General features: G+C 39.6%; 6 protein-coding genes across 8 annotated transcripts in view; 3 read left to right on the forward strand and 3 right to left on the reverse strand.

Annotated features, from left to right (window-relative positions):
- LOC307028840 (insulin-like growth factor 1 receptor) overlaps positions 1–1,894 on the reverse strand; it is an 82,648-nt gene extending 80,754 nt beyond the window's left edge. Inside the window, 1 exon segment of the mRNA XM_079664185.1 lies at positions 995–1,894. Within this exon segment, the coding sequence (XP_079520311.1) occupies positions 995–1,079 (85 nt within the window). The 5' untranslated portion in view covers positions 1,080–1,894.
- Positions 1,895–11,938: 10,044 nt separating this feature from the next.
- On the forward strand, positions 11,939–25,008 carry ap3s2 (adaptor related protein complex 3 subunit sigma 2). The gene is made up of 6 exons (XM_079664186.1): positions 11,939–12,158; positions 12,955–13,046; positions 13,922–14,033; positions 17,945–18,016; positions 22,626–22,733; positions 23,823–25,008. The coding sequence occupies exons 1-6, from the start codon at positions 12,090–12,092 to the stop codon at positions 23,946–23,948; spliced, it is 579 nt and encodes a 192-aa protein (XP_079520312.1). The 5' UTR covers positions 11,939–12,089; the 3' UTR covers positions 23,949–25,008.
- A 176-nt stretch (positions 25,009–25,184) lies between these two features.
- LOC307030634 (aminopeptidase N-like) lies at positions 25,185–65,738 on the forward strand. 2 transcript variants are annotated; one of them, XM_079667169.1, is made up of 21 exons: positions 25,185–25,318; positions 41,191–42,093; positions 42,926–43,068; positions 43,721–43,860; positions 46,238–46,364; positions 48,056–48,210; positions 50,597–50,710; positions 51,326–51,469; positions 52,905–52,970; positions 54,441–54,506; positions 55,310–55,485; positions 56,818–56,894; positions 57,022–57,155; positions 58,337–58,392; positions 58,469–58,616; positions 60,068–60,159; positions 60,317–60,427; positions 60,844–61,011; positions 62,630–62,770; positions 62,934–63,015; positions 63,336–65,738. In XM_079667169.1, the coding sequence occupies exons 2-21, from the start codon at positions 41,492–41,494 to the stop codon at positions 63,489–63,491; spliced, it is 2,898 nt and encodes a 965-aa protein (XP_079523295.1). In that variant the 5' UTR covers positions 25,185–25,318; positions 41,191–41,491; the 3' UTR covers positions 63,492–65,738. The 2 variants fall into 2 exon arrangements, with proteins under 2 accessions (XP_079523295.1, XP_079523296.1); XM_079667170.1 differs by having other exon boundaries at positions 25,200–25,313.
- A 13,697-nt stretch (positions 65,739–79,435) lies between these two features.
- LOC307030633 (aminopeptidase N-like) lies at positions 79,436–104,858 on the forward strand. Its single transcript, XM_079667168.1, has 20 exons — positions 79,436–80,060; positions 82,277–82,419; positions 83,241–83,392; positions 83,497–83,623; positions 84,359–84,513; positions 85,564–85,677; positions 87,031–87,174; positions 88,977–89,042; positions 89,367–89,432; positions 92,827–92,999; positions 94,785–94,861; positions 95,584–95,717; positions 95,818–95,873; positions 96,397–96,544; positions 97,282–97,373; positions 97,487–97,597; positions 99,127–99,294; positions 101,657–101,797; positions 101,977–102,058; positions 103,977–104,858. The coding sequence occupies exons 1-20, from the start codon at positions 79,468–79,470 to the stop codon at positions 104,130–104,132; spliced, it is 2,898 nt and encodes a 965-aa protein (XP_079523294.1). The 5' UTR covers positions 79,436–79,467; the 3' UTR covers positions 104,133–104,858.
- Positions 104,859–121,282: 16,424 nt separating this feature from the next.
- On the reverse strand, positions 121,283–121,954 carry LOC307025844 (uncharacterized protein; the record flags this gene model as incomplete). Its single annotated transcript, XM_079660792.1, has 1 exon — positions 121,283–121,954. The coding sequence occupies one exon, from the start codon at positions 121,952–121,954 to the stop codon at positions 121,283–121,285; it is 672 nt and encodes a 223-aa protein (XP_079516918.1).
- Positions 121,955–133,122: 11,168 nt separating this feature from the next.
- Positions 133,123–144,179, reverse strand: part of sv2ba (synaptic vesicle glycoprotein 2Ba) — a 19,658-nt gene continuing 8,601 nt past the window's right edge. For both annotated transcript variants that reach the window (XM_079667176.1, XM_079667175.1), the window contains exons 5-12: positions 143,105–143,194; positions 141,601–141,714; positions 140,733–140,821; positions 139,674–139,838; positions 138,315–138,448; positions 137,568–137,768; positions 135,917–136,076; positions 133,123–133,553 (exon numbers count right to left, since the gene is read on the reverse strand). In XM_079667176.1, coding sequence (XP_079523302.1) covers positions 133,370–133,553; positions 135,917–136,076; positions 137,568–137,768; positions 138,315–138,448; positions 139,674–139,838; positions 140,733–140,821; positions 141,601–141,714; positions 143,105–143,194 — 1,137 coding nt within the window. In that variant the 3' untranslated portion in view covers positions 133,123–133,369. The remainder of the gene's footprint in view (positions 133,554–135,916; positions 136,077–137,567; positions 137,769–138,314; positions 138,449–139,673; positions 139,839–140,732; positions 140,822–141,600; positions 141,715–143,104; positions 143,195–144,179) is intronic.

Genomic DNA, 144,179 nt, shown 5'->3' on the forward strand with positions numbered 1-144,179 from the left:
GTATTTGAAGTACCTCAATTTGCTCCACCTCAACTACAAAACTGAAATGCTCTTACATGGATAAAATAATAACCATAATAAGATCCTTTTACTTTTGATACTTGAAGTATATTTAGCTGATTATACTTCTGTACTTTAATTGTATTGTTAAATTAGCCATTGGGAAGAATTAGTGCTTTTATTTTGTCCATCTATCTAGTATCTATCTATCTCACGTGTAACACTTGTCAACACTGCATAATAAATACCCAATTTAGGATGAATAAAGTATCTATCTATCCATCTTTTTCCCATATTTGAACAGCATTAGTTCTACTTCTATTTAAGTACCGCATCTGAGTACTTCTTCCACCTTTAAATGCAGAAACAGTTCAGAAAACATGTTGTCTCTTTTGACAGTGATGCACTGATGTATAAAAGCAACCACAGCTCACCTTATGTCCCATATTTAATAAGCATTAGAGCCTGAAAACAACAGTGTGTTATCCAATGTCTATATGTGTCTGTTGCTTAGTGAAATTGTCTATTTCAGAGTATACAAATGTATATAATATTTTGTTTATATTATGTATTATTTACTCTAGTGAAACATGTCTTTTATACTGGGAAAATGTATATATTTGCTGTTCATTTGAATTGTGTATTATGTTTGTAGATAGATAGATAGATAGATAGATAGATAGATAGATAGATAGATAGATAGATAGATCCCAAATTGGGAAATTCCTTAGTCACAGCAGCAGTATGTTCATGCATACAACTATTTAAAAAGGTGGATTAAAGTATAAACCAAATACAATAAAAAATAAACAGCAAATATGAACCCATCTACAGTGATTTGCAACTTGACAACCCTGCAATATATGTTCCCAATTTGTCATGAATCAAGTATCTATCCATGTTTCTTTTCCCCATGTTTGCACAGCATTAGAGCCTGAAATGAGCAGTGTTCTCCCCGGTGTGTGGTGAGGTGTTTTGGGGCATCAGTACTCACTCTCTGCGGTGGCGGGCCGGAGGATGAGCCCCAGCATCAGACCCCAAAACAAGGTCAAATCTCTCCATTCCGTACCAGACCCCATTCCTGGATGCGTTAATCCTCCCAAATCCTGTAAATAAATATGTGGAGGGATGGAAACGTGACGCAAAACCTGCAGAGGAATAATAAAACCCCTCTTTTTTTTAATCTCCAGTCTGCAGCTTTTAGCAGTTAGCCGGCTAATGGAGCTAATAGCTAATTCTGCACACAAGCTTGCAGGGTAGCTAAGGGAGTCCAATGCAACAACAACAAAATGCAATCACCGATGTATTCCTCTTGCCAGGAAATGTGAAATCATAGTCCAGTTTTATCCCTGTAAACGTTTGTATAATGAAACCAATGCGGTTACACTAGCGGCGGGGATTCCTCTGTAATCCGCATCTTCGCACTCCATTTCTGGGGAAAAACACTCAACGTCCCGCTGCTGCTGGAGGGTCCTCAGTGGGGGGGGGGGGGGGACCCTTAAAATCGGGATGGAAAGAGGGTATCTAGGCAGATTAGAGGCATCTTTAATCAATGCATGGTCTCTTTGTGTCAAATACACGACGTTTGTTTGGAAATATCCAGGATAAAATGTAGTTTCGCAGCCTCCTCCTCCTCCTCCTCTTCAGCCGCTCATCACGTTGTTGTGGTGGGAGTAATTCAGCCTCATATCAGCGGGAAATGAACGTTTTTCCACCGTTTTTCTCCAGGAAATGTCCAGAAATGATCGTATCTGATGTTTCCCGTCGATATTTAGTTCAATGGGTGGTGTTTTTAGACGGATAAAGGCTCAGGTACACGCAGTCTGCTGCTGTAAACACGGCGCCCTTTGCACAGATCCTCTCTGTTTCTTGAGACGTATCACTCCGCCAGAATCCAGTGATCCGCCTCCAGAAGAGAAAAAAGATGGGTGTCAATCCGACTGCAGTTTGAGCTGTTACCATAGTGACTGCTCAGACAATCGCACTCACAACAAGGTCAGGCTAATCTCTGTTTGTGTATTGTAAACTGTAAACTATACTAACTGCATATTGCACATTTCCGCACACATGTCTGCGCAGCTCTCCATTTTAAAATACCAGACAGAGCAGTAGGGAATATATCGTCATAATTTCCTTATGTTGTTTATGATTGCACCACCATACACCACAGCAAATTCCTTGTATGTGCAAACTGGCAATAAACTAAATTCTGAACCTGATTCTGATAGACAATGGGTCGCTGCCGGTCCCACCACCTTTTCTAGGGTCAGCTATTCAAAAGTCAAACTATTGTAGTTCCTTAACCTGTGTATCACTTGAGTCTTTTTGTAGTCATTTTGAATCACATTGTACTTGTATTGCCTCTTTTTGTACTCATTTTGAGTGTCTTTGTCGTTACTCTGTGTCTCTTTGTAGTCCTTTTGAGTGTCTTTGTAGTAACTCTGTGCTCTTTTTGTATTTTATCTTTCGTCTATTGTTATTTTTCCACATTTCTGTGGTCATTTTGAGTCTGTATGTTTTCCTTTTGGTCTGTTTGTGGGTGTTTTTTGTCTGTGGTTCCCCTTTTGTACTGGTTTTGTGCCTTTGAAGTCTTTTTGTAGTCATTTAAAAACTCATTGTACTTGAATTGCCCCTTTTGGAAGTCATTGTTTTGTCTCTTTTTAGTCATTTTGTGTTTCCATGTATACCCTTTGCATCACTTTGTAATCATATTGTTATTTTTGCATTTCAATTTTTCCTTTATCAATGTTGTTCCTCATTTTCCTAGTGATTTTGAATCTCTTTGTAGTTGTTTTGCTCTTTTAGTATTATTTTTTTTGGTCTGTGGTGGTTTTGCCCTATTTGTAGTACTTTTGTGTAATTTTGTGGTCATGTGTCTCTTTGTATTTGACTTTGGCCTCTTATTAGTCATTTTGGTGTCTCTTTGTGTCTCTGTTTTGGGCAACAATGCATTTCTACTTCAAAGTTCCTTGTTCATTCTTGTGGTAGACAGTATTGCAAATAAATTAACTAAATGTAATCAGGAATAGCATAAATGTATAGCATAAGTTAGTAGTAGGCCTACTAATAAGTACCAGTATCCTATAAAACAGTCACAATTTCCAATGTGACCTTTGCATGAATTCTGAGCACCAAATCCCAGTATCAGTTTGTAGAAGTACCGACAGAGTGAGACATCCTGCTCTCCATTCCCCGCCGAAGAGGCTCTGTTTACGGCCCCGGTGAGCAGGAAACCCCGGGGAAAAGACCCGGGATCAGGGTTGTTTTGCTCCAGAAACACAGCTGCACAAAGCTCCTGTCTGTCTGCACCACCTGTAATTACACTCCTGAATCCACGCAGCTGGGCCTCTATTAGTGCCTGTCAATCATGTACAAACATCCCATGATATTCAACATCACGTGCACATTATTGCATCTGGGGATTAACCTGCAAGTGTGTGTTGTGTCTGTTATTGTTTTCTAGACATGCAAACATTTGTATACGCAATGTTCTGTACATTGTGATATAATGCTATTTGATGTGTTTTTTGCACTAAATGCATTGTTTTTAAGCGTCAGCATCTGCCTTGTAATGTTAAATCAGAGAAATCATCACGCAGTCTTTTGAAGCTGGTTCTGCAGCAACTCATGCAAAAACATTTTGTTCTGGTTTTCTCTGAAAACACACCGAAATGCTGCCATCTTCAGGGGAGCTGATCCAGCTGCAGTCTACGAAAATGTGTAAGTTTTTTGGGGTAAAATCATTCCAGAATTGTAATCCAACTTGATGAGAGTCAAGCCATTTTTTTTAAGATTTAACCTGTAGTGTTGTCTGCCTATTCCCCAATATAATGGAGCTATAAAATGGCAGCATGTCGGTGTCTTTTCAGAGGAAACCAGAACAAAATGCGTTGCACTAAAAAACAATCTGGATGTTTGTTTTAAGAATGTTTTACACAACACTTAACTACGGTGGCTGACAGGGGCAAACACTTCAATTAAGAGAAACGTGCTGTAGTTTAAAAAATGATTTGAATATAGAAACACAAACATCTTCACCAACTTGACAACACATGCAGCATTTAGTGGATCTTAGAACAGCAAACTCCCTTGAAATGGTTAAAAGCAAATTCATAATTTTGAAGAAGGCTTTTAATTTGGGTTAACTTTCAATTGTCACTCGTATCATTATCCATGCTTTACTGTATTTTATTTTCTGTTTTGCTTTTATTTTACATTTTTTGTTTTTTAAATTGTTTTATTTTAACATGTTATCACTGTCGATGTGTTATCTTGTTTTATATACATTTTAATATTATTTTTAATATTGTTGTTATGTTTTCTGTAAAGCACTTTGGGCTGCTTTTTAATAATTATGTATTATTATTTTTATTTAGAAAACATTCAAAAACTTGAGGAAAAATGTGCAGTGTTTACTAAAAGCATTTCTCCTTTTTTCTTTATGCATCAGTTGAGGATGTAACTTGCTTGCACCACCACCTTTGATAGGTTATTGTACATTGACAGACATGACAAGAAAATCCGAGATACAGTACGTAAGGACAAAGCTCACAGACAGAGAAAAACAAAACACAACTCTTTACATTTACAAATATACACAGAGATACTTCCACTGACTCTCCTCTCACAGGCACAGTATACACCGTGCTCAGAGTCTGAGAGAGCAGACAGTAAACAGAGTCTGACAGTTTTGATTATCCCTGTAATTAGAGGCGCCTTCATCACTTCCCAGAGCACAGAGGCATCATCTGAACGCCACACATTACCTCAGCTCTGGCACACAGCGCTCACACACAATCCATCAATTAGCACTGAGAGAGAAAGAGGGGGAGAAAGAACATTCAGAGGAAGTAACTACGTACATTTACTCCACTACAGTTCAAAGTTAAATGGTGTACTTTTCCTCAACTACATGTATTTAATACCTTTAGTTACTTCTCAGATGTGGATGAATGATGTGAAATATAACCAAGTGTTAAATCAGACTTTAGTTCCACCTGGAGTAAATCCACCAGCTACCCTGCAGTATACAAAGTCATTCAAACTAGCTGCACCTTTACCAGCTTTGAGAACACTTTCATGATCAATCATTACCTGAAGTGAGAGAAGTACTCAGGTCTTGTACTTGAGTAAAAGTAGAAGTACTCAGGTCTTGTACTTGAGTAAAAGTAGAAGTACTCAGATCTTGTACTTTAGTAAAAGTGGAAGTACTCAGATCTTGTACTTCAGTAAAAGTAGAAGTGCTCAGATCTTGTTCTTGAGTAAAAGTAGAAGTACTCAGATCTTGTACTTGAGTAAAAGTAGAAGTACTCAGATCTTGTTCTTGAGTAAAAGTAGAAGTACTCAGATCTTGTACTTGAGTAAAAGTAGAAGTACTCAGATCTTGTACTTCAGTAAAAGTAGAAGTGCTCAGATCTTGTTCTTGAGTAAAAGTAGAAGTACTCAGGTCTTGTACTTGAGTAAAAGTAGAAGTACCAGAGTGTAGGAATACTCTGTTACAGTAAAAGTCCTGCATTCAAAATGTTCCTCAAGTAAAAGTAGAAAAGTATTCTCATCAAAATATAGTGAAAGTAGCGACAGTAAAAGTAGTCATTGTGCAGATTGGTCCATTTCAGAATAATAGATATGATATGTTTTATAATGATAAGTCAGATTTAACACTTGATTATATTTCACATCATTCATCCAGATCTGTAAAGTAACTAAAGGTATTAAATACATGTAGTGGACTAAAAGTACACCCTTTACCTCTGAACTGTAGTGGAGTAGAAGAACAAAAGAACATACAATGGAAATACAAGTAGCCTACCTCAGAAGTGTACTTAAATACATCTCCTCAGTATCAGTTCAGAATCAGAATCAGCTTTATTTACCAGGTAAGTTGACACGTGCGAGGAATTTGACTTGGTGTCGTGGTGCTTACATAAAAGTAAAGCAGGAATTAAAAACACAGATAGAAAAGTGCAGTACTTGAGTAAATGTACTTAGTTACTTCCGACCTCTGATAATTATGCTTTTGTTTATTTAACTTTTAGTGCTTTAAGTATATTTTGATGCCAATACTTTAACTTTTACTTGTGTAACATTTACATTTCAATCGCACATTGTTTACTTCTATCAGAGTATTAGTCTGGTACTTCCTCTACTTAAGATCTGAGTACTTCTTTCACCTCTGAGCACATTCAAAATGCCACCCAGGACTCCTGATACAGTGAGTCACCCTCTAACAAGTGCTCACTGTAACAACATGACCTCGCTGTGCCTGAGAATGCTCAGCCTGTCCACTTGCATTTGTTAAATCTAAATTAAAGGCGGGCCCACCTACCTCGATACGTCCCGCTGGAATCCATTCTCGCGCTGCACTCATGTGGAAATAAGCCTGTTTACCACCAACGGGTCGCACATGCTAATGAGCGTCTGTTTGTTTTCCACCGTGCTCATGCAGGAGGAAGGGAATTTACAGGCGGATAATATAATAGATGATATGCAGGAAAACTGCCTGGGTGGCTTTTTAATATTGTGAGACACTAATGATGAAAAACCCTGGATTAATGGATATGAAATCGGGGGAAATGTGGTCTGACATTTCAAATTGTTGCTGCGTCTGATCACACAGAGATACTGAAGGACATGTGACCCAGTGGTGTCTCGATAACCCTCTGATGGACGGACAATGGAGACCCGATGACCTTTGGCATGACCCCAATCTGACTGGTAATGCATGATGTTGTGGAATTAGATCTACAGTGGTTCCCAATCGAGGTACTAAAGAAACCCAATTTCCATCATTCAGTACACTGATGACCCCTGACCCTGAAAGGTGTACAAATACAGGACTGGTCTGCTGATGTTCAGGTGTATATCAGTATGTAGTGTCTCTACTTTAAAGAGTCCTCTCCTGCTGATGTTCAGGTGTATATCAGTATGTAGTGTCTCTACTTTAAAGAGTCCTCTCCTGCTGATATTCAGGTGTATATCAGTATGTAGTGTCTCTACTTTAAAGAGTCCTCTCCTGCTGATGTTCAGGTGTATATCAGTATGTAGTGTCTCTACTTTAAAGAGTCCTCTCCTGCTGATGTTCAGGTGTATATCAGTATGTAGTGTCTCTACTTTAAAGAGTCCTCTCCTGCTGATGTTCAGGTGTATATCAGTATGTAGTGTCTCTACTTTAAAGAGTCCTCTCCTGCTGATGTTCAGGTGTATATCAGTATGTAGTGTCTCTACTTTAAAGAGTCCTCTCCTGCTGATGTTCAGGTGTATATCAGTATGTGGTGTCTCTACTTTAAAGAGTCCTCTCCTGCTGATGTTCAGGTGTATATCAGTATGTAGTGCCTCTACTTTAAAGAGTCCTCTCCTGCTGATGTTCAGGTGTATATCAGTATGTAGTGTCTCTACTTTAAAGAGTCCTCTCCTGCTGATGTTCAGGTGTATATCAGTATGTAGTGTCTCTACTTTAAAGAGTCCTCTCCTGCTGATGTTCAGGTGTATATCAGTATGTAGTGTCTCTACTTTAAAGAGTCCTCTCCTGCTGATGTTCAGGTGTATATCAGTATGTAGTGTCTCTGCTTTAAAGAGTCCTCTCCTGCTGATGTTCAGGTGTATATCAGTATGTAGTGTCTCTACTTTAAAGAGTCCTCTCCTGCTGATGTTCAGGTGTATATCAGTATGTAGTGTCTCTACTTTAAAGAGTCCTCTCCTGCTGATGTTCAGGTGTATATCAGTATGTAGTGTCTCTACTTTAAAGAGTCCTCTCCTGCTGATGTTCAGGTGTATATCAGTATGTAGTGTCTCTACTTTAAAGAGTCCTCTCCTGCTGATGTTCAGGTGTATATCAGTATGTAGTGTCTCTACTTTAAAGAGTCCTCTCCTGCTGATGTTCAGGTGTATATCAGTATGTAGTGTCTCTACTTTAAAGAGTCCTCTCCTGCTGATGTTCAGGTGTATATCAGTATGTAGTGTCTCTACTTTAAAGAGTCCTCTCCTGCTGATGTTCAGGTGTATATCAGTATGTAGTGTCTCTACTTTGAAGAGTCCTCTCTTGCTGATGTTCAGGTGTATATCAGTATGTAGTGTCTCTACTTTAAAGAGTCCTCTCCTGCTGATGTTCAGGTGTATATCAGTATGTAGTGTCTCTACTTTAAAGAGTCCTCTCCTGCTGATGTTCAGGTGTATATCAGTATGTAGTGTCTCTACTTTAAAGAGTCCTCTCCTGCTGATGTCCAGGTGTATATCAGTCTGTAGTGTCTCTACTTTAAAGAGTCCTCTCCTGCTGATGTTCAGGTTTATATCAGTATATAGTGTCTTTACTTTAAAGAGTCCTCTCCTGCTGATGTTCAGGTGTATATCAGTATGTAGTGTATCTACTTTAAAAAGTCCTCTCCTGCTGATGTTCAGGCGTATATCAGTATGTAGTGTATCTACTTTAAAGAGTCCTCACCTGCTGATGTTCAGGTTTATATCAGTATTTATTGTCTCTACTTTAAAGAGTCCTCTCCTGCTGATGTTCAGGTGTATATCAGTATGTAGTGTCTCTACTTTAAAGAGTCCTCTCTTGCTGATGTTCAGGTGTATATCAGTATGTAGTATGTGTCTCTACTTTAAAGAGTCCTCTCCTGCTGATGTTCAGGTGTATATCAGTATGTAGTGTCTCTACTTTAAAGAGTCCTCTCCCGCTGATGTTCAGGCGTATATCAGTATGTAGTGTATCTACTTTAAAGAGTCCTCACCTGCTGATGTTCAGTTGTATATCAGTATGTCGTTTTTAGCTTTTACTTTGTTTATTAAAATATCAGGTATTTATCCCTTGCATGCAGGCATGGACTAAAATTCTTAACAATACGAAACATGTAACAGTAAATAAAACACTCTAAATACATTTGTATTTCCCCACTGTCTATCACAATGCTTCTGTCTTTCGCACAGTTATATTCTGTAGATTTTTGAGGGTATTTCCTATTGCATTATGTAAGATGGCCTTTGATCAGATTCTGTAAAGGTTGCAGATCTGAACAAAGGTGAAGAGTGTCGTCACGGCTTTGAGATTTCTAAGGCAGTTTGAAGACAAAGGTACAAAGGGTCCAGTAATGATGTGGTGCCTCAGCTGCCGGTGCATTAGTCACAAAGACTGCTAAATGATGTAATCCAGCGGTAAAGAGTTTCAGAACTTCTGCTGACACACGGGAAACACAGAAGAAGAGAAGCGTCAGTGTAAACCAGGGGACTCAAACTCAAGGCCCGGGGGCCAAATCCGGCCGGCGACTTCATTTGATGCAAGAGCTTGCAAAGAATATAATACGTTTATTATACGGTTACATGCCACTTTACAGAAGCAGGTTGCCCATAAACTACATGTCCCACAATGCATCTCGTTTTGTGACATGCGCACTGAGACTTATTTGCCCTGGACTTCTGCTTTCAGACGTATTTAATTACTAAGTTATTATCCTATCCGATAATAATCCAATTCAGAGACAATAATGTAATATAATACATTATTTATTTATATATATATATATATTAAATATTTATATAGTTACAACTGGCCCTTTGAGTGCAACCTTTATGCGAATGTGGCCCGCGATGAAATTGATTTTGACACCCCAAACCCTCACCGGTGGAGTCACGAAACACGGGATGTTGACTTGAAAAGGCTGAAAGATATGAGCATCACTCAAATCCAATACTCTAAAAAGTAGAGCAATTCCTCAATGTGACATTTAATTAAAACAGCAGCAACAAAAAGATAAAAAGAAACAGCCTCCCACATCTTACACACATTACTCCTGTAGTTGGTACCAGAATATTACTTTTAATGGTCAGGAGATTCATCCAATCCTAAATGCTTCACATGCAAAAAGCATTGTATTCATTATGAGAAGTTTTAAGAGGAAAAATGACATTTGTGGAGCTCAAATATCTGTGACTGCGTCCATGTTTTTAGTCTAAATTGCAATATTTCCAGTTTGATTGTACAGTTATAAAGTAGGATTATGATTGGATCACATTGGTTTGTCTGTAATTCATGTTACTCATTAACTTTATGCAGAATTGTCACAGTATGTGTATTCACTGACTGTCTACATATGAAAGCACAATCTGATAAAATAAGGCAAGGCAATTTTATTTATACAGCACCTTTCAGTACGCAACAATTCAAAGCGCTTTACAAAATAAAAACCAAACACATTAAATAATAAATACAGCATAAACACATTATTAAAAGGCATTTAAAAACAGGCATAAAAAAGCAAAGATAATGAAATAAATAAATAAACACAGCAGGTACCGAATACATGAATAAAAGGCATACTGCAGTGTGAGTGTGAACAGCTCAATTAAAAGCAGCGGCAAATAGATATGTTTTTAGAAAATAGGAAGTGTTTCAGCGGACGTGAACGTTTCGGGAAGTTTGTTCCAGATTTTCGGGCATAATAGCTAAACGCTGCTTCTCCATGTTTAGTTCTTATTCTCGGAACAGAGAGCAGACCCGAGAGGACCTGAGACTCCTGGATGGTTCATAGTTATGCAGGAGATCTTTATACCTCGGTCCTTTAGTGATTTAAAAACTAGCAATAGTATTTTAAAATCAATTATTTGGCCAACTGGAAGCGAGTGTACAGACTGGAATGATGTGATCCACTCTTTTAGTGTTAGTGAGGACTCGAGCTGCAGCGTTCTGAATCAGCTGCAGCTTTCTGATGGATTTTTTAGTGAGACCTGTGAATACACTATTGCATTAGTCGAGTCTACTGAAAATAAAAGCATGGACACGTTTTTCTAAATCCTGTTGCGACATTAGTTTTTTAATACTAAGATATACAAATGTGATGATCCCAAATGTTGAAATGTTTTTGTCGCAGAACTAAAGGAAAACCAGAAACATATTTCAGCTGCGACTGCTTGCTAAGGTTTACCTCCCAATGCCTTTTAGACGGTTATACATGCCTTGTTACGTCACGTTTGGATTACTGTAACTCCTAATTCGTTGGTCTGGACCAGTCATCACCCTTTACAGTTAATACAAAATTCAGCTGCACTTTGGTCAACTGAGGTTGTTTTTTTTATGTGCTATATAAACAAACTTGACTTGACTTGACAGAATAATGTTAAAACAAGGAATTGCACATACTTTGAAAAATGAAAAGAGTAAAAAAATAAACAAACATAACATTTAAATCAGAAACAGATGTCAAAGCTGAGAGCAGAGTAGATTTAACCCAAGTGCAGAAGACGGTTCTTTAAATACAAATCCTTTATTGTTGATTGATCCAGAATTCACAGAGCGAGGTAAACTAACCAAAACCCAAACTCTCTCTCTCTAAATCATCTTCACACATCAAGGAGCACCAGGTGAACGCAATCAGGTAATTAACCAGGAGGGAACAGAGACAGGTCTTAACATGACAAAATCAAACAGGAAAAACTCATACAGATCATAACCACAGGTTTATTGCCAAGCAGGTTAACACATACGAAGAATGTGTCTTGGTATTTCATCTCATAATAGAAAATAGAACAGAACTAAAACTAAATACAATTGGTTGACCGTAAAATGAACACTATGAAGGGCATAATTACAGCTAACACAATTTAAAAGTAGTATATCATTTACATTAAGTGGGCAAGGAATGTCGTATTAAATGAAATGTAAAATGTACAGTGTGAAGAAAGTTATAAGACCACACCAGTTAACAGAAGACGAAACTGTGGAGCGAGCTGTGAGTTATTTTCAAGCCAGAAATGAGACACGATCCAACTCTGATGATGTTTACATCTGCAACACATGACCTGGATACTTAAAAACCTGGTCATAACCAGGGTATTAGCAGTAAGTTATTAATAGAACATATTTATTAGTATTGCGCCTGTAAACTATCACGTAAACGCACTCAATGACCTGCCCGGAACCAGAGTGTTTGTTGGAGGTCGGATGCTGAATGTAGAGACGCAACCGGATGTAGTGATAAGCCTTCTGACAGCTGAGAGGACGGTTAGCACTTAGCATTCGAGCTAACGTGATTTAAACCTTCAGATCTCTTTATATTTTAAGGTTATTTCATATTTTAATCAGACAACACCAAAGAATAGACATGATTAAATCCATTTTGATATTTAACAACCACGGGAAGCCGCGGCTGATCAGGTTTTATCAGTATTTTGTAAGTATTTCCTGTTCAAAACATTAGCATTTCTCTGTTGTTGTTTTTACTGTCATTTGGTTTAATGACTTTGGTTTTTGCTTTCAACACTTTGTGCATTAATGCTGAAGTGTATTTGTGATTTCATGTCTTTTAGTATTTGTTATTAACCGACTTATAACCTACAAATAAATGTTGTTAGCTTTAACGTGGCCCTTCATATTGTTTATTTGTCAGAAAGTCAACAGATTTACATTTTTCACGGTCAATTTGTGTTTATTTACTCACAGTCTTTACTGTAATTTGGCTTATTATTGCTCTCCTCAGATTGTGCTTTAATGCCGAAATGTCTTTGTGTTTTAATATAGATATAATTGAATGTTGTAAGGAAGTAAACAGCTAGATTTTACTAATAAAAACACATGTTACAAAAGAGGAAATATAACTAATTTCCCCTTTTTACCAGTGGTGTTTAGCATCTAATACATCTACTCAAGTACTGTAATTAAGTATAATTTGTTCCTACTTGTGCTTCACTTGAGTATTTCCATGTTATGCTATTTTGTACTTCTACTTAAAGATCTGAATACTTCCTCTTATCATCCTTTGCATTTATCTAATCATAGCTCATATTTTTTTCTGTTATCTGTGAAGGAGTGTTTTTTAAATGCATGATGTCCTTTTCTTAACTTTCCCTACTATATCAGCAAAGTGTTGAAAGTAAGAATCCCTCACAACCTTATTGTGTGTCCGTAGAGGAAGTGTATTTACCAAACACAGACTACATTACTTTAGCTGACGAGTTGTTTTCTTGCAGGCGGAGGACATGCAGCAGCAGATCATCAGAGAGACTTTCCATCTGGTTTCTAAAAGAGACGACAACGTCTGCAACTTCTTGGAGGGAGGAAGGCAAGTATTGATGTTTGCTGTGGGAAAATCTGATGTGTATAAATATATAACTAGCCATGTATTTATACTATAAGTACATCTTTAAAGATTATGTCATGTGTTTGTTGTTGCTGATGCGCCTCTATCAGAAAAGCTGCTGCAACTGAACTTGTTGCTTTTTCCAAGGGTTTGTTTTAAGCAGGATTAAAGACAACATATTCACTAGATCTGAATGAAAGTTGGTGGAAAAGTAAAGTTTGAAACCGATCAGAATGGGAGGGCAGACACACACACATTCATTTTTGACTTTGTAAGCATTATAAAATAAGGAATTCGGCCATGGCGGAGCAATGTGCTCTACCTGTGCATTTCTAGTTTTTTTAATGCATAGACTGACTGTATGGATACAGCTGAACATGTGATAATGTTTATATTTTTAGCGAGTTTAAAGTCCATGCAGACAGAGACTGAAAGGCAGACCTGTAACTAGTGTCATGTCAACTGACTGTTGATGCAATAGTTCACTTTAACCACTAGAGGGAGGCAAACCCACAGAACCCACAGAACTGACTCACTTCTTCCATTATATAATCAAATCATTAACAATTTTAAAGCATACAATCATTTGTTTTTCACCAAGTTGTATTCCTACTTTCAGGATTCCACATGCAAAGAGCTACACCCAAACTACTTTTGAGTGTAAAGTCCCATTTCTCTCCTCTTACAGTCTCTTGACTTCTTCCCCCACTGTGAATTAAATAGCAACTATTTTAAATATTCTTTTTATATTTAGGTTGAGTTTAATTCCTGCTGTATCAAATCTACGAGTGACGCAGCACAAATCCACAACTATATAGTTTATTTAAGTCTAAAGTCTCATTTCTGTCCTCTTACAGTCTCATTGGTGGCTCCGACTACAAGCTGATCTACCGACACTACGCCACGCTCTACTTTGTGTTCTGCGTGGACTCGTCTGAGAGTGAGCTCGGCATCCTGGATCTGATCCAGGTCAGCGTTATATAATGTTTTATAGACACATCTAATGTGTGTTTTTTAAGAGAAGTCATTCAACACCTTCTGACAGACACACACACACACACACACACACACACACACACACAGACAGACAGACAGACAGACAGACAGACAGACAGACAGACAGACAGACAGACAGACAGACAGACAGACAGACAGACAGACAGACAGACAGACAGACAGACAGACAGACAGACAGACAGACAGACAGACAGACAGACAGACAGACAGACAGACAGACAGACAGACAGACAGACAGACAGACAGACAGACAGACAGACAGACAGACAGACAGACAGACAGACAGACAGACAGACAGACAGACAGACAGACAGACAGACAGACAGACAGACAGACAGACAGACAGACAGACAGACAGACAGACAGACAGACAGACAGACAGACAGACAGACAGACAGACAGACAGACAGACAGACAGACAGACAGACAGACAGACAGACAGACAGACAGACAGACAGACAGACAGACAGACAGACAGACAGACAGACAGACAGACAGACAGACAGACAGACAGACAGACAGACAGACAGACAGACAGACAGACAGACAGACAGACAGACAGACAGACAGACAGACAGACAGACAGACAGACAGACAGACAGACAGACAGACAGACAGACAGACAGACAGACAGACAGACAGACAGACAGACAGACAGACAGACAGACAGACAGACAGACAGACAGACAGACAGACAGACAGACAGACAGACAGACAGACAGACAGACAGACAGACAGACAGACAGACAGACAGACAGACAGACAGACAGACAGACAGACAGACAGACAGACAGACAGACAGACAGACAGACAGACAGACAGACAGACAGACAGACAGACAGACAGACAGACAGACAGACAGACAGACAGACAGACAGACAGACAGACAGACAGACAGACAGACAGACAGACAGACAGACAGACAGACAGACAGACAGACAGACAGACAGACAGACAGACAGACAGACAGACAGACAGACAGACAGACAGACAGACAGACAGACAGACAGACAGACAGACAGACAGACAGACAGACAGACAGACAGACAGACAGACAGACAGACAGACAGACAGACAGACAGACAGACAGACAGACAGACAGACAGACAGACAGACAGACAGACAGACAGACAGACAGACAGACAGACAGACAGACAGACAGACAGACAGACAGACAGACAGACAGACAGACAGACAGACAGACAGACAGACAGACAGACAGACAGACAGACAGACAGACAGACAGACAGACAGACAGACAGACAGACAGACAGACAGACAGACAGACAGACAGACAGACAGACAGACAGACAGACAGACAGACAGACAGACAGACAGACAGACAGACAGACAGACAGACAGACAGACAGACAGACAGACAGACAGACAGACAGACAGACAGACAGACAGACAGACAGACAGACAGACAGACAGACAGACAGACAGACAGACAGACAGACAGACAGACAGACAGACAGACAGACAGACAGACAGACAGACAGACAGACAGACAGACAGACAGACAGACAGACAGACAGACAGACAGACAGACAGACAGACAGACAGACAGACAGACAGACAGACAGACAGACAGACAGACAGACAGACAGACAGACAGACAGACAGACAGACAGACAGACAGCTCTCTAAATATAAAATCAAACAAACTTAAAGGTGAAATAAACTACCAGTGTAATGTTTTTCTGTCGATTGTATATAATGCTGGTTATCAAGGAAGTGAAACTTACTCTCTTCCTGAATAAGGCGATCAAAGAAGAATAATAAAGAAGATAATAACCTTGTTGTACCTCTGATAACACATAAAGACGTAATTAGTGCCCTAAAAGCCTCTCACTTCTCCTCCTAATCACCGTCATCAGATATTTATCAGCTATTTATCAGCTCCCTTCTGCGTCATCGATAAAGGAGAATTACTGCAGGATCCATAAAAGACGAATGACTAAGTGGTTAAAGATTGAAATTCTAAAATTAGAAAGCTGATACTCGATCTGAATATACTGCTCATTTTCACATTGACTCAACTAACACATGATACAAAAGGAGAAATACCTTCAATGAATAACCCGTAACGATGTCATATTTACGAGTTATTCAGAATCTTTGATGACCTGCACCGTTTGATTTGATCCTCCTTCATGGCGTCAGCTTTCAAATTGTCAGTGATGATGGTTATCTTTTCAAAACCAGCCACCATTTTATTTAAGTCTTTGCACCATCCACTGACTTCCTGTTTGTGACAATTTTTACTTATTTATTAGAGTTTTAAGAAAGGTCTTTATTAACAAATACCAGGAGGGGATCCAGCATTTGTCATGCCCTTAAATATAGTCACAACAAGTCAAGAAAAAGTCAGTCAGTCAGTTAAAGTCAGTTAAAGTCAAGTCCAAGTCAAAGTCAAGTCAAAGTCAAGTCAGTTAAAGTCAGTCAAAGTCAAAGTCAAGTCAGTTAGTCTCAGTCAGTCAAAGTCAGTTAAAGTCAAAGTCAGTCAGTTAAAGTAAGTCAAAGTCAAGTCAAAGTCAGTTAAAGTCAAAGTCAGTCAGTTAAAGTAAGTCAAAGTCAAAGTCAAGTCAAAGTCAGTTAAAGTCAAAGTCAGTCAGTTAAAGTAAGTCAAAGTCAGTCAAGTCAGTCAGTTAAAGTAAGTTAAAGTCAAAGTCAGTCAGTTAAAGTAAGTTAAAGTCAAAGTCAGTCTCAGTCAGTCAGTTAAAGTCAAGTCAAAGTACCGTAATTTTCGGACTATAAGCCGCGCCTTTTTCCCTATTTTTCGACGCTGCGGCTTATATAACGGTGCGGCTAATCTATGGATTTTTACAGCTAACGGCCAACACCTTTAACTCTATGGGCTCTATGACCGGTCCGCGGACCCCCACCTTTAAGCGGCGGGTTCCAGCAGGAAAAGCTGGAGGTCGGAAAAGAGTGAGACAGGTAGCGCGCAAAAGTAAAAGTGGAACCGAGAGTGGTATGCCGCTGCTGCGGCTTATATTCAGGTGCGCCTTATAGTCCGAAAATAACGGTAAGTTAAAGTCAAGTCAAAGTCAGTCAAAGTCAGTCAAAGTCAGTCAGTCAGCTAAAGTCAGTGAAAATCAAGTCAAAGTCAATTAAAGTCAGTCAAGGTTAATTAAAGTCAGCCAAGGTCAATTAAAGTCAGTCAAGGTCAATTAAAGTCAGTCAAGGTTAGTCAAAGTCAGTCAAAGTCAGTCAAAGTCAAGTGAGTATAATGTTAAAAAGTAATCTACTTTTTTGTGCCAGCGTGCCTTTATTCCAGAGAGGGTGTTACATTGAGAGATAGAGGGGAAGACATTGGCCGGCTCGGGTTTCGAGCCCACCTGCCAGCTACTGTAGTGACAACTCCTGTCATTGATTGCATCGCTGCGTGAATGATTAGATCATTTCACCTAAATTAAATCAAATTAAATGATGTTGATGGTTAAATCAGCTTCACATGTAGGCCTACTGAGTTCTGAACTTGCCATTTAGATCTCTAAAGGCCTTGGGGCTATGTTGTTTGATTGAATTCAACACAATATATGCACTCCACTGCTGTTGTAGTATTTACTGGATCTGAAGCTCTTAATATGATTGCTCATATTTCAAGCCATCTTTTTCCCGGCCCCTTGCTTTGGATCATTTTCATCAACCGGCCCCCACTCCAAGCTAATTGAATAGCCCTGATGTACATGGAGAGGTGGGAGAGAGGTGGTAGCGGGGGGAGAGTTCAGCCTCCTGACAGCCTGGTGGATAAAGCTGATGAAGCTTTAAGTACTTATATATAAAATATTTCACTTTCAAGGTGTTTAATTTTAAGAAATGAGATGTTTAACCGTCCCAAATGTTCTTCCCTGTAGGTGTTTGTGGAAACTCTGGATAAATGCTTTGAAAACGTCTGTGAACTGGACCTGATTTTCCACATGGACAAGGTGAGCGGGCAGCCAGTTTAATTCTTTGAGCATCTTTACGTTTTTCTTTCTGCACTTTGCTTCTGTAAGTTCCACGGAGTAACTTTGACTTAGACATAAACTCCTTTGGAGGGAACACACGGATTTTAGCCTCCGCAGACCATTTACACTAAAACCCATATAACACGCTACAGTAAAGAGAAAACTCAAAAAAAGCTTAACACAGTCTCTTTAATAATATTACACAAACACATTTCAATATTTTAGGGGTCATTTTCTCATTTCACATTATATAAATAAAACATCAGGAAATAAATGATCAAAACATAATCTCACTGGATAAAACATTTGCTGACAAACTGCATTATTTGTAGTAATAAATTGCACTATAATAATAATATTGTATCATGAAAACATCTTATCTTTAAGCCTTAGGGTAATCCGACATTTTAGTCTCAGTAAAACGTTGTCTCACGTGGGCCTTTTACCTGCAGGACAGCAGCTCATTCAAAACTCTTCGTTTAACGGTAGGCAATAAAACTAAGCAATAAAAGTATTATAATAAAACGGTTGGTGGTTACTATCTTCAGATGAGTTTTATTACATCACATTCCACATCATTTATCTGATGCTTTTGTCCAAAGCGACTTACAATAAGTGCAAAAGGTAAGGTACGTGTATTTAAATAGCACATTTTCAGACACAGAGGCAATTCCAAGTGCTTTACATCGACACAATAAGAAAACAACAGAAAGGAACACAATAAACAGAATAAGATCTGGTGTTAGACGTGCAAAAGCCACTCTCGCCAAATGGGGATACCTAAATGAGGGGGACGTTGTGTGTGACTGCGGCATTGAACCACAAACCATGCAACACCTCCTGATATGCCCCCTGCTGGAGCAACCCTGCACAACATCGGACTTGGCAGAGTTTAATGAGAAGGGACAGCAATGTGTTCAGCTGTGGCTGAACCACATCTAACCAAGCCCTGTAACTGACTGCCTTGTGGACACGATAAGAAGAATTCCTTAGTTAGTGCTGGTGAAGAAGTTATGCGACCACGTGGGTTTCAGACCGGGGAAAAGACAGAATTAGCTGTGTGTCGTCTGCTTAGCTATGATAGGAGAAGCCATGCGAACGAATGAGAGTTTGTGTACAGAGGGAAGAGAAGGGGACCCAGGACAGAGCCCTGTGGGACCCCAGTGAAGAGATGACGAGAATCTGACACTCTCTAGTCTAAATGACCCTGTAGCTGCGGTCATGCACCTAAAGTAAATTGCTTTGTCACAATGTTACTGCATCTGTGGGAAAGTGAAAGCCTTTGCATTCCCAGTCTGTTATTCCCATTAAAATGTTGCAACTCACCTCATGTTTACTCCATTATGAGCCGAGTGTGCCAACTCTGAAACAGCACTTTGTCATAGTTTGTTTTTTTATGTTCAATAAAAGGCTCAGAGGAGTTAGGATTGAGCTGTAGAGTGACATGACACCGTGTGTGTGTGTGTGTGTGTGTGTGTGTGTGTGTGTGTGTGTGTGTGTGTGTGTGTGTGTGTGTGTGTGTGTGTGTGTGTGTGTGTGTGTGTGTGTGTGTGTGTGTGTGTGTGTGTGTGTGTGTGTGTGTGTGTGTGTGTGTGTGTGTGTGTGTGTGTGTGTGTGTGTGTGTGAGAGAGATGATGTGGAAGGCAGGTGTGTGTGTGTGCGTTCGTTAATAATGCTATTTATCAAAGTAGCCCCCGGACATAAATCAGGGAGAAGTGATTCTGCAGCTCTGAGATTTCTCGCCTGAGGGCTGCATGTAGTTGTTGGAATAAATGAGTGAAAAACACATCAACGGTTCAAGGTTTCTTCTTGAGTAAAAAGGTCCAGATGATGGATTTTAAAGAGTAAAGGCTGCTTCTTTTTAAAAAGGAAGCTCTGGGTTGTTCGTACTACAACAATTGCAAAGTGCTGAGACTAATCACACACATGTACGGCCATCTTGATTGAATCTTCCCAGCAGGAAATTGATGTCATGTGGCGCGGTGGGGTTTGGCCTGAGGAATGTTCCCCAGAGGAGGGAAAAGCTCTCCTCGCTGTGCAACTCATCGTTAAATCTATAAAATCTATACACCAGTGCAGGGTTTAACTGGTTTAATAATACCTGTCTGTGGTGGATATATGCAGATTCATAAATAACTACCATACGTTAGTGATTTTAAAAGCTTTTCCATGCGGAGTTTTTGCCAGTTTATCCTGCTAAGCTTCAGAGTCGTTTTGCCATCATCGTGCCCAAAGGAATTCCCCAAATCTCAATTTGAATGTGAAATTCAAACTGTTTATGTTCCAGAGAGAGGACTGAACTCTCCATGTGTTACCTCGCTCATGTTTTGTGTATCATTTTGTGTAAAGAAACACAAACGAGCAGAGTTGCAGGATTGGAAATAATCTAACTTTAAAAGCCCTTTCCCCTCTCCAGTAGTGTGTTTCCCTCCACTGAATACTGATATACACCTGAACATCAGCAGGAGAGGACTCTTTAAAGTAGAGACACTACATACTGATATACACCTGAACATCAACAGGAGAGGACTCTTTAAAGTAGAGACACTACATACTGATATACACCTGAACATCAGCAGGAGAGGACTCTTTAAAGTAGAGACAATACATACTGATATACACCTGAACATCAGCAGGAGAGGACTCTTTAAAGTAGAGACACTACATACTGATATACACCTGAACATCAGCAGGAGAGGACTCTTTAAAGTAGAGACACTACATACTGATATACACCTGAACATCAGCAGGAGAGGACTCTTTAAAGTAGAGACACTACATACTGATATACACCTGAACATCAGCAGGAGAGGACTCTTTAAAGTAGAGACACTACATACTGATATACACCTGAACATCAGCAGGAGAGGACTCTTTAAAGTAGAGACACTACATACTGATATACACCTGAACATCAGCAGGAGAGGACTCTTTAAAGTAGAGACACTACATACTGATATACACCTGAACATCAGCAGGAGAGGACTCTTTAAAGTAGAGACACTACATACTGATATACACCTGAACATCAGCAGGAGAGGACTCTTTAAAGTAGAGACACTACATACTGATATACACCTGAACATCAGCAGGAGAGGACTCTTTAAAGTAGAGACACTACTAGGGCTGCAACAAACGACTAATTTGATAATCGATTAATCTATCGATTAATGAAACGATTAATCGATTATTCGGATCGTTAAGGTTTTAACTGTACTACTACTTATATCAATACTGCTTATCGATCCGGTCCTTTTAACGATAGTATTAACGGTTCTTTTGACAAGAAATAAGGTAAACTAACTAAACAAATTGTGAACAAAACTAACATTGCTTTTTATTTTAATTAAATGCATAATATTTCACATCAAAAGAAACAACAATGTTTTAACAAATCATATTAAATAATGTGATGACAGAACTGTAAACCGAATAGCTGAAACTTTAACAAAATAACTCAGTTACCTCTAATCATTAACCTATGTTTTTATAACTGAGTTAACTCTGTGTGTTGCTGCTAGCATACATAACACCTGACGTGGAAACGTTACTCGTGGACGGGGCTACAGAGCTACTAGAAAGACAGTCGAACCCGGTGCATTCCTCCGTCTGAATGTGGTGCACTTTTGCTAAGTGTTTAGACAAATTGCTCGTTTTATGCCTTTATATGATAAACTGTTATTGCACTTTTGGTAACGAGCATTGTCCACATCGAGACGGCTAAAGTTTAACCACACCTCGGAGCGCGTTCTCTCCGCCATCTCCTGCTTGTGTGTGTAAACTGCCCCGCCCCCTCGCAAGCAGGCGGGGGAGAGATCTCTCGTCTGAATTGGGAAGATCGAAAATACATTATAGACGCATTTTGTAGTCATATTGCATATTAGAAACTGAGTTGGCGACACTAAGACTGCGATATAATGTTTATGTAGCAATAATACATATGACATATGTTTTAAATGTCTCTGAGTCCTGTACCGATAAAAAAGAGCGATAACGTTGGAGCTTAACGGGGTGTAGAACACATGTGATGACGTCACCAACGAATCGACGACTGAATTAGTTGCCAACTAATTTGGTAATCGATTTTAATCGATTAAGTCGATTAGTTGTTACACCCCTAGACACTACATACTGATATACACCTGAACATCAGCAGGAGAGGACTCTTTAAAGTAGAGACATTACATACTGATATACACCTGAACATCAGCAGGAGAGGACTCTTTAAAGTAGAGACACTACATACTGATATACACCTGAACATCAGCAGGAGAGGACTCTTTAAAGTAGAGACACTACATACTGATATACACCTGAACATCAGCAGGAGAGGACTCTTTAAAGTAGAGACACTACATACTGATATACACCTGAACATCAGCAGGAGAGGACTCTTTAAAGTAGAGACTCTTTAAACACTTGCATCTCGCTGTCATTTGGAGCAGCAATATAAACTACTTTGCACTATTTAATGTATATATCATATGTTTATTGTTTCTTTAGTAGCAGTGTACTGGACCTGTTGTTATGACTGTAGTGATGTTTACAGGTGTATTAACTACCTGCTGTTTCTCCTGTGTGTGTGCAGGTGCATTACATCCTGCAGGAGGTGGTGATGGGAGGAATGGTTCTGGAGACCAACATGAACGACATCGTAGCTCAGGTGGAGCTGCAGAACCGCATGGAGAAGTCAGAGGTCAGTGTGTCGGACACATTGAAGGACACACACTTCACAGACATAAAAAACATTTGCACATCACTTAAAAGCAGAAGTGGCGACAGTACACACATCCTTTACTCAAGTGAAAGTAAAGAAGTATGGGCTTTGAAATGTACTTCAGTAAAAAGTACCCATAACTAGCAGCTGTTTTAAAGAGTACCTGACCTCCCTTTATATTAATAGAACAATAATGTCATCGTTACCTAATGAATGTTTCCATGCTGAACAACGGCAACATGACAACGTTTTTATTGGTCCCGGATCGTGTTCAAATCAATAGGCACGCAATGACTCTAAATAATAATGATCACGCCACCAAACACACATTCAGACTAAAGGAACCAACCTGTTTGGAAAATGAGAGAAGTAGAAAGTACAGGTATTTGAGTTCAACATGTAAGAAGTAGAAAGTACAGGTATTTGTGTTCAACATGTAAGAAGTAGAAAGTAAAAAGTAGTCAGAAAAATAAGTAGTGGAGTAAAGTACTGATACCAGAAACATGTACTTAAGAACAGTAACGAAGTATTTGTACTGCACTACTTCCCACCTCTGTTCTTCAGTTATACACCTGAACATCAGCAGGAGAGGACTCTTTAAAGTGGAGACACTACATACTGATATACACCTGAACATCAGCAGGAGAGGACTCTTTAAAGTAGAGACACTACATACTGATATACACCTGAACATCAGCAGGAGAGGACTCTTTAAAGTAGAGACACTACATACTGATATACACCTGAACATCAGCAGGAGAGGACTCTTTAAAGTAGAGACACTACATACTGATATACACCTGAACATCAGCAGGAGAGGACTCTTTAAAGTAGAGACACTACATACTGATATACACCTGAACATCAGCAGGAGAGGACTCTTTAAAGTAGAGATAAATCCCCTAAAACCACCTTCAAAATAAAAGCATAGAGAACCAGTTTCACTAAAATAATTACAGTAAATAATGATCGATTTGATAAAAACAAAAATTGATAGAAAATAAATGTTTAATTACTAAATATCATAATTTAATGGAGTTTTTTTTGTGTGTGTTTTTTTTCCGACAGGGAGGTTTATCGGCGGCTCCCGCTCGCGCTGTCTCTGCCGTGAAGAACATGAATCTGCCCGAAATGCCCCGAAACATCAACATCGGAGACATTAACATCAAAGTGCCGAGCCTCTCCTCGTTCTGAGAGGACTTCCTGCCGGGCTCTGATGCTCCTTCGCCCATTTCTGCTGTAAACACTGAGAGAAAACCTGTTTTTATATTTACGTGTATTATAAAAACCACGGCAGCTTAATCCTGTCCGGCTCGTTCCTCACGCATAGTTCGTTTGAATGAAACAAATGATTTGCACAATAATGTAAAGTTTGATTCTTTAAAGCTTCATATTTATGTATTTGTTGGTAACACTTTAGATTCAGGTATTCACCATCAACTGGTAATTAACATATTAAAGCCAGACTTCTAGCTTATTAGTGAACATGTTAAGTTATTTTGACACAATTAACACTTGTAGTTTCATGTCTTGTTACATGTTCTTGTTGAATAGATCATATTTGTTAGGTGTTATTTTGGGAGAATTACTATGCTTGTGGTACTCCTGCCTTATGAGACCCATATTGAGCATATTAAAACCCAATCTCATGTACAACAACGTCCTTACTGACATTTAAATAAGCACTAATTAGAGGGTCATGTAGAATAAGGCATTACTAAGTGTTTTATACTGACGAATAAAGAGCCAATATACTGCTAATATGCAATTTAATGAACAACTAGTTGATGGTGAATTTGTGTACCTTAATATAAAGTCTTTCTTTCTGTTGTTTCTCCTCCTCTCTGCACAATCTGAAACATTCATCAGCGTCCAAGGTTTCACAACTTGTTTGGACTCGGCACAGTTCCCTGTAATCCGATCTTTTGGCTTCTGTATCAGCTTATTATTCCTCACATACAGTAGACCTCCTCTGCTTGGCTCCTGTCACTATTCATCTTCCCCTCGCTGTAATATATACGGCGTCTCGGACATCTCTGTGCTTTGTGGATGTGTTATTAATCTCCCGGGCGCAGGCTGTGCTTAGAAAATGCATTTTAAGTTGAAGCCAGGTTCAATGTGCCGTGATAAGATCTGTCCAACATCTGTTACGTGTTTGTATAAAGTCAGTGTCTGATTGTTGGTATTTAGTGGTTGATACTAGCCATTGTAAAGACATTCCTTGCTATAGTAAAATATTAAAAAGAGAACTAAATCCCTGCGTCTGTATATCTTCTTCCCTCTTTTTAACTTTGTCACCAGACAGGTTACTTTGCACCATGGGAGTCTGTAATGAAGCCGGTCTGTACAGTCTGCAGCTTTTCACCACAATGACTTAGCAGTGTTGTTGATTCAGCCGCATTCTTCCAGCCCCCTTTTCCTGGTAATGTCGTTTTTTTTTGTGGGGTTGTTCCCTCCCTTGATCACCAGGAAAAACCTTTACCTCCACCCTCACATTATTATTCCACTTCCTCGCTGCATTCGGACTTAAATCAGAGCTCAGCGGACGTCCAGCTCCAGGTCTGGTATGTGCTGTTTTCCACCATGTTTGACGGGGTCATTTATCCAACATGCTGCATGCCAACACACTCCTTAGGTTGTGTGTTGCCTCCCTGCAGACACTCTGTGGTTGTGTGTGTGTGTTTCAGAGTTTTCAGTGTTTGGCATCTGGTGTTTAAGCTTCTGTTCCTCTGAAGAGGGTTTCCCAGAACCGGTCCAAAACAACAACAATCATAACTCAATGTTTGTTTTGCAAAATGGTGCATGAAGGCAGAATAGACTGTGAAAAGCCGTTTATGGAAAGTATATCTAAAGTTATAACTGATGTTTGTTTTTCCTCTTCTGATTTCACTGGCTATAGTTCAAATGAAAGATATATGTATCTGTTAGGGAATCATTTTCTTTGGTATTCAACCTTTGACTCAGTTCATCATTTTCTCCTTTCCCATGGCACAGGTCTACGGCCTTGGGTATCACTGCTTTCTCTCTTAAGGAGGGGCAGCTTGGGCGCATTGTTGATGCCAGTCTATGACCGATCACAAGCCGCCATGAGGTAGTTTCCTGTTCAGGGACGTAGGTTCCCTGGCGCACGTTCTTTCCTATGGACGACAGCTCTAGTTGGATTCAGGGTCCATAATGCTTTAGTCTCGCTGATGAAGAATATTGATTATTACACTCCGAACTAGTGAAAACCTCGAGCTACAGAAAGAGTTCTTCAGAATTGGTTTGGCAACCGCTGTGTCAACTCGTGACGCACCATCTGTTTAGTCAATTAACCGTAACTCCAAATAAACCGTCAGTGTTTGCCACCAAAGCTCCAGCTCTCCTCGTGTCTCTCTGAGTCCTGACTCTCCGTTGCTACAGAAGTTACCCCCACACTATAAAGAATAAATATGATCTCATTTAAACAACACAACACTTTACCTTCTTATCTTTAAAGTAACAATTCTATTTTATTTAACCTTTTATTGGAGGGTTTTTAACTTTGGTTTTAATTGCACACTCTTACTTTCACTTTGTTTAAATGAACACTTCGATTTTATATTTCATCAGACATTTAACTATAACGTGTTATGTTTATATAAATATCTTTATTTTTGTATCTTTAAATATACTTATTTTTGCTCTAATTCTTATGTTAATATAAATATAAATTACAAATATGATTTTTATTTATATTTGACATTCTACCTTGACTTCTTATGTTTATTTAAAGGTCACCTATTATGCAAAATCCACTTCTTCATGTCTCTTCTACATCAACATGTGTCCCCTCTTCCCCATGTCTCTTCTACATCAACATGTGTCCCCTCTTCTTCATGTCTCTTCTACATCAACATGTGTCCCCTCTTCCCCATGTCTCTTCTACATCAACATGTGTCCCCTCTTCTTCATGTCTCTTCTACATCAACATGTTTCCCCTCTTCTTCATGTCTCTTCTACATCAACATGTGTCCCCTCTTCTTCATGTCTCTTCTACATCAACGTGTGTCCCCTCTTCTCCATGTCTCTTCTACATCAACATGTGTCCCCTCTTCTCCATGTCTCTTCTACATCAACATGTGTCCCCTCTTCTTCATGTCTCTTCTACATCAACATGTGTCCCCTCTTCTCCATGTCTCTTCTACATCAACATGTGTCCCCTCTTCTCCATGTCTCTTCTACATCAACATGTGTCCCCTCTTCTCCATGTCTCTTCTACATCAACATGTGTCCCCTCTTCTCCATGTCTCTTCTACATCAACATGTGTCCCCTCTTCTTCATGTCTCTTCTACATCAACATGTGTCCCCTCTTCTTCATGTCTCTTCTACATCAACATGTGTCCCCTCTTCTTCATGTCTCTTCTGCATCAACATGTGTCCCCTCTTCTCCATGTCTCTTCTGCATCAACATGTGTCCCCTCTTCTTCAGTTCTCTTCTGCATCAACATGTGTCCCCTCTTCTTCATGTCTCTTCTACATCAACATGTGTCCTCTCTTCTCCATGTCTCCTCTACATCAACATGTGTCCCCTCTGTGGAAAGAGACTCTGAAAGTTTCAGGAACAAAGATTCTCTCTCTTTTTGTCCGGATCCATTTCTATAAAAACTTGTCAGAAAATGAGCTGATCAGATTGTGTCCACTTTATGATGTCATAACGATGTTTTGTCTTGAGTAACCATTAGCCAATCAGCAACCAAGGTAACCCCCCCCCCCACCTTATGACCTGAATCTCCTCTAGAGCACCATTGAGTTCTTTTTAAACAAATATCTCTCAGAGGGGCTCCTTATCTTTCATCTAAAGTAGTGTTTCTCAAAGTGGGGGGCGAGATGCCAGGATGACATTAAAAAAAAAAAAAAAAAAAAAAAGATCATAATTTGAAAAATGATTGATTGGAAAATAATATGATACAGTACAAGTACGTATGGGTCTCTGTGTTTCATTCAAGCTCGGCTCTGTGTGTGTGTGGAACGAGCCATTTTGTGTGCGCGAGCGAGAGTGAGAGAGAGAGCGCACCGGTACCGGAGATCGTTAGCTTCTGGTGCTAGCGAGCTAGTGGCCGGGTCTCAAACGTTTTGGTCACCATTTATGTAAACAATTATTTCCGAGGCACACGTTGATCATTATAGTTATTAAAAATTAGAGAATAAATGAAAAACAGGTATGAAATAATATATGACAGTAAAAAAATAATAAAGTTTAAAAGGGTGATTTGTAAAATATCCATAAAGAAATAGTAAATCTGTTTACAGTTCTGTTTCATATGGGTGTTGAGAGATGTATCCATACATCTCTTCATTTTGCTCTCAAAGTGCACCAGATTGATCACTTTAAACTTCAAAATTAAAAAAAACACTTCCCTGGGGAGCTTGCCCCTAGACCCCCCTAGAGGATGTTAGGTCCACACACCACCTATAAAAATAGCACTTTACCCCTGCTTACACATATATGCCATGAGCTGATTATCGAGCCTTCAATGTAACAGTCGCGGTACACTGTGTGTGTGCGTGGGGATTGTTGCAGTAGAACATTCCACTGTAGCGCCGGTACATTAATCGGAAACCCTAAATGTTTGAGCAGCCTCTATGAAACGTCAAGCTACCCCACAGCACCCCCAAAAGAAATCTCTGGTGCCGCCACTGAGCCTGCAACCCCGTTTTGAAGACATGTGCAGTGCAGAACAGGCTCATTGCAGCCACTGATGATAAGACACACTTTGCCAAATATCAGCATTTTCTTCCTTTTCATTTTTTTGCACAGATTGCAAAGTGGCAAAGCATTATAACTTATTTTTCTAGCAAAGGGATTGCACAATTGTATTATGTATTTTTTTTTGGATCACACAGACTTCAGGAGCATTGTTTTATTATCACTGTTCTATTGTGTTGGGGGGGCCCGACTTTTTTTTTCTCCTGACAGAAAAAGTTTGCGAAGCCTAAAGTAACAGACACAGGGTATTTCTAAATGTCGAGGACGCTTCCTTGGTAGAACATTTCCCTCAGAGTCAGGTCCTTCAGAAGCGAGGCAAGAATCCTTCCTAGTCTCGGAAAACGAAGAATTGTGGAACGGGCTAACAGGTGTGCGTCATATGCGAGGCCCCGCCTTAAATGGAGCACGATTTCCGCCAAAGATTAGGATATTGGTCCGTGCGCAAAGCATTGTGGGGATTTTAAGACCGCGGAGTATACACATGTGCAGCCTCGAAATTTCCCTCAACGAAGGCTTATCTGCATACAGTACACACGGTTTGATTGGCTAGCGCTTGCACTGGCGGGATTTGCATAAACGGGATTTGATTGGCTGATGCCAGCTTCGCAAGCATCGGGAGCATCAAAAGTTGCTCAACTTTTGATGCTCACGATGCTTGCGAAGCCATGCTCCGCTCCCCACAATGCAGTTCGGCGAAGATTAAAAATCTTCTACGTCACCCCATTCAAGTGAATGGGCGAAGCTTTGAAAGATTTTTTTCATGCCTGTGTGTGGACGGGCCCTACAGCTTTGAAAAAAGCTTGGAGCTGGGCGTGTCTGAAGCTTGGGCATTTTATTCGAGCACCGCGACCAACAACCAATCACATGAATGTCCCGCCTCAAAATTGAACCCAAATGAACGGCAGGATATCTCTCCCAGCTTAGACGCGGTTTGATTGGCTAGGGCTTGAGCTGTCAGATTTTCAGAAACGGGATTTGATTGGCTGGCGCTGGCTACTCCGGCGTCTCCGGCGGCAGAAGTTAAACATTGTTCAACTTCATTGTTCAACTTCTGCAGCCGGAGACGCCGGAGACGGACCGCTATGCTACCCACAATTCAGTTCGGCAAAAAGCGAGGCAACGTGACGTCACCCCATTCAAAGTGAATGGGCAGACGCGTTTTTGAAGCTGTCGAAGCTGTAGTGTGGACGGGCCGTTACAGTGCAGACGCTTTTCTGCTTGCTCTTGCATACATGCCAACCTTTCCAAATCCAAAAGAGGTAGGTTTGCGCGTGGCAAATGTGCACGCCCAAATTAGGTAATCAGAAGAAATGGAACCCCAGTAATTACATGTATAAAACCATAATTTTATGCATTTTTCAGAAAAAGTGGTAGTTTGGTAAACAGTGACATCAACGACATATTTGGTCTGTAAAATGCCCGAAAAGTAAAAGAATGGGAGATAAATATCCCAAAGTCTCCACATTTTATTATATTTTTTATGTTTATATTTGTATGCTACAGGGGACTTCCACAAACTTCTACAGAAGATGGCAATGTTGGAAATGAAAATGCAACGGTTGGAAGTTAACGTGGAAGTGAATGGACTAGGCTGGAATGACACCACTTTACCAGTGCTGCAAAAGAATGGAAAAGGGCATGCTAACTTACAGCTAGTTAGCAGCTACAAGGGGTCCAAGGAACAGGAGGGCTGTGTACCGGGTAATAAATCTACAAGTGGTAGTCCTCCTTCGAACTCTCTGGGCGCAGAACCTAAGAGTAAATCATTTCCATGGGATTTGGGAGGACGAACAACAGGCAGAGCCCAGCGCTTTGAAATCTGTGATGCGACCGGCTGGCCTGCGTTGTTATCACCCAGGAAGAGCGCCTCTTCAACCCCTCTTCCTACTAGGAAACAGCCGTGGACAGCTGCGAAAGGGAGAACTACAAACAATCCTCCTAAACCACCAACTGTGCCAATCCAGAACAGATACGCTCCGCTGACCCAGAACCGAAGATCTCTTTCTGATGACCTGGATAACCTGTCCTCTTCACACCGCAGGGTAAGGACCAACAGCTACTCCAAAAGTAAAAGGCTAGAGGGAAAGCTAACGGCTGGGCCTGAAACTCTGATTGTGGGTGACTCTGCTGTAAGAGATGTAAAAAGTCTGTGTAGTAAGAACAACACCAAAGTACTCTGTTTCCCCAAGGATATGGTCTCTGACTTGACTGAGAAGATCCTTTATATTGGGGCTGAACATCCGAGTGTGAAGAATGTGGCACTGCACATTGGAACAAATGATGTTTTGAAACAACAGTCAGAAATGCTGAAAAAAGACTTTGAATGTCTGTTGGAAACTTTCAGCTCTCTGAATGCAGAGGTGTTCATCAGTGGCCCTCTACCGCCAGTCTGAAGAGGAGTGGAGAGATTCAGCAGACTGTTTGCACTGAACACCTGGCTTTCAGCAGCCTGTACTGACCATTCTGTCCATTTTATTGACAACTTAAACTTTTTCTGGGACCGCATACATCCTTTTAAGGCAGATGGAATTTGCCTGAACAAGTGAGGAGTACAATTGTTTATCTCTAAAATATTCAACTGCCTGCGTCATCAATCTGTTCCCTCTACCAAGGACAAACGGCAAGAGGAATCAAAACAGGGGAAAGAAACAACACATCGCGCAGAAAGCCTTGAAGAAGTATCACTGCACCCGCCTGAGGAATGTTCTGATTATGGGAGACCTATGACACAAATTGAGGAGTCTCCACTGCCATTCACCCCCCCTGTCAACACCTTTTGAGGATACTCTTCATTCACACCCCAGCTCTCTCTACTCTCCACTCACCCTTTCACCCTCGCCCACCCCCCTGGAGTTTGATGAGCAGATGAAGGAGATACAGAGGGTTGGCACCAAGTCCTTCCTGGAGTTCAATGACCGCAGCATGAAGGCGATACGCAGGGTTGGCAGCATGTCCTTTAACCCGCCCCTCCTCAACGACGCCCACAACAATCACCGAAGCATAGACTCGCACCATCACCCCCGTCACCATGCCTACCACAATCATCCGGACCAAAACGTCCTCCCCCCCTTCACTGTCTCCGAAGCCTGATAACAATGTGTGTGTACAAAACGTAATCTCTAACTGATATGTGCTGGGTCCAGGCTCAAGGGCGTATGGCACTCTCAACTCTTTCCAGGACATGCCGGGGCCCTGCCTGCCAGTAGCTTTGCCGATATCTGTGTTGATAGGTAATAGATTAAGAGCAGTGAATCATCTTAGATACAGGAAGCGCTCAAACGTTTGTGTGAGTTTATCAAATTTAGCAGTGATTCCATGTCAGCCACAGCTTGCCACAAAAAACCTGACTGATAGTGTATTCAACAAACTTAAACTAGCTTTATTGGATGTCAGGTCTTTTGACAGGTAAAACATTTTTAATCATTGATTTTATCACTGAGCACAATCTGGATTTTGTGTTTTTGACGGAAACATGGATTGAACCCCTCCCAACTTTAGTTTTATGAGTCAGAAAATAATGCATAAGAAAGGTGGTGGAGTTGCTATGTTGTACAATGATTCCCTTCAATGCAGGAAGACATCTTATGGGAACTTTGCTTCTTTTGAATATGTGGCCCTTCAGCTGAAATGCTCCTCTCGAGCTCTGTTCCTAAATATCTATAGACCACCCAAATACTGTGCAAGCTTTTTTGATGACTTTACTGAACTGCTGTCTATAGTGTGTATTGACTTTGACCGTCTAGTCATTGATGGTGATTTTAACATCCATGTTGACAACCCCCAGGACAGAGGGGCTAAAGAACTGTTTTGTGTTCTTGATAACTATGGACTGACTCAGTATGTGACGGAGCCCACGCACAACAAGGGGCACACTCTGGACTTAATGATCTCAAAGGGTCTGAATATCTCTAAGGTTGTGGTGACTGATGTTGCACTCTCTGACCATTCCTGTGTTTTCTTTGAGAGCTCTATTTCTGTTCACACAAATGTTCAAAAAGAGGTAACCACAAAGCGATATTTAACTGAAAATACTAGGGAAATGTTTACTCAGAAGGTTTCTTCCACACTTGCCCCTGCTAACATCTCAGTAAATGAGCTAGTAGATCATTTTAATTCAAAAATGAAAAATGTTATAGATGCCTTTACTCCAACTAAGGTAAAGGAAGTGACTGGGAAGAAAATATCTCCATGGAGAAAGGCCATGACCGTGAAAACAGAAAAAAGAGAGCGTCAAAAAGCTGAACGCAGGCGGCAAAAAACAAATCTCCAGGTTTACTTTGAAATCTATAAAGAGAGACTTGGCCTTTATAATTTGGAATTAGAAATCAGACAAGCAGTCAGTGCCTCTGCATCAGGTACAGCAAATGTTTTGTCTCTGTGGCCACCTAAAATTAATTGACCGCCATGACACAATTCCATCAGATTAATGATAAAAACCTAGAGGACATTATTCAACTTCTGAAATCCTCCTCCTGCTGCCTTGATATTATTGCAACAGGATTTTTCAAAGATGTTTTTCCTTGCATGGCCTCAGATCTACTTCATACAGTAAACAAATCTCTTCACTCAGGTATTTTTCCACAGGCCCTGAAAACTGCAGTCATTAAACCAATCTTCAAAAAGAATAATCTAGACGCTTCAGTAATGAACAATTACAGGCCCATATCAAACCCGCCATTTCTAGATAAAATCATTGAAAAAATTGTTTTTCAACAGTTGAGTAATTTCTTGCATTTAAATAACTGTTTGGATGTGTTCCAGTCAGGATTTCGTCCAAACCACAGCACTGACACTGCTCTTGTAAAGGTCTTCATGACATCCACTTAAACACAGACAGTGGCAGAACTTCAGTGTTAGTTTTATTAGATCTCAGTGCTGCGTTTGACACTGTTGAACACAACATATATTACTAGACCGACTAGAGAACTGGGTGGGACTTTCGGAAACAGTCTAAATTGGTTTGAATCCTACTTAAAGGACAGAAACAACTTTGTTTCCATAGGTAAATACACATCTAGTAGTTGACAAATATGACATGTGGGGTACCTCAAGGCTCCATATTGGGGCCTCTTCTCTTTAACGTCTACATGCTACCACTGGCTCAGATAACGAAGAACAACAAAATAAGTTACCATAGCTATGCGGATGACACACACATTTACATAACAATGTCACCAGGAGACTATGCTCCAATTCAAACACTGAGTAAGTGCATTGAACAAATCAATGACTGGATGTGTCAGAAATTTCTCCAATTAAACAAAGACAAAACTGAGGTAATGGTTTTTGGAGCCAAGGCAGAACGTATAAAAGTTAGCTCTGAGCTTCAGTCTGCAATGTTCAAAACAACAGATAGAGCCAGAAATCTAGGTGTAGTCATGGACTCTGACCTGAGCTTCAACAGTCACATTAAAACAATTACTAAATCAGCTTACTATCACCTAAAGAACATATCTAGGATTAAAAGACTAATGTCACAGCAGGATTTGGAAAAACGTGTCCATGCTTTTATCTTCAGTAGACTGGACTACTGCAATGGTGTCTTCACAGGTCTCACTAAAAATCTATTAGAAAGCTGCAGCTGATTCAGAACGCTGCTGCTCGAGTCCTCACTGACACTAAGAAAGAGGATCACATCACTCAGGTTCTGAAGTCTTTACACTGGCTCCTCACTGACACTAAGAAAGTGGATTACATCACTCAGGTTCTGAAGTCTTTACACTGGTTCCTCACCAACACTAAGAAAGTGGATCACATCACTCAGGTTCTGAAGTCTTTACACTGGTTCCTCACTAACACTAAGAAAGAGGATCACATCACTCAGGTTCTGAAGTCTTTACACTGGTTCCTCTCCAACACTAAGAAAGTGGATCACATCACTCAGGTTCTGAAGTCTTTACACTGGTTCCTCACTAACACTAAGAAAGTGGATTACATCACTCAGGTTCTGAAGTCTTTACACTGGTTCCTCACCAACACTAAGAAAGTGGATCACATCACTCAGGTTCTGAAGTCTTTACACTGGTTCCTCACTAACACTAAGAAAGTGGATTACATCACTCCAGTTCTGAAGTCTTTACACTGGCTTCCTGTGTGTCAAAGAATAGATTTCAAAATACGGCTGCTGGTTTATAAAGCACTGAATGGTTTAGGCCCAAAATACATTTCTGACCTCCTGCTAAATGATGAACCATCCAGATCTCTCAGGTCTTCAGGGACTGGTCAGCTTTCTGTCCCCAGAGTCAGAACTAAACATGGAGAAGCAGCGTTCAGTTATTATGCTCCAAATATCTGGAACAAACTCCCAGAAACCTGCAGGTCCGCTGCAACTCTTGCTACTTTTAAATCCAGGCTGAAGACTTATCTTTTTGTCGCTGCTTTTAATTGAACTATTCATATCTTAAACTGCACTGTAACTTTTTATTCATGTACTTTTTATTTTGTACTTTTTCTTTTAATGTTTCTTTTATTATCTTTTCTTTTTAATGAATGTTTTTAAATGCCTTTGTCTGAATGTCTTTCATTTTTGTAAAGCACCTTGAATTGCCTTGTGTTGAAAGGTGCTATATAAATAAACTTGCCTTGCCTTGCCTTGCCTTCCAAAGACGACATTTTTAATGTATTTATTGTCAAAGCATTTAATTTATTCATTGCTATCAGGATGTTAAGAGCATTCCATGGAAGATAACAATAAGTGTTTCTGAAGTGAACTACCTACCCCACCTTTAATTCAAATGTATTATGCTTTTTATGTTTCTATACATATTAAAGATAGAATGAAGAAAAGAAAATAATATTTAAATATATCATTTTTTTTAATCAATTATTTATTTTAACTTCTTTAGAAAGCAGGTGTCCAGTTTACATTTGTTCTATAGAGTCAAAGCAGAACACGTAACTAACCACTCCTAATTTGATGTACAAAAATGCGTATTTAGAATAAATTGATAACAAAAATCCTTCCACAGGTTTTCCAAGTAGTACAATGCACAGTACTTGCAAGGATCCAAATAAGATAATGTTATAACATCTCATAATAAATCATTTCTGAAATTCTGTTTATTTAAAATATCAAGTTAAATTAAAGCGTCCAGTTGAGTGACCCTTTCATTCCTCTTTTTGATTTCTCTAAAGGCCCATGTATCTTGTATCAGCTATTTCAGTAGACCACTTAAATAACACTTGTGCAATGCAGACTTCTTTGCTGTCAACACCCAGCGTGGGCTGAACTGGATCCAAACCACATCTGGCTGCATGTAAACTGTACACAGGGAGGGAGGGTTACTTTAAACCTGCATTCAGTGACCTAATCTGAGTATCAAAATATAAAAGTACTGTACCCTGATTACTACCCTCAATATAAAATGCAGTACCAATAAATATAAGAGGAAAACAGCATCAATTAGACGTTTTTTTACGCAAGTATTTTTGTATGTAACTGTGAGGAAATACAGGTACTTTCTTCTGACTAAGTGTCCTTGCATGTTTCTGATCATATGATAATAAAAGAGGTATTTTCTTATATAAGAATACACGGTCCTTGCAGGCTGCAGTGTGTTAAAACTACACCATGAAGGAGGAGGTCACATGGCCCTCTTGTTTTTATTTTTTACTCCAGGAACATATGTGTCATTGTTTTCCCGGGATAAACATTCCCACTCACAAGATTATCCCGCTCTCGAAAGGGAAAGCATTAGTTTGGCTTATATTTCTGAGGAACGTGGCCAAAAGGGACATTTGGAACATGAGAAAAGCATTTATATAACGCGCAGCTGTTTGGACTGTATGTTCAGAGGCAATTAAAAACATATAAAATAACCGGGAGAGAGAAAAAAGGAGGAGAAACTGATTGCTGAAGCCACAAGGGGAGGTTTTAATCAGTCAAAGAAAGTAAAGAGGGCTCACCAGCCAATTTGCAACGTAACCACTTTCTTATTAAAGAAAGTGTCGAAAGTACAAAGGTACACTGGAGCACATGTCCTAACAATGAACAAAACACACGGTCTCACAAACAGACACCACACATGCTGCACATGTCACACATGCAGCCCAGAGGAGAAGGAGAGAGAGACTGCAGCCTTCCTCGGGTCCTTGGAGGCCCTGATTGGGGATTGGGACAGAGGGATTTTAGCCTCTGCAGACCATTTACATGCACTAAAACCTATAGAACACACTACAGCAAAGAGGGAAAAACCCTAAAGGCAGAATATATCCTCTTTTTAAATATTTTTTAACAGGTTATAAAAAAAATCAAAACAGATTATTTCTACGCTGTGTTACTACTTTTGCTTTAATCCACCTCTGATAATTATTAAAGGTCCTATGTCATGCTTTTCCGGTTATTACCCGTCCCCTTGTGTGTTATGTAGGTTGTTCTGCATGTAAACGGTCTGCAGAGTCACAAACCCTCAAAGTACACCCTGTAGCGAGTACAACTCTAACACAGAGAAGACCTGTCTGTGCTGCCCCAGAACGCCTCGTTGGGGATTTCCGGGAACCAAGTGACGTAAGGGGCTAAGTGACGTAAGGGCTACGCGGATTGGTCCAAATGGCCAGAGAGTGAATACACATACTTTACAGAGATGCCGTATGAGAAACCAATGTGAGTTTGGAACATTGAATAATATAAATCTATTCTAGTTTACCTCAACAATGGAATTATGATCAGTAGAAATGGCCATGACATGGGACCATTAAGTACGGTATAACCAAACACAGGTAGCAAAGTGCACACTCTGGAGATGTTAATGTCACTAAATCACAGCTTCACAGGAACGTGAGCCGTGGACTTTAAACAGCCCCTTGCTGATCACGTTTTCCCCGTTGTTATGAAGATGTCTCAGTTTTCACAATGTGATGAGTGTTTGACCTCAGGCAGGGTCCAAAGTTGAGAAAGATATTAAAAGCTCAACATGTTTAAATAAAATACTATATATATATACATATACATACAAAAGACTAAGTACAGTAAACATATATTTTTTAAAACCAGTGAGAGGAATTAATTTGTTAGAAAATGAACAATAATAACACTTAAAAATGTTTTGATACCATAATGGCAAAATAAATTAAATAATACATATATTTCACAAAATCAAGATATTCAAAAAGTACAGTTTGACCAACATTTTTTTTTAAAAACATAAACACGGTAGGGGTAAGAAAATGATGTTGCTTATCTTCAGATGTATATCAGATGTAGTGTCTCTACTTTAAAGAGTCCTCTCCTGCTGATGTTCAGGTGTATATCCGTATGTAGTGTCTCTACTTTAAAGAGTCCTCTCCTGCTGATGTTCAGATGTATATCAATATGTAGTGTCTCTACTTTAAATAGTCCTCTCCTGCTGATGTTCAGGTGTATATCAGTATGTAGTGTCTCTACTTTAAAGAGTCCTCTCCTGCTGATGTTCAGGTGTAAATCAGTATGTAGTGTCTCTACTTTAAATAGTCCTCTCCTGCTGATGTTCAGGTGTATATCAGTATATAGTGTCTCTACTTTAAAAAGTCCTCTCCTGCTGATACTCAGCTGTATATCAGTGTGTAGTGTCTCTACTTTAAAGAGTCCTCTCCTGTTGATGTTCAGGTGCATATCAGTATTTATAAAACGGACAAGTCAAATCAAGCAATCTGATTGGTTCTTAGCCGTGATATACTGAGCGTATACCACGGGTAAAATTGTAAGTTACTTTTCACAACAAGTCAGTATCCCTCCGCGTCTGAGAAAAACAGTATACGGTTGGGCTGAAAAGCAAACTGTACTGGAACAAGAAAGCAGCGGAGAAGTAACGGGGCAGAAGCCCTCCTTTTTGACGCAGCGGTCCAGACATAGACATCAAACGGCGACACATATTCAGTGTGCAGTTCATTTGGCATTAGGGCAGGGATATCTAGATACTTTCGAAGGTTTAACATAATGAATTGTGCTACTTTTAAAGCAAGCAACGATGTTTTCAAATCTGTTATCAAAGAGGTCCGCAAAAACGCTATCGACCAATCACATTGCTTGATTTGACTTGTCAGTTTTATAAATATATTTAAATTTCTTCCGTTTCGAAACAAACTTACAAAGCATAAAATGGAAACATTTAAGATTAACTTTGACCTCCGGGGGGGTCTTACTATAGTATGGAGGAGTGGATTGAGCAGTGCCTATCTCCAGAAAAAAAGCACCTAAACTACGACATGCAGAGCTACGTGAAGAGCAGGTAGACCAACTGGAAAAGTACCACCATTCAAAAGCTTTCTGATGCAGGTCTTGAAACAAAGCAGAGAAATTATGACCGTTAGTGGCCACAGGTGCGAAAGCTCTCTCCAGAGCTACTGGAAGCCCAATCTCGGGGACCGGAGAAAGTGGAGCAATATTCTCGCCACGCCAAGCAACAGCCTCGAACAACCTCAACCTATACAAGTGACCACGTAAGCCATGCTACTGATGCTAGACAGTTTTTCAGTGGATGCACAATAAACAGCAACATACACATTAATGTAAATAAACAGCCAAATAATGGATCAACGCTCTCTGTCTAATATGTTCGCTCGCTGTTAGTATTGTTGCATAGCAACCACCTTGCACTATGTTTTGTGCAGAAGGCAACGGAGGGACTATTTTATTTTGAACATCATTATTTACGAATAAAAACTATTTAAATTAGAGTGTGTATTTTTCTTTCATATTGCCACACTTGGTAACCGTTTTATAAAAGCAATAGCTCACTTCAGGCCGTGATATATGCTCATTATATCACAGCTAAGGGGGAAAAGAACACCTTCATGCCGATCTAGATCCCTCCGCTTCGCGTCGGGCTCCTGATCAGCCTGTCGGTGTTCTTTTCCCCATAATGACCGCCTCGCAGCACATGATCCCTTACGTAGAGTCTCTACTTTAAAGAGTCCTCTCAGTGTGTGGGACAGAGGGATTTTAGCTTATATTTAGTAAGTTCTCCATCATGTTTTGGCATATTTGTGTTTTTATATGCATCGTTTTTGAAACTGCAGCTCGTTTCTTTAAATCTAAATATTTTGGGCTGTTGAACGCGTTTGATGAGGTCAAATACATTTTTAAGAGAGATGGCCATGGAGATTTTGAATTGGTTTGACTATATATATAAATATATATATATATATATATTACTCACTGATATACAAGTTCTTTGCATCCACCACTTTATTACTATGACCTTTTATATCGTCTGAGATTGTAAAGCCCCTTTATGGTCTGTAGCATATCAGGCAGGACTGTTACACTGCGATCTTTGCTCTAATCAAGTTGTTCTCGGCTGAACACTTCCTCGTTGTAAAATAATTTAGATAACATCGTGACCGTTATTTTCCACCTGCACTGTCAGTAGGGAGACGTGTAGCGCAGTGGACTAGTGAATTGATGTTGGGATCAGAGAAGCACACAGGTTCAAACCCCCCTGCAGTCAGCATGTCGTTGTGTCCCTGAGACACTTCACCCCAAATTGCTCCTGTGGGGATTGTCCACAGTATTGAATATGTAAGTCGCTTTGGATAAAAGCGTCTAACAATTTACAATGTAATGTAAATTGCAAAAAAGTTAGCTCTAAAAATGGAAAATGAACTTATATAGAAACGTTTTTTATACAAGCAGTTTAAAAAATAAGAAGATTAAAATCAAATAAAAGTAGTTGTCATCAAAAATTAACACATTGTCTGCTAAGAAAGGCGTTAACCAGGAAACGGTCATCAAAAGACCTCGACTCTGAATGGGTGGATGAACATTTATAAAATGGAAAAGAGAGAAATGCTTTTTCATTCATACACTGGAGCTATTTACTTCATACTGGGAGCAGTGGACTCATTATGTAATGCCCCATACGCCTGATTTAGTTTTCTTAAACCTGCGGTAAAGATATGACTACTCCCTATTTGTTGATGTCATTTTTCTTCATGTTATGTTTCTTTAGTTTATATATTCTAATGTGTTTTCATCTGCTATTTGTGTCCGCATGTGTATTGCTGAAAAGGACTAGGAACATATTTATGTCATTTACTGCTTGCTGTTATGTTTGAGACTACATTTCGACGAAAAGTAAATTACAAAAAGATGTATGCATTGTGTTTCTCAAAAAATACCAAGAAGGTCGACCACATATTAAATCCCTGTCAATCTAACGGATTTCATTAAATTAATATCTTCGAAATGGAAATGTTTCCTTTAGTGACTTGCTGGACCCCAAAAAACTAATATTCAGAAGTGTTTTGCTTATCTTTGTATTTCTTTAAACTTTTCCCTCAAAATAGGAGTTCAATACTTGAGTGCATGAACTTACTGTAGTGACATTCCACCACTAACACTAACAATACAACTACGAAGCTAGTTGATCTCAACACTCATGGTTGCATCCTCCCTGTCTGAGTTGCAGAATTGTTCCAGCACCAGACACTTTTAACGTTGCTCTGGACATCGCTGCACTGAAGTACATTCTCAAAGATATTGAAGTGACTGTTATTTTGTATATATTGATTGTTGTTTTTTTATGTTGGTCTTAATGTGTGCATATGTATAAATGTGTCTGTTGATTATGTATATATAGGATATAAATATTTTTATATATATTTGTTTTTGTATTTGGGATTGTGGGAAACGGTATTTCGATCTCTCTGTCTGTACACACAAACTGAAAGATTGACAATAAAGTTGACCTTGACTTTGATAACTAACGTGTCCTCTCTTGTCTCCTCAGGTGCTTTGAAAATGTCTTATTTGCCACGTTAATAGCTGAACTATTAACTGAGGAGGGAGAAGACCTGCTGCACGAACACCGACTGAAAACCCTGAGAGTTAATCTCCTCCAGCCTCAGAAAACCTTTATTTGTCCCTCAGAGGGGACATTTACATTTGTTACAGCAAGAAAAAAGAGCCAAAGACAGCTTAATATTAACCTAAGTTTTAGATTTAGTCTCAGGCGAAGGAAGAGGGGGGAGATTTAGTCTGAAAGGGGGAGGGAAACCGTTCTGAAGATATAGCAGCCAGGTGCCTTAAACATGGCCAAAGTCATCCACGTCAGTAAAAATGTGGGCCTGGGGCTTCTGGTGCTGGCGGCCATTGCTCTGGTTACAATTATAGCTTTATCCGTCGCCTTAGATAAAGAAAAGGCCAAGAAGCGAGGAGGAAACAGTGAGGATAAAGCAACAGGCAGCACCAGTGGTCCCATTACTACACCTTTCACCCCAAAAGAGCCGTGGGACAAATACAGACTCCCAGAATCCCTTTCTCCTGTTTCCTATAACGTCACCTTGTTTCCTCGGTTGAAACCCGACGCTAACGGACTCTATATCTTCACTGGAGAATCGACTGTGGTGTTCAAATGTGTGAAGGAAACAGACCTGATCATCATCCACTCCAACAAGCTGAACCTCACCAACTTCGATGGGTTCCTCGCCAAGTTGAGCGCCGTGGGTGAAGCATCTTCTCCATCGATTCTGAAGTCGTGGCTCGTTGTGAAGACGGAGTATTTGGTTCTTCAGCTGAGTCGCAGATTAAGTGTTGGAGCGATGTATGTTCTGCACACTGAGTTTCAGGGCGAGCTGGCAGACGATCTGGAGGGTTTCTACAGGAGCGAATACGCTGATGACGGAGTGAAGAAGTGGGTAAAGATGAAGCTAAACACGATCATAATAATAATAATAATAATCACGATCATAGATTTGAAAGGGACATGAAATGCTCTTTTTTGGTTTTTAAACCTCTATTTTAGGTTTTTATAAGAACATGTTTTCATGCTTTTATTGTCATGTAAATAGTATGCAAAGGCTAAAATCCTTTCGCACCACCATCAGCTCGAGAGGACTCTTTAAAATAGAGACACATACTGATATACACCTGGAAATGGGCATTATATGTCCTCTTTAAAACTTAACAACAGTAATAAACATGACACATTTAAAGCTCCTTTTCCCATTCTTGTTGGAGTGGTTTTTTAACTTACCTGTTAAAATTACTTCCGCTTACAGTTAAGCATTATTAGAGGTCATCTGAGGTCACTAACTGCTCAGCTTTACCAATGACGCCCAGTTTGTAACTAGCCAGGAGTTAGCCGGGGTCATCCACTTTGAGCTGATCACTAGAATATGTTTGAATCCAAGGTTTTACCAAAAGTGTAGTAAACCCCAGATGTTTGTTCACGGACGAAGTGAGTTTTTTAGGAAACGTCCCCTTTAATTGTCACACCGTGTTCCTCTTGGTTGATTATTTATTTATCTAAATCACCGCAGTAAACTGTATTTAATGTTGTCTTAATGTACGCTATTTAATTTCACATTCTGTTCTTGTACATTGTATTTTTGTATTTTATTATATATGTTGCGTTGTTGGAGGAGTTCTGGTCACAAGAATGTCATTGCCATTTCTACACTGTAGCTTTGTGCATAATAAAACCTTGAATTGAATTTTTAATGTTTAATTTGAACATTTTGCAGAGTTGTTGCTACCTCACAGATGCAGCCTACGTATGCCAGGAAAACTTTCCCTTGCTTCGACGAGCCGGCCATGAAAGCTTCCTTCAACGTCACCATCGTTCACGAGGGAGAAACCGTGGCTCTGTCCAACGGCATCAAGACCGGTTAGTTCCTCAGGAGAAAAACAAAGAGTCAAATCTGATCAGAATAGGAAGGCAGTGTTGGGAAGTGAACTACATGTACAGCAAGTCTATCTATCGATTAGATTTATGATTATAAAATTATAAAAGTAGGGTAGACATGTGGAGATTATCCGGCTGAACAAAACGTGATCCGTCTCTTAAATGTGTCTCAACCACAGAGCTTATTTCCAGCTATTTTCCAAAATCCTATGGAGAAATTGCATTTTTGTCGAAGGAACCGGAAGAAGTTTACTTCCGGGTTTTAGGACGCGTCATGCTGTTCTCTATTTGCTTAACACATTACATTTCTCCCAGGGCAGCTTTGCTGAAGTTCAACAATGAGATCTTTTTGGCAACTTTTGGTGGTTATATAGTGGATATTTGACGTGCTATTTAAAAATAATAATAATAATAAGTAACTTATACAAGTAACTTTTTTTATTTTGATAAAATAAATGCTACAAGATAGATAGATAGTCAAATATACTGCAGTTTTTAGCAGTTATATGCTTACACTACAGGACGTTACTTGAATACACATAGGATAGTATAACATGTACAGATGTCTGACATGTTTGAAAGTGAGCAAACATCAGAAACATAACCTAATTAGATGATTTCTCTCTCTGAACAGACTCTGCAGACTCCATCATCGACGGCGTTCCCGTTAAAGTGACGACGTTCGAACCCACAGCGAAGATGTCCACATACCTGCTGGGCTTCATCGTCTGTGACTTCGTTAGCATCGATTCAATGCCAGACAGCAACCTGCTGGTGAGATATATAGAAAAGTGTGCTCAGTGATGGAAGTAGGCTCCTGTACAAGTTTCCTGTATGCATACTTTCCATGTTATACTTTGAATCCACTATGTTTATCTGAGAGCTTTTTACGGTGGCCGACAGGTGCAAACACGTTACAACCTGCTGCAGTTTCAAAAGCAATGCAAATGTAAATACACAAATGTGCCAGAACACCTGAAGAAACATCTTCAGCAACTGGAGGAAACATGAGCAGCGTTTACTTAAAGCGCCGCATAAACGAAACGCTGCAAGAAGCTCAAAACACAACGGAGACCAGGGGACACTAAAGAGTGACGCACGCAGCTGGGGGACACTAAAGAGTGACGCACACAGCTGAGAGACCAGGGGACACTAAAGAGTGACGTACACAGCTGGGGGACACTAAAGAGTGACGCACACAGCTGGGAGACCAGGGGACATTAAAGAGTGACGCACACAGCTGGGAGACCAGGGGACACTAAAGAGTGACGTACACAGCTGGGAGACCAGGGGACACTAAAAAGTGACGCACACAGCTGGGAGACCAGGGGACACGAAAGAGTGAGGCACACAGCTGGGAGACCAGGGGACACTAAAGAGTGACGCACACAGCTGGGAGACCAGGGGACATTAAAGAGTGACGCACACAGCTGGGAGACCAGGGGACATTAAAGAGTGACGTACACAGCTGGAAGACCAGGGCACACTAAAGAGTGACGCACACAGCTGGGAGACCAGGGGACACTAAAGAGTGACGCAAACAGCTGGGAGACCAGGGGACACTAAAGAGTGACGCACACAGCTGGGAGACCAGGGGACACTAAAGAGTGACACACACAGCTGGGAGACCAGGGGAAACTAAAGAGTGACGCATAGAGCTGGGAGACCAGGGGACACTAAAAAGTGACGTACACAGCTGGGAGACCAGGGGACACTAAAGAGTGATGCACACAGCTGGGAGACCAGGGGACACTAAAGAGTGACGCACACAGCTGGGAGACCAGGGGACACTAAAGAGTGACGAGTACAGCTGGGAGACCAGGGGACACTAAAAAGTGACGTACACAGCTGGGAGACCAGGGGACACTAAAGACTGATGTACACAGCTGGGAGACCAGGGGACACTAAAGAGTGACGCACACAGCTGGGAGACCAGGGGACACTAAAGAGTGACGCATACAGCTGGGAGACCAGGGGACACTAAAAAGTGACGCACACAGCTGGGAGACCAGGGGACACTAAAAAGTGACGCACACAGCTGGAAGAACAGTGCACACTAAAGAGTGACGCACACAGCTAGGAGACCAGGGGACACTAAAAAGTGACGCACACAGCTGGGAGACCAGGGGACACTAAAGAGTTACACACACAGCTGGGAGACCAGGGGACACTAAAAAGTGACGCACACAGCTGGGAGACCAGGGGACACTAAAGAGTGACATACACAGCTGGGAGACCAGGGGACACTAAAGAGTGACTCATACAGCTGGGAGACCAGGGGACACTAAAGAGTGACGCACACAGCTGGGAGACCAGGGGACACTAAAGAGTGACACACACAGCTGGGAGACCAGGGGACACTAAAGAGTGACGCACACAGCTGGGAGACCAGGGGACACTAAAAAGTGACGCACACAGCTGGGAGACCAGGAGACACTAAAAAGTGACACACACAGCTGGGAGACCAGGGGACACTAAAAAGTGACGCACACAGCTGGGAGACCAGGGGACACTAAAGAGTGACGCACACAGCTGGGAGACCAGGGGACACTAAAGAGTGACTCATACAGCTGGGAGACCAGGGGACACTAAAGTGTGACGCACACAGCTGGGAGACCAGGGGACACTAAAGAGTGACACACACAGCTGGGAGACCAGGGGACACTAAAGAGTGACGCACACAGCTGGGAGACCAGGGGACACTAAAAAGTGACGCACACAGCTGGGAGACCAGGAGACACTAAAGAGTGACGCACACAGCTGGGAGACCAGGGGACACTAAAAAGTGACGCACACAGCTGGGACGGAGCGCTTGGTGACGTTCAGGATTATAAAGCTGGACATCTGTCTCTGTTGTTTGAAACTCACCTAAAATGTTTGATGGTCTTATTTGAACAATGTGGTCACATGACTCCTTCTGATGTGACTGCAGATCTGCTGTAAGCTAGCTCGTAGGACCTAAATCTGTCTAAATATATTTCACATATTTAACAAATGCTCAACGTTTTACTGTGATATCTTGTTACTTTATGACTTTGTCTTTATTTGTACCTTGGGTAAATCTTGTTTCTCACTCTGACCCTGTTGCTGCTACAAACGCCTGAGGAGATAAACAAAGATACAACTTATCTTATCTTGCTTTTTTTTGCAGATCCGAATCTGGGCTCGCAGGAAAGCGATAGAAGACAAACAGGGAGATTACGCTCTGAACGTCACAGGGCCGATCCTTCACTTTTATGAAAAATATTACAACACATCGTACCCACTCTCAAAGTCAGGTATGTCAACATGTTAATGCAAACATTTTCCTGTGAAGAAAGAAATATTAATGACCTTTCTTATCTCCCTTAGCCAAGCATTATGTGTTTCCATTCAAATGGAAAGACATAAACCTTTCTTGCATTGCTGGTGGACGTTTTAACAATTGTTGGAGAGAATAACTTCCAGAAATTATCATATTTTAGTGTTTTTTAGAACAACATTACAAGGAACTAAAAATAGTGAATCATGGGCTTTCAACACATCAGGGAAGTACTTTTCCCAGGAATAGTTCCGATAGTTCCTGGGATTTTGCGTTCACACCAAAAAGATCTGGAACTAGAACCTAGTTTTTGCGAACCTTTTCACCCCCAGTTAGAGAGCAGGCACTAACTGGGGAGAAAAAGGTTCCAATTTCTGATTGGATGGGCGAATTGCAAACCACACCCCGTAAAAAGATTTTTTTTTTAAGCCGCCATTTTATTTGCTCGCATTAGCATTATTAGCATAAGCATTAGCCAAACTCACCAACGGAGAAGGACTAACTTATGGCAACACAAAATACAACATGGGAGCGGTGGAGTGATGAGGTCCCCAACTCCGGGGACTTCCTGCCGGGGACTTCGGGTGGCAGTATACGCTGTGAAGTAGTGATGTGTCGGTCGCGAACGAGCCGATTCTTTTGAACGGCTCTTTGGTACGAACGAGGGGAACCGAGTCGTACTTGGTGAGAGCCATTCTTTTTATCGTTCAATCGTTGGTCCGCACTCACTGCCTGCCAAAATCCACTCGCCTTTTAAAAAGCTTGATTTTGTTCCCCAAACGCTCAGCCCAAACGTATTCTGTGAAGACCTGCCCCTACTCTGATTGGTAGGTTTCAGTGAAAGTGCCTAATAAGACCATGGGTCCATAAATATGCTAATGGTTGTGTGAGACAGTTCTTACAAGAAAGCGAGCAAAAAAAGAGACAAAAATATGCAAAAAGTTGGAAAAACCACCACATACAGAAAGAACAATGAACATCAGGGCTTTGATGGTCCATTCAAGACATTTGGCGTATTTTCTGATGTATTTCTGATGTATTTTCTGATGTATTTTCTGATGTATTTCTGATGTATTTTCTGATGTATTTTCTGATGTATTTTCTGATGTATTTCTGATGTATTTCTGAAGTATTTTCTGATGTATTTCTGATGTATTTTCTGATGTATTTCTGATGTATTTTCTGATGTATTTCTGATGTATTTTCTGATGTATTTCTGATGTATTTCTGATGTATTTCTGATGTATTTCTGATGTATTTTCTGATGTATTTTCTGAAGTATTTCGGATGTATTTCTGATGTATTTTCTGATGTATTTCTGAAGTATTTTCTGATGTATTTTCTGATGTATTTTCTGATGTATTTCTGATGTATTTCTGAAGTATTTTCTGATGTATTTCTGATGTATTTTCTGATGTATTTCTGATGTATTTTCTGATGTATTTCTGATGTATTTTCTGATGTATTTCTGATGTATTTCTGATGTATTTCTGATGTATTTTCTGATGTATTTTCTGATGTATTTCTGATGTATTTTCTGATGTATTTTCTGATGTATTTCTGATGTATTTTCTGATGTATTTCTGATGTATTTTCTGATGTATTTCTGATGTATTTCTGATGTATTTTCTGATGTATTTCTGATGTATTTTTTGATGTCCTCCCCAGATCAGATCGCTCTCCCTGACTTTAACGCCGGGGCGATGGAGAACTGGGGTCTGGTGACCTACAGAGAGACGGCCCTGCTGTTCGACCCCTTCATATCCTCTAATGGAAACAAAGAGACAGTCACCAGCGTCATCTCACATGAACTCGCTCACATGGTAAGAAAATAACATCCCTGTCATCGTGTTCTCTTAAAGGTCTCCTATCATGCAAAATGCACTTTTGGATGTCTTTTATACATAAACATGTGTCCCGCCCGGTGTTTCAGGAGACTCACAAAGTGTCAGAAAACAAAACACTCTCTCTTTTCCTCTGTTCCCACATCTCTAAAAACAGGCGCAATAACAAAACGGAGCTGATCCAGATTTGGCCTTTGATCACGGCAGCATTTAGTTGTATCTGCGTTATAATTCTGAGCAGGCATTAGCTCTCCTCCAGAATCAGCACTTTAGTAACAGCGCTGGAATAGAGGGATATGAGGGATGTCTTAAATGCATGATTTGTTTGGTATTTTGAGCAAAACACTTCATAGACATGTTTTTTTTATATATTTGTATATATCTGAGACGCATAATATATGCCTAGAAATAGCATGATAGGAGACCTTTAAAATCACACTGTACATTTTACATTTATATTCAATCTAATATTTAATAATCCATTCCTCAGATACTTATGTATATATAATATCCTGCTTTATAATATGTAAAATATGTAATTCAACTTGTATATTTTCTACTTTTTTTAATGCTATTTTATTTCTAATGAGATGTATGTTTATTTCTAGTCTTTGAATTTTTACTGAAATATGCCTTGTTTTTTGATGCAGCTGCGACGCAAACATTTCCCAAATTAGCATCAGTAAAGTACTTCTTATCTTATTCTTCTCTTATATTATGTCTTTCAGTTTTTATAATCATGAGAAAAAATCATAATAGAAAAGACATTAATTTGGTGTAAAGTAAATCACCGCTTGTGTAAACACACGGTGAGCCAAAATCCTCGATGATAGATCCTCACCTGGGGAAACATTCATTCAGCGCACACAGAAATGTGTTTAACGCCTGTCATCAGAAGGGATGTGGAAATATGAGCCTGGGAATTTTCTCTGGACAGTTCATCTAAAAAAACATATCTTTCCTCTCACCTCCAAAGCTGTTTATTTGTTCAAAGATGTTATTGTCTTAATTGTATTAATAGTAATAGTATTTAGAAACGAGATTGTTCAATCGTTGGCTGATAAGTCCCAAAATGAAGCTATTTCTTTTGAGTAACTTGGGTCATGCTTTTTGGAAAAAGATATGTGTGTTTCAAAATGCAAAAGGCAGATTACAGATGGGGGACGGGGTCCAAAACCAGCAAGCCACATGCATGTCTGGGAGCAAATACATTTGATATGCTACACAGATACGGCCAGGATCCGTTGGATTTTCTGAATGTTGGGTTGCAGATTAGAACTTTGTTCGTTTTGCATGAAACATGAAAAAACTAAAGGATAAGTTAAAAAAGAAAGTAGAAAGAAAGTGAGGTCATAGAAAACAATGTCTGCTAAAAAGTGAGCGATGATTGAGAGTCAGAGCTGAACACTTCAGATGTGTGTTTCTCACACTGCTCTGTAGCTTTAATTCATGTACCTTTGTTATTCATGTTTTATCATCTTTGCTTTGAAATTAGTGTTTTTAAAGGCCCTTTGATAAAATGTTTCTTAAAGCTCTTAAAACCTTTTTTTAAAAAACACTATTCACGAAACTGTGTCTCAGGGCTTCTTAACATGTAACAAACTATTAATGTGTCATCCCCACTTAATGGGAAGAAACTCAGCGAACTGACGATATGAACCGTTAATGTTTTCTGATCAAAAGTTGTGTTCAATGGCCTTAAAACGCATAAACGCTGCTGAAGGTTAATCCAATCACTCTGTGTCCCTTTGAAATGATCACTGATGATCCATCATCATATTTATGGAAATAAATAGTTTTCAGTTTTCAGACGTTTCAACGTAGCTTTCGTTTTGAGCAAACTGCGTGCGCATCACTCTCACTCCTCAATGGGTAACGTGTAGGTGGATTTAGGAACTCCCCCTCCCTATTGGCTCTTACAGTTCAAAAGAGGTGTCAATCATCAAAATTGACCAATGGGATCCAGAGATAGGTCAAATCCACTCAGATGGCCCCAGAAGTGGATTTATTTGCTAAGTCTTTCTAAAAAGGTCAAATTTCACTTGTTTTGCATCAATCTTGATACAAGGTACTTATTATATGTTATAGTTTGGATTCCCAAAGCTTTTAATCTACTATCCATCAATCAAGGTTGGGTTTCACTATAAGTAATGGTTTTTATGTCATTTTCGAGCCAGAGACCTGAAAAACAGGCTCAGGGCTTAACAGGTTAATTCATGTAAAGCACTTTGAATTGCCTTGTGTTGAAAGGTGCTGTGTAAATCAACTTGCTTTGAATAAAGGTTGTTTTCAGTTCAAACCGTCGTCTGGCTGCACCTCCCTGCGCAGCTCAAACTGAACTGATTTAATGTTTTCCGGTCTTCAGTGGTTTGGCAACCTGGTGACTCTGCGGTGGTGGAACGACCTGTGGCTGAACGAGGGCTTCGCGTCGTACGTTGAATACCTCGGGGCGGACTACGCAGAGCCCACCTGGAACATTGTGAGATCTTTATCACCTTCAGACACAGAGAGAATGTACTAAGACAGACAGGATGTAGAAAATGATGAACAGCTCACAGACATGTTTTTACTGACTGTCCTTTATTTTCCTTTTTTTATTCTAACCTTATATGCTCTCAACCTTTTTTAGATTACCATATTTTATTCAATACGCTCCTTAGGTAACTTCTATCTTCTCCTCATAGCATCGTGAAGCACCTTGAGATGACGTTGTTTTTAAAATGTGCTACAAATGAAATGTATTATTATTATTTGTATGTCAGAAATAATGAGTTGTAACTCTATGGTTGGTTAAATGAATGAACTTGGAATGTAATAGTTGTTATATGTTGATTCATGCTTTAATCCGGCCCTTATTTGTGGACGTTTAATCGAGACTATGCTTTTTTGTGTATATGTTGATTATGTGTGGACCTTCCCAGGAACTGCGGATGGAAATTGCTAACAGCTAAATCTACCACCTTCTCTTTTTTAATATAATGTTTTTTTATACGCACGGTTCATTTCAAAATCTTACCAATAGCCCTCTCACTCATCTCTATCTGTAAAAGTCTCATAGCATCTATAAAGTGTCTCTGTCTCTGTCTGTCTGCAGAAAGATTACATCGTCCTGTATGATGTCCAAAAAGTGTTCGCTGTGGACGCTCTCGCCTCCTCTCACCCTCTGTCCCGCAGAGAAGAGGAGGTCAACACCCCGGCTCAGATCAGTGAGATGTTCAACACCATCTCCTACAGCAAGGTCTGCTCCTCTGACTCCATGTAAACAGGATCTGTTGTTACCAGAGAGGGCAAAATTAACACATCCTTTCCTCAAGTAGAAGTACAGATACTTGTGTTTAAAAATACTCTGGTGAAAGTAGAAGTACTGACTAAACTTCTTTACTCAAGTCAAAGTAAAGAGGCTTTGAAATGTACTTCAGTAAAAAGTACCCATAACTAGCAGCTGTTTTAAAGAGTACCTGACCTCCCTTTATATTAATAGAACAATAATGTCATTGTTAGCTAATGAATGTTTCCATGGTGACCAACGGCAACATGACAACGTTTTCATTGGTCCCTCTTCTTTAGAGAAGACCAGGAAATGATGGATACACGGATCGTGTTCAAATCAATAGGCACGCAATGACTCTAAATAATAATGATCACGCCACCAAACACACATTCAGACTAAAGGAACCAGCCTGTTTGGAAAATGAGAGAAGTAGAAAGTACAGGTATTTGAGTTCAACATGTAAGAAGTAGAAAGTACAGGTATTTGAGTTCAACATGTAAGAAGTAGAAAGTTCAGGTATTTGTGTTCAAAGTGTAAGAAGTAGAAAGTACAGGTATTTGAGTTCAACATGTAAGAAGTAGAAAGTACAGGTATTTGAGTTCAACATGTAAGAAGTAGAAAGTACAGGTATTTGTGTTCAACATGTAAGAAGTAGAAAGTACAGGTATTTGTGTTCAACATGTAAGAAGTAGAAAGTACAGGTATTTGAGTTCAACATGTAAGAAGTAGAAAGTACAGGTATTTGTGTTCAACATGTAAGAAGTAGAAAGTACAGGTATTTGTGTTCAACATGTAAGAAGTAGAAAGTACAGGTATTTGTGTTCAACATGTAAGAAGTAGAAAGTACAGGTATTTGAGTTCAACATGTGAGAAGTAGAAAGTACAGGTATTTGGGTTCAACATGTAAGAAGTAGAAAGTACAGGTATTTGAGTTCAACATGTAAGAAGTAGAAAGTACAGGTATTTGAGTTCAACATGTAAGAAGTAGAAAGTACAGGTATTTGTGTTCAACATGTAAGAAGTAGAAAGTACAGGTATTTGTGTTCAACATGTAAGAAGTAGAAAGTACAGGTATTTGTGTTCAACATGTAAGAAGTAGAAAGTACAGGTATTTGTGTTCAACATGTAAGAAGTAGAAAGTACAGGTATTTGAGTTCAACATGTAAGAAGTAGAAAGTTCAGGTATTTGAGTTCAACATGTAAGAAGTAGAAAGTACAGGTATTTGAGTTCAACATGTAAGAAGTAAAAAGTCATCAGAAAAATAAGTAGTGGAGTAAAGTACTGATACCAGAGAAATGTAACTACAGTATCAAAGTATTTGTACTCTGCTACTTCCCACCTCTGTTGTTATAAGAATTTAAACCAGCCACTTCTTCACTGGTTATCTGTTGTGTCTCTCAGGGAGCCGCGGTGCTCAGGATGCTCTCAGAGTTTCTCACTGAGCCGGTGTTCGCCAAAGGACTCAGTGTGAGTGTAAACTGTAATAAGACCTGCTTATTTATCAACTACTTCCACTGGGAGTGTTTGTGTGTGTGCTTTGTGTGAGTGTGTGTTTATGTCTGTGTGTCAGTGGGTATGATAAATCAAACCACATCCTTAGTTACTGTTGATCTGACAGAAGTGTGTTTGTGTGTGTTTATGTTTCTGTGTAAGTGTGTGTCGTATTGAAAGAGTTTGTGGGTATGATAAATCAAACCACATCCTTACTGTTACTCTGACAGGTGTGTGTGCGTGTGTGTGTGTGTGTGTGTGTGTGTGTGTGTGTGTGTGTGTGTGTGTGTGTGTGTGTGTGTGTGTGTGGGTATGTGTGTGGCCTAGCATTACTATACTTGTGGGGACATAAATCTGTTTACACAGTCATGTGTGGGGACTCGCCTCCCTTATGGGGACAAAATGGAGGTCCCCATGAGGGGAATCATTCATTTTAGGGTGAATACTTGGTTAGATTAAGGGTAGGTGTTAGGCATGTGTTGGTTATGGTTAAGGTTAAGATAAGTCTCCAGGAAATGCATTTAAGCCAATGCAATGTCCCCTGAAGTGATGTATACATGTGTGTGTGTGTGTGTGTGTGTGTGTGTGTGTGTGTGTGTGTGTGTGTGTGTGTGTGTGTGTGTGTGTGTGTGTGTGTGTGTGTGTGTGTGTGTGTGTGTGTGTGTGTGTGCAAGTGAGTTAGGGTACAATTGACAGAGTTTGAGGGTATGATGAATCAAACCACATCCTTACTTACTGTTAATCTGACAGAAGTGTGTGTGTGTGAGTCTGATGTATCTTTAAATGATTCGTGACTTCCTCTATGATGTGTAGACTCTGACTAATAGCACAATGATTTTAAAACATGTAGTCTAATAAAGTGGTTCCCGAAAAATAATTTCCACACCAGACGGTTGTGGAAAAAAAACTAATAATATTAAAAGTAAAACATATTTTAGAATGGGGAGTAGCTTATACATTATATTGCCTCTACAAGTAATATGTGCTGAACGATAAGGCCCACAGTAACTGCCAAATGTTTGATCAAAAAAAGGCATTGAAGCACTTTCAAGAATATCGTAGATCTGCACAATTAATAGAAATTTAGCAAAATTGCAAAACGGGATGGTGCAGCATCCAAATTGAGGTGCAATTTTAGGAAAAAGTATCTGTTTGGTTCGGAAACTCCGATATTTTCCAATGATAATTACAGTAATGATGCAAAAGTGATAATTTCTTTAAAAAAAAGGGAGCCATATCCAAATTGCAATATCTGTAAAAAATAATCCCTATGAATAATTTTCTCAAAATCTTGCAGCCCTAAATTATTGCAGACAGTTTATGAACGATACATGTGTTTGCATGTGAAGGGAGGGGGGTTGCAACCACAGGTCTAATGCAGCTTTGGTATCTTAATTAGCACCGCTGATGCTTGACCTGCTCATAATAACTGTTTTCTCTTCTCAGTCTTACCTGAACACCTTTGCCTTCAGCAACACGATGTACACAGACCTGTGGGACCATCTGCAGCAGGTCAGTATGTTTAAAAAAAACGGTATAGTCAGACATTTGTGCAGTGGTGCAAATTAACAAAGTATATGTACCCAAGTTTTTGATATACTTGGAAATAGGAGCTACCAAACAAAATTTGGTAGAACTTTTCTGCCTCGCACTTTGTCGACGGTCCCTGGCAGGCAACTGCTTGGGACCCCAGACCAGTAGGGGGGGCCCCAAAGGTGGTAAATCACATCGGTCCACAGTAATGACCACATGGAAATGGCTATGTAAAACGCACTGTAATGACATCTCCAGAAAAAGGGTCCCCATGCTACTGAAGGGGAAACCCACAGACGGTCTGGGCAGGTGTCTTCGAACCCAGAGTGTCTTGAAACGCTCCTGACGGCACGTATCTGCTGTTTTGATAGAAATAAGTTTGTGGCTCATTGTTGACAATGCTACGGTTGTTAAGATACATTATTCATGTTTTTCAGAATGGTTTGTGTTTACTTATTTATATAAATGGTTATCCCCGCAATAAACCGTATTTAAATTCGTCTTAATGTACAATATTTAATTTTACATTATGTTCTTGAACATATCATATTCTATTTACATGTATATAGACTTTTTGCACTATTTTTATGTTTGTATTTTATGATATATGTTGCGTTGTTGGAGGAGCTCAGGTCAGAAGAATTGCCATTCCTACACTGTAGCTTATGTACAAATAAAACCGTTCAAATCTTGAATCAAGTTCAAATCCGTGATTATCTTTCAACTTTTCTGAAAAAGGCAAGCCCTCATCCCAGTTCCTGTGATTCTCTGTTTATTGCCAGGCAGTCGAAAACACACCCGGTATCGTTATTCCTCACACCGTCCACGACATTATGAACCGCTGGACTCTTCAGATGGGCTTCCCAGTCGTCACCATCGACACTCGGACTGGAAGTGTTACCCAGAAGCACTTCCTGGTGGATCCTGACTCTGTGGTGGAGAGACCCTCTCAGTTCAGGTAGGAATCCATTTGTTAGAAAAATATCACTGGTCACCTCCAGAATGGAAGTAGTCATCACATACAGAGCATCAACTAGTTCCTGAACAGTGTCCTTCACATGCTGATATCCAAGAGAGGGAGTTACCATAGGGAGTTACAGTCACAAGATGGAGGAATACCGGTTCTTGGAGGTAATCATACTTCCTGTCATGTACAAACTACTGATTTTTTTCTCAAAATGTTGGCTTTTTTCTCAAAATCTGAAAATTCTGATTTTCTCAAAAAATTCTGATTTTCCCTAAAAATTCAGATTTTCTCTAAGAATCTGACTTTATTAAAACATGCAGACTTTTTTCTCAAAATCTTAAAATTCAGACTTTTTTTCTCAAAATCGTAAAATTCAGACTTTTTTCACAAAATTCTCACTTTTTCAGCTGCAGTTGGGATACCTTTGTTATCATGTTACTCTCATATTGGAAGAGTACATTCAGTATTTTCCCAACACCATTCCACCTTTATCCTGCTAGGTCAAAGTATAATTTAAGAGATTGATTCACGTAGTATCCATCATTTGGATTATAGTCCTCGCTTAAGCACAAACTCGTACTGTACTCCTTCCTTTCGTCGTCAAATAGTTTGTATACAAAATGAAATTCCCTTGAATTTGTGTTGGTTTTCCTGGGAATGTGCCGCAACACGCATTCAGTCTTTTTAAAATAAATGTTTTCCTTTTCTTTGCCTTTACCGGAAACAACTTGGTGAGGTTAACTCCAAAAACTACGGTTAGGTTTTGAAAAAGTCAACGTTGTATTACTTTAAAACTACTGAGAAATATATATAATTTCTGGCATAAAGCTATTTTCTGGGTAAACTCTTCCCTAAACTGACGTCAATCCCATTGAATTAATTATATATATATAAATTGATTTTGTTGGAAATAACAAGGTACAGCTTTTTTTAGTTATTGCTCCAGGCAGTGTGAACACAGTCCTCTACTCCTACAAATGAAATACCAGAGTGGGTTATGCTGACATGCTGATATGACACATCATTTGCACCTTAGAACATATGAAGTAAAGTAAAGGAGAGTTCAGTCGAGGCTGTTGGAAATGTATTAGATTTGCTTGGATGTACACACTGAATCATCCAATGGTTAAGATATTTCACTAGACGGAAAGCCAGAGGAGTATCAATGTCAGTAGGATTAATCCTCTGGGGAACATGCATATCTGTACCAAACATCGTGACAATTCATGCACATTTTAGCCCGACTAACTGCCAAACATTGCCATCCCAAAAGATGTTTCGAACAACTAAAAACTGACTGTCTTTATCTTTGTTTCCGTCCAGTTACACATGGTTTGTCCCCATTAAATGGATGAAGACAGGCGTAGAGCAACAGCAGTACTGGCTCCTTCAAAAGACAGGTATTATGGTTGTAATACATACTTCTGTTAGATTTGAGAAGAACTTCCTACCAGATTCTTGGACTCAAACGACTGGTCATGGGAAGAACTGAACATCTGAGTATCTTTCTTTAATATTTTCCACCAGACACCCATGAGATGATGCGAGTTTCAGGAGAGGGCTGGGTTCTGGCCAACACTAATGTTTCCGGGTACTTTAGGGTCAACTATGATTCGGAAAACTGGGATCGTCTCCTCACCTTGCTCAACACCAACCATCAGGTGAGCCAAAACGTTTTATTCAATGCATTGACAGTTGTGTTTGTGCCCACTTATACATCACCTGGAAACAGAAAGACAATGTTTGTTATTGATTACTCTGCGGATCGTTTTCTACTTTATTCTATTAGTCTATATCAATACCGTAGTCAAATAGAACAGAAAAACATCGCTTATAAATGAGACTGAAAACAGCATTTTCCACCACTTTGTAAGAAACATTTCTGGGACAATCAATCAATGATCAGTATAGTTTGTGATAATTTGTCTGTCAATTGAACTGAATGATTGATCAACTTGGGATAGTTCTAGTTAGATGTATTTCAAAAACGGTTTCTGACTCACACACTCAATATTTTTGTCACTTTTACTTTAAAACGGAGCCTCAATGGCCAATAACATAGCACTACGTAACCCTAACCCACACATAAAAACAGAGAAATCCTATTTTTATTCATTTTCAAAAAAGGATAATGGACCTCCAGTAAAGAGCTGGTCAAAAGGCACAGTCTGGATGAAATGCTTTCAGAAACACAATTGGATTTTATTTATTTAATGGTCCCATGTCATGGCCATTTCTACTGATCATAATTCCATTGTTGAGGTCTACTAGAATATATTGTTCAATGTTCCAAACTCACATTGGTTTCTCATACAGCATTTCTGTATAGTATGTGTATTCACTCTCTGTCCTACACGGCTAGTTGGAGCTCCTGCCCCCCCCCCCCCTCCCTGTGAGCCCACTGTGCTCAAAGAAATGTCCAACAAGGCGTTCTGGGGCAGCATAGACAGGTCTTCTCTGTGTTCGAGTTTTACTCCCTACAGGGTGTACTTTGAGGGTTTGTGACTCTGCAGACCGTTTACATGCAGAACAACCTTCATAACACACAAGGGGACGGGTGATGACCAGAAAAGCATGACATGGGACCTTTAAACCCGTAATTTCCTGTTCCTTAAATGGAGGTTTTACTGGTTATGATTAATAAAAAATGTGCTAGCTTTGGCATTTTCTATTCTTGGTATTTGATTTTCTGTTTGTCTCAAATAATGTTCCTGTTAAATGTAGTTTCTGAAACTGCAGACACAAAGTCTATCCTATAAACAAAGAATAAATACATTTGATATTTTTAGAACTAGTGGCTGTTCTGTTTCCATCCATTCTGTTGAATTTGAACATTTTTCAGGCTTTATCAATCATCAACAGAGCACAGATCATCGATGATGCATTCAACCTAGCCAGGTAAAGACTACTAAGTATTTAAAATATTCAATCCTTTACACATTCTGTGTCTGCAAATAATGTTTCCTTTGTGTAGGGCCAAGATAATCGATACAACATTGGCCCTGAGAACGACCAAATACCTGTCCAATGAAAGAGAATACATCCCCTGGGAGTCGGCCCTGAGAAACCTCAACTACTACATCCTCATGTTCGACCGCACGGAGGTCTATGGAGCTTTACAGGTACAACTGCTTTAACACTAATAGAGTGGTGCAGGAATGAGTCTTAAATACCCGAAATGAGTTAGCATTTTACCACTTCCTGTTCCCTCTTATGTAAGTCAATGATTTGTTGAATGTGTTTAGCCTGAAGTAAGGTCAATGGTTAACACAAACTGAAGAGATTATCACATGTATTTTGTTCTATAACATAAAATGCCTCAGTAAGTGGTGGTGAATGTATGAAAATATTATGAGACATAAAAACGGCGTTTGTGTCTAAATGAGACGACTAAAACGTCATCACGCCCAACATTAGCCGCCTTTAGCTTAGCGGTGGTGACGTGAAGTAATGTGACTGTGCTGTAGTTCCTTTATAGCCCAACATTAGCCGCCTTTAGCTTAGCGGTGGTGACGTGAAGTCATGTGACCGTGCTGTAGTTCCTTTATAGCCCAACATTAGCCACCTTTAGCTTAGCGGTGGTGACGTGTAGTCATGTGGCCGTGCTGTAGTTCCTTTATAGCCCAACATTAGCCGCCTTTAGCTTAGCGGTGGTGACGTGAAGTCATGTGACCGTGCTGTAGTTCCTTTATAGCCCAACATTAGCCGCCTTTAGCTTAGCGGTGGTGACGTGAAGTCATGTGACCGTGCTGTAGTTCCTTTATAGCCCAACATTAGCCTCCTTTAGCTTAGCGGTGGTGACATGAAGTCATGTGACCGTGCTGTAGTTCCTTTATAGCCCAACATTAGCCACCTTTAGCTTAGCGGTGGTGACATGAAGTCATGTGACCGTGCTGTAGTTCCTTTATAGCCCAACATTAGCCACCTTTAGCTTAGCGGTGGTGACATGAAGTCATGTGACCGTGCTGTAGTTCCTTTATAGCCCAACATTAGCCACCTTTAGCTTAGCGGTGGTGACATGAAGTCATGTGACCGTGCTGTAGTTCTTTTATACATAGATATAAACACGGTGTTTATATATATCTATGCCTTTATAGCCCAACATTAGCCGCCATTAGCTTAGCGGTGGTCACGTGAAGTCGTGTGACCGTGCTGCAGTTCCTTTATAGCCCAACGTTAGCCGCCTTTAGCTTAGCTGTGGTGACATGAAGTCATGTGACCGTGATGTCGTTTTAGTAAAGCCTACCCTTGGCTTCTTCCATTTGGATATTTGCAATTACGATTCAAAACCCGTTCAAGTGTTGTTAATATGTGGATATTATCCTGCTAAACAAAATGTGTAGGTATCATAAAGCTATGTTGGCCATAGATCTTATTTTCTGCAATATTCCGAAATCCAATGGAAAAATCCCATCGGCTTTTTGTCAAAGATGCTCTTGCAATGCTAAGTTATAAAATAGGTCATCACTGCACCACTCTGTCTTTTTACATTTCTGCTGCTAGCTTCAGAATGAGAAGAATAAAGTGCACATCAAATGGACCTCAAACAGTTGCTTATATATCTTCATTTTAGCCATACTTCAAGCGACAAGTCGAACCATTGTTTGAGTACTTCAAGATGATTACAGCTAACTGGACCAAAGTACCAACAGGACACACTGACCAGTAAGAATTCGTGCACCAGAAGATGTATTTTTTAGAAGCAGGTGACTTACCTTTGGTGACACAATTTAATTCAATGCAATATTGCTTTTTTTGTCTCAGGAACATTTGGTTTGGTCGTACTATATTGCATTTTCTTTTTTACCATTTCCCTTCTCAGGTATAATGAGATCAATGCTATTGGAATGGCATGCGCTATGGGGGTGAAGGGCTGCAGGGAGCTAATCCAAAGATGGTTTGGAGAGTGGATGGAAAATCCACAATTAAACCCGTGAGTAACGACCACTTACATCTATTTTAGGATTTCATATATGAACACATTTAGCTGTTCGTCTTAATTCGTCCCAGCTAGCTATTGAAACGACTCAACAGACTTTAGCAGCATGTAGCTAGCAATGTAGTTATGTGGGATTTGTTTTTGAGTAGATGAAAAGCCAGGGGATTACTAATGTCTGGGGACCAAATTTTATGGCAATTCATGCACATTTTAGCCAGACTAACAGCCAAACATTGCCTTCCCAAAAGCCGTATAGCATGGTTAAAAATGGTTTGTATAGTTTGTGCATATTTGTCCCAGTTAGCTAGGTAAACAACTATACAAACGTTAGCAGTAGCATTCTTATCATTGTGTTCAAGATTCATTCTTTTGAATAATCTTCTGGTTATTTTTACCTGAATGTTGACTAGGATCCATCCCAACTTGAAGAGCACAGTTTACTGCCATGCTATAGCTCTTGGAGGTGTGGAGGAGTGGAATTTCGCCTGGGAAATGTTCAAAAACGCCACTTTAGCATCTGAAGCCACCAGACTCCGAGCCGCCATGTCCTGCACCAAAGCACCCTGGCTTTTAAACAGGTACGTTGGAGAATCCAAATATGAAATGTATATTTCCTCAGTACCGTATTGACACGAATATAAGACAGGTTTTTTTTCCTGTAAAAAAATCTGAAAGATACTTATATTCGGGGTCTAGACTTTTTAATGTATTTACACAGTCACAACAACTGATCGTGCCAGACGAATGTTTCCCCAAGTGGGACACCGTCTTAGTAACAGTACAACAGGAGAGATAGAGATGGAGAAACACAGAGACCAATTCCAACAAAGTGGATCAAAAGTAGGCAAGTTAATAAACAAGAGAGGCGAAGTTACGATGCCAATTTTAAGATAATGGTGATCAACAAAGTCATCAAACAACTGTCAAGCAGCAAAGAAAGATGGTGTCACTGAGTGTAACGTTAGAAGATGGCGAGCCCAAAAAGACCGCCTTAAAATGTAAACAGTCAGAGAAAAGCATTCTGCGATCCGCAAAGGGGCCGTTTCCCGTTAGCCTGCAACCTAACCTGGGGCCTATACTACGAATCTAGTTCATCATATCCTGGATATGTTTTGAGTTATCCGGTTGACTTAATCCAAAACAAAGCCGCTCTCGCTAAACTGTCCTACAACGCTGGCTATCAACTCGATCGCTCAAGCCAGCCGTGTCCTATCTAGTTAGGTGCGCGTTCACATGAAAGGGGTGGTATCTGGAGCATTCGACCAATCACAAACATGGAGAAGCGTACTGACAGCGCAGCGTCATACTTCCTGAATGAAAAGTCAACTATAATATTAGACATATGAAGAAGTTAAACTTTAAACATCCATGACTCCAGGATCAAAGCCACATAGCTGCACCTGCAAGGTGAATACAGCTGGTAACAGAACAAGTGTTTGAATGCGTACATTAACAGGTTTATGATATCACTGCCCCGTCTAACACACCATCTGACTTTAATTACATTTGTCTCGAGTGTTTCCTCAACTTAATGTGTTGCTTAAAATAATACTTCTGCATACAGTATGTGACACTGTGAGTGTTGCACGGCCAGATACGGCTCAGCTGACTCAGATAAGGAGATATATGATACATTATGATGTGATATCATGTGATATGAATGATAATGGGACACATCCACGTCTGCACTCACAGTGCCGCGGAATGTAGGCTACGTAGTGTGACTTTGATCCGGTTACTTATGTTGTGGCAGATATTTAATTAAGCTTTCTTAACATAATAGTATAATAATAGTATAATAGTTATAATAGTCAGATTGCTCTGAAGATGGGAGGTGATATTCTATTCATTTTCACGTTCACACAGTCGGTGATTTTGGCCGGGCGTCTTTCCTGCAACGGCAGTTTAAACTGTATTTCCTCCGCACACTGAGCTCTGATTGGTCGGCAGGCGGGGCTTTCACTGAGTTGATCTCTTATCCTGGAACCTATCCTGCTCCGGTGCAGGCTAGCCGCTCAGCATAAGTTACCATGGAGATCTAGCCCGCTAAAAAGAGAACCAGCGTCGTAGGACCGGAAACCCCGAGTTTTCCCTGAAGTTAGCCGGCTAAGCGAAAATCCGGCTTCGTAGTACAAGCCTCTGATGTTTTTCCTCTGAGGTGAGTGTTTTGTAAGGAAATGTTTTTTATTGATCCAGGTATCTGGAGTACACCTTAGACACAACGAAAATCCGCAAGCAGGACGCCACCTCGACCATCCGGAGCATTGCAGGAAACGTGGTGGGGATGCCGCTCGCCTGGAACTTCATCAGAGGGAGATGGAGCTACCTTTTCAACACGTAAGATTCAGATTCCTTTTGTGCGTCCGTCCGTCCGTCCGTCCGTCTCTCTCTCTCTCTCTCTCTCTCTCTCTCTCTCTCTCTCTCTCTCTCTCTCTCTCTCTCTCTCTCTCTCTCACAATAAAACCTCAAAGCTAACTACCTCTTTCCTTTTCTTTATTAGGTACGGAAAAGGATCTTTTTCCTTCTCTAACCTCATCACCGGCATCACCAGGAGGTTCTCCACTGAGTTTGAGTTACAGGAGGTATGAAGCTCACGCAGCTATAACTAAACAAAAAGGAAGACCTTCCTCATATCATTTGAGTCCACACGATAATTCAACTCCCTCAGTGTCCAAAACAGTTCAGATCGTTTAAGTTCAAAGCTCCTTCAGCCTGGAATAACTTACCACCGAATATACAACTCTTAACTTATTTTAAATGTTTAAAACTGCTTTGTCTTTTTTCGACGAATTACAATGTTTGTATTTATTTATTTTTGTATTGCTATTTATTCATTGTCACCATGTAATAAGTGCACAATTTCAGTTTTTCTCAACATATTTTTTTCTTCTTCTTCCTCCAGCTGATGAAATTTAAAGAAGACAACCTCCATGTTGGATTTGGCTCGGCCACCTTGGCGTTGGAGCAGGCGATCGAGAAAACCACGGCCAACATCAAATGGGTGACGGAGAATAAAGCTCCTGTGATGAAGTGGTGTACAGAGGAGTCATCAAAATGACACACAGGGACACGCAATGAATGATAATCACTATAATCATCTTTTTCTTTGGAACTGTTGCGCAAAAAAAGGAGAATTGCGTCACCGGTCATCCACGTCAGTACTGGAGAAAACACATCATTATATATCAGAGCTGGAAATAGATACACACTTGCACCTCTAGTGTGTGACTGTCAGAGAAAAAGGTATTTAATACATCTACACGGGAAAAACGGATATATTGACTTTAATTAAATGTATTATGTCAACAGAGTTCATATAACAGTATTAGGTTAGTTGAAGTCAATAATGTTAAAGGGGACCTATCATGCAAAATGCACTTTTTTATGTCTTTTATAAATAAACATGTGTGTCGGGGAACTCACGCAGCTTCAGAAAATAAAACCCTCTCTTTTCCTCCGTACCCAAATCTCTAAAAACGGGGGAACAACGGAGCTGATCCAGATTTGCGTCCAATATGACGTAATATCTGAATGTGGACCCACGGGCCTATCAGAAACGTTGCTATCAGAAACAATGCCCGACTGTTTTGGACGTAATATGGTCGGTGTTTACATTAGCATGGCTAACACTCAGAGCTAACCTGTACTGGAGAGCATGTGTGTGAAGAAGCAGGAAGTAAAAAGGAACTCACCTTGTGGTATAACCGGCAAGAGAGAAAGCCTTTGAGCTCCATACTGTTTCAGAGATAATCCTTGATAATCCATGATATGGCGTTTCATCACCGCAGTGTTTAGTTTAGACAGCAGCTGCCGGGTCCCACATGAGCTCATTCCTCTCTTTTTTAATTTTTATCAATTATATATATATTTTTTATACCCCAAATCAGCACTTTTGAAACAGGAATTCAAACAGAGGGATATGAGGCATGGCTAGAACGGGTGATCTGTTTGGTATTTTGAGCAAAACACTTCATAGACCTTTTTTTAATATATTTTTATATATCTGAGACCTGTGCTATTGCCTAAAAATAGCATGATAGGTGACCTTTAAAGTGTTCTATTAATTAAACTTCATATTATTGTTTTAAGCTAACCTAATACAGTTATGTGTACTCTGTTGACACTAGATTTAATTAAAGTCAACATTTCTGTTTTTTCATATTTCTTTATTCTCAGAACGGTGTGTCTTTTTTTTATACTTCAGATTATATTTTGCCGCTTACTATGATGTTTGCAATGCATTTATACCATAACCAGGAGGCATTCAGCCACTTGATGTACGTTTATTTGCATGAATGTGCCTGAAGCCTGTGAATAATAGGATGTTAGCTTCATGTATTTTTTAAACGACTGCTTTTATTGTTCAGAATCAGAAATCATTTATTAGTCCCACAGCGGGACATGTACAAAGTGCACTTCTCATAACGTCTCTTTAATGCATTAAAATCAGCTTTTACCACTTCATTATCACAGCTATAAGCACTCATTAATATAACAATATTCATGATAAATCATTTTAAGAACCTGTTTTATAATTATTCATAATTTCTGGTCACTCATCGACATCTGTTGTTTAATAAGCATTAAAATGAGATAATTAGATACACTAAGTAGTCATTTGGTGGTTTAATTGAGGCGTGTGGCGCAGTGGACTAGTGCGTTGGTGTTGGGATCAGGGGAGCACAGGTTCAAACCCCACTGCAGTCAGCATGTCGTTGTGTCCCTGAGACACTTCACCCCAAATTGCTCCTGTGGGTTTTGCCCACAGTATTGAATATGTAAGTGGATAAAATTGTCTAACAAATAACATGTAACGTAAACTAAGGTGAACAAAATATAATTTAATCCACATAAGAACTTGAAGCACCTAATGCTTCCTTAGATTACATTTAAATCACATTATACTGCATTGTGTATAACAACTACAAGAATTAAAGTAAAACATAGTAAATATCTTACCTTAAATTACCTTTTAAAGAAATATGAATGATTTTATAATATTGACTGTATGAGACAGTTTTAAAATGACGTGTTATTAATCTTGTTTTAAACTATTTTGAATATTTATGAGTGCTAAAAGCTTTCATTAAACAATGCTTTAAGCAGATTATCACATATTATACATATGTTTATAATGCATTAAAGATTTATAGACCTTCAGTTTTAGGATAAAAGTTCCTATTTTTGCTTTTTGTCTATTTTTGTTTGTCTTGATGAGTAGATCATAAATCATTGCACTACATGGTACTCTAAATGTCTGCCAAGTGAAATATCGAAGGAGAAATAAATCAAAAGTTCAGAAAGACTCTGTCTCTACTTTTCTCTGTGGAAAAATGTGAAAGAAAATCATGTTTTTTTTTTAGGCAGGAACAGAAGCTGGTGACTGCTCGTCTGTTTTTAACATTTAAGATAAGGTACAATGGACTTTAATAATCCCTGGGTCAAGTTTAAGTGTCAAGGCAGCAACAGATTAAGAAGAAGCACAGATGTTACACAAGGAATATGTCAGGACCTCGACACAAACTGATGAACCCAAACGCACGACCCGGAGGCAAAGTCTTGAATATAAAAAAAGGTATATTTATTTTTACAGTGCAGGTAATCCCTCTTAACAGGGTAGGTGGTGGAAATAACAAAAAGCGCTCACAAGGAGGAACAAACTAGCTTAACAAAAAGAGGACTTAATAAAAACTTAGGCCAACAAAAAATAAACAAAATAGCAAAACCTGACATGAGTGAAAAGCAATCCTTTCTGAGCTGAGGCATGGCCCGACCATTCGGGGAAACAAACAAGACGAACTGACACAGGACAGGGGAGAGGCTGGACTATTTAAATATGAGGCGAGTGGGAACAGGTGGAAACAATCAGGGGCGGGGCAGACGCTGATGATGGCGGGAAAAACACACAGGGGGAGGAAGAAACGGGGCCTGAAATGAAAGACAAGAGGTAAATACAAAATAAAACAGGAAATGACAGACAAAATACATAAACATAACTAACACATTAGACGAGACACAACAGAATATACACCAAGAAAAGTTAAATAAGAATAAACACTTATTAACAGTGAAATAATAAGGGGAGTTAAACTATGATCTGGTGAATGTGAAGATGACGAATCAAGTCAAAGTCAACTTTATTGTCAATCTTTCAATTTGTGTGTACAGACAGAGAGATCGAAATACTGTTTCCCACGATCCTGAATATTAAAACAAATGTATATAAAATATAGAAATATGTGTGCAAATATGTATGTACCTATACAAGACACATTTTTAAAACAATATACTGTACAGTCAAATCCACCGGACTTCTTTCTGCAGATGTGAGCGTCCTTAACAACGGTCAATAAATCCTTGACAGCGGTATGTACTACTGGATTAACAACATGTCACGTGTTCTGAATTGACCAATCAGAATCGAGTATTCAACTAAACCATGTAATAAACTTTAATAATCCCAAAGACATTGGATGCATTACAGATATGTTATATATACATTTAATGTGCAGGTATTTAAAAGGAAAGTATTCCTTTGTGGGTATGACTAAACTTCTTTGGGAACCAGTCATGCTGTAATGTCTTTATTGAGCTCTGGAAATGTCCTTTTCAGAGTGAGATTAGAGATGAGTTTTCTCTCTGTTTCCGCCTCTGACAGTTCAAGGAGACAACAGATAAGATGTTTTATGCACTGTTTACGACCTGTATGAAGTTTAAAATAAGGTGGAGGGTTTATTTAATTAGTTACATAAAGTGTTTACAGCTCCTTCCTTAAAACAGAGGCTTATTTATAACAAGTGGACATATGAAGGGTAAGCTTGTTATGGAAATAAGTATTTTTTTAATCAACTAAGACTTGAGATGTTTGAACTTTAATTGACTGAATGTATGTGAAAAGTGGTCTAACTAACACATGAATACTGCTGTGTAATATATGTTTGGATATATATAAGAAGTACAATATGAGACAAACATACTTTTTGGTATATTGAGGAGTGAGGAGTGATATTAGAGATGAGTTTTCTCTCTGTTTCAGCCTCTGACAGTTCAAGGAGACGACAGATAAGATGTTATACACAATGTTTATGACCTGTATACAGTTTGAAATAAGGTAGAGGGTTAAAGGGTTCCTCAGGCAAAGGTGATCAGGGAGAACAGAACATCCTGTGGAAACAGTTGTGTAATGTCTCCGTGTTTTATTTTCCATGAGTTTTACCTCATTACATCACCTGGCTGTCTAGGCTTGGCTTGGAAAATACAAATGAACCTGCTTCATGTGAAAAATACAGTCTCCAAAGATACTTAGAGTCAACAAAATCACATCTAATTGTTCTAAAAAAATAGCCTGTAATCAGAGGTGAGAAGTAACTAAGAACATTTACTTAAGTACAATTTTGAGGTACTTGTACTTTACTTGAGGTATTACCATTGTGTGCTACTCTGTACTTCTACCACACTACAGTTCAGAGGTAAATGGTGTACTTTTCTACTACTACTTTTACTTAAGTTGAGGGTGTGAGTACTTCTACTTTTACTTAAGTAGAGGGTGTGAGTACTTCTACTTTTACTTAAGTTGAGGGTGTGAGTACTTTTACTTTTACTTAAGTAGAGGGCGTGAGTACTTCTACTTTGACTTAAGTTGAGGGTGTGAGTACTTTTACTTTTACTTAAGTAGAGGGTGTGAGTACTTCTACTTTTACTTAAGTAGAGGGTGTGAGTACTTCTACTTTTACTTAAGTTGAGGGTGTGAGTACTTCTACTTTTACTTAAGTAGAGGGTGTGAGTACTTCTACTTTTACTTAAGTAGAGGGTGTGAGTACTTCTACTTTTACTTAAGTTGAGGGTGTGAGTACTTCTACTTTTACTTAAGTAGAGGGTGTGAGTACTTCTACTTTTACTTAAGTTGAGGGTGTGAGTACTTTTACTTTTACTTAAGTAGAGGGCGTGAGTACTTCTACTTTGACTTAAGTTGAGGGTGTGAGTACTTTTACTTTTACTTAAGTAGAGGGTGTGAGTACTTCTACTTTTACTTAAGTAGAGGGTGTGAGTACTTCTACTTTTACTTAAGTTGAGGGTGTGAGTACTTCTACTTTTACTTAAGTAGAGGGTGTGAGTACTTCTACTTTTACTTAAGTAGAGGGTGTGAGTACTTTTACTTTTACTTAAGTAGAGGGTGTGAGTACTTCTACTTTTACTTAAGTTGAGGGTGGGAGTACTTCTACTTTTACTTAAGTAGAGGGCGTGAGTACTTCTACTTTTACTTAAGTTGAGGGTGTGAGTACTTTTACTTTTACTTAAGTAGAGGGTGTGAGTACTTCTACTTTTACTTAAGTTGAGGGTGGGAGTACTTCTACTTTTACTGAAGTAGAGGGCGTGAGTACTTCTACTTTTACTTAAGTTGAGGGCGTGAGTACTTCTACTTTTACTTAAGTTGAGGGTGTGAGTACTTCTACTTTTACTTAAGTAGAGGGTGTGAGTCCTTCTGCTTTTACTTAAGTAGAGGGAGTGAGTACTTCTACTTTTACTTAAGTTGAGGGTGGGAGTACTTCTACTTTTACTTAAGTAGAGGGTGTGAGTCCTTCTGCTTTTACTTAAGTAGAGGGAGTGAGTACTTCTACTTTTACTTAAGTTGAGGGTGGGAGTACTTCTACTTTTACTTAAGTAGAGGGCGTGAGTACTTCTACTTTTACTTAAGTAGAGGGTGTGAGTACTTCTACTTTTACTTAAGTTGAGGGTGTGAGTACTTCTACTTTTACTTAAGTAGAGGGCGTGAGTACTTCTACTTTGACTTAAGTAGAGGGTGTGAGTACTTCTACTTTTACTTAAGTAGAGGGCGTGAGTACTTCTACTTTTACTTAAGTTGAGGGTGTGAGTACTTTTACTTTTACTTTAGTAGAGGGTGTGAGTACTTCTACTTTTACTTAAGTTGAGGGTGGGAGTACTTCTACTTTTACTGAAGTAGAGGGCGTGAGTACTTCTACTTTTACTGAAGTAGAGGGTGTGAGTACTTGTACTTTTACTTAAGTTGAGGGTGTGAGTACTTCTACTTTTACTTAAGTAAAGGGCGTGAGTACTTCTACTTTGACTTAAGTAGAGGGCGTGAGTACTTCTACTTTTACTTAAGTTGAGGGTGTGAGTACTTTTACTTTTACTTAAGTAGAGGGTGTGAGTACTTCTACTTTTACTTAAGTTGAGGGTGGGAGTACTTCTACTTTTACTGAAGTAGAGGGCGTGAGTACTTCTACTTTTACTTAAGTTGAGGGCGTGAGTACTTTTACTTTTACTTAAGTAGAGGGTGGGAGTACTTCTACTTTTACTTAAGTAGAGGGCGTGAGTACTTCTACTTTTACTTAAGTTGAGGGTGTGAGTACTTTTACTTTTACTTAAGTAGAGGGTGTGAGTACTTCTACTTTTACTTAAGTTGAGGGTGGGAGTACTTCTACTTTTACTGAAGTAGAGGGCGTGAGTACTTCTACTTTTACTTAAGTTGAGGGCGTGAGTACTTCTACTTTTACTTAAGTTGAGGGTGTGAGTACTTCTACTTTTACTTAAGTAGAGGGTGTGAGTCCTTCTGCTTTTACTTAAGTAGAGGGAGTGAGTACTTCTACTTTTACTTAAGTTGAGGGTGGGAGTACTTCTACTTTTACTTAAGTAGAGGGTGTGAGTCCTTCTGCTTTTACTTAAGTAGAGGGAGTGAGTACTTCTACTTTTACTTAAGTTGAGGGTGGGAGTACTTCTACTTTTACTTAAGTAGAGGGCGTGAGTACTTCTACTTTTACTTAAGTAGAGGGTGTGAGTACTTCTACTTTTACTTAAGTTGAGGGTGTGAGTACTTCTACTTTTACTTAAGTAGAGGGCGTGAGTACTTCTACTTTGACTTAAGTAGAGGGTGTGAGTACTTCTACTTTTACTTAAGTAGAGGGCGTGAGTACTTCTACTTTTACTTAAGTTGAGGGTGTGAGTACTTTTACTTTTACTTTAGTAGAGGGTGTGAGTACTTCTACTTTTACTTAAGTTGAGGGTGGGAGTACTTCTACTTTTACTGAAGTAGAGGGCGTGAGTACTTCTACTTTTACTGAAGTAGAGGGTGTGAGTACTTGTACTTTTACTTAAGTTGAGGGTGTGAGTACTTCTACTTTTACTTAAGTAAAGGGCGTGAGTACTTCTACTTTTACTTAAGTAGAGGGCGGGAGTACTTCTACTTTTACTGAAGTAGAGGGCGTGAGTACTTCTACTTTTACTTAAGTTGAGGGTGTGAGTACTTTTACTTTTACTTAAGTAGAGGGTGTGAGTACTTCTACTTTTACTTAAGTTGAGGGTGGGAGTACTTCTACTTTTACTGAAGTAGAGGGCGTGAGTACTTCTACTTTTACTTAAGTAGAGGGTGTGAGTACTTGTACTTTTACTTAAGTTGAGGGCGTGAGTACTTCTACTTTTACTTAAGTAAAGGGCGTGAGTACTTTTACTTTTACTTAAGTTGAGGGTGTGAGTACTTCTACTTTTACTTAAGTTGAGGGTGTGAGTACTCCTACTTTTACTTAAGTAGAGGGTGTGAGTACTTCTACTTTTACTTAAGTTGAGGGTGTGAGTACTTCTACTTTTACTTAAGTTGAGGGCGTGAGTACTTCTACTTTTACTTAAGTAGAGGGCGGGAGTACTTCTACTTTTACTGAAGTAGAGGGCGTGAGTACTTCTACTTTTACTTAAGTTGAGGGTGTGAGTACTTCTACTTTTACTTAAGTAGAGGGTGTGAGTACTTCTGCTTTTACTTAAGTAGAGGGCGTGAGTACTTCTACTTTTACTTAAGTTGAGGGTGGGAGTACTTCTACTTTTACTTAAGTAGAGGGCGTGAGTACTTCTACTTTTAGTTAAGTAGAGGGTGTGAGTACTTCTACTTTTACTTAAGTTGAGGGTGTGAGTACTTCTACTTTTACTTAAGTAGAGGGCGTGAGTACTTCTACTTTGACTTAAGTAGAGGGCGTGAGTACTTCTACTTTGACTTAAGTTGAGGGTGTGAGTACTTCTACTTTTACTTAAGTAGAGGGCGTGAGTACTTCTACTTTTACTTAAGTAGAGGGTGTGAGTCCTTCTGCTTTTACTTAAGTAGAGGGAGTGAGTACTTCTACTTTTACTTAAGTTGAGGGTGGGAGTACTTCTACTTTTACTTAAGTAGAGGGTGTGAGTACTTCTACTTTTACTTAAGTAGAGGGTGTGAGTACTTCTACTTTTACTTAAGTTGAGGGTGTGAGTACTTCTACTTTTACTTAAGTAGAGGGCGTGAGTACTTCTACTTTGACTTAAGTAGAGGGCGTGAGTACTTCTACTTTTACTTAAGTTGAGGGTGTGAGTACTTCTACTTTTACTTAAGTAGAGGGCGTGAGTACTTCTACTTTTACTTAAGTTGAGGGTGTGAGTACTTTTACTTTTACTTAAGTAGAGGGTGTGAGTACTTCTACTTTTACTTAAGTTGAGGGTGTGAGTACTCCTACTTTTACTTAAGTAGAGGGTGTGAGTACTTCTACTTTTATTTAAGTTGAGGGTGTGAGTACTTCTACTTTTACTTAAGTTGAGGGCGTGAGTACTTCTACTTTTACTTAAGTAGAGGGCGGGAGTACTTCTACTGTTACTGAAGTTGAGGGTGGGAGTACTTCTACTTTTACTGAAGTAGAGGGCGTGAGTACTTCTACTTTTACTTAAGTAGAGGGTGTGAGTACTTGTACTTTTACTTAAGTTGAGGGCGTGAGTACTTCTACTTTTACTTAAGTAAAGGGCGTGAGTACTTTTACTTTTACTTAAGTTGAGGGTGTGAGTACTTCTACTTTTACTTAAGTTGAGGGTGTGAGTACTCCTACTTTTACTTAAGTAGAGGGTGTGAGTACTTCTACTTTTACTTAAGTTGAGGGTGTGAGTACTTCTACTTTTACTTAAGTTGAGGGCGTGAGTACTTCTACTTTTACTTAAGTAGAGGGCGGGAGTACTTCTACTTTTACTGAAGTAGAGGGCGTGAGTACTTCTACTTTTACTTAAGTTGAGGGTGTGAGTACTTCTACTTTTACTTAAGTAGAGGGTGTGAGTACTTCTGCTTTTACTTAAGTAGAGGGCGTGAGTACTTCTACTTTTACTTAAGTTGAGGGTGGGAGTACTTCTACTTTTACTTAAGTAGAGGGCGTGAGTACTTCTACTTTTAGTTAAGTAGAGGGTGTGAGTACTTCTACTTTTACTTAAGTTGAGGGTGTGAGTACTTCTACTTTTACTTAAGTAGAGGGCGTGAGTACTTCTACTTTGACTTAAGTAGAGGGCGTGAGTACTTCTACTTTGACTTAAGTTGAGGGTGTGAGTACTTCTACTTTTACTTAAGTAGAGGGCGTGAGTACTTCTACTTTTACTTAAGTAGAGGGTGTGAGTCCTTCTGCTTTTACTTAAGTAGAGGGAGTGAGTACTTCTACTTTTACTTAAGTTGAGGGTGGGAGTACTTCTACTTTTACTTAAGTAGAGGGTGTGAGTACTTCTACTTTTACTTAAGTAGAGGGTGTGAGTACTTCTACTTTTACTTAAGTTGAGGGTGTGAGTACTTCTACTTTTACTTAAGTAGAGGGCGTGAGTACTTCTACTTTGACTTAAGTAGAGGGCGTGAGTACTTCTACTTTTACTTAAGTTGAGGGTGTGAGTACTTCTACTTTTACTTAAGTAGAGGGCGTGAGTACTTCTACTTTTACTTAAGTTGAGGGTGTGAGTACTTTTACTTTTACTTAAGTAGAGGGTGTGAGTACTTCTACTTTTACTTAAGTTGAGGGTGGGAGTACTTCTACTTTTACTGAAGTAGAGGGCGTGAGTACTTCTACTTTTACTTAAGTAGAGGGTGTGAGTACTTGTACTTTTACTTAAGTTGAGGGTGTGAGTACTTCTACTTTTACTTAAGTAAAGGGCGTGAGTACTTCTACTTTTACTTAAGTTGAGGGTGTGAGTACTTCTACTTTTACTTAAGTTGAGGGTGTGAGTACTCCTACTTTTACTTAAGTAGAGGGTGTGAGTACTTCTACTTTTATTTAAGTTGAGGGTGTGAGTACTTCTACTTTTACTTAAGTTGAGGGCGTGAGTACTTCTACTTTTACTTAAGTAGAGGGCGGGAGTACTTCTACTGTTACTGAAGTAGAGGGCGTGAGTACTTCTACTTTTACTTAAGTTGAGGGTGGGAGTACTTCTACTTTTACTTAAGTAGAGGGCGTGAGTACTTCTACTTTTACTTAAGTAGAGGGTGTGAGTACTTCTACTTTTACTTAAGTTGAGGTTGTGAGTACTTCTACTTTTACTTAAGTAGAGGGCGTGAGTACTTCTACTTTGACTTAAGTTGAGGGTGTGAGTACTTCTACTTTTACTTAAGTAGAGGGCGTGAGTACTTCTACTTTTACTTAAGTAGAGGGTGTGAGTACTTCTGCTTTTACTTAAGTAGAGGGCGTGAGTACTTCTACTTTTACTTAAGTTGAGGGTGGGAGTACTTCTACTTTTACTTAAGTAGAGGGCGTGAGTACTTCTACTTTTACTTAAGTAGAGGGTGTGAGTACTTCTACTTTTACTTAAGTTGAGGGTGTGAGTACTTCTACTTTTACTTAAGTAGAGGGCGTGAGTACTTCTACTTTTACTTAAGTAGAGGGCGTGAGTACTTCTACTTTTACTTAAGTAGAGGGTGTGACTACTTCTACTTTTACTTAAGTAGAGGGTGTGAGTACTTCTACTTTTACTTAAGTAGAGGGTGTGAGTACTTCTACTTTTACTTAAGTTGAGGTTGTGAGTACTTCTACTTTGACTTAAGTAGAGGGCGTGAGTACTTCTACTTTTACTTAAGTAGAGGGTGTGAGTACTTCTACTTTGACTTAAGTACAGGGCGTGAGTACTTCTACTTTTACTTAAGTAGAGGGCGTGAGTACTTCTACTTTTACTTAAGTAGAGGGCGTGAGTACTTCTACTTTTACTTAAGTAGAGGGTGTGAGTACTTCTACTATTACTTAAGTAGAGGGTGTGAGTACTTCTCCCACCTCTGCACATAATTATTGACCTTGCATCAGCTACCATGGAAAGGTGCTTCATTTATGTGGAACTATCTTCCAAAAATAACCATAAAAACAGAGGTAATAGACCTTCAGCTTTACTATTACACATTGTGCAATAATATTGAACTTTGTTACATTCTAATTCCGGGAAAATGCATTAAACTAGATTGAGTTTTTTGGCAAGACAAGCCATAGCAAGTTCACAACTCGACACTGGAGGAAAAGCGTGTGAAAACAGTTCTATCGGTTGTGCAATATTCTGTTGCATTATCCTGACAGACTTGTTCTGGATGTTTTAGGGAAGTTACACCCCCCATCACTTTTAGCCTGACGTGGTATAAATAGTTTTCCTGAACAAACTCTTCAGGACACATTTTTACATGACAGATTTGGCACATTTCTTGGAGGAACTAACGTGACAGACTTCACTGACTGCACATCAACAGGGGAAAAAAGGCTGCTGTAATCTAAACAGAATTGAAGGTAAGAAAAATACCCAAGAACAATTATTAATGTAATTAAATCACACTGTAATTAGGTGAGGAATGTTGTAATGCTCTTGCTGTTTTCAAGTGTTGGGACAACAGAAACACATCTCTGATTAAAAATAAATTAATGTGCAAGTAGTTTTTTTGGTTGGCGACCAAAAGAGGTGAATAATAACGACCCAGGAAAGCTTTCTGAAATATCAATGATTTTTAAGGTTTGTTAGATGTTTGTTTGAACTATTATGGCAACCATTGTATCCCCTTTCTTGACAGTTAGCAAGCTAGACAATATATGTATTATGACCACATTACGATGAAATCAGGTTTTGAGTTGAATCAGGATAAACTTTTTCTAAGACAATGCATTTCTCTTAGTTTTTGCTTATATTTGAGTGCAGAAAACACATCAAATAGCATAATATTTTATCACAATGTACAGAAATTGCGTATAGAAATTGTCGGGGAATTTTTAAATGCAGTTCTGATGTAGGTTTTAACCAATAATCTTTTATAATAATTGCATACAGGACCCAATGAAGGTGTTCCATCAAATGGGAAAGTGCTTGTTTTGCACCAACCATTTATTTAATTATATATCAGATAAGTCCTTTTTTTGGGATGAAAAAAGAAAAAAAAAGTTGATTTTTTTTTGACAATCTTGCGACTAGCCAATGGAAAACATTTTCAAACAAGACTGAGCTGTGGTTTTGTTTTTATCTATTTATAATAAATCCATGGTTTTCACACAGCCTTAGAAATACACCTAGGTTAGGATACATATACTGTGCAAAAAAGGGCGTGGCTCTAAAGAAAAAACACACCTTTCAAAACATTACGCATGTCTGCCATGTCTGCAATCAGTTCAAAGAAGCACATGTCTTCATTTTACCGTCAAACATATCATGCATTTCTTATTGAACAATTTGAGTCTGTAGCTACTGCCGTTAACCAAAGTTACGCAACAACTCCGCTCGTAGATTTACGGTGGCCGACAGATGCAAAAACATTTCCATTGGAAGACATTTTAACTAAAAGTGCTGCAAAGACAAAAAGCTGTAAATAGAATAAGCTGCAAGAAGATTAGCTACGTTAGCTAGCTAGCTTACAGCAGACCTGCTATAATATCGGAAGGAATCATGTGATCACATTGTTAAAATAAGCAGATAAAACTTACATTTTAGGTGAGTTTCGAACAACAGAGACAGTTGTTCAGCTTAATAATCCTGAATGTCACCAAGCACTCCGGTCCCAGCTGTGTGCGTCACTCTTTAGTGTCCCCTGGTCTCCCATCTGTGCGCTTCACTCTTTAGTGTCCCCTGGTCTACCAGCTGTGTGTGTCACTCTTTAGTGTCCCCTGGTCTCCCAGCTGTGTGCGTCACTCTTTAGTGTCCCTTGGTCTACCAGCTGTATGCGTCACTCTTTAGTGTCCCCTGGTCTCCCAGCTGTGTGCCTCACTCTTTAGCGTCCCCTGGTCTCCCAGCTGTGTGTGTCACTCTTTAGTTTCCCCTGGTCTCCCAGCTGTGTGCGTCACTCTTTAGTGTCCCCTGGTCTCCCAGCTGTGTGCGTCACTCTTTAGTGTCCCCTGGTCTCCCAGCTGTGTGGGTCACTCTTTAGTGTCCCCTGGTCTCCCATCTGTGTGCGTCACTCTTTAGTGTCCCCTGGTCTCCCAGCTGTGTGGGTCACTCTTTAGTGTCCCCTGGTCTCCCATCTGTGTGTGTCACTCTTTAGTGTCCCCTGGTCTCCCAGCTGTGTGCTTCACTCTTTAGTGTCCCCTGGTCTCCCAGCTGTGTGGGTCACTCTTTAGTGTCCCCTGGTCTACCAGCTGTGTGCGTCACTCTTTAGCATCCCCTGGTCTCCCAGCTGTGTGCGTCACTCTTTAGTGTCCCCTGGTCTACCAGCTGTGTGCGTCACTCTTTAGTGTCCCTTGGTCTACCAGCTGTGTGCGTCACTCTTTAGTGTCCCCTGGTCTCCCAGCTGTGTGCCTCACTCTTTAGCGTCCCCTGGTCTCCCAGCTGTGTGTGTCACTCTTTAGTTTCCCCTGGTCTCCCAGCTGTGTGCGTCACTCTTTAGTGTCCCCTGGTCTCCCAGCTGTGTGGGTCACTCTTTAGTGTCCCCTGGTCTCCCATCTGTGTGCGTCACTCTTTAGTGTCCCCTGGTCTCCCAGCTGTGTGGGTCACTCTTTAGTGTCCCCTGGTCTCCCATCTGTGTGCGTCACTCTTTAGTGTCCCCTGGTCTCCCAGCTGTGTGGGTCACTCTTTAGTGTCCCCTGGTCTCCCAGCTGTGTGGGTCACTCTTTAGTGTCCCCTGGTCTCCCATCTGTGTGCGTCACTCTTTAGTGTCCCCTGGTCTCCCAGCTGTGTGGGTCACTCTTTAGTGTCCCCTGGTCTCCCATCTGTGTGCGTCACTCTTTAGTGTCCCCTGGTCTCCCAGCTGTGTGGGTCACTCTTTAGTGTCCCCTGGTCTCCCAGCTGTGTGCGTCACTCTTTAGTGTCCCCTGGTCTCCCAGCTGTGTGCGTCACTCTTTAGTGTCCCCTGGTCTCCCAGCTGTGTGGGTCACTCTTTAGTGTCCCCTGGTCTCCCATCTGTGTGCGTCACTCTTTAGTGTCCCCTGGTCTCCCAGCTGTGTGGGTCACTCTTTAGTGTCCCCTGGTCTCCCATCTGTGTGTGTCACTCTTTAGTGTCCCCTGGTCTCCCAGCTGTGTGCTTCACTCTTTAGTGTCCCCTGGTCTCCCAGCTGTGTGGGTCACTCTTTAGTGTCCCCTGGTCTACCAGCTGTGTGCGTCACTCTTTAGCATCCCCTGGTCTCCCAGCTGTGTGCGTCACTCTTTAGTGTCCCCTGGTCTACCAGCTGTGTGCGTCACTCTTTAGTGTCCCTTGGTCTACCAGCTGTGTGCGTCACTCTTTAGCGTCCCCTGGTCTCCCAGCTGTGTGTGTCACTCTTTAGTTTCCCCTGGTCTCCCAGCTGTGTGCGTCACTCTTTAGTGTCCCCTGGTCTCCCAGCTGTGTGGGTCACTCTTTAGTGTCCCCTGGTCTCCCATCTGTGTGCGTCACTCTTTAGTGTCCCCTGGTCTCCCAGCTGTGTGGGTCACTCTTTAGTGTCCCCTGGTCTCCCATCTGTGTGCGTCACTCTTTAGTGTCCCCTGGTCTCCCAGCGTTTCGTATATGCAGCACTTTTAGTAATGCTTCTTCATTTGCATGTGTTTTTGCACACATGCTTTTCAAACCGCAGCGTGTTTCACCAAATGGAGATGTTTGGGCCGTTTGCACCTTTCCGCCACAAAGTGTATTTTCAGGCCTTGAGTTTGTTTTCCTCCACTGAACGAGAGTAAACACAGTAATTGGCTCAGAAAGCTGCCAAAATAAGGGCAACAACAACACAGCGTTATCGTGCTTAAATCATCTGGATGCAGGACTGAAGCTGCTTACATGTCGTAAGTGTTTGACTCATATCACTTAATCACATAATTTACAGGATCACGAACAAGTAACAAGAAGAGTCTGACTCATCACAGTTCTGTGTAATGCTCCGCTTCTGTTTCACTCCCATGTTATTGGGCAAGAGACAAACTGCAAAGTTATATTTCTTCTTCTGTTTTTAGACCAAATGCCCTGATGATAGAAGAGACATTTCCGTGCAAATTGTGATGACATAAGAAAAAACATTTGCTCAATTCAATTCAAGGCTTTATCATCATGTGCACATTAGCTACAGTATAGATATGGCAATGAAAGACTGAAGTCACAGGCTCCTCCAACAGAGCAACAGGAATATCGGACATAGAACAAATAAAACAGATACAATGGTGCAAGAGAATGTTTTAAGATGTGCAAGTAAGTAGAAATAAAATAGAAATAGCTTATCAGTTTATCTGTGGAATGTCTCCATTTTGTAAAGCCACACTGTTTGGGTGAACGAAAGCAAAGTGAGAATTTACACAACATTTGAGGCAAAATAAAAGTTGACATGTGTTTCATAAACGCATCTTTGAACAATTTCACAAAGCGACCGGCTTCCTTGCTATCGGACAGCTAGATCTAGGTTTGCAAATCGTACACACACACACACACACACACACACACACACACACACAACACACACACACACACACACACACACACACACACACACACACACACACACACACACACACACACACACACACACACACACACACACACACACACACACACACACACACACACACACACACACACACACACGTATTTCCACTACCACACAATTTACAGTACTGAATAAACAGAGAAAGCACAGGCCCACTTCTACAGGGGATCTTTATTCGGAGCCGTTATGCTGGTATAAAGTTCACAGATTACATTCTCTTATCTCAGGGATTTTTTTACCACCTCATGTTTGGACTTTCTGCTGTTGTCACCATCCAGGTAATCAACCATTAACTTTGGTGCTGAATCCAAACAGGTCAAATGCTTAAATAGCAATCATTTCCCCCGTTTTGTCTTTTTCTTCTCTGGTGCAGACATGGGGAAAGGTGTGTTCCTCAGCAAACCTCTAGCTGCCATCTGTGCAGTTTTAGCCGTCGCTGCTGCAGCCACAATCATCGCCCTGGCGGTGGTCTACGCTCAGGAGAAGTCGAAGAATGAAGTGAAACCTACGTCCACTGCTCCCCCCCCAATCATCACCACCACTCCTCCTGGCCCAAAAGAGCCGTGGGACCACTACAGACTCCCAAAATCCCTTTCTCCTGTTTCCTATAACGTCACTTTGAGACCCCGTCTGAAGCCCGAAGCTAACGGACTCTATATCTTCACGGGAGAATCAACGGTGGTGTTCAAATGTGTGCAGGAAACAGACCTGGTCATCATCCACTCCAACAAGCTGAACCTCACCAAATTCGATGGGTTCCTCGCCAAGTTGACGGGCCTAAATGGAGCAACTGCACCAAACCTGAAGAAAACATGGTTGGAAATTCCCACCCAATATTTGGTGTTGCAGCTCAGCGGTCCTCTGAAGGTCGGCGACTCGTACGAACTCTTCACGGATTTCGTTGGAGAACTGGCCGACGACCTGGGCGGATTCTACAGGAGCGTTTACGTTGAGGATAACCAGGAAAAGTAGGATGTTCTCTTTCATTTTTGTATTCAAATGTATTTGTTGAGAGAATTTTGCAAAAGGGAAAATACTTAATTTTCCCTTTTGCAAAATTCAAGATGGCAAGATTCAAAAGATTCAAAAGATTCAAAAGATTCAAAAACCTAGAGGAAAATGATTTTCTCTTTAATTTCTTTATTCAAATGTGTTTGTTTGAGATAATTTAGCAAAAGGGAAACTAAGTGTATAATTGGCCTTTGAAGTTATGTGACTTTCAAAAACCCTCTTTATTTTACGTTTTTATTTATAATAATAATAAAACATGGGATTTTTATAGCGCTTTTCCTAATGCTCAAACAAGCTTTACATAAAATCAGAACAGAAACAGTACAAAGAAAACTAAAATCTTGATCCAAGTGTAAAGTGTGTGGGGGAGTAAACACTTATGTTGGTTACATCTGGAGAATGATGCACTTGTGAAGAAAGGTGTAAATATATAAATAGTCCTGTGTGGAAATGCAGGAGTGAAAAACCCAGACGTGCTTAAACTAGACATAGTTTAATGTTAACTCATTTAACAATCTTTATTAACTTATTTGTATTTTTAAATATGTCGGTTGTGCAAAATAGGTTCTTACATTTTACAGTGGGGAAAAATTCTCTTTAACTTCAACCTTTTAAATTATTTGTTTAAAGTTTTGAGCATTTTGCAAAAGAGAAAACCTTTGCATGAATTGGCCTTTTTACAGACATGCATTTGAACTAGATGTATTTATTCATATTATATATTTAGTCCCAGACACAGTTCGTTTTCTTTACTGAGCTTTATCAATACTCATTTAACCCTTTCTTTACTTTTCGTAATATTTGCAATGGTGCAAATAAGTGTAATTATTAGCAATGTAGCAATGCAAGATTTAAAACTTTACAGACCTGGATTTAAACAAGACGCTGATGGACTAGGGTAATACTCGATTAACCCTTTTATTTACTTTATTGGATTTTTAAATATGTCCATTTACCTTTGAGAATGATGAAATGGAAAAGTTTGAAATGGTAAATATTGAAAGCCTTTGTAGTAATGCAAGATTTAAAAACCTTAACAACTTTACAGACATGATCATCTACCTAAAGCTTTTGAATAGACAGTAAACAGAGAGTATTAGAAATATATTTTACGAACAAATCTAGAATTGGAGAGAGTTCAGAGAATCATCTGCAAGCTGAAACACCTATATAACACTAACCAAATAACCAAGACATTTCGGATATCTTTTGGCATTTCGGGACTTTATGTGACGTTTCCATATTGGGTTATATAATTAAAACCAAAGTTAATATAATCCACAATGTAAACTGTGGATATAATATGTTATAAAAGCAGCAGCTGAGAGGAAAAAAAACTCTTAGTGGTCTTCTCTCCCTAAATGTTAATTACCCACTGTCTCCATGAGGAAATGCCTCTGGAGACATGCAGTGCTTTTTAGAAATGGGACTCACCCTAGGTTGTATTCTTTACAGGGAATGTACCCTGTACCCTTGCATTGAGTTGCTTGAGATGATTTATAACGTTGAAAGTTGAACCAAATCCGCCTACCAGCCCCTTTAAAGCTCATGTTTGTTTCATCTGTACAGAAACTGAAGTGTAAAAACGACAATCTTCCAGTGTTTTTGACCAAAAGGAGACTGGTATCAATACTCATATAATAATTAGATCGAGTACCAACCACAGGTTGATTAAAAATAATATATTGTGAGTTCAAACCCAATATTCATTCAAATTCATTGTTAAAATATGGTGTTAACACATTATGTAACATTAGCTGCATGTTTTTCTTTTTAAAACTCACCTGGAAGAACTCATGGCTGCTTTAAATCCTATTAAGAAACACGGGGTAGTAGTGCCCCCTGGTGGCGGAGGTTAGTATTACAGCAACAAACACAAAACGACCCAGAAAGTTCACTGTTTTTTTTCTTGGCTTTTTAGGGCTTCCATATAAGGGTTTTTCTAATAATAATAATAATAATAATAATGCATTTTATTTAAGGAGCGCTTTTCCCAAAACTCATAAAACACAACTAAAACAACACACTTAAAATATATAAAACCCAACATTAATTGAAGATTAAAAGCATTTCTGAAGAGGTGAGTATAGAAGTGAGTATATAACTGTATGAGTGTATCTACAGATAATGGCTTCCTCTGTTAATCCTGACTTCATATACCTGCTGTTTTCAGAGTTCTTGCCACGACTCAGATGCAGCCAACGGACGCCAGGAAAGCATTCCCCTGTTTCGACGAGCCCGCGATGAAAGCTGTCTTCCAGCTGACGCTCCTCCACCCCGCGGGCACCGTCGCTCTCTCCAACTCCCTCAACCACGGTGAGGAATACTCGTGTATCACTGCTCGTAGTACAACTAGTTAAATGCAGAGGTCATATGTCACTGTGTGTGCTGTGTGCATGTATGTGTGACCATTAAAGAGGGTTTCATCCCTCCGATTATATCTATATCCAATGCAGCATTTTAGATGTGAAATATCCATCACCCACAACTTCAAGTGCATTGCACCTTAAAGGGGCCCTATTCTGCTTTTCGGGGTACTCGCTTCCCTGTAGTGTGTTATGAAGGTTTTTGTGCATGTAAATGGTCTGCAGAGGCTAAAATGCCTCCATTAGACTCCTTTGTTTACTTCCTGAACACAGTGACATCATCACACTTGCGCTCCTATTGGATAGCGCTCCAACAGATTGTACATGATACGTTAAGGGGCGGGACATCTCTAAGCGGTTGACCAATCACAACAGAGCCGGCCAGCTAACCAATCAGAGCAGACTGAGCTCTGGTTTCAGACAGAGGGTGAAAAGAGGTGCTGCAGCAGAGAGAGTATGAGACAAATAAAGAGCGATCACAGTAGAGAGATACTAATATGAATTTATAGAATATACGATATACAAATTATTTTAAATACACTGAAAAAGACAAACTTCCTAATACAAAAATAAAACATGGGATCCTATAGACATACATTTTAGTGTGCAAAGCAGTTGCAGTTTAAAAAAACAAAAACATTTAACATAGGAAAACAGAGTATAATCTAGTTTTAAAAAAGTAGCTATACAGTTGTCTCTGATATCTAAAAGTGAGGTGCTGTACATGTCTTCATTTGTAATTAATCTGCTTTGTGTTTTTCCTCCACACAGTACCTGTTAACACCACTTTGGATGGAGAGAATTGGACCATGACTAGTTTTCATCCCACAAAGATCATGTCCACCTACCTGCTGGCTTTTGTCGTGTGTGAATTTACTTTCATCACAAACGAACCAGTCGGCGGTCCCAAACCAGAAACCTTGGTAATTTTTGGGGTGGTTTCAGTGTTTTTATGCTGCCCTCTGCTGGACTGATTTAACATGTCTCTGTGTAGTTTCTTTAATAATAAATCTGTGCTTGTGTGCAGATCAGGATCTGGGCTCGCAGGAAGGCCATCGAGGCCGGACAGGGAGACTACGCCCTGAAGAAGACTGGACCCATACTGCAGTTCTTTGAGGACTACTACAAGTCTCCTTATCCTCTCGAAAAGTCAGGTAGGAACCAAACACATTTCTACTGTTGATATGTATCCATTGACAGTTTATTTATAATGCTTTGTTAACATGCTGTTGTAACAGAACAATTCCTTAATTCGGGAATGAATCAAGCATATTTAAAGGGGCCCTATATTGCTCATGTTCACGTGTATATCAGTATAGTGTCTCAAGAGATGATTTGATTTACTGAAAGGCAGCAGACCTGCAAGTGTGTTTGTTTGTAACACAGGTGCATGGATGGATTACTACCTGACACAAGCCACATGTCACTGAAAGAGAAACCAGGAAGAGACTCAGAATCACCACAAAAAGCCATGAAATGACTAGAAAGAGAACAAAAACAGCAAAAAAAAGAGACACAAAATAAATGTGCAAAATTACCAGAGATACTATAAAAATGCCAAAAACTACAAGGAAACACTAAATGACTACAAACAAATAAAAAACTCTAAATTAAATATTCAAATACAGCCAGAGCTACAGAAATACAAAATACCCACAATGAGACACTTAATGACTACAAAGAACCACATAACAACAAAAACAAAGCCATTTCAAAAAGATGAATGAACTCAAAAAAGACTTAAAACTAAATAACACCTAAGAGACACAAAACAAGTACAAGAACAGGCAGTACAACCTCAGAGGAAAAACAACGAAGGAAAACCAAATTAAATGTAATTCCAGCAGAAGTGAAAGATGAACGGTATTAATATCTTAATTTGTTTTCAGACCAGATCGCTCTGCCGGACTTCGGCGCTGGAGCCATGGAGAACTGGGGTCTGATCACCTACAGAGAGACCGCCCTGCTGTTCAACCCTAAAGTCTCGTCCAACGGAGACAAGGAGTGGGTGGCAACCGTCATCGCTCATGAACTCGCTCACATGGTAAGGAGAAATACATTGCAAGGATGATGTATTTTTGTATGCTAACCACGAAGTAAGCTTCACAAGGGCTCGCTCGACAAAAGTTAAATGAGACTTTTACATTACTCAGTGGTTAACACAAGTTAAACTCCTGGTACTAGAATGGGTTAAAAGCAGAGAACACATTTCCATGTGTGCTGTGTGCTCTGCATGTGTGACCATTAAAGAGGGTTTCATCCCTCCCTATTCTTCTTCTTCTTCTTCTTCTTCTTCATTCGTTTTATTCAGCAGGATAATCTCCACATATTAACACCACTTAATCTTATACTTAAGCGTAAATGCAATCACCAGAAGCAAAATGTTGGGCTTTAAAGGAACTACAGCAAGGTCACATGACTTCACGTCACCACCGCTAAGCTAAAGGTGGCTAATGTTGGGCTATAAAGGAACTACATCACGGTCACATGACTTCACGTCACCACCGCTAAGCTAAAGGAGGCTAATGTTGGGCTATAAAGGAACTACAGCACGGTCACAAGACTTAACGTCTCCACCGCTAAGCTAAAGGAGGCTAATGTTGGGCTATAAAGGAACTACATCACGGTCACAAGACTTAACGTCTCCACCGCTAAGCTAAAGGAGGCTAATGTTGGGCTATAAAGGAACTACATCACGGTCACATGACTTCATGTCACCACCGCTAAGCTAAAGGAGGCTAATGTTGGACTATAAAGGAACTACATCACGGTCACATGACTTCATGTCACCACCGCTAAGCTAAAGGTGGCTAATGTTGGGCGTGGTGACGTCATCTCATTTAGACACTTGTTAGCAACCACCGTTTCTGAATTCACCAGTGGGGTATTTACTGAGGTATTTTGTTTCATCGAACAAAAATCGCTTCAGCTTATTTCAGTCTAACAGCGAAGCACGAACAAAAATGTTATTATTGTTAACACATTATTGGGTTGTAGCCGGACTCATTCCTGTTGCACCAATCAATTATATCCATGCTCGTGAATGTTTTTATCTTTACGAACCTGCCGGTAATATACAGATGTCTCCTTTCAGTGGTTTGGGAACTTGGTGACGACGCGCTGGTGGAACGACTTGTGGCTCAACGAGGGTTTCGCCACCTACGTCTCGTATCTCGGAGCCGACTTCGCTGAACCCTCATGGAAAATGGTGAGTTTTCTTCTCTTGCAGAAATACATCCAAAGAAATATCAATAAGATGGCTTTAAGTTCAGTGTATTTAGTAAGAAAACAGAACAATTTAATCAAGACTCGTTGCACTCGGTGTTGTGAGACCCGTGAAGTGGCGAAAGTTTCTTAATATAACATTCAGTACTTTTAAATGTATTTTTTCACATTGTTACCCTGCTAGTAATCCCCATTTCTTATACTACTACTCCAGTCTTTAATTTCTATTTATGTGCAGTTCCTTGTTCTGTTTTTTATGCTGCTGCAAAGCAAACATTTTCCCAATTTGGAATCAATGAATTAGGCTACCTCTTATCTTATTATCTTTAATGTAGCAGTAATGTAATTACGTCTTTGTTTATGTTATTGTAAAGGGTTACAGTTTCCTTTTTGTTATACTTCTGTAATCCTGTTACATGTTATCCCTTAATCCCCAAGCCTGCCAGTTGAATACACTGAATTAACCTTATTCTTAAAGGTCCCATATTGTTAAAAGTGAGTCTTTTTATATTATTCTATAATATTAAGGAAGCATTGATGTATGCTATCCATAATACAGGGCTCTCAAGTTTTGAACAGAGTTCAGAGTGAGATTGTGGTACTCCAATTTCTGGCTCCACACAAAGTTCCCATGAAGCCCTCTGTACCGCGAATGTCAACGGGGGGTGGGGGGGGGGGGGGGGTGCGTGCTAGTGGAGTATGAAGCCCTCTGTACCGCGAATGTCAACGGGGGGTGGGGGGGGGGGGGGGGGGGGGTGCTACGGAGTATGAAGCCCTCTGCATCGCGAATGTCAACGGGTGCTAGTGGAGTGCACGCGTCTCAAACAAGCCTGGTTTGTTTACAAAATTGCGGCGCAACTTGGTGGGTGGTACCCTGGGAAGAAATCTCTGCGTGAGAAATACAAGGTGTGGCGTGTGAGCCTGTGAATGGAGTTGAGAGCTCTGATAATATAAGGTCGATTTACTCAGTTAGGACTCTTTCTATGCAAAGAAATTGCAGAAAACTTGACTGTAAATGTTGCTTTCTTTCTGGGTTATTGTTCTTAAAGAGACAGGTGCTAGCATTGATCATTTCAGACAAAAGGGAGATACATGTTAATTCAGACAGACATTATGGGAAAGATAAACATGTTTTTGTACAAACCCAAAATCGGAATGACAAGTGAAAAAAACAACAGCCAGAAAAAGTGAAAAAATAGGAAATTGAGAATAATAATTCCTCTTTAATTAAATTGCTCTAGTGTGAACTGTATAGAAATCAATGTAATGTTTAATGTGAAACGTGTCCGGTCACACCACAATTATTGTTTATAACCATTTTGTGTGTATTTTACAGAGAGATTTGATAGTCCTGAACGAGGTCATTGGGGTGATGGGAACTGACGCTTTGGCCTCCTCCCACCCGCTCACTTCCAAAGAGGAAGACGTCCAGAGGCCGGAGCAGATCAGCGAGCTGTTCGACTCCATCACGTACAGCAAGGTGAGATATATTTATATAAAAAACACACAACTTACTTTTAAGTATTGTTATCGCCAAATCCCACCAAAAAATATGTTTACTTCCACCAAACAAAAACAAGGCAAGGCAAGTTTATTTATACAGCACCTTCCCAACACAAGGCAGTTCAAAGTGCTTTACACAGATTAAAGACATTAAGAGCATTGAGAAACAGTGCAGCAGAAACATATTATAAAAGGGCATTTAAAAACACTCATTTAAAAGTAAAGATAATACAACATGAATATCACAGGTACATGAATAAGAGTTACAGTGCAGTGTGAGATTTGAATAGTTCAATTAAAAGCAAAAATAAAAGTCTTCAGCCTGGATTTAAAAGTAAGAGTTTCAGCGGCCATGCAGGTTTCTGGGAGTTTGTTCCAGATGTTTGGAGCATAATAACTGAACTTCTCCATGTTTAGTTTTAGAGAGCAGACCAGAAGACCTGAGAGTTCTGGATGGTTCATCATTTAGCAGTACACTGGAAAAAACGCTGCTCCAAAAACAAGTTAAACAACAATGAAAACCAGCTGTTTTCACTTGAAATAAGTAAAAAAGTCTGCCAATAGAACAAGTGAAGATTTGCTTTGTAAGATTTCTTGAAGAAGGGATATTTAGATAAATCAGATCTTGTAATTATCTGGAGAACTCATTTAGAACTATATTTGACCAGAATCAGGAAATGTCGTGTTACAATATAAGCCGCAAATGCTCAAAGGTTTTCTGTTTTCTGATGTTAGTTGGTGATTTCCCAATAAATATGTTTTAAAAAAAAGTTTCATCTGAGATACAACTCAATATAAGACTTTTTTGACTCAACAAGATTTGTCTAAAAACAAGACCCTATATCTCACTGCAGTGTTACTTCTGAAGTTATGATCAGGTGTAGAAACATATTCTGGCTAGGTATTAGACAAATATACTTGACAAGATTTTGAGTTTTTGTAGTGTAAATGTATTTTGGGCCTAAACCATTCAGTGCTTTATAAACCAGCAGCAGTATTTTGAAATCAATTCTTTGACACACAGGAAGCCAGTGTAAAGACTTCAGAACTGGACTGATCCACTTTCTTATTGTTAGTAAGATCTTGAAAACAATCATTAAGGGAAGAATATTTGGGCTAGATTTATCTTAAATGCAACAAAAGTAAGCATTACGGCCCGTCCACACTATAGCTTCAAAACAAGCTTGGAGCTGGCCGTGTCTGAAGCTTGGGGATTTTATTTGAGCACCGCCACCAACAACCAATCACATGAATGTCCCGCCCCCGGCATACAAAGCAAAAAACCCCGGGGATTTTATGCGAGCAATATATATAAATATATATATAAACTCCCCAAACAGGCGAAAACCTACCAGTTTCACCCACTGTCTCTGCCACCTCCCTCCATGCCTGGTTCCTCCGGTTTGTATCCCAGTAAATAGTTCTGGTCGTAATGAACCGGGTGATTTGCTCCCGTAATTTCTCGTTTGGAATATGAGGAAATGAACCTGAAACGCCAGGAAAGCTCCGCTCTGCTACCCACAATTCAGTTCGGCGAAAAGCGAGGCAACGTGACGTCTGCCCATTCAAAGTGAATGGGCAGACGCGTTGGAAACCGTTTTTGAAGCTGTCGAAGCTGTAGTGTGGACGGGCCGTTACATAATAGCTCACTTGCTTACTTCAACATTACATTACAGAAAACTTGTAATACTAAAATGAATTGTCTTAATGTCAGTGATGAACTGCGGAAGATTCATGGTGATATCTATCGTTTAATTGACCCTATGTATTTCCTGACAGGGAGGTTCAGTCCTCAGGATGCTCTCTGAGTTTATCACAGAGGAAGTCTTTTCCAAAGGACTTCAGGTGAGTCAAGCAGTTTGAATTTACTGTTTTTAATTATGTCATACCATCATTTCATTGAGCTAACACATTTTTCTACCTCATCTAGAGTATAACAAATGACTTATATTTGCAAATGTTTGCACACGTGTCTGCAGAGCACTCCACTTTAATATATATATATATTTATTTTTAATTATCCTTATATATTTTTCTTTTACCTACTTTGCAACTAGTTTTTTTAGATTGTTAATGTTCGCACCACCAGATACCGAAGCAAGTTCCTTGTATGTGTAAACGTACCTGGCAATAAACTAGATTCTGATTCTGATGATTATCTTTCTACAGACATACTTAGAGGAGTTCAAGTATTCGAACGCAGGCTACACAGACCTCTGGAGGAACTTGCAAATGGTAAGTTAGCATTGTCACAACAGCTTACTTTCCTTAAAACAGCTTCTTATAAACAAAAAACATGCATTTATTTCTCTAAACATTCACATTAGAGGTGTTGTCATACCCTTTTGAGCCACATGAGGGCCGTGCAACACATTGTAAACGCACAAAACAGATCAAGCTAAAGTGTGTTAGCAAAGTGTTTCCTATTTAAACATCCAGCAAGAGAAAAACATCAGCGTTTATTGTAGCTGAAAGTCCAACACTCAGATTCCAGTTTGCTCCATTTTGGGTCTCCACCTCCTGACACAAATATTTAGGTAGCTCCTAAAAAGTCTACAATGAGTTCACATTCCACTAATGTGCAATGTGTGTGTTTTCAGCCATTTTTAATGTACTTTTTTGATTAGGGAAGCTGTAGAGTAGAGTTATTACATTTCCGTTTAAACAAATTATTGGTTTTAATTTGCTTTCTTTAAGAAAAAAGGAGTCAGAATTCTCGTATTCCAGATTTTAAATTGTGAAAATGTTCAGTTTTCTTTACTCCTATATGGCAGTTAACTTGATATCTTTTAATTGAGGACAAAACAAGACTTTTTAGGACGTTATCTAGCTCGTTTGAAACTGTAGAATGAATCTACTGTACCTGTTCAATATTATGACTCAATGGTCGACAGCATGACTAGAGATCAAGTATAAACATTGAAATATGATTGAAAACCAGAGGTGGGAAGTAATGGAGTACAAATACTTTGTTACTGTACTTACATTGTCTGGTATCAGTACTTTACTCCACTACTTATTTTTCTGACAACTTTTTACTTTGACTTCTTACATGTTGAACACAAATACCTGTACTTTCTACTTCTTACATGTTGAACACAAATACCTGAACTTTCTACTTCTTACATGTTGAACACAAATACCTGTACTTTCTACTTCTTACATGTTGAACACAAATACCTGTACTTTCTACTTCTTACATGTTGAACTCAAATACCTGTACTTTCTACTTCTCACATGTTGAACACAAATACCTGAACTTTCTACTTCTTACATGTTGAACACAAATACCTGTACTTTCTACTTCTTACATGTTGAACTCAAATACCTGTACTTTCTACTTCTTACATTTTTAACACAAATACCTGTACTTTCTACTTCTTACATGTTGAACACAAATACCTGAACTTTCTACTTCTCACATGTTGAACACAAATACCTGTACTTTCTACTTCTTACATGTTGAACACAAATACCTGTACTTTCTACTTCTTACATGTTGAACACAAATACCTGTACTTTCTACTTCTTACATGTTGAACACAAATACCTGTACTTTCTACTTCTTACATGTTGAACACAAATACCTGTACTTTCTACTTCTTACATGTTGAACCCAAATACCTGTACTTTCTACTTCTTACATGTTGAACACAAATACCTGTACTTTCTACTTCTTACATGTTGAACACAAATACCTGTACTTTCTACTTCTTACATGTTGAATACAAATACCTGTACTTTCTACTTCTTACATGTAGAACACAAATACCTGTACTTTCTACTTCTTACATGTTGAACCCAAATACCTGTACTTTCTACTTCTTACATGTTGAACACAAATACCTGTACTTTCTACTTCTTACATGTTGAACACAAATACCTGTACTTTCTACTTCTTACATGTTGAATACAAATACCTGTACTTTCTACTTCTTACATGTTGAACACAAATACCTGTACTTTCTACTTCTTACATGTTGAACACAAATACCTGTACTTTCTACTTCTTACATGTTGAACACAAATACCTGTACTTTCTACTTCTTACATGTTGAACACAAATACCTGTACTTTCTACTTCTTACATGTTGAACACAAATACCTGTACTTTCTACTTCTTACATGTTGAACACAAATACCTGTACTTTCTACTTCTTACATTTTCCAAACAGGCTGGTTCCTTTAGTCTGAATGTGTGTTTGGTGGCGTGATCATTATTATTTAGAGTCATTGCGTGCCTATTGATTCTCTCAGGGGGCGTGGCCAGCAGCAGCTCATTAGCATTTAAAGCTACAGACACATAATCAGCACTTGTCTACTAGAGTCCTCTGATACATTGTTGAACAAGAGTATAATAGAGGGACCTTTAAACACATGTTTAGCTTACTGCCATTTCAATATTGCACTTGTCTTTTTGGGGATTTGAATATAATTTGTATTAATTGTGCCTGCTGTCTTATAAGTAGAGCTGCAAAAAGTGCCCTTAATAAACACATTTTAAAGTGTACCCAGTCATGTCTTGCTGATTGAAGTATACTGCTAAAATATAACAAATAGATTTCTGAATTAAATTAAAAAAGGAAATTGTGCAGCCCTAATCGCATCTAGTTATTTTTTTAGATATTATCCTAACCCCACTGAGCTCTAAATGTGCCTCTTCGATCCAAAACATTTTGTTTATTTTTGTCACGAGAGTGTAGGGGAAGCACTTCCCATGAAAGAGGTTCATGCTGGCGTAGCTTTGAGGTTCCAGAGGGTGAAACACAAATACCTCTACTTTCTACTTCTTACATTTTGAACCCAAATACCTTTACTTTCTACTTCTTACATGTTGAACTCAAATACCTGTACTTTCTACTTCTTACATGTTGAACACAAATACCTGTACTTTCTACTTCTTACATGTTGAACACAAATACCTGTACTTTCTACTTCTTACATGTTGAACTCAAATACCTGTACTTTCTACTTCTTACATGTTGAACACAAATACCTGTACTTTCTACTTCTTACATGTTGAACTCAAATACCTGTACTTTCTACTTCTTACATGTTGAACCCAAATACCTGTACTTTCTACTTCTTACATGTTGAACCCAAATACCTGTACTTTATACTTCTTACATGTTGAACCCAAATACCTGTACTTTCTACTTCTCTCATTTTCCAAACAGGCTGGTTCCTTTAGTCTCAATGTGTGTTTGGTGGCGTGATCATTATTATTCAGAGTCATTGCGTGCCTATTGATTTGAACACGATCCGTGTATCCATCATTTCCTGGTCTTCTCTGAAGAAGAGGGACCAATGAAAACGTTGTCATGTTGCCGTTGGTCACCATGGAAACATTCATTAGCTAACAATGACATTATTGTTCTGTTAATATAAAGGGAGGTCAGGTACTCTTTAAAACAGCTGCTAGTTATGGGTACTTTTTACTGAAGTACATTTCAAAGCCTCTTTACTTTGACTTGAGTAAAGAAGTTTAGTCAGTGCTTCTACTTTCACCAGAGTATTTTTAAACATGAGTATCTGTACTTCTACTTGAGTAAAGGATGTGTGTACTTTTGCCCTCTTTGTTGAAAGCACAAATGCATAGAGTTCTTATCTACCTATTTCTTGTTTCCAGGCGGTGGATAATTCGAACGTGAAGCTGCCGGCTACAGTCGAGGTCATCATGAACCGATGGATCCTTCAGATGGGATTCCCCGTCGTCACCATCGACACCCAGACGGGAAAAATTACCCAGAAGCACTTCCTGTTGGACCCCGAATCTGTAGTGGACCGACCCTCAGAGTTCAAGTAGGAACATTTGAGTTATACCTCATTTATGAATCAACAAGGGAAATGTATTCTGGTGTTATCTACAATACATCACCCACATAGGCCCAAAACACACGAGCAAAAACTGGACCTGCATTGAAAAAACTGAAGCGTTGGTTTTAATTAAATGTATTATTTCAACAAATACCACGTAATTGATTTGGTTAGTTGAAAGCAATAATGTAAAGTTGAACCTAATCTTTTTTATTCAAACTTAATAGTATTGCTTTCAATTAACCTAATACAGTTAGGTGAAATCTGTTGACATGAAACATTTAATTAAAGTCAAAAAACAATAATGAGGTATTTTTAAATCATAAGGCCCCGTAAATTGATAGAGAATAAACAAAGACATACAGCTTTGTGTGATTGCTGACTTTCTAACACGAGAATTCCCACATTTTATTTCTAAACTCAGGCTTTATTTCTCACTTCTTTAACATGATAGCGAGCTAGAGACAGCTTTTTCAAATCACAAGAGGATATTCTTGATGATCCCAAGGTTAAATGTGTTTTAATCCGTGATCAAATCTTGCAATGTAGTTACTAGGCATGGGCGGTATCATTTTTTTCATACCGTCATACCTCGCTGACATCATACCGTGGTATACGGTATATGACGGTATCAGTCCCAATTTTAAGGGGTCATTTCTCCCCAAAAAAAATGTTTTACTCACTATATCAACAGCCAGCGCTCCAAAAATATTTTCCACCAGCCGCCACTGACTGTATGACTTGGGTCGACTTGAGTGAGGTGGCGTTCGGCGGCAAAGAGATGTTTCGAACGGTATATTATATGTTCGGTGTAAAATGCAGCCCGAGCCGGTAGACGCTCGCAAAGTGCCGCGACGTGCGCGCAATTGCAAAACAAGGGCTGCATACATGACACATTGTGCAAATGGCACATTTTGAGATCGGATACAGGACGCGTTTGTAGATGTCCGACGTTGTGTCCATAGTGAGCTAAGTTAACAATATTTCATCATACATAAACATTCTCCGGGAGTAAATACTTGACTTATTGAATAAAGTTTGCTATATTCACTAACTAGTTTGGCAATATTATTCCGTGCATGTGTTAAAAACCTTATTTCCATTTGATTCATTGGATTACTCGCGTGAATGTTTAGCACGTAAATGCTTTCGTTTTTAAAACCGTCCGACCTCCACTACAAAACCTTCAACCAGTTGCATAGGATTAAAAAATGTCAACACTCACTCACCCCGTCTTAAACATTCCCAAAGAAGTGCCTCCGTCTCTCGTTGTGCTGGATGAAGTCACTGGCGACGAGTAAACCCAAAATAGTCCCAAACAGGCGCAGAGGCATTTTTCTTTTTTACTAGTTGTCCGAGTTCGGGGCCGGCAAATGCTGCCGCCATCTTGCTCAGCTCAGCTCTGTGCTGAGCTCTGAGAGCGGGAAAGACGGACTGCCCTCCCCTGCCCTATGCTGGCGCGTGCTGTGCATTACAACCAATGTCGTCCCTGTCAAAACTCCGTGTCAGTGTAATAGAATGAAACGCATCTGTGATTTGGCGCACAGTCTGTGACGTCACGGTATTGAAAATCATACCGACGGTATTTCGAAATACCATGGTATACCGTAATACCGTCATACCGCCCAAGCCTAGTAGTTACAACATATGTAGTGTATGCCTGTTTATGCTGACATGATACTGTATGTATGTAACCATAACAATCTCATGCTCTCTATTATTCTCTACGCTGATTTTTTAAATGCACATTTTTCTTTTCTCTGGACGTAGTTATGAGTGGTTTGTCCCCGTCACCTGGATAAAGACTGGAGCAACTGAACAGTCCTTCTGGCTTGTTCAAAAAGAAGGTAAGATTTATTTGCAAAGATGATTAACACAATACAAAAAGATGCTTTCTTTTCAGTCGTGGACATTTTTCAAATTCTTTTTTATTAATTGATCGAGTTCAATATTGATGAAGACATATTTTTAAAGACAAGGTACAAGAAAACAAAGTAAGTTGAAGCCAGCCAAGTGTTTTTTTTTATTACTTTGATTGAAATGGTTGATGATAAATCATATTTCAGAGATGGGATTCAGTCCATTCCCATTTCAACACCAATCACCAATTACACGGCTTAGTCTGCTCTGATTGGTTAGCTGGCCGGCTCTGTTGTGATTGGTCAACCGCTTAGAGATGTGCTTTTAAGTAAGATATCTGAGAACTTCTTGAAGGATGAAAGGGATGTTAGAAAAGTGTCAAAATAGCTATAATTTCACGGGTAGAGGAATGTGAGCATTTGGTTTTTGGATATTTCCAGATATCTGGAACAAACTCCCAGAAACCTGCGGGTCCGCTGCAACTCTGACTACTTTTAAATCCAGGCTGAAGACTTTTCTTTTTGCTTTTAATTGAACTATTCACATCTCACACTGCACTGTCACTTGTATTCATGTACCTGTGTTAATGTTCCTAATGTGTTTTATGCTCTTAATGTCTTGCATTTAGGGAAAGCACTTTGAATTGCCTCGTGTTGAAAAGTGCCATATAAATAAACTTGCCTCTGATTATCTTCTAATATCCTTCCAGCTACGAACAGTAGCTTTGTCACCGGTGCAGATGAGTGGCTCGTGGCCAACATTGACATGAAGGGTTTCTACCGAGTGAACTACGACGATACAAACTGGGAACGCCTCCTCGCCAAACTGAACTCCAAACATGAGGTACATTCTCATAATCCGATGGAAAAGTATTGCATTTCTTCTGTGCTTTTTAAAAATGCCATTTCAATCCCAAACACTCAATCCTTTTTTCACTTTCCAGGATATTCGAGTGATTAACCGAGCTCAAATCATCGATGACGCTTTTAATCTCGCAAGGTGAGGCCATATTTTTTAACAAAGGGCGTTTTAATTTTGTATACACATAGGCAACCCACTGTGCTCTGCAGATTACACAAGGAACAAACAGGAAACAGAGTAAAACTATTCAAAAATGTAAAACAAATAATGAATTCAGTTCTAATAAAATATATTTATTTGCAGAATTTTAGCCATTTTAAAACCAGGTTTTTACATAACGACGCTGTTGCTTTCAATTAAACAACAATTAAATGTTATATATGAATTAAATGTAGGCTTAAATTATGTTTTTATGATATTTAAAGTCTGGGATATTTAAATTATTAGCAACAACTTGTTTTTAATGCTTCTGAAAAGCTTTTCACTTTCAATGAATTTAATTTCAGAATTTAAACTATTTTAATGCCAGGTTTTTAAATAATGACACTCTAACGTACTTTAACAAAATAGAAATGGTAAACACCTAGGTCTTAAGTTTCAGCTCTTCTTGCATTTTGTTCCAATAAGATAAAAGCTGAGAAATTACTTTGGGTGTTTTCAGAGCAAAGATAGTGAACACGACTCTGGCTCTGAGGACCACCACCTTCCTGGATAAAGAGGTGGAATATATGCCCTGGGAGACGTTCAGGAGAAACTTAAGCTACTACTTCCTGATGTTTGACCGCAGCGAAGTGTACGGACCCATGCAGGTCTGTGATGAACGGTCAACATGTGTAAAGCTCTTTCAATGAATTCATTCCTGTGCTTATCCCAGAAACCAAATGTGTTTGTAAGGGATTGGTTAATCGTGGGAAAATATAACTGGAATAAAAAACGGTCCGAATTTGGAAGTGGTTTTTCCATCCCAGGAAAAAAAATGTGTTTTATAAGGGAAGGCATTGGGAGGATATAGGCGCTTTCACACCGCAGTACTTTTCCCACAAAGAGAAACTTAGTTCATGAGAACTCTTTAGCTCTCATGAACTAAGTACAGATCGCGTTCACACCGGAATAAGTCCCTGGGGGAGGATTAGGCAAATTAAGCCATGTTTTCTTTTGTGTTGCCATAAGTTAGTCTCTTTGCGTTTGTGCGCTGGGCTAATGCTAATAATGCTAATAATGCTAATGCAAGGATAATAAAATGGCGGCTTCACAAAACCTTTTGGGAGTTTCACGGGGCGTGGTTTGCAATCCGCCCAGCCAATCAGACATATAATAGGAACCTTTTTCTCCCACGAAAAGGGGGTAAAAAGGTTCTCATGAACTAATTTTAGTTCCGGCTCTTTTTCGTGTGAACGCGACATTTCGGAACTATATCGGAGCTAAAGTGGGAAAAGTACTGCGATGTGAACGCGGCTTATAACTGGAAATCTATGCAATGCTGATTAAATGTGTACCTTTTTCTGTATTCAAACATTAACGAAACTTGTCCAATTTCTTTCCTCAGGCTTACCTGAAGAAACAGGTTGAACCTCTATTCAAACACTTCAAAGATATCACTGGCAACTGGACAAAGATCCCAGAAATGCACACCGAACAGTAAGAATATTAACGTACCGAATGTTTAGTAGTGCATATATTCAAAAAGGTCCGAGTGCCAATGGGAAGAGATATTTTTCATGATATCTGTTTCCTCTCTTCCTCCCTCCCAGGTATAACCAGGTGAATGCGATCTCCATGGCCTGCAGCACAGGAGTGGACGGCTGCAAGGAGCTGACCAGCGGCTGGTTCACTGAGTGGATGAATAATCCAGCTGTCAACAAGTATGTCAACACATAACAGTTTATACTCCTCAGGGGAAGAAGGTAATAGAGTACATTAAATCATGTAGTGTAAGCTACTCCACAACATTTTGGAAACATGTATATTGTACTTTTTACAACTCTGCGTTTATATATCCTAAACCTGGTAAATGCAATTTTATTTTAATTTAAAAAGGACATATTCTACTCATGTTCAGTTGTATATCAGTATGTAGTGTCTCTACTTTAAAGAGTCCTCTCCTGCTGATGTTCAGGTGTATATCAGTATGTAGTGTCTCTACTTTAAAGAGTCCTCTCCTGCTGATGTTCAGGTGTATATCAGTATGTAGTGTCTCTACTTTAAAGAGTCCTCTCCTGCTGATGTTCAGGTGTATATCAGTATGTAGTGTCTCTACTTTAAAGAGTCCTCTCCTGCTGATGTTCATGGGGGAAAACAGTATGTAGTGTCTCTACTTTAAAGAGTCCTCTCCTGCTGATGTTCAGGTGTATATCAGTATGTAGTGTCTCTACTTTAAAGAGTCCTCTCCTGCTGATGTTCAGGTGTATATCAGTATGTAGTGTCTCTACTTTAAAGAGTCCTCTCCTGCTGATGTTCAGGTGTATATCAGTATGTAGTGTCTCTACTTTAAAGAGTCCTCTCCTGCTGATGTTCAGGTGTATATCAGTATGTAGTGTCTCTACTTTAAAGAGTCCTCTCCTGCTGATGTTCAGGTGTATATCAGTATGTAGTGTCTCTACTTTAAAGAGTCCTCTCCTGCTGATGTTCAGGTGTATATCAGTATGTAGTGTCTCTACTTTAAAGAGTCCTCTCCTGCTGATGTTCATGGGGGAAAACAGTATGTAGTGTCTCTACTTTAAAGAGTCCTCTCCTGCTGATGTTCAGGTGTATATCAGTATGTAGTGTCTCTACTTTAAAGAGTCCTCTCCTGCTGATGTTCAGGTGTATATCAGTATGTAGTGTCTCTACTTTAAAGAGTCCTCTCCTGCTGATGTTCAGGTGTATATCAGTATGTAGTGTCTCTACTTTAAAGAGTCCTCTCCTGCTGATGTTCAGGTGTATATCAGTATGTAGTGTCTCTACTTTAAAGAGTCCTCTCCTGCTGATGTTCAGGTGTATATCAGTATGTAGTGTCTCTACTTTAAAGAGTCCTCTCCTGCTGATGTTCAGGTGTATATCAGTATGTAGTGTCTCTACTTTAAAGAGTCCTCTCCTGCTGATGTTCAGGTGTATATCAGTATGTAGTGTCTCTACTTTAAAGAGTCCTCTCCTGCTGATGTTCAGGTGTATATCAGTGTGTAGTGTCTCTACTTTAAAGAGTCCTCTCCTGCTGATGTTCAGGTGTATATCAGTATGTAGTGTCTCTACTTTAAAGAGTCCTCTCCTGCTGATGTTCAGGTGTATATCAGTGTGTAGTGTCTCTACTTTAAAGAGTCCTCTCCTGCTGATGTTCAGGTGTATATCAGTATGTAGTGTCTCTACTTTAAAGAGTTCTCTCCTGCTCACAGAGCTCTTATCTCCTTGTTTCCAGCATTAGTCCTAACCTGAAGTACACAGTGTACTGCAGTGCGATCGCAGAAGGAGGAGAAAAGGAGTGGGAATTTGCTTGGGCCGCATTCAAGAACGCCACCATCGCCTCGGAGGCCGACAAGCTGATGTCCGCTCTGTCCTGCAGCAAAAAGCCCTGGCTGCTCAACAGGTCAGAAACTCTGAAGAATGCATATCCATTCCTGTAAGATGCTTTGAATGCATGATGAGTATTAGCAGCACCTCAGGTTTAGGGAATAACAGGATTACCAACCCAGTCTCACAGCATTTCGTGTTATAGTCACGAAATGTAATCTATTGAATCGTGTTCACCAATACGATTGTCCCATTTTTTTCTGTCACACAGAACGATTTTTTAAAAGCAATGTAAATAATAACAAATTAGAAGGAAAAAAAGATTTAGTTTGTTTTATGACAGAACGATTTTAAAAGCAATGTATTTCTATTGGTAGTATGTGTTACGTGTGACTGGGGCACATAAGAAAATGATAGGACCCAAATGCACGACTCCAGACAAAGCAGGACGGTTCAAAAAAGGATTTTACTTTTAGGTGGTTTGTGTCATAATAAACATGGACTCCAAAAAATGACTTACTAAATACTAACACAACTTACTCTAGCTCAGATATCAACTGGCAGACAAATCACAAATAATATTTGTAAGGCTCAAGCGCTGGAAGGCTCGACTCTAAATCTCGAAACGATCTGGCACTTGAAACAGAGAAAAACACTCAATGTCGAGGAAAGCTGCTCCAGAGCCACTATTTCAAGGATGCTCCTTCATCGAGTGCCGCTGAAGGACTGTCCAGCATACTTGGAATTCTACCGAGGCCGGCGTACTTCGTTGGGAGAAATTTCGTTGCTGCACAATTGTAGACTCCGTGGTCTTAAAATCCCCACAATGCTTTGCGCACGGACCAATTTCCGAAATCTTTGGCGGACAATGTAATGTAAGAGGCGGGGTCTCTCATATGACGCACACATGCACACCTGTTAGCCTGTTCCACTCTTCGTTCTCCGAATGCGAGGAGGGATTCTTGCCTCGCTTCTGAAGCAACTGACTCGGAGGTACATGTGCTACCAAGCAAGCCTACTCGACATTGAGAAACACCCACAGATAAAATACACACACAGGGGCTCTACAGGTGCAAGCAATACGGGGGGGGGCAGGTAATCAGGTCAGTGAAGAACACACAAGGGTAGGAGTCGAACTACCTGAAATGAGAGGGGAGATCAGTGCCAAAGCAAAACAGGAACTGACAAACAGGAAATGCCAGACAACAGAAGGGTTAGCAGTCGCGGACTTGACAATATTAACTTAACCGAGAAATAATACTAATTCAAATAAACAAGGATAAAAAACGTACAAATCTGACGAGACACAACAGTATGTTTCGTGCCTGCACCAAATAATAACAAATTTAGATGTCAGTATTCTGAGGCTCTGAGCCCCGTTTATTTTCCTCACTGACGGCAAAAAAAGTCCGACATTATACAAATTAAATTAAATAAAAAATCGTGGCTTGATATTGAGGTCTTCCAAGACCCGACCGGACTAAAAGACGTGGTGCAGGCACGAAACACACTACCAATAGAAATACATTGCTTTTAAAATCGTTCTGTGTGACACGAAAAAAATGGGGACATCGTGTTGGTGAACAGGAATCAATAGATTACATGTCGTGACACGAAATGCCGTGAGACTGGGTGGGATCAAAGGGGGCAAGAAGAAGCTTAAAAACGTTTCTGGTCCCCCTCTAGCGTTCATTGTTCATGAAAATAAAAGTTTAGGTCGTCAGCATCCGTGATATTTGATTCATTGTTTTAAACAATTCATGTCTTTGTACAAAACAACCAAAAATAAATACAACGACAAGAAATAGCAAGCATCACTTCACAAGTCCTGCTCAGAACCATTCAGGATCTGTTTTAGTTTAGAAAAAGTTGGACAAAATCAAAAGCATAATGTGAGCTTGTCTTATATTGTACTTCTTAAATATACATGTAAACATAAATTACACAGTACAGTAGTCATGTGTGAATAAGCCCCATTTTCAAATACATTCAGTCAATTAAAGTAGAAAACATTTTCTAACAAATCTTAGTTGATAAGAAAAAAGCCCAATCATTTATTTACCAATCAATCTTGAAATAGACCCTTCATATTTCCCTTTATTATAATCGATCTGAGATTCTGTTTTAAGGAATGAGCTGCTAACACAATAAATGGGCTGTGATGTAAGCTGTGTGTTTTCTTGAAGCATATTAATGTATCAAGAATAATTAACCTACATTTGATTGATTTTGCAAACTCATAACTTAACTTATGAGGCAATATACCTCTCCTCTAGTGAGGGGCCCAGCCCTTAGCGTGTGTTTCTGTATGTGGCCCTAGGTGAAAAAGGTTTGGACACCCCTGTGACACACAGATTAGGTTACTGAGTATTTTACAGGTGACAAGTCATTGTAATGCAGCACATCAGGCCTTTGTCCTCACTGTGAGTGTGTTTCAGGTACCTGGAGTATTGTCTGGACCCCAAAAAGATCCGCAAACAAGACGCCACGTCCACCATCATCTCCATCGCCAGTAACTCCGTCGGTCAGCCTCTGGCCTGGGACTTCATCCGATCCAGATGGCACTATATCTTCAACGAGTGAGTATCCCCTTCCTCATGCAGACACATACATGCCTTTCCAATTGTAATTATGATTTAATGCACATATTTAGGTTTGTCTGAGTTTTATTCTTGTCATTCTTAATTTATTTTATTTATTTTTTGTATGTTTATATTAATTTGAAACATTTCTTTTACCTCTTGCCTCTTTTCTTCAGGTACGGTGGTGGATCATTGTCCTTTGGAGGATTGATTAATGGAGTGACCAGACGATTCTCCTCTGAGTTTGAGTACAAGCAGGTACAGCTTCTTTATTTTTATTTGTAAATACATTTGATTTTCAGTCGGATGTCATGACACCATGTTTAGATATTTAAATGTAGACAATTTGTGGGAACATTCATAATAAGGAGGCCCTACTCTGCTCATTTTACACTAATATAATATATTGTTTCCAACAAGAACGGTAGAAGACGGGGAAATTGCACACTCGTATTTATTTCAAAACATAACAGAAAGAGAATGAGCAGGACAGATACTTAGACTTTCAAACATTTTACCCTTAACTTTTATCACGAAGCAAATAAACAAATGTTTTTACTGCCTTAAAGGTCACCTATGCAAACTCCTCTTCTTCATGTCTCTTCTACATCAACATGTGTCCCCTCTTCTTCACGGCTCTTCTACATCAACATGTGTCCCCTCTCCTTCACGTCTCTTCTACATCAACATGTGTCCCCTCTTCTCCATTTCTCTTCTACATCAACATGTGTCCCCTCTTCCTCATGTCTCTTCTACATCAACATGTGTCCCCTCTTCTCCATTTCTCTTCTACATCAACATGTGTCCCCTCTCCTTCACGTCTCTTCTACATCAACATGTGTCCCCTCTTCTCCATTTCTCTTCTACATCAACATGTGTCCCCTCTTCTCCATTTCTCTTCTACATCAACATGTGTCCCCTCTTCTCCATTTCTCTTCTACATCAACATGTGTCCCCTCTCCTTCACGTCTCTTCTACATCAACATGTGTCCCCTCTTCTCCATTTCTCTTCTACATCAACATGTGTCCCCTCTTCTCCATGTCTCTTCTACATCAACATGTGTCCCCTCTCCTTCACGTCTCTTCTACATCAACATGTCCCCTCTTCTCCATGTCTCTTCTACATCAACATGTGTCCCCTCTTCCTCATGTCTCTTCTACATCAACATGTGTCCCCTCTTCTCCATTTCTCTTCTACATCAACATGTGTCCCCTCTCCTTCACGTCTCTTCTACATCAACATGTGTCCCCTCTTCTCCATTTCTCTTCTACATCAACATGTGTCCCCTCTTCTCCATGTCTCTTCTACATCAACATGTGTCCCCTCTCCTTCACGTCTCTTCTACATCAACATGTCCCCTCTTCTCCATGTCTCTTCTACATCAACATGTGTCCCCTCTTCTTCATGTCTCTTCTACATCAACATGTGTCCCCTCTTCTCCATGTCTCTTCTACATCAACATGTGTCCCCTCTTCTTCATGTCTCTTCTACATCAACATGTGTCCCCTCTTCTTCATGTCTCTTCTACATCAACATGTGTCCCCTCTTCTTCATGCCTCTTCTACATCAGCATGTGTCCCCTCTTCTCCATGTCTCTTCTACATCAACATGTGTCCCCTCTTCTTCATGTCTCTTCTACATCAACATGTGTCCCCTCTTCTCCATGTCTCTTCTACATCAACATGTGTCCCCTCTTCTTCATGTCTCTTCTACATCAGCATGTGTCCCCTCTTCTTCATGCCTCTTCTACATCAGCATGTGTCCCCTCTTCTCCATGTCTCTTCTACATCCCCCCCCCCTATCACCTGAATCTCCTCCTAGAGCACCATTGAGTTCTTTGTAACCAAATGTCTCTCAGAGGGGCGTGGGGAGGGGCTCCTTATTTTCATCTAAAGTAACAGACAGAGAATCAGCACTTTTGAAACAGGGCTGAAACAGAGGGGATTATGGGTAATGCTGCAATGATCTGTTTGGTGTTTCAGCCAATCAGAGACAGGTTCTGTATATCTGAGACCTATAATATATTGATGAACAGCATAATAGGGACCTTTAACTTTTGTCAAGAAGTAAATAAACAAATGTTTGTACTTCCTTAAATAAAAGAAGTTACAACAAAGACTGTCATGGCACGATTATTGAATCCCAGTAACCCCCCCACTCATCATTTCTCCCCAGTTGCTCCAGTTTAAAGAAGACAACGCGGGTAACTTCGGGTCGGGCACGACGGCTCTGGAGCAGTCGCTGGAGAGGACCAAAGCCAACATGAAGTGGGTCGCTTTGAACAAGAAACCAGTGTTGGACTGGTTCGAGAGTCAGACTCCTGCCGTTTAAACACGGTGACGTTCAGCTGGAACCAAATTTATAAACCAGGGGTGTCCAAACTTCTTTCACTGAGGGCCAACAAATATACTAAATATTGCGTCATAAGTTACAGTAAGTTATAAGTTAGCAAAATCAATCAAATGATGCTTGATTCTTGAAAATGCTTAAAGAAAACAAACAGCCTTCATCACAGCTATCCAGAGGGTTTCATTGATCTCGTTAGCAGCTCATTCCTTAAAACTGAAGCTCAGATTGATTCGAATAAAGGGAAATATGAAGGGTCTATTTCAAGATTGATTGGTAAATATATTATTGGACTTATTTCTTATCAACTAAGATTTGTTAGAAAATGTTTTCAGCTTAAATTGACAGCATTTATTTGAAAAGTGGTCTTATTAACCTGAATACTACTGTGTAATTTGTTTACATTTATATTTAAGAAGTACATATAAGACAAGCAGACGTTTCATTTGTAGGCCATATTTCATAACACTTTTTTAATTTGCTGAGGGCCGATTCAAAATGGCCCCCGGGCCGTAGTTTGGGCACCACTGGTATAAATGTCCTGTATGTGAGGGGAGCCTTTTGTAAATGTAAAAGTTTGAATTATGAATTTGTATGGGTAAAGATGACTATTTGAGATCTAAATCTGGTTTTGTATGTAAAAAGAAATGTTTTAATATTGTATATACTGCCGTCATTTTGGAAGATTTTAATAAATGTCAACGGACAAAAGTGTGATGTCTTGTATTTACTGGGCTGAATCTCCACTTTACTGCATCTTCTGTTCATGCCAGTGAAATAAAACAAGCTTTTCCAAGACAATCAATAAGAAGACAGGCATTATTTGAGACAACCCTCAGGATTACATTAAAAATAATATCTTTTTTTTTTTTTTAAATATATATTTATATTATTATTTCCCCGTTTTAAGGGCAGTAACGTAATATTGTTTTCCGAATTTACTTGACTTTGTAATTATATTTGTAAGGGCAGTTGCATGATATAATTTTCTGAATTAACCTGACTGTTTATTATATTTTTATTACATTATATTGACTTACATTTTTGTATATCTTTATATTGTTAGTAACGTCTTTTTCTCTGAATTTACCAGACTGTTTTATTCAATGTTTTATATATTAAATCCTCTTAGATGTATTCACCCTTGTTACACTTTTACAATACTAATGTTACGTTATCTATTATATGGCAGAGTTAGTCTGTCTCATAACTGTCAGTGTTTGTCAGGATATCTGAAATGACTAGGTTAGCTACGTTAGCTAGCTAGCTTACAGCAGATCTGCAGTAACATCAGAAGGAGTCATGTGATCACATAGTTAAAATAAGACCATCAAACATTTTAGGTGAGTTTCCAACAACAGAGACAGTTGTCCTCATGCTGAAAGTCAGACACAAGTTGACAAACAACTTGACAAAAAGAAAAAAGTTGACGAAAAATAAATTTGACAGAAAAAATTTTTTGACTAAAAAAAGAATTGCCCAAAACATCAGAAGGAGTCATGCGATCACATTGTTAAAATAAGACCATCAAACATTTTAGGTGAGTTTCCTTTACTTTATAATCCTGAACATCACCGTGTTCTCTGGTTCCAGCTGGACTTATAATTGTAATGGACTATTTTAGGACCATAGTATTTGTACTTTTACGTAAGTAAGGAATCTGAGTAGGCTACTTATTCCACCACCGAAACGGCAAAGAAATATCTTCATACAGGAAGTGAATTAGCAGTCAAATAAAACCAGCATTTCCCCCAAGTGTCTGGACTTAATCGATGGTCTGGTATGTGTAACTGCCTCTGTGTCAGTCAGCGCAGTATTTCTGAGTTATTTATTTTGGTAGGAACCAAAGTTCTCTAAGGCGGAACCTTTGTTTTTATATCGCCTGTTTCCGTCAGGAAATACTTTAGCGTAACACTCATCCGAAAAGTCCGCTGATTTAGTACATGTTTTTAAGTGCTGATGCATCTGCAAAATAGCTCTTAGCATCAAGATAAACAATCGTACAGAGTAATACCAAGCTACACAATTTTCCTCATGCAATGCAGCTACTAAGGTATATTTTGCTGACGTTTTTTGTGTGTGTTTTCTGTTCTTGTTTGTATTAAATTGTTTTTATACAGCTAAGGGCTAACACATGTTGGGCTTAGTTAGATTGGTCTTTGTGTTTTGTTGAATTATATGTAACCAAAGTGTATTGTGTATACAGTAGCCTAATTGAAAGTGACGACATTACCAGGACAATGTTGGGATATTACTGTATGTTTTGTTATTATTTTGACTAGTGATTATTGTATTTGTGTATTATGTTTTTTGATTACAGTTTTCACGGTCTGGATGAACCAAATAAATCCTGCCAGTAAATTAAAAACTCGTTGCTGTCTGTACTGAGGGAATTACAGTGAAAACTTAACTGCTCACGAAGACAGCACCAAAGAGCAGTGAATGACAACAGTAAGGCAAGTAAGATGTCCCGAAATGGCGAAGAGCACACAATTGCAGATGTACATTTCCCAGACATGGAGTCACACGCACCTGACAAGACAGAGTGTGTGCACGAGCACAGCTCAACCGTGCAGCCACAAGCGACTGAAGGCATCATAGTGGACAACCCCGCTTCCTCAGAAGAGCCACCATTAGGCCAAAGAGTCCGCAGAATGACGGAAAAGGGTCAAGAACAGCATGATGAGCAAGTAATAAAGGTTGCACATCGGTTCAGTGTGTGCTATGAGAAGTGGAAGGATGCCACTAAAGAAGCCAACCAAGCGCTGAGTGGAAAGTGCTCAGACGACCTGCTAGATGGACAAATTACTAAAGTACGCAATACCTCTAGGAGTCTAAATGACGTTTATGACGATTGGAAACGCCTTGAGGTTCCTGACCTTAACACACGTCGCAAAATCGACACCTGTGAAACAGTAACAAAGAAGATGGTTAAGGATGCAATGGACCTTATAGATGCAAGGGAGGAAGCTACAGCCCATAGGCATACTACAAGTCAAAGACATGAAGAACATCGAGTCATTGAAGAGGTAATGTCTGTAGCCTCAGGAAGGACAGGCATTAGCTCTCGCCACACTAAGTGCTCCTCTGCAAGCAGGAAGAGTGCAGCTGCTGAGGTTGCTGCCAACAAAGCCACCTTAGAAGTACAGCTGGAGCAAGAGCATTATATTAAAGAGCTTCAGAGACTGGAAGTTGAAGCCGCTCAGATAAAAGCCAAACAAGAGGCTGAAAATGCAGAGAGACAAAGAGTGCTAGAAGCCAAGCGCAGAGAACTAGATCGATTGGAGACTATTAAGAAGCTAAAGGCTGCCGAGGCACGACAGCAAGTATATGACCAGAGTATACATTCATGTCCGGCAACTAAGGGCGACGGCTCAGATGAAGAAATAAATTATCTTCTCCATCGTGGCTCTGTGAAGAAAGAAGAGGAAGTCAAGCCTCAAACTATAAATGATCTTCTCCATCGTGTCTCTGTGAAGAAAGAAGAAGAAGTCAAGCCTCAAACTAGCCCGCTGCGGCACCATTTTACACCACCAGCTGTAGCACAAGCAAGGCAAGAAAACAAATATGAAGATGGCACAACAGCTCTCGTCAAAGCGCTCGCAGAAGCCATCAGTGCGAGTCACATTCCTCTACCTGAACCTACAGTGTTCAGTGGTGACCCACTCCGATTCAACGACTGGAAAGTGTCCTTTCAGACGCTCGTTGACAGGAAGAACATACCAGCTGAAGAGAAGATATATTATCTACGCAAGTATGTGGGTGGATCTGCTAAAAGGGCCATAGAGAGCTACTTTTTACTTGGCACAGAGCCAGCGTATTATGCAACATGGGACATCCTAGAAGAGCGATACGGCAATCCATTCCTCATCGCCAAGGCCTTCAGAGAGAAGCTCGACGCGTGGCCCAAGATAAGCTCCAAAGGCAGTATGGAACTTCAAGAATTCGCCGACTTCCTGCGCTGCTGTGAGGCAGCCATGTCTCAGATCAGAGGTCTTGAAATACTTAATGATTGCAACGAGAACCAGAAAATTCTCTCTAAACTCCCAGACTGGTTGACTTCAAGGTGGAATAGGAAAGTCATAGAAGCAGAAGAAGACACTCACATGTTCCCGAGCTTCAGCCAGTTTGTCAAGTTTCTCACACGTGAAGCTAAAATCGCTTGCAGCCCAATAACATCTCTTCATGCTCTTAAGCCAAGTGAAAGGATTCCAGACAAGAGTGTAAAGAGCGGAGGTCCTGGAGCAAAGGTGTTAGCAACCACCTCAGATGAGAAAGCCGTCGTCACAAGCTGTGTCTTCTGTGAGAAGGCAGGACACAGTCTACAAAGGTGTTACAAGTTTATGCAAGGGACAATCTTGGAGCGAATCAAGTTTGTTCAAGAAAATAAATTGTGTTTTGGCTGTCTCAATTTTGGCCACCGATCTAAAGATTGTAGAGAAAGAGACAGCTGCGACACCTGTGAGAGAAGACACCCAACTTGTCTTCATGACGATCGCACCAAGGAAGAAAGGATGTCTACAAGATCTGACAGAGCAAGGTACAGTGACAAAGACAAAGAAGAGTACAAAGAAAGGAAGAATGAACAGTCACAAGACCAGTCAGAGAGACCATCACGTGAGGCGACGGCACTTAGAGTCATCCAGAATGTTGGAGACACTCATACCTCCACAATAATTCCAGTGTGGGTGTCTTCTACAAGTGTGCCAAGTCGTGAAGTTCTGGTGTACGCACTCCTTGATACACAAAGTGACACAACCTTTATCCTCGACGAGACAGCGAAGGCTCTCAATGCTAAGAGTGAACCAGTTCAGCTAAACCTCTCCACGTTGGCTTCAAGAAACACAATCGTGTCCTGTCGGAAGCTAGCTGGTCTACAAGTTAGAGGTTTTTATTCAGACAAGATAATCACTCTTCCAGTGACTTACTCAAGAGAGTTTATCCCTGCAAACAGAGACCATATTCCCACACCAGATACGGCGAAAGCATGGCCTCATCTTGAACACATTGCAGATGAGATCGCTCCTCAGCAAAGCTGTGATGTCGGCCTGTTGATTGGCTACAACTGTGCCCAAGCCCTCGTTCCAAGACAAGTGGTGCCTGGTGAGGAACACCAGCCGTTTGCACAAAAGACAGACTTGGGCTGGAGTGTAGTGGGATATGGCAACCCGTGTCTCAACTATGGAGATGCAATTGGAATAAGTCACCAAGTCATGGTGAAGCAAGTGATGCCAAGTCTACCGTCCTCTTCAGACCTCACAAAGGAAGTGCACTATGTCTGTAGGACACAGATCAAAGAAGTTCTCTTACCTGCATATGTCATCAAGATGCTGGAGTCTGACTTCGTTGAAAGAGCGTCGGAGACCAGCCCCATCTCTCAAGAAGATCTAAGGTTCCTGTCAAAAATGGAAAAGAGCATCAAGTTAAAGAGCGACGGTCATTACGAAATGCCGCTGCCATTCAAGAAAGAAAGACCTAACTTACCTGATAATAAGATCTGTGCTATCCATCGTCTCAGGTGCCTAGAAAGAAAGCTGAGAAGAAACGACCAGTACTACAAAGACTACAAGACCTTCATGGATGAGACCATAAGACGCGGAGATGCAGAAAAGGTCCCGGAGGAAGACATCCACAAAGCTCCAGCTTGGTACATTCCGCATCATGGGGTGTATCATCCACAAAAGCCTGGGAAGATACGCGTTGTCTTCGATTGCTCCGCCAAGTACCAAGGAACGTTCTTGAACGACCACCTCCTGACGGGTCCTGAGTTGACAAACACCTTGGTGGGAGTTCTGTATCGCTTCCGAAGAGGTCCTGTGGCAATCATGTGTGACATCGAACGCATGTTTCACCAGTTCCATGTTAAGGCAGAAGACCAAGATTACCTGCGGTTCCTTTGGTGGGACAATGGAGATCTCGAAAGCCAACCTTCCATCTATCGGATGAAGGTCCACTTGTTTGGTGCAGCATCGTCACCTGGCTGTGCCAACTATGGGCTGAAGCATGTCGCTGCTGAAGGACAAGGAAACTTTAGTGACGACACCATAAAGTTCATTCAACGGAACTTCTACGTTGATGATGGATTGTCAAGTGTAGCATCTGAAGACCAAGCGATCCAACTGGTGAAAGAAGCAAGAGAGCTTTGCAGCACAGGCAAACTCCGGCTGCATACGTTTATCTCTAACAGCAAGAAGGTCCTAGACACAATCCCAAAAGAAGAATGTGCTGCAGCTGCCAAAGACAAGGACATGGCACTGGGTGAACTGCACATGGAAAAAGCACTCGGTGTGCAGTGGTGCGTGGCTTCTGATTCATCCAGTTCAGAGCCCCTGACACCAAACCACATTTTGACCATGAAGTCCACGATACTCGCTCCACCTCCTGGGAAGTTCGTCAAAGAAAATCCACCTACGCAAGAGATGGCGTCGAGTTCAATTCTTATCCAACCACTTCTGGACAAGATGGAAGAAGGAGTACCTCCTGAGCCTCCAACAGAGACAGAAGTGGACCAAAGATCGCAGGAATGCAAAGGTCGGCAATGTTGTACTCCTGCAAGATGATACTACACCACGTAACCAGTGGAGGATGGCAAAGGTTATCGAAGTGTACCCAGGAAAGGATGGGAAGGTGCGAAGACTCAAGTTGCTCATCAGCGACTCAACCCTTGATGAGAAAGGAAAGCGTATCTCCAAACCTGTCCACCTGGAAAGGCCCATCCATAAGATGGTGACGCTGATGGAAGCAGACTGAAGACTCCGGCCTCTCTCTTTCTTTTCCTCCCCTCTCTCTCTCTATCTGTCTCACTACAGGTGCAGTCATGGTGATCGTTCTCTGGGAAGCCAAGGACTGAAGTTTAGTTTTTTTTTGTTTATCTTTTCTACGCAGTATGTTGTCTCTCAATAGTTGAAGAAATCATATACATGTGATATGTTTTGGTGGGAGTGTAACTGCCTCTGTGTCAGTCAGCGCAGTATTTCTGAGTTATTTATTTTGGTAGGAACCAAAGTTCTCTAAGGCGGAACCTTTGTTTTTATATCGCCTGTTTCCGTCAGGAAATACTTTAGCGTAACACTCATCCGAAAAGTCCGCTGATTTAGTACATGTTTTTAAGTGCTGATGCATCTGCAAAATAGCTCTTAGCATCAAGATAAACAATCGTACAGAGTAATACCAAGCTACACAATTTTCCTCATGCAATGCAGCTACTAAGGTATATTTTGCTGACGTTTTTTGTGTGTGTTTTCTGTTCTTGTTTGTATTAAATTGTTTTTATACAGCTAAGGACTAACACATGTTGGGCTTAGTTAGATTGGTCTTTGTGTTTTGTTGAATTATATGTAACCAAAGTGTATTGTGTATACAGTAGCCTAATTGAAAGTGACGACATTACCAGGACAATGTTGGGATATTACTGTATGTTTTGTTATTATTTTGACTAGTGATTATTGTATTTGTGTATTATGTTTTTTGATTACAGTTTTCACGGTCTGGATGAACCAAATAAATCCTGCCAGTAAATTAAAAACTCGTTGCTGTCGTCTGTACTGAGGGAATTACAGTATTTATCACAGTGCCTTTTTAAATTATTCTAACTACCAGCTTGTCAAGATCGGAGTTTTTGTGTTTTTAGTTTGCTCTTTTACTTTGACATGTATGTTCTCCTTGTGTCTTACTTCCCGTGTTTCCCTCCTGTCTGATTACCTGATCGTGTCTCACCTCCGCAGCCGTCTCTTTTCTTGTGATTGGTCTTGTATGTATGTATTTAGTTTAGTTTTATATTCTCTGTCGGTTCGTCGTCGTTGTTTTCCACTCTCGACTTTGGGGTTTTTGTTTGCTCCTTTTCCTTTTGTTGATCGTGCCTGCTCGTGAATTTTTCTAGTGTTTGTTTTGGATCAGCTTTTTATTTATTTAAGGTTTCTTTTTGTTTATACTTATACCCCATCCTCTTTATCCCGATGACCTCCTTCTCCTGACACGGCCATGTTGACTCAGAAGAGGTGATTCTTCTCCAGCTGCCTCCTCTCAGCGGGGGGTCTTTCCTCCAGGACTTTGGAGGGGATGTGCTGCCTGTTTAGCACCTCAGTCCCACTGACAGCTGTTTATTTTAGGAAGTGACCAAGCACCAATTAGAAGACCCAGTGTTTGAAGAAGTAGATAATTTACTTAATTAAAGTACTAATGATGTTAATCAATTTTATTCCATTCTATTTCTATGTAAATACTGCTATGTTTTTTTTACTATTTTAAATATTTGTTAATGTTATTTTTTATGTACACACCATGACACCAAGTCAAATTCCTCGCACGTGTCAACCTACCTGGAAATAATCCTGATTCTGATTCCTGAAAGTCATTTGAGACGTTTACATTTTGGATTGTTTACTTCTTTTAATTTCTCAATGCCTTGTCTCTTGATGCTGCAACGCAAACATTTCCCACATTGGGATCAATAAAGTACTTCTTATCTGATCTTATCTTAATAGCATCAAATATACTTAAAGTACAACAAGTACTCAGTCTGTACAATGACCCATTTCAGAATGTTGTAAAGTACAGAAGTATTATCAGGTAAATGTACTTCAGGTATCAAAAGTAAAAGTACTCGTTTAAAGGATGGATCTTTTTACAGTATTAGGTTATTATGATTCTTATTTGAGCCTGTTTTTAATTACATTAAAGCCTTGTTTGTAAATGTGGAGCCAATAAAGATACTTAAAATACTGCGTAGAGTAGTAGTACAGTACTGCATTATACTACATAATGTGTTTTTATATGTACAAAGTATCTGTGAGTGTTAAAATAAATGTAAAAAGTAGCATCAAAGAGAAATACTTACAAGTACACATGTATTTAAAAAAGTGAGATACTGAAAGAGACAAACTCAAGGGTTTCACATTTGATAAATAATGTTTATTCTGTTGTAGAAAATGTAATAAATAAACAGTTATATGTACAATATTAAGGACATAAATATATGTTGTTGAAAATAACAAAAAGGAGACGTTTCGTCCGTTAAATAAATGTTCTTAGAGGTCATTGTTGCAATGAGATAAAGTCGAGTGGATTGGCGTCCTCAGCAGTGTCCGGGGAACGCTGCGTTCTGAAGATGCCAGAACTGTTCGCTGGTGAAGAGAGAAGCTCCGTTTGAAACCTGAGGACAGAAGAAAAGCTTTCTGTTAGAAACGTATTCTCTTTAACATCTCTGACATTCAAAAGCAGTTCGATGTCTGGGTTTGTTTGAGCATTTCATTTAGCTCAAGATTTAACCAACGAGACGTAGAATAAGTGCAGAGAGCATGGTGTTTACATTTAGGCTCAATCTAATATTTCATAGTAGGCTACTCAGGTCTTGTACTTGAGTAAAAGTAGAAGTACTCAGTTAGTCAAAGTAGAAGTACTCAAATCTTGTACTTGAGTAAAAGTAGAAGTACTCAGATCTTGTACTTGAGTAAAAGTAGAATTACTCAGATCTTGTACTTAAGTAAAAGTAGAAGTACTCAGGTCTTGTACTTGAGTAAAAGTAGAATTACTCAGATCTTGTACTTGAGTAAAAGTAGAAGTACTCTGTTAGTAAAAGTAGAAGTACTCAGGTCTTATACTTGAGTAAAAGTAGATCTTGTACTGGAGTAAAAGTAGAAGTACTCAGGTCTTGTACTTGAGTAAAAGTAGATCTTGTACTAGAATAAAAGTAGAAGTACTCAGATATTGTATTTGAGTAAAAGTAGAAGTACTCAGATCTTGTACTTGAGTAAAAGTAGAAGTACTCAGATCTTGTACTTGAGTAAAAGTAGAAGTACTCAGGTCTTGTACTTGAGTAAAAGTAGAAGTACTCAGATCTTGTACTTGAGTAAAAGTAGAAGTACTCTGGTCTTGTATACTTGAGTAAAAGTAGAAGCACTCAGATCTTGTACTTGACTAAAAGTAGAAGTACTCAGATCTTGTACTTGAGTAAAAGTAGAAGTACTCAGATCTTGTACTTGAGTAAAAGTAGAAGTACTCAGATCTTGTACTTGAGTAAAAGTAAAAGTACTCAGATCTTGTACTTGAGTAAAAGTTGAAATACTACTGTTATGGAGTATTTTAAGACCCTAGTATTTGTACTTTTACTTTAGTAAGTAATCTGAGTACTTCTTCCACCACATGAAACTGCGAAGAAGCATCTTTCGAACAGGCCGTCAAATAAAACCAACATGTCAGCCAAGTTTCTGGACTGAATGGAGGCTCTGAGACGCAGAACAGTAAAGCATGAAGAGACGAGCTCAGAGCAGGATATGAACATACCTGATAGGAGGGCTGCATTGGGGTCGTGCTCATGGAGGGAAAGTCTGCTTCCTGCTGGGCGTAGCCCTCTGTCGGCTGACCCAGGATCTGCTGCAGATTTTGGGGTTCTTGAACAGATTCTGATGCTTTCTGCTCCAGAACCTCCTCGCTGAGGCCGAGCTGCGCCGACAGGTACGAGATGTATCGGATGGTGAGGCGCAGAGTGTCGATTTTGGTGAGGGTCTGTCCTTCTGGAGCCACAGATTCAGGTAAATACGTCCTCAGGTGGTTCAGAGACTTGGTCAGATCCCTCATCCTGTGCTTCTCCCTGTCGCTCGCTGTCTGGCGCTTCTTCCCCGGGTATCTGGATCTGGATTTCTTTGTCGTGGAGGCAGGAAGAGTTTGGGCGTCTTGACTCTTCTGCTGAGGAACTGCCGGGCTTTTGAAGACCAAACAGTCCAAAGGGTTGGGTTCGTTCGTCTGGAAAGCGTTGGGGGAGAAGCAGAACGAGTCCACAGAGGAGGTGGGAGACAGGGAGCTGCTGCTGGCACTGAAATAGCCAGGATCTGAAGCTGCATCGAAGGCCAAAGTGTTGTATTGTTTGTCCATCAGGGAGTCGAAGAGGAAGGCTTCGTGGTGGAGCTGCAGGTCGGAGCAGAAGGAAACATCCATGGCTGCAGGAGAGATAGAAGCAGAGAGTGTTTCTGGTGAGGCAGGAGAGGAGAGTGAGGACTGAGGGAGATTTGGGATCCATATAAGAGGAGAGAGGTGTGATTTTGCACCTCCAGCGGCCACCTTGAGTCCTGAGAATCTGGGCGGGGGGTCTCGTGGGAAACATGGCAGCTCCAGGACTGAAGTGTGACTCGGTGATCCTCACACGGAGAGAAATGATGGAGAGAAATTCACACCACCCACTCCTGCAGCCTGGGAACAGGAGAGGAGTTACACCTCGAGTTAAAGACATCACACGAAGCAAGGAAAGAGAAACACGTGGATCCTTTACTTTACAGGAGACGAGTTAAAGGGCTCGGTCTGAACCGGAGGGGTCATTTTAGATTTCATGTAAAGCGTCTTTGAGCATTAGGAAAAGCGCTATAAAAATCCAATGTATTATTTCATTATTTATTATTATTTATTATTATTATTTCATTATTTATTATAAGAAATTAAATGAAGCAGCTAAAGAGAAATACATTACACATTTAATCAGAATCAAGCTTCATTTATCCCACGTGAAAATTCGGGTTTTGTAACAGTTTTCAGAATCAAATACAAATGAAAATATAAGAAAATAAAAAAATACAATATATTTTTTTTATATAGTTAAATAATGAAATGTAAAATAACAAAAAAATCTAATAAATACAAAGATAATTCTACAAACGTAACAAAATAAAGTAACATGTTTGCATAAAACTTCAAAAATCAAATATAAATAATATCAATAATGAAATAAAATAAAAATACTCATACAAACATCATTTGAAGTTCAACGTGTGCATAATACTTCAATTACATATACAAATATACAAATGTGTGCATTTAATCAAATACATATGCCTAAAAAAGAGAATACAAATGTCAGGCATTAAGAACAATGTATTCAACTTCATGTGGTATTTAATTTTTGTGAGAGAAAGAGCAAGTGTTCAATTAAATTATGTCTCAAATAAGGAACATTTTGTGTACTTTATTCACTTGTTGTGTTGTCTGTTGTGTACTAGTTTGCAAAGTGATGTTTTGTGACTGAAAGCAGACCCAACGATCCCCCAGGTCTGAAATGGTTCTGGGATTACAGAATAAAAGCCTAAAGCCTCTAACTGTGAGATCTCAGGTCCAGTGAAGCTCAACACCGTGTCCATCTTCTTTTTTGTTAATTTGTGTATTTGTGAGACTCATTAAAAGGCAGTCCTGCATCTCATTAACTCGGCCCGCTGTCCTCAGCCTGGAGAAGTGTGCCGGGCAGCAGCTGTGAAGTGTGAGGACTTTACACCTCGTGCTGTTTGGACAGCAGTGAGGCCTGGGGACACGGAAACTATAACTCCTGACACACTTTACATATGAGGAATATCAACTAAATGTGTTCAAATCGATTTAAAAAACCGAGTTAAGGTCCACTGTCCTGGGAACTGATCTTAAATACAGACATTCAGAACAAGAACTGTCATTTCCTTGTTGTGTTTTTTTGTTTTTTATGCTGCAAAAGCACTTTTTATTATGACATAACTTCACTAATGCATGGTATTGTGTTTCCCACTCAGTCACACAGCTGATTGTTTCAGACGCAGCTTTCTCTCTGGATTCTCTGTGTTATTTCTGAGGATGTAATGGTCAGGTGTGCTCTGATGTGGATCTGACCTCAGAGCAGCGTTCCCACTGAACGTCGTGTCACTTTTGACTCCTGCTCTGCAGCCGAGGTGAAACATGAGCAGGAGGTGTGAGGAGATCCCGCACCAATCCTCTCTGAAGCAACCAAAACACATCTGAAGCAGCATGCTGGAAAGTCTTAGTAAAGTATTTTAATTAAGAAAAGGTTTGAGGTACATATAACTAATAAAAACCCTAAAATAAATAATAGAAAGGGCAGACATTAAGAACTATTTATTCAACTTCAGGTTGTATTTTATTTTTGTGAGAGAAAGGGCAAGTAAGTGTCAATTATATCTAAAATCAGGAATATTTTGTGTACTCAATGTACTTAATGTGTCTCTCTTGTCTTGTGTTGTGTTCTAGTTTGTTATATATGTACCTTTTTTTTGTAAAGTGAAGTTTTGTGACTGAAAGCAGACACATTTTCAACGATACCAGGTCTGAGATGGTTCTTGCGTTACAAAATAAAAGCCTAAGCCCTTTAACTGTGAGATCTCAGGTCCAGTGAAGGATGAAATGTAAATGTACCTAAGTGTTATAATTAAGAACATTTTTGAGGTACATATCATTCAATATTAGTACAGACAATTCATCTAATTATTATGGTGTGACATGGGTCTGAGAAAAGTGTAATACAGGCTTAATAGCAGCATAACATGGAGATAACATTTGCAACAAAAACACATCTGCAGCTGGAGAAATATCCAACACAGGAGTGGTGGAAAGTAACTTAGTAAATGTACTTAAGAACATTTTTTAGGTACATATCATTTTTGTTGTAATTCAATAATTCCATCAATCAATCAATCAATAAATCGATCAATGTTTATTTATATAGCCCAATATCACACATGTTACATTTGTCTCAGTGGACTTCACAGTTTGTACAGAATATCAGTATGACAATACGACACCCTCTGTCCTTAGACCCTCTGTCCTTAGACCCTCACATCGTACAAGGAAACACTTCCAGAGAAACCCCACAGTTTAAAGGGGTACATGGGAGAAACCTCAGGGAGAGCAACAGAGGAGGGATCCCTCTCCCAGGACGGACAGACGTGCAATGCCGTGTGTAAATCGAAGAGATAATACATTTACAACATAGGTAGACCAAATGTTTGGAAATGCATGTGTGTATAATAAGAAGATGAATCCACGAGGATGTCAACAATCCTGTGGGAGCCATCAGGGAAGTAGTATGGTGAGAGCCAGGCAGGACCATTCAATATTAACACAGAAAATTCATCTAATTATTATGGTGTAACATGCAGGGCCGTTCCTGGCCAACATGAGGCCCCGTCGAGGCCCCCTCCGCAAGGTGAGGCCCCACGCAGTCTGCACGATCGGCCTGTAGGTAGGGACGGCTCTGGTAGTATGGGTCTGATACAAGTGTAATACAGGCTTAATAGCAGCATAACATGGGTGTAATACTTGTGTCATAATGGAGTAAGAGGGGTGTAATGTTTTAAAAACAATCAATCAATTTTCTAAAATATGTATTTGTGAATGCCCATTTAAGGGTTAATACAAAATAAATGAATACAGATATGTAATCAGCTATCTGTCACTTTCTAAAGCATTTTGAAAAGTGTTTAATATACTAACATAAATAATCAATTTATCATTATTATAAACAATTTTGCTTATTCTTCATAACAAATACTTTTACTTCCTTTACTTAGTTTGATAAGTGTGCTTTTATTAGATTTTTAAAAGCAGCACTTTGACTTTGAACAGAGTATTTAACCCCGTAGTATTGCTAAAGTTAATATCTAAATACTAATTATTGCCACTAAGTCATTGTTGAGTGTGACGCTTCACATCCTTTCACTCTTCTCTATGTTTAGGGTGAAAGAAAATCCTTATAATCTGATATTATTTCCCGTTGCAAATCCTCTAAAGTTTCCCAGCTGTCACTCCTCTTGCTCCTGATGTGTCTTCTGTTAATCCGCATTACGCTCTGATGGTGTTTACTCACATGTAATGAGAGAATAATCAGCACTGCGGTGTTAACCCTTTCATCACAGGCCCTTCTTCGAGGCTGCAGAGCGTATTAGCTCTTCTCTGATGAAAGGCCTCAGCGAGTGCATTAGGCTTTGCATATGAAATGAGATGTGGCAACACCAAGCTCATTCTGCAGAGCCATGAATATTAAAGCTGTGGCTCCGCGGGTAATTAACCGTCCGGAGGTGAGAGGAGAGGGCAGAGATCTGGATTATCAGAGTCTAGACTCTGCGGTGCCGAGGAGCTCGGAGTGTTTGCTCAGCCACATTAACAGAGACACACTAAATAAACCGAGTCGCCTGCAGGACGACGAGGAAAAAACGCGTCTGACATGTCAGAGCACGAGAGGGAATCACGCTAACGTTTCAGGAAGTGCTCGTGTCTCTGTGGCTCTCATTGATCTGAGTTTAGATCGTGTTTTTATGTTACTAGATTCGATTCAACTTTTGCATGTTTGCATCCAGACAGAACGTGCAAAGAAAGTGCCCGAGGTTTCAATAAACTCACATAACAAACATTGTGTAGTAAAGTACATAAATGTGTAATATCTTTGGATAAGGTGCAGGGTTTAGGAATATAAGTGGGATTTTAGGAAGTCATTTAGGTGTGTTGGTATAAAACAATATTTTGGGTAAGGAGAAAGTTCATAACTCTGCACGAAAAGAGCGTGGGTAAAACAATGTGAACATATTATTATTAGACAGAGGCGGGAAGTAACTAAGTACATTCATTCAAGTACTGCACTTAAGTACTACTTTGAGGTACATGTACTTTACTTGAGTATTTCCATGTTATACTCCACTACAGTTCAGAGGTAAAGGGTGTACTTGCACTACGTTTATTGAATAGTTACTTTACAGATCTGGATGAATGATGTGAAATCTAATCAAGTGTTAAATCAGACTTTAGTTCCACCTGGAGTAAATCCACCAGCTACCCTTTAGTATACAAAGTCATTCAAACTAGCTGCACCTTTACCAGCTTTGAGAACACTTTCATGATCAATCATTATAAAACATATCATATCTATTATTCTGAAATGGACCAATCTGCACAATGACTACTTTTACTGTCGCTACTTTCACTATATTTTGATGATAATACTTTTCTACTTTCACTTGAGGAACATTTTGAATGCAGGACTTTTACTGTAACAGAGTATTCCTACACTCTGGTACTTCTACTTTTACTCAAGTACAATATCTGAGTACTTCTACTTTTACTCACTTACAATATCTGAGTACTTCTACTTTTACTCAAGAACAAGATCTGAGTACTTCTACTTTTACTCAAGAACAATATCTGAGTACTTCTACTTTTACTCACTTACAATATCTGAGTACTTCTACTTTTACTCAAGAACAAGATCTGAGTCCTTCTACTTTTACTCAAGAACAAAACTGGAGTACTTCTACTTTTACTCAAGTACAAGATCTGAGTACTTCTACTTTTACTCAAGTACAAGATCTGAGTACTTCTACTTTTACTCTGGGTGTCAGTTTGACTTTACGTCCAGCAGAGGGCGCTCTGTCTTCCTTCAGATTAAAATACATCAGTCCAAATAACTGTGAGATGAATTACCCGCACTGCATCATGGGAAAAAAAGCTTCGAAAGATGACAAACACATGAAACAATTTTCAATATTTTATTATAAATAGTCGTATAAAGAAAATGTAAAAATAGTTGTTAAGACGTATCAATATTTACAGGGACCATTTCACATGGACAAAATAAATAAAAAGTAAGATAGCATATATATATTAAATAAATTATAAATGTTTCACAGTGAGGCAGTAAAAACAGAAGTAGTTTGTTGTTGTTGGAGGAAGAGGAAGAGGAAGAGGAGGAGGACGAAGAGGAGAACGAAGAGGAAGAGGAGGAAGAGGATGGAGCGTTTTCCAGATTTTAACCCCAGTACTCTCTGGGAACCAGCGGCATGCAGAACTCTTTCCCGGACATCTGTAATGAAAAAAGAAAATGGATTAGCATGTTGTACTTTTATTCAACAAGATGCATGTTTTTTGCACACTGCACTGTAAACCCGAATAAATCACAAGAACTAGTAAACCGGTTGCTTTTTAATATTTTAAATTGATTCATAAAGGTGAACGTTTTCAGAGCTTGAATGTTGTTGTTTACTTAATTTGTCAGATAGTCCAAATTCATCAAAAAATATCTAGTATCAGAGGAAGTCAAAATATTGAAGGTACTTTGTATTATTTATTAACTACCACACTACCTCTTTCTAACTCTGCACAGCTCTACACTTTGATTATAGTATTTGTCATATTTGGTTTGACTTTACTCCGTTTCTTATATATTTATATTTTGTGTAAATATCGTTTTGTAGAATAGAATATAATTTAAGATGTATGTTTTGCCCCGACGTGTTCTTCTGTCTGAGTTTTTTTGCATGCACCGTTTACACCAAAGCAAATTCATGTGTTAACGTTCTCGTGATAACATTCTGATTCTAACTCATGAACAACATGATTGGACGTTAACATACCTGACAGTAGGTCTGAGTTGTTGGAGGCGACTGCACGATGGCGTCCAGGCTCACGTCTCCTTGAGGAGCATCGTAGTACTGCCTGCTGTACTGATCCACTCCGAAACTACAACTCCCAGAATACACCTGGGCAGGGTACAGGCTCTGGTTCTGGCCCTGCAGCTCCTGTGCTCCCATGATGGAGGATCCGTGCTGGAAGTATCCCAGGAGGTCAGGCGAGGAGGAGGAGGTGTCGCTGGCCGAAGTGTCTCCTTGCTCCTTCCTCTGGAAAAGCTCCTCCTCGCTGAGGCCCAGCTGCGACGAAAGGTGGGAAATGTAGTTTATCGTGAGGCGAAGGGTCTCTATTTTGGTCAGGGTCTGTCCTGCAGGAGCCACTGAAGGCGGGAGGTATGAACGAAGATGATGAAGAGCCTTCGTCAGATCCCTCATCCTCATCTTCTCCTTCTCGCTGGCGCTCTCTCTCTGTTTGCTGCGTATCCGGTTCCCTCGACCCGACTTCCTGCCACGCTTTTCCGGTTTGGAAGAGCTCTGAGGCATGTGCTGGTAGGACGGGGAGACGCTGGAGTCCAGAGAGGGAGAGAAGGTTTCTGAAGAGCAGATGCTGGAAAGGTCCGAATCGGAGAACCACAGGTTGTAGTTGAGCACTGAAGAAGAGGTATCCATGTTGTGTTGAGGGAGGCTGAGGTTTGACTGAGAGCTGCTGAGCTCCACTGGTATATAAGTGCAGGCCGCAGAGGTGTCACTTCACACCTCTGCTGGTTCTCACACACACACACACACACACACACACACACACACACACACACACACACACACACACACACACACACACACACACACACACACACACACACACACACACACACACACACACTCCACTGTGTCTGGGAACATTCAGCTACCGGAGTGTGACTTTTGACTCCTGCTCAAACAATAAACAGTTTTCAGCTTTCCTTCAGGTTTCTGTCCTGCAGAGACCCAGATGCATTCTGCACATGTTTAGGAGACGGGGTTTGTTTTGGATAATCTTACTTCTCCCGCGTTCCCTTTCTCACACTAAAGCCAAGAGCGAATTGGACTAAATAATAAGAAAGTGTGAAGAGGTGATAGGCTGCAGATAAACAACTTTCTATTGTGTTATTCCTGGAGAGATTGATTGATTTCATTTCTTTTTGCGTCATTGGTTTTATGAGGATTTTTTGAGTTTATTGATGAGAATGATAGTTTATTTTAATCAATCATTCCCTAACAAAATGGGCTCTCTTCTTTCCAAATTTAAAAATCACATTTGGTACCAGAATAGATAACATTACTGAATCACAACTCATGGGTTTCATAGTCATCAAGTCAACCAAAAATGAACATACATTTAGTTAATACTGCAGTAAAGGTTCATCTGTTATGTACATGAAGACAGGAAAGTAAACCTCATCATCAATTTCACAGAGCTCATCCAAAAATAAAAAAAATTGGCCAAAACCATCTAGATAGCAGAAGGTTTCATTACAATGAGTTCTTAACTTTTGACCCAATATAAATACATCTCTTTATTCTGTGCCCCCCCCCCCCCAAAAAAGAGTTCTAAAATATAATATGGTATACATTTGGAGAGCTGATACCAGGAAATACATATTGATCTTATGAAGCAATGCATTGACATTAACATCATCTCTTCAAAAAGTGCATATATTGAATTACTACGATTCAATCAATCAATCAATGTTTATTTATAGCCCAATATCACACATGTTACATTTGTCTCAGTGGACTTCACAGTGTGTACAGAATATCAGTATGACAATACGACACCCTCTGTCCTTAGACCCTCTGTCCTTAGACCCTCTGTCCTTAGACCCTCACATCGTACAAGGAAACACTTCCAGAGAAAACCCACAGTTTAAAGGGGAACATGGGAGAAACCTCAGGGAGAGCAACAGAGGAGGGATCACTCTCCCAGGACGGACAGACGTGCAATAGATGCCGTGTGTAAATTGAAAAGATAATACATTTACAACATAGGTAGACCAAATGTTTGGAAATGCATGTGTCCGTAATAAGAAGATGAATCCACGAGGATGTCAGCAATCCTGTGGGAGCCATCAGGGAAGTAGTATGGTGAGAGTCTGCAGGACCGCAGAGACAGGTTCAGCCACGACTCGAAGTCCACGACTCAGATCCAGAACTCAGGATCCAGGACACACGATTAAATTCCAATCTATTCCAGATTTATATTCTCTCTCTAAATGACTTTTCTTTCATTCAATTCGCATCTCTGAAGACCTAAACAGTTTGTGAGTAGAGACATTATTACAGTTAGGGAGTTTAATTAAAGTGAAATATCTGCTGAGCTCGAACATTTTGAGTCTAGCTTCAGGTTTAGTGTATTTTCATGATTCAACACAATTTACAATTGATCAAACGTTGACTCTGCTCCCCTTGTTTGGAAGTCAATGGTTTTCTGAATGTGTTTTTGGGTGTTAGCCTGAAATAAGGTCTGAGGTCAACACAAACTGAAGATACCTTTACGTGAAGTCATGTGACCGTGCTGTAGTTCCTTTAGAGCCTAACGTCATAGAGGGGAGTTCACATGTGGAGGTGTTCCTGCTGAACAGAACTTGTATCATAAACCTGGTTTGCAAAAATACTTATTCTCATCTGCTGCTAAACTCTATCGATTCCTCATGTCCTTGATTCAGAAGTCTATCAGAGCAGATTATGATCTTCTGTCCTCTTTCTTTATCCTCCTCACTTCACTCCATCCTTGAACCTGGCATCCTGTGTGTTCTCCTCCACTTTATAACCCACACTTTCCCACCAACACAATCATTTCATTATCTGCTGTGATCTCTGACCCTTCACTTTCTTTATCTTGAATCGTCGATTAAAAACGTCCTCTGCTGCTACTGTTCCGGCTGTATGTGCTTCTGTGGAGGAGCCTGTGTCTCACATGGCTGAAATGTAAATGCTTAATGAAGCATGACGACCTGCATTACCCGTACAGTTAAGCGGAGGCGTGATGGTTTCACGCTGATGAGAACTGATGAGTCCGGAGGCGTCACTTCACACCTCAGCTGTGAGAACGGGAGTGATGCTGGACTCACTGCTGACCTCCCTCTTCACCCTCTTCACCCGGGGTTTCTCCTGGTTGAAAAAGTGATGCTTTTTAAATCAGAAACTGTGAGTTAACTTTCAGAAAGTCCACCTCTTGTTGCACATGGTTATACTTTAACAAAGACAGTATTGAACTTTGTTGCTTGGTTCGTTAAATGATTTCCTTAAAAAAGAAAATCAACATTTCAATATCGATTCATCTGCCATTTATTTTCTAGATTTATCCATCGATCATTTGGTCTATAAAATGTCCTGAAATGCAAATGTCCACCTTTGTTTCTCAAAGTCCACGGTGATGTCTTTACATGTTTGGTTTTTCAGTACAAAACTCAATTATATTCACTTTAGGATAACATGTAAGATGTATTTAGAAATAGGTATGCTTTTTGAATCAGAAAATGTGATGTAACTTTCAGAAAGTCCACCTTGTGTTGCTTCAAAGCACATGACGGTGTTGTGTTGCTTGGTTAGGGTTAGGATTAGGGTTAGGGTTAGGGTTAGGGTTAGGGTTAGGGTTAGCCATTATTGCCATTTATGTTCTTGATTTATCCATCATTCATTTGGTCTATACAACTGGAGTGATGCTGGAGTCACTGCTAACCTCTCTATTTACCCTCTTTACCCGTTAGATTTATTTCAAAAAAGTTTTGCATTTTAAATCAGAAAGTCCACTTTGTGTTGCTTCAGAGCTCAAACACAGTGTTATAATTTAACAACACTACAAAAACTCGAAATCTTGCCAAGTATATTTGTTTAATATCCAGCCAGAATATGTCTCTATGCCTGATATAAGACAGACTAACTTTAGAAGTAACACTGCAGTGAGATATCGGGTCTTGTTTTTAGACGATGCATCATCTTGTTGAGTCAAAAAATCTTATTTTGAGTTGTATCTCTGATGAAACACATATTTTTTTAGAAAATCACCAACTAACATCAGAAAACACAACACTTTGGAGCATTTGCGGCTTATATTGGAACACAACATTTCCTGATTCTGGTCAAATATAGTTCAAAATGAGTTCTCCAGATAATCACAAGATCAGATTTATCTAAATATCCCTTCTTATTTCAAGAAAACAGCAATATCTGCCATTTGAGAATGAAAAAATTACTTGGTTGATTAATGATTATCAAAATCAACTTAAAAATCGATGTTGTCTAATGAAGGACTTTTAAAGAGTCAACTTGTGGTTACAGCATGTTCGGTATTCATCTTGTTAATTCAATCATGGTAACGTCACCTGTCATAAAACCAATCATTCCTCAAGTCAGATTCTTCTGATCTCACTTCATATGAAACACAAGCTCTTTTTGGGCTCAGTATAACGAAAATATATCATCGTCGCTGATGGACGGCGGAGGACTGGCAGCACAAAAAATATTGTGTAAAACCAAAAGTTGAAACACAAAACTGTCCAAAATACAAATTGGTTTAGTTTTTATTCAGGGTTTCCTTTGGCTTGCCGCCTCCTTGAGTTTCTTTGACCAGAAATATGAAGCCATGCCAGCTCAAGGGACAACACACATACATAGAATTATGAAAATACATAATTATAATACGGTTATTTAGTATAGCACCTTTCACAGAAATACATTCACAAAGTGCTTCCCAAGAAAGAACAAAGTTAAAATGAAGACCACAGAAACATGGATACAATAACACGAGGCAGACATGTAAGGTTAACATAAAAACAAAACACAGACCACGGAGAGTCCCAAAAGGAACAAACAGAACAAATCACATCTCATGTAAAAACAAAAGCCATTGTAAAAAGATGATTCTTCATGTGTGTGTAATATGACTGTACTAAACAGATAAGTGTGCTGTGTCAGTGTGAGGTCAGGGTGAACTGGGGTTGAACCAGTGAGCTAACCTCACCAGGCTGAGGCTGTGGGATCTGTCTGACCGGGAGTTTAGCACCTCTGGGTGGAGGCTCCCCCCCCCCCACAGGCTCAGAATCTGGGCCACCTGCCACCTGTCTGCCCCTCCAAACTCTATCAAACCCACCATGACCTCCAGGGAGCTCCCTCTGCGGGGACTCCTGTGGGAACATTGGGTTGGTGTCATGGAAAACATTAATACAGCAAAGACAAAAACATTACAGAGAATAAATACCAATACCATCATTGCAAAACCTTCTCTGCTATAACATGTGCAATATTATTATTATCAACAATATTCTTTAATAACATGCAATTATCTGCCACTACGTCTTTTGCACTACTAAATACTGTTAATATTTACATTAATTATGTGACGGCCTATGTTAGTGTACAGTTTTACTATTATGCTGCTGTGTTTATTGTATTTTTGTAACTCTGGCGCAACAATTTCCTTCGGGATAAATATATATTATATTATATATATATCCTATATCTTATCTCTCTTATCCTATTTTATTAGACTTCCAGATTATTCTACTTTGTATATTCATTGTTCAATTTTAACCTCTAGCTTTTTTAGAGTGTTTTTACATTTATATAATGTTATTTAATAATACTGTATGTCGCTAGCACCATGTATTAATGCTTTTAACTAATAAAGTAATTTGAATTGCCTTGTGTTGCTGTAAGAATAGACTCGCCTTGATTTATAATTAGGATATCTGACAAAAAAAGGGGAGAACATACAAATGCAATGGCATGAAAGCAGCATGGGATCAGAGGATTCAGCCTCTTCCAGTATCATCTTTTCATTGATTGTTTATTCCAGGATTTTAATAGAGGTCTGTCTCGGAGGGGCTGGAAGGTGAGCGAGTTGCTTACATTAGCGTAGCTTGTTCCTCTGATAACTTATGATTAAGACATTAAGTAGAATTTGACTGGGTGCTGATTTATCTGCAGAGGTTTCCTCTCCAAAACTTTAGACATGGTGATCAAAACTGCAACGAACACGGAATAAAAGGGTTTCAAGTTAAAAATCAGTGTTGGAATAAGAGGGAGGCTAACTAGCTAAAGACTAACGTTAGCTTAGCTTGTTTCTATGATAACTTAAAGGAGACCTATCATGCTATATTTAAATGATATAGTATGACCATACCTATATAAGGCATATTTATACATTTTATTTTTCAAAATACCAAACAGATCATTTGATCATTTTTTAGCCATGCCTCGTTTCGCTCATTTTCGCTCTATTCCAAGCCTGTCTTTGAAAATTCTGAGCAGCGGCTGACCACGCCCCCCTGCAGAAGAGGGGGGCATGAGCCGGAGAGAGTCACGTTACCATGCTTGCTGTGATTACGAGTGTAGAATAAACATGTCATCTCAGAGCAATGCATGTGTTCAAGCATATTATCAATTTGATCCAGAAACTGACCCTGAAGCAGCGGAGGTTTTGGTGGAGGTGCAAACACATGTGCAAACATCTCAGGACGTTTCTGAATGGTTAGTTGACAAGCTGTTGTCCCTATTTATTTTACTCTGTTTGTTACGATGCTTGCTACTTATTCCGTTCATATTTTGGCTAATTAGCAAGAATGCAATGTGTACAGTTTGTAACTTAGAGTTTGACCCAGCAATAAGTCTCTGAAAGGCGGGGAAAAGTTGTGTGTGGATAGAGGCAGAGCGCAGCGGCAGGCAGGCAGAGAGGAGCAGGCCCCCCCCACAGAGCGCACCCAGAGGACAGGCTGCGTCACCTCACTTTGTAACCCAGGAAAGGAGCAGGAATCCTGGGTACGTGAGTGTTACAAGTGCATTAAACTGTCTTAATCCGACAGCCGCTGATGTGCACGGAAGTCTGTCCGTGTCGTTAACATTTGAATAGCCAAATGGACGGAAATCCATTCCGTCCTATATGCGAATGACAGGTTTGGCAATGCAGGTAGCCGTGGCTCATTCCCCTGATAGGTGGACAGTTGACCAATAAGCGGAGCACCTCTTTGTGACGTAGAAAAGTGTTGAAATCTGGATCCGTTTTTTTCAGATCCGTTGCAGCCCCTTTTTTAGATATTTATTATTTATCAATCCTGCTAATTATTATAGCTGAAAACAACTAAGATCAGAAAAGTGTATGGTAAAAATGTGGTTTAAAACTGGGAAAAGTGTGAATTTATGAGAGCTACTAACAACACAATGCGAACAGAGATACATTAAATCGCACAATTGCACATTTCTCTGTTTAAAAATTGTTGGAAACATTTTGGGTAATGTAAGTACAAAGCTTCCCAAAAATATATGCAAGGTATCGTTTTTAAACATCTTGTAATGGTAATGTTATAATATATATATGATATATATATATATTACTGTTGATGAGGCTAAGCTAATAGGCACTGTTTCATTCAACTCAGTAAAATAATGTTATTTTAGATAAGTGTGACGAGATTCATCTTAACTTGTGTGGTATGCTTCACTGTGTGTGTGTGTGTGTGTGTGTGTGTGTGTGTGTGTGTGTGTGTGTGTGTGTGTGTGTGTGTGTGTGTGTGTGTGTGTGTGTGTGTGTGTGTGTGTGTGTGTGTGTGTGTGTGTGTGTGTGTGTGTGTGTGTGTGTGTGTGTGTGTGTGTGTGAGGTGGCAGGTGAGGGAGACAAATTCTGCACCCTAGGTGTGAAACATAGCTGGAACCGGAGGGGTCGGCCAGAGGTGGGCTGTAAATGTCCTCTAATTGTAAGACAGTGACATTCACAGAACTAAGCAAGATCCACCAGAGAAAAACTTAATAAATAAAATAAATAATATATTTCTTTATTTGATTTTATATTGTCAATTCCCTTTTCCACTTTTTAAAGTATTTAAAGTATTGTATCTATCTATCTATCTATCTATCTATCTATCTATCTATCTATCTATCTATCTATCTATCTATCTATCTATCTATCTATCTATCTATCTATCTATCTATCTATCTATCCATCTATCTAAAGGAATTAAAATACAATAAAGTGCTGAAAAGGAAAGAAAGGGTCAGGAACTGAGCGTTGAAATGATTAAACATTTTAATAATATTCCATTATTTCTGACCTAAATCTAAGTTAATCAGCCTAAATGTACCCAAGTCAAGTTAGATAATATTAAATAATGGTCTTTAATGATCTTGTATTGGTTGCCCTTTAGTTTGACATGCAGGTGAAGCTGGTGGACGGATCAGCGGAGAGTCTTTCACACCTCGGCCAGAGTAAACACATCCTATACTGCTCACACTTCTGTGCTTTCTGTGTTTATACAACCTGCCCCCCCCCCGACACACAGCTGCCACTGACATGGGAACATCATCTGCTCACAGCCACCATAACTGAAATGTTATCATGTTTTACAGCCAGAGTGATGAATAAGCAGAAAATAAGATTCATAATAATAACAACATGTGATTTATACAGCACGTTTCCTGGTGCTCAAAGCGCTTAGATTAGTCTTGAAAAATAAATATGAAATCAGATGAAATACAATTACAAGTGTTATCTTGCTTCTTGCTATCCCAACAATATTCAAATTTGTGTCAATGAAACACATGTTTTATGTTGAGTAAGATGGAAATTGGCATTCATCTTCTAAACTCAAAGTGGACCTATCATGCTATATTTGAATAATATAGTGTAGGACCATACCTATATAAGGCATATTTATACTTTTCATTTTTCAAAATACCAAACTGATCATGCATTTTAGCCATTCCTCATTTCGCTCAATTTAACACTGCCTTTCATGCTCGGATTCAGTGAGAACAGCACCATCTGGTGGCCTGAAATATCTACTACAGCGTCTCCAGCGCTTTGGAACGGCAATGTCCGTGGCTGTCTCCTCCTGATTGGTGGAGTTGGCCCAATAGCCGTAGCGCCACTTCTGTGACGACATAAAAGTGTTCAAATCTGGATCAGTCTCTATCAGATCCGTTGCAGCCCCTTTTTAAAAAGATTTGGGTATGGAGGAAAATAGAGAGGGTTGTGTTTTCTGACACTTGGTGAGTTCCCTGAAACACCGGGGACACATATTCATGTATAAAAGACGTACAAAAGTGCATTTTGCATGATAGGTCACCTTTCATTTTGGCAATGAAGCAATAAGTGTTCTTGCCAACATGTTGAACTATTATTTTGGATGTGGACGGACAACTGTAAAAACGTGTAATTCATGATAAAGAAAATGTGCAGAGGACGTTACCTTAACTTTGGTCCTCAAGAGATGTAAAGATGTCAAGGCGGATTGAGCGGAAAACACTTTAAATGTAACCATAACTGAAATATTATCATGTTTTACAGCCAGAGTGATGAATAAGCAGAATACAAGATTAGTCTTGACAAATAAATATGATTTCCGATTAAATACAGTTAAGAGTGATATCTCTTCTCATCAGTGGCGAGCCGTCAGGGCCCTCTAGGACCTCAAAACATTTTTTTTTTAAATATTATTTTTTATATTTTTTTGTTGCTACATTTTTTATTAGTTTTACCAAAATAACTTGATTTAATTGTATTTAAAATAACATTTCCAAAGAAAAATAAATCCTTCGAATCTGCCTGTTCAGTTTCTGTTGGAATGTGAAGGGTTAAATGCAGTCTCTGCGAGTTACTGTGAAGATGGGAGGGCTTGTTAGTGACGCGTCCTTAAACCCGGAAGTAAGCTGCGCTCGGATTCCCTCGACAGAAAGCAATGGGATTTCTCCATAGGATTTTGGTAAATAGCTCGAAATAAGGTCTGTAGAAAACGAACCTGTTAGATAAATGCAAGTTTTGTTCAGCCGGATAATATCCACATGTCTACCCTACTTTTATTATTTTCGAATCATAAATCTAATCAATAGATTTATGATCGACAGATTTATGATTAGCATAAGTTCGTTCATGATGGCTCACTTCAGTGATAGTGATGACATCGTTGCGGTCAGAGGGCCTAGGTATAAAAGTCACGGCTCGCCACTGCTTCTCATCTTTTACCTGGTAAGGAAGCAAATAAGAGCATTTCCCCAAAGTATTCAAATGTGTCTTAAACCTTTGTTTTAATGTTAAGTAAGATGAGAGTAGTGACATCCATTTTATAATCTTAAATGTGGCAATGAAGCAAGTAAGTGCTCTTCCCAAAATGTTGAAATATTATTTTGCATAAAACATTACTATAACTGTGGTCCAGATGTAAAGACTTTACACTTCCCTCTTTAACCTTCCTGTTGTCCACGGGTCAAATGTTTTTGTGCCGGGTTAAAGGTTTAATTTATGTTAGTGCCAGAAAAATAACATTTTTTAGTACTTTTTTTCCCGAGAACAGAAGTAAGATCACTTTCATTAGGTTTGATTCAAATTATTTGTTTTTACATAATTTACACAACACCATTTTTTAAAAGAAAAAATCTTTCAAATGTTGAAGTGAATGCAAAACCATATCATAACGTCCTTTCACAAACTCTCACACAACTTGGTAAGTGTAACCCAAACAATATCTAAATCTTTAAAGCACTTCTTCAGGACTTTTGTCAAATGTGGCCTCAATCTTTGTCAATTTATTAAGATTTTGTATTAGTTTTATTCTTCTTTTACCCATGAAGACATGCCAGAAATGTTTTTGGTGAGTAATTGGAAAACAAATGATGATTTTGGGAGTGAAATATCGTTTAAATAAACTCTATTTGCATGTAAGAGTATAACGTGTTTCGTAGCATGAATTATAAACCAGGAAACTGTATGATAAGCCCTCAGCTTTATTCAAGTCATGACGGAGCTACTATTTTACAACCGATATCCACAGGTCTACAGTATGTACAACAACAAATACAGTAGTGGTAGTCAGACTATTGTGTAAATTCACAGACATGTGGATAACAACCGCACACACAAACACACACACAGCTCAGTCACGCCAAAAAAAACATAACATGCTCCTTAGAAATCTTGACACATGTTGTCAGAAATGCAGCAGGTTCTGTAAAAGAGTTCTTGGTCAGAACATTAAAATGAGAGCATCATATCAAAACATCTAATTTCACTTATTTAGAAAAGAAAAAAAATCAATAAACAAACAGTTCCTTATTTGATGTCATGGCAAGATGTGACAGATATTCTACGTTTTCACCACTCATAATCACAGCTCTACTTTAACAAACACACACAACGTGTTTTCGAGGGACAAGAAGGAGGAGAATCCAGTCCGCTGTTCCAATAAAATAAAAATAAATAATTCCTACATTTAATTAAATGGTCAATCCAGGTTTAAGTCTGAGCAACAACATGTGGACTAAAGAAGACTACACACACAGGACGGACAGAATAAATAATGTCTGGGTGAACAAAAAGGTGTTTTCTCTGAATAACAACAGAGATATTGCTGCTGAGACTCGGCGAAAATACAACGGGATTCAAATCCAATTCGACTATAAGTCCTTCCTTTTTCTTATCCAGCGGGGGAATGAAATGAAAGCACAACATGGTAACATGAACTACACCACCTTTCAAGTACACACATCTCTTATTCTGTTACACAAACCTCAAACAAAACACATGTTGCTACTGTGTGTGTGTGTGTGTGTGTGTGTGTGTGTGTGTGTGTGTGTGTGTGTGTGTGTGTGTGTGTGTGTGTGTGTGTGTGTGTGTGTGTGTGTGTGTGTGTGTGTGTGTGTGTGTGTACACTGAAGTGCATTATGTCAACAACTTTCCCATAACTGTATTAGGTTAGTTAAAAGCAATAATATTAAGTTGAACCTATTTAAGTGATTGTTTTCAGCTAACCTGATACAGTTATGTGGAGTTTGTTGACATAATACATTTAATTAAAATCAACGCTTCAGTTTTATAAGTGTGGAGGACGGAGAGTAAATGATAAAAAGGAACCGCTAGTTTTTTTTAACAGGAGCCTGAGGAGCTCACAGAGGGAATAGAAAGCAACCACAGGTTCACGTAGGCAACCAGACAGGTTTTCAACAATTTTTTAAATTATAACATAGCAACCGCGTCTTTCCAATTCAGTTGAAGCTGATACACTTTCCCAAAAAGCTTTCCTCATAGCGATACAGCGGTGGAAGCTGCAGGAGTTTGGCTGTTCACTGGAGGATTTTCTCCCGAGTTTCCGGCAGCTTCAGGGCGACCAAACCTCCGCAGATGAGCGAAGCGAAGGCCATGAAGATCGGGACTATCTTCGTGATGCCAATGAATTTGGCGAAGATGAAGCTGGCGAGGATGGCGGCAAACTTACAGATCCCGTTCAGGATACCGAACGCCGTCCCTCTGCAGAGAAACAGAGAAATATAACTGAGTGCCAGAGAGGGCAAAAGCACACACCTCCTTTACTCAAGTAGAAGTACAGATACTCGTGTTTTAAAATACTCTGGTGAAAGTAGAGGTATTGACTAAACTTCTTTACTCAAGTGAAAGTAAAGAGGCTTTGAAATGTACTTCAGTAAAAAGTACCCATAACTAGCAGCTGTTTTAAAGAGTACCTGACCTCCCTTTATATTAATAGAACAATAATGTCATTGTTAGCTAATGAATGTTTCCATGGTGACCAACGGCAACATGACAACGTTTCCATTGGTCCCTCTTCTTTAGAGAAGACCAGGAAATGATGGATACACGGATCGTGTTCAAATCAACAGGCACGCAATGACTCTAAATAATAATGATCACGCCACCAAACACACATTCAGACTAAAGGAACCAGCCTGCTTGGAACATGAGAGAAGTAGAAAGTACAGGTATTTGAGTTCAACATGTAAGAAGTAGAAAGTACAGGTATTTGAGTTCAACATGTAAGAAGTAGAAAGTACAGGTATTTGAGTTCAACATGTGAGAAGTAGAAAGTACAGGTATTTGGGTTCAACATGTAAGAAGTAGAAAGTACAGGTATTTGTGTTCAACATGTAAGAAGTAGAAAGTACAGGTATTTGTGTTCAACATGTAAGAAGTAGAAAGTACAGGTATTTGTGTTCAACATGTAAGAAGTAGAAAGTACAGGTATTTGTGTTCAACATGTGAGAAGTAGAAAGTACAGGTATTTGAGTTCAACATGTGAGAAGTAGAAAGTACAGGTATTTGGGTTCAACATGTAAGAAGTAGAAAGTACAGATATTTGAGTTCAACATGTAAGAAGTAGAAAGTACAGATATTTGAGTTCAACATGTAAGAAGTAGAAAGTACAGGTATGTGTGTTCAACATGTAAGAATTAGAAAGTACAGGTATGTGTGTTCAACATGTAAGAAGTAGAAAGTACAGGTATTTGTGTTCAACATGTAAGAAGTAGAAAGTACAGGTATTTGTGTTCAACATGTAAGAAGTAGAAAGTACAGGTATTTGTGTTCAACATGTAAGAAGTAGAAAGTACAGGTATTTGTGTTCAACATGTAAGAAGTAAAAGTAAAAAGTCGTCAGAAAAAGAAGTAATGGAGTAAAGTACTGATACTGTACTTAAGAACAGTAACAAAGTATTTGTACTCCACTACTTCCCACCTCTGCCGAGTGCTGATTTCAACATGTTTTCACAGTGCAAGTCATTATTTCCCCCCTTGGTGCGAAAGATTGGCTCTCAGTCTCATGAATATAAAAAGATGATATTGCAAGAAAGGAAAAGTTCTAGGTGTGCTGGACGAAATGAATAAGCGCCTCGTATCAGATGACCTGTTGTCTTTGTCCACTTGAATGAGATTTTCTTTTAAATTCTCAGCCAGGAGAAAGGGCAAAGTTTCCCTGGATCTTTGGTGCAAGAGGGTAAAGTTGGACCATAGAAAAATAAATAGAAGTGACATTAAACTATTGGCCGTGTTGTTTGGTTGACAATGCATACTCTTCATACTCCTGAAACAACGCTAACTTGTGTCTGTCATAACCAGCCACATGGCTTCAGATCAGATGTTAAACGGTTGTTGTTCCTTTTTACGGTTGTTTCCTGTTTTTAGGTCACAGTTTATAAATGTTTACAAGCATTTATGTCTATTTTGACATGATTGCTTATATTTGTTCTGCTCTTATTCTATCTCTTTATCAAGCATCATGACTTTGAAAACGTTTTACAAACCATTCTCTTGTTAGCTGTGCACGAATCACTGGTTTAGCTAAAAGTTCAATATCAATCTTAAGCACATTTAAAACAACCTCAGTTGACCAAGGGAACAAAAACAATGTATAATAATACAATGGGGGTAACATAATAAAACCATAATTAAAAACAAGATAAAAAGCACAATAACTAGAAGCATATAAAAACATATAGAAATGTCAAAATGTCATGTTCAACTAGTATTAAGATTGAGATTGAGCTAACAGTTAATTAGCGGAAAAACGTAGGGAAGTTGTAGAGACAATATTGGAGAAGATTGGACTGGATTTCTGGATCTAATAATGTTCGATAAACAACGTTTTTTTGCACTACTAAATACTAAATACTGTAAATATTTACATTAATTATGTGACCATCTATGTTTCCTGTAATTATTGAATTGCTCTTTTTACTGCACTGTTAGTGTACAGTTTTATTATTTTTGTCCTGCTATGTTTATTGTATTTTTGTAACTTTGGCACAACAATTTCCTTCGGGATGAATAAAGTCCTATCTTATCTTATCTTATATTTTCCCGTTGGGATAGTTGTACATTACCTTTTGGCGGAGGGGTAGAGTTCCACAGAAATGACCTGTAAGCCGTTCCATGCCGCCACGCTGGTGCCGTAGAAGAGACACTGCCAACATATTACCGCTCCTTGACTGAAACTCAGCAGCAGTAAGAAGGTACAGGCGGCCGACGCCAACATAGAACCACCTGGAAACACAGATTTAGATTTTTGTCAAAAACAACACTTAAAAAAACCTCTAAAATGCTGCAGGATTTAGCCCTGAAACCTGGAAATGTGATAGCACTTTAGCACGTTCTGTCCCCCCATCTGGAAGTTTGTTTGATGCTGTAGGTATTTTATAGCCCAACATTAGCCTCCTTTAGCTTAGCGGTAGTGACGTGAAGTCATGTGACCGTGCTGTAGTTCCTTTATAGCCCAACATTAGCCGCCTTTAGCTTAGCGGTGGTGACATGAAGTCATGTGACCGTGCTGTAGTTCCTTTATAGCCCAACATTAGCCGCCTTTAGCTTAGCGGTAGTGACGTGAAGTCATGTGACCGTGCAGTAGTTCCTTTTAAGCCCAACATTAGCCGCCTTTAGCTTAGCGGTAGTGACGTGAAGTCATGTGACCGTGCTGTAGTTCCTTTATAGCCCAACATTAGCCGCCTTTAGCTTAGCGGTGGTGACATGAAGTCATGTGACCGTGCAGTAGTTCCTTTTAAGCCCAACATTAGCCGCCTTTAGCTTAGCGGTAGTGACGTGAAGTCATGTGACCGTGCTGTAGTTCCTTTATAGCCCAACATTAGCCGCCTTTAGCTTAGCGGTGGTGACATGAAGTCATGTGACCGTGCAGTAGTTCCTTTTAAGCCCAACATTAGCCGCCTTTAGCTTAGCGGTAGTGACGTGAAGTCATGTGACCGTGCTGTAGTTCCTTTATAGCCCAACATTAGCCGCCTTTAGCTTAGCGGTGGTGACATGAAGTCATGTGACCGTGCTGTAGTTCCTTTATAGCCCAACATCAGCCGCCTTTAGCTTAGCGGTGGTGACATGAAGTCATGTGACCGTGCTGTAGTTCCTTTATAGCCCAACATCAGCCGCCTTTAGCTTAGCGGTGGTGACGTGAAGTCATGTGACCGTGCTGTAGTTCCTTTATAGCCCAACATTAGCCGCCTTTAGTTTAGCGGTGGTGACATGAAGTCATGTGACCGTGCTGTAGTTCCTTTATAGCCCAACATCAGCCGCCTTTAGCTTAGCGGTAGTGACGTGAAGTCATGTGACCGTGCTGTAGTTCCTTTATAGCCCAACATTAGCCACCTTTAGCTTAACGGTGGGGACGTGAAGTCATGTGACCGTGCTGTAGTTCCTTTATAGACCAACATCAGCCACCTTTAGCTTAGCGCTAGTGACGTGAAGTCATGTGACCGTGCTGTGATTCCTTTATACCCAACATTAGCCACCTTTAGCTTAGCAGTGGTGACGTGAAGTCATGTGACCGTGCTGTAGTTCCTTTATAGCCCAACATTAGCTTTTTACTTCAATAATCATAAAGTGGTGTTGATATGTGGAGATTATCCGGTTTAACAGAAAGTTTAAGCGTCATAAATGATCGACACAGAGTTTATATTCTGACATTTTCCAAAATCCAATGTAAAAATCCCTTGCTTGCGATGCTAATGTGTTTCCACATGATGATCTCACCTATAATTCGGATCCTTCCTATCTTGTCCATGAACAAAGCAGAGAGGATGTTCCCCGGTAAGACGGCCAGACTCCCCAGGAAGCTGACCATATATATTACGATGTCGTTTTCCTCCAGGAAGTTCAGGTGGCAGCCTTTCTTCGGGTGGAGGAAGGTGGTGTTCTCCATCTTGCAATCTTTAAACTTCTCCTCCCAGAGGTCTGCAGAGAACACAGGGATGTTAAAGGATAACAATTTTTGATTTACATTGTAAACAAATAATTGTAACTCTTAGAGCTGGATGATTAACATATTTGCAAAGTATTAATACCTTTTATTTTATTTCTCATTTATGGCAGCATTAAAGTTTCAAACTATATATTTTTTTTTATTTGAACTAAATCACGATTTCTGGCTGAAGCTGAGAGCAGAAAAGTTACTGAAATATTTTGTTACAAACTATCATCATAATATCCAGATTTATTCATCTCGCAACCGTGAGTTAAAACATTTTTTAAAAATAAAATACATCCAATGAATTGTGGATATTACCATTAACATTAACACATCAAAGCTATTTGTTTTGTTTCTCTAATATAAAATCAAACCAAACAAAGAACCCACAAAAATGAATATTTTTCCATCCATTATCTTCAGTTAACTGTTTGTTTTGTCTTTCATAAGTACATTTATTGAGCCCTAAACTTTAAGAAATCCACGTAAAGTAAAAGTCATATTAAAATGTTTTTACTAATTCTGCATGGTACCTGTGTTATAGAAGACGGTGTTTTTGATTGTGCAGTTCTCAAAGAAGGTGTTGGTGGACCTGACATCCTCAAAGTAGCAGTTTTCAAACAGAGAATCCTCGAACTTCACAGACTTAATCTCAATGTTTGCAAACCTGAACGAAAGGAAAAGGAATCTCATCAAACATAAACCTCAGGTGCAGGGGCGGTTCTAGGGTGGGGGGGGGGGGGGGGTCGGGGGGGGGCAACCAGGGCCAGGTTACAATATTACGATTTATTGGAACTAAATCAAATCAGAGACCCGGACGTACAGTGGGGATTAAACTGTTCATTGCCTTATAAAAGCACCTTTTTAATTAAATTGTCACTTAAAGTTACTAAAACTAAATACACTAAATGACAAAAACAACTGAAACAAAGGACTGTAACTTAAATGTACTGAAACAAATACCTTTACAAAAACAAATACCAATTACTGTATTTTATGTTTATTTTACAAAATCACTTTATACTGTCTTTGTCTTTTTAACCCACTTTTATTGTGCCCCTCTCATGAAATAACTGGCCCCAGCCTGGCACCCCCAGTAAAATTGGTCAAGATCCGCCACTGCTAAAGTGACTTTAAAGGTCTCCTATTATACAATTTTTAGGCATATATAGGTCTCAGATATATAAAAAAATATGTCTTTGATGTGTTTTGCTCAAAAATACCAAACAGATCACCCATTCTAGCCTCATGCCTCATACTCCTCTATTTACAATGCTGATTTTGTGTCCTTAGCTTTAAAAAAAATAAATAATAAGAATAGGGGGTGGAGCCAATGCCTGCTCTGAATTCTACCGGCAGATTCCCAGCTGAATGCTGCCGTGATTAAACGCCATAACATGTTCCAAACCACATCAAGGATTATTTCTGAAACAGTATGGAGCTCAAACTCTTTTTCTCTCTCAGGTTTACCACAAGGTGAGTTCCTTTTTATTTCCTGCTTTTGTACACATACTCTCTCCAACAGAGGTTAGCTCTGAGTGTTAGCGATGCTATTGTAAACAAAGACCATATTACGACCAAAACACGTCAGGCATTGTTTCTGATAGCGACGTTTCTGATAGGGCCGTGGGTCTAAAGCCCGCCCACATTTAAGATATTACGTCATATCGGACGCAAATCTGGATCAGCTCCGTTGTACCCCCGCTTTTAGAGATTTGGAAAAGAGAGAGGGTTTTATTTTCTGACACTTTGTGAGTTCCCTGACACACCGGGGACATATATTTATGTATAAAAGACATCAACAAGTGCATTTCGCCTGATAGGAGACTTTTAAAGAGCAAATGTAATATGAATATATGCAGTGTGTTATGGACGGAGTGTAGGAAACGTACTTGTCGTGGATGTACTCGCCCTCGCGGTGGATCTGGTTGACTAAAGAGAAGTTGAAGTGGAAGCGTTCGACTCGTTCTCGGTGAAACACTCGGACCTTGGACTCGTACTCCTCGTACTGCATGTATTTGATCATATCAGGAAACCACACTCCCAGCCCGTGGTAGCTGAAGCACAGAGAAACATATGTAAACAAACTAAATAACCTTCATATATACACTTTTACACTTCTATACTTAAGCAAAAATAAACAAAAACAATATTAAAATCTAGATATTATCAAGTGAGAAAACCTCTTTTTGTGATTTGGACATTTTACATTTCCAGTGACAGCATAAGAATATCCACCCATATACTTAAAATACATGATTTGAATGAATATCCACTCGTAGGGATGTAAAAGTATAATATTACGATATGTATGCCTCAAATTTCAACGATATAGTGCATATTATATTATATTATATTATATATGTAGTATCATGGTATATAAGGGTATGATGATTGACGGTTATCATGCTGTGCTCATTTGCTCAGTATTACTTATAACTGACTCATAACTGGGATTTTAAGTTGAAGGTACACATGCTGTAAGGTCCTAGCCAGCAAGTTATTTTTTTGATATCATTCTAATATTCCTGTTTTATTTTGTTTCTCTCCTCTCATTTCAGTGTCACCACTTCCTTCCTGTGATTGAACCCCACCTGTGTAACCATCCCTAATTAGTCTCACCTGTGTCCCGTTATCATCCCCCCCCACCCCCCCCCCCCCCCTCCCCGTCTATATTTAGTCTGTGTTCACATTCCCCTCAGTGCCAGTTCATCTTTGTTCTTTCCAGCAGTAGTTCTTTCTAGTATTTAGTTTCTGACTCTGTTCCGGCCTCGCCTGTTTTAGTTTCCTTCCTGATTGACCTACCGTGTACCGAGCCTTTGCTTGTATAGACCTTCTTTGTAACCGAAGCCTCTGTCCCTAAGTCGTGCTATTGAGTCTTCTACTTGTGTTCACTCAGTCGTTACACATGTGGATTATTTATAGTCCTATGACGTGTTTTAAAGAGCTACCTGAAGGCCAGGCAGAACCAGACGATGAGCAGGAAGAGGCCCTGCAGCCGGAGCTCAGCGGCAGAGAGCGACATGATGTTAGCCATCACCTGAAACACACACAGGTAGATATGGTACGTCTGCAGAACTACACATGCAGTCTAAGTCATGCAGAGGCATAACATGATAAAATACAAAGACCTACACTTATGATTATTCTGTTTGACTTGCTATTGGGTACCGTCCCTGACAAAATCGTCAAGACTTCCTTTTAACACATTGGATAACGGTTTTTCAAATGATGCTCAAATATAAGTACACTATTTGTGTAATATTGTGAGGTGTGCATTTACATGTGTCTGTGTTCAAAATAAGAGTCTAATCCCAGAACTAAATGATATGGATTTAGTGGTATCCATCCCAAATACTTCCTGGGAAAAGGTTCAAATGAGGCGCAACCACATACCAGGATAATATTTACATAGATGGGATCACACGTGTTATGTAGATACAAGTAGGTGTTATCATCTAGGAATGATGTGCAGACCTAAATAAACTTGATTCTGATATACTTGGAGTAGCTGGGGTAACATGCTAACAAGTGTTATCATGTATGAGTGTGCAGAAAGTTTAATTATTTTAGGGATTGACCACATAAGATGCTCCATAGTTTTTCTCTTCACTGTACATTTTACATTTATATATTCAGTCTAATATTTAATATTCCTTCTGTCACATACTTATGTATATATATAATACCTTGCATGTCTTGTTGTTGTTAATTTGTAAATTCAACATGTATATATTATATTCTACACATAGGATCATAAATACACAAAGTAGATGGGATGTCGATACAAGTAAGTGCTATAATGTATGATGTGCAGACCTGCTGCAGCATGGTCATGTGACGGACGGTCCAGCGCTGGAAAGCCGTCCCCGTGTCGCTCTGGATCTCGATGAAATCGTCCTCCTCAGTCTCTGGAGTCTTGATGTTGGTCGCCTTCACAGAAAAGAGAGGGGTTTGGATATGAACACAGTGATGACCTCCCGGTATGTCGACATACATGCTTCTTTTATTCTATCTCTTTGTGAAGCTTTCATTACAGTCCAACACGATAAATAATATGTTATTGTGATATAAAGTCGGGCAATTGAACTTTATATATGAACTATTTTAGATGAAGAAATTAGAGTTTTGGAAAAATAAATAGTCTTTTACTATCATGTGACTGAGAGAGAGGGAACGTCATGTGACTGAGAGAGGGAACGTCATGTGACTGAGAGAGAGGGAACGTCATGTGACTGAGAGAGAGGGAACGTCATGTGACTGAGAGAGAGGGAACATCACGTGACTGAGAGAGAGGGAATGTCATGTGACTGAGAGAGAGGGAACGTCATGTGACTGAGAGAGAGGGAACGTCATGTGACTGAGAGAGAGGGAACGTCATGTGACTGAGAGAGAGAGGGAACGTCATGTGACTGAGAGAGAGGGGACGTCATGTGGCTGAGAGAGAGGGGAACGTCATGTGACTGAGAGAGAGAGGGATCGTCATGTGACTGAGAGAGAGGGAACGTCATGTGACTGAGAGAGAGGGAACGTCATGTGGCTGAGATAGAGGGGAACGTCATGTGACTGAGAGAGAGGGAACGTCACGTGACTGAGAGAGAGGGGAACGTCATGTGACTGAGAGAGAGGGAACGTCATGTGACTGAGAGAGAGGGAACGGCATGTGACAGAGAGAGGGAACGTCATGTGACTGAGAGAGAGGGGAACGTCATGTGACTGAGAGAGAGGGAACATAATGTGACTGAGAGAGAGGGAACGGCATGTGACAGAGAGAGGGAACGTCATGTGACTGAGAGAGAGGGGAACGTCATGTGACTGAGAGAGAGGGAACGTCATGTGACTGAGAGAGAGAATGTCATGTGACTGAGAGAGAGAATGTCATGTGACTGAGAGAGAGAGGGAACGTCATGTGACTGAGAGAGAGGGAACGTCATGTGACTGAGAGAGAGGGAACGTCATGTGACTGAGAGAGAGGGAACGTCATGTGACTGAGAGAGAGGGAACGAGTTTCATTCCAACCTCTTTCATTATAATGCTATTGTTGGGTACCAGTCCCTAAAAATATCTTCAAGACTGCAGATTGTTGCTTTGATTGATTTTAAATTGTCTATTGTTCTTTACTAGCACTTGTTTTATGGTGTGTGAGCTGAGCTGTGTGATGTTACTCGTGTTTATTTTACAGCACTTGGTCTGGAGGTTTGAAAGTTCTTTATAAATAACGGTGTATTGTGTTGTAACAAAATAACAAATCATTAAATATATAGATTTTAAAACCGGTTTAATGAAAATCTGAAAGGGTAAACAAATCTATTCAAAGTCTTACAGTGAAAACTCTCTCTGGTTCTCCCTTTGCCTTCCAGTTGGTGTCGTGAACTCGTCTGAGAACCATCCACGCTTCATCATGTCGAGCAGCCTGAAACACAAACAAATAAACACGTTTTTATTTAGCTTTGGAGGACGAAGAAGTACTCAGATCTTGTTCTTGAGTAAAAGTAGAAGTACTCAGATCTTGAACTTGAGTAAAAGTAGAAGTACTCAGATCTTGAACTTGAGTAAAAGTAGAAGTACTCAGATCTTGTACTTGAGTAGAAGTAGAAGTACTCAGATCTTGTTCTTGAGTAAAAGTAGAAGTACTCAGATCTTGTTCTTGAGTAAAAGTAGAAGTACTCAGATTTTGTTCTTGAGTAAAAGTAGAAGTACTCAGATTGTGGACTTGAGTAAAAGTAGAAGTACTCAGGTCTTGTACTTGAGTAAAAGTAGAAGTACTCAGATCTTGTACTTGAGTAAAAGTAGAAGTACTCAGATCTTGTACTTCAGTAAAAGTAGAAGTACTTAGATCTTGTACTTGAGTAAAAGTAGAAGTACCAGAGTGTAGGAATACTCTGTTACAGTAAAAGTCCTGCATTCAAAATGTTACTCAAGTAAAAGTAGAAAAGTATTCTCATCAGAATATAGTTAAAGTAGCGACAGTAAAAGTAGTCATTGTGCAGATTGGTCCATTTCAGAATAATAGATATGATATGTTTTATAATGATTGATCATGAAAGTGTTCTCAAAGCTGGTAAAGGTGCAGCTAGTTTGAATGACTTTGTATACTGCAGGGTAGCTGGTGGATTTACTCCAGGTGGAACTAAAGTCTGATTTAACACTTGATTATATTTCACATCATTCATCCAGAGAAGTAACTAAAGGGATTAAATACATGTAGTGGAGTAGAAGTACACAATTTACCTTTGAACTGTAGTGGAGTAGAAGTAAGAAGTAGCATAAGATGGAAATACTCAAGTAAAGTAACAGTTTGTCAAATTGTACTGAGTTACTTCCCACCTCAGCTGTTCTTCCCCCAAAACACTAAAACCAACTGTTACTCTGACAGCTGTGTGTGTGTGTGTGTGTGT

Source organism: Notothenia rossii, assembly GCF_949606895.1.
Source record: "Notothenia rossii genome assembly, chromosome: 2".
Taxonomy (NCBI): Eukaryota; Metazoa; Chordata; class Actinopteri; order Perciformes; family Nototheniidae; genus Notothenia; species Notothenia rossii.

Excerpts from the sequence above, each read along its gene's own strand:
- LOC307030633 (XM_079667168.1), top strand. The coding sequence starts at position 79,468 with ATGGGGAAAGGTGTGTTCCTCAGCAAACCTCTAGCTGCCATCTGTGCA. Across the intron at positions 89,433-92,826 it reads TCTGGAGGAACTTGCAAATG|GCGGTGGATAATTCGAACGT; the intron begins GTAAGTTAGCAT and ends TCTTGTTTCCAG. Across the intron at positions 97,598-99,126 it reads AATAATCCAGCTGTCAACAA|CATTAGTCCTAACCTGAAGT; the intron begins GTATGTCAACAC and ends CCTTGTTTCCAG.
- ap3s2 (XM_079664186.1), top strand. The coding sequence starts at position 12,090 with ATGATTAAATCCATTTTGATATTTAACAACCACGGGAAGCCGCGGCTG. Across the intron at positions 14,034-17,944 it reads GCATCCTGGATCTGATCCAG|GTGTTTGTGGAAACTCTGGA; the intron begins GTCAGCGTTATA and ends TCTTCCCTGTAG. Across the intron at positions 22,734-23,822 it reads ACCGCATGGAGAAGTCAGAG|GGAGGTTTATCGGCGGCTCC; the intron begins GTCAGTGTGTCG and ends TTTTTCCGACAG.
- LOC307030634 (XM_079667169.1), top strand. The coding sequence starts at position 41,492 with ATGGCCAAAGTCATCCACGTCAGTAAAAATGTGGGCCTGGGGCTTCTG. Across the intron at positions 46,365-48,055 it reads GTACCCACTCTCAAAGTCAG|ATCAGATCGCTCTCCCTGAC; the intron begins GTATGTCAACAT and ends TGTCCTCCCCAG. Across the intron at positions 50,711-51,325 it reads CAGAGCCCACCTGGAACATT|AAAGATTACATCGTCCTGTA; the intron begins GTGAGATCTTTA and ends GTCTGTCTGCAG.